Source organism: Ursus americanus, chromosome 15, assembly GCF_024610735.1.
Source record: "Ursus americanus isolate L20-20 chromosome 15, mUrsAme1.1.p, whole genome shotgun sequence".
Lineage (NCBI taxonomy): Eukaryota > Metazoa > Chordata > Mammalia > Carnivora > Ursidae > Ursus > Ursus americanus.
Window position 1 is genome coordinate 43,104,660 of NC_142141.1, and position 144,179 is coordinate 43,248,838.

Here is a 144,179-nt window from a genome sequence, read left to right on the forward strand (position 1 = left end):
ATCAAAACGTGGAATTAGATTTTCTAGGTCCGAAACCCACCTCTACCATGACATAGCTGTGTGTCATTGAGCGGTTACTTAACCTCTACATGTCCCAATTCCCTTGGCTATATAGTAAATGCATCCAACTCGGTGTTGTTGTGAGGTGTGTGTGTGTGTGATTATTTATGCATATTCATAACACTAGTGTTACCCTGTATGTAGAAAATTAATAAAAGTATTACATTTAATAAAAATATTTTACATTTTGCTTTCCCAACCAAACCACATAAATCAGTGGCCATACTTGGTTGTTATTAATGATATTTTAACCCTCCAAAATGTCAATTTTAAGAATCCCACTCTCTAATCACCAAAAAGTTCCTTTTCCACTTATTGCCTAAAGTACTTACTCCACAGTTCTCTGTCCCCACTGGGATGTGTAAAGCCTTGAGTCTATTGCCTTGCTCTGTTACTCATCCCTTCCATGACCTAACTTCTCAACCTACTCATTTTAATTTCTCAGGGTCAGCAAAATCAATCTAGTTCTTTTTCCCTTCTTTTTTTTTTTTCCTTTCTAAAGTCGTCATACTCACCTAGAAAAATTCAAACCATAGTAACCGCAACTTTCAATGTCTTCTTCATTCATATGCAGCTGAATATAGGTGGGGAAACACACAACCACACTGCTGGATCTCACTCCAATCTCATGACCTCTAGTACCAAAAACTTTTTTCCCCCCTCAATCCTCATCTATTTCCTAAATCCATTCACTCTCCTAATTCCTTAAATCACTAATTCAAAACCCATGTCTCTTAAAGCATATAACAACTGCTCTACTACCACAGATTTTGATTTTCTCATCGGAGAATGTCAAAGCAATTAGGTAACTTTCCACAATTTCTCATCTCTATTTCCAAACAGCTCTTTGTATCTAAGCTCCCATGTTCCTCTCTCTTTCTGTAACTATGACTAAACTCTAAGCTCTATCTATGGCCACCATTGCATTATGGCTACTCGATCCCATCTCCTCTCAACTATCCATGGATATGTGCCCTCTATTTTCTTTGATCCCTTTTGTTTCACAATGTTGCCATCATTGAGTAAGCAAACATGCTATTATTTCTCCTATTAAAAGATACCTTGGTCAACTGTCTCTTTTCCATTAATAATCTTTCTCAGTTTCTCTCCCCAGAAAGATACATTATGAGTATTCTTGAGAGCACTATCTTTACTCATTCTCTCCATTTTTTTCTACCCCACCCTCTGTCTCTTCAACACATTCCACTGCTTAGGAACTTGATACCCAGGTATTTTCAGGGCTTCTGTCATCTTGTTTAGGTCTTAGCTCAAATGTAATCCTCTCAGTGATGCTTTTCCTAACCTTTCTCAACACTTCGTATTATTTTACTCAGTGGCACTTATCACTATTGGGAGAAGAAAACAAAACAAAACAAAACCTGTATATGTTACATAACATATAATATGGAGAGAGAGCATTTTCTGTTTTTTTGTCCTAAAACTACATGGACATACCACAAACACCTTTACATATAAATGGTAGACATTTAATAACTATGTGTTGTTGATTAATATAGAAATGAATATTGAAATATTATTTTTAAAAAAATAATCTTAATCAGTAAAAGAAACCAGGACATTATATGGTTGTACATGAAAACTACTTAAACATTATTATTTCACATATACTGCCATTTTTCATTTTTATAAAATATCAAATGATATTGCATGTAATATTTGTATGTATTCTGTAAATGCTTTGCCTCAGTCTTTGAACTGAAATTTGCACAAGAAATGTAATAATTAACAATATCTAAATTGAATATATTAGATCAAATTCAATTACAAACTGAATAATCCACATGGTAATTCTGTATTAATATCTAAGAATTGACTTATGCATTACAGAAATTCTTAAGCTTTCTTTCATAGCAAATATACACAGCAAGACAGACCCGTTACTGAAGTGATTTCCCTTGGTGAAGGCTAAGAAAAAAAATTTTTTTTTTAATACTGGTTTAGAGGTAATATGAGGGTGCAATCTACTTATAGTAGGATTTAGGATATGTAAGCCAAAATAAAAAACAAAAAAGAAAGAAATGCAACAAAACATAAAAAAAAAAGGAAAGATACATATTAGTAGATAGGCTGCTAAACTATTGAACTGATTTCTCCTGATATGTATTAAACAATCAGAACTTTAATATTTATACTACCCAGCATCTAGCACTATGCCATAATTAAATATATATTGAAGTATATACAAATGTAGAGACAAATCCTTATTTACAAATGACCTGTTTTCATGTTTTTAACACATTTTTGCAAAAGGTACACTGGCAAGTTTCCTCCATTATTTCTTATAGGAATGAGTATTGAATTATTTTATATTTGCTCTTGGTATTTGGAGTGTAGTTGAAAGAGATATGACATCACTTGGTCATATATGTGAAAGTCATTCTTCAGCTGGTGATTATCAGATCTGGGGACACTGTTACCATGTATGAGAGCTTCTTCACTATCTCTTGCTTGTAATTCTGAATTGAGTCAATTTCTTTCTGATTTCTGTGCATTTGGGACTGTCTGTTTGTAGTACTACACAGTGCAGGCACATCGTTTCATGTTGCACTGCTCTGATTCCTTGGAGAATCTTCCCGGCAAACAGTTGCCCTGTTTGAACATTCTCCTTAGACTATGTGCAGGAGTAGGCTGCTAGCATCCACTCTTACACAGATTTTACTAGTTTCACTTTTAATGCAAGTACTGTCTTTTTATTATAGTATGATATTGGAGTTTTTAAAAAATCACCATGCTATGCATAATTGCACAATAAAACCACAAAGCTTATAGGGGAAAAAAGGGACTAGATGCGTAACACTCAAAATTTCCTCAGTGATACATAAAATTTAAAATAATGAAACATAATAGCACCTTTTTACATATTAAATGGTTAAGACATACATGTATTTCACAATGAATATGGCACTTGACCTTGAAAAAGATCTGAAGTTGGTTTTGGAAATGGTTATAAGAGGGGTTATAGCTTGTGAGTTATTACGAAGTGGTGAAAGGGGGTTATCTGATTTGCACCAAAAGTTAAAACAAGGAATGTGAATGAGTGAGCTCACAACACATGCAGTGAACTGAGGTCATTGATAGGTGTTTGAGGTATGTGCATGTGTGTATTTTCTGTATTATTAGATGGCTCTGTTCAGGTGGGTCCAACTTCCTGTGTTCACCTGATATTTCTTGCAGACAAAACTAAGCAAACTCAAAATTTGCATTATGTTTGCATTTTTCCTTAAAATATCAGTTGTTTTGGATCAAAGTTGCATTTACAAAGCAAGCATTATAGCAGAACAGATCGTACTGACTTCTTGTAGGTGCGTCTGTATTACCTTTGAAAGGCTGGGTTTTACCTATCACTCACTTCCAAAATTGTGAATTTTAAATGACTGCTAAGTTCACTCAAAAAATTTGTTATGTTAATTTAAAAGGAAAAGAACAGGAAAAATTAAAAATGAAAATATAATCAAATCACACAATTTGCTTGATGGAAAAACTGTTCATGAAACCAAGGGCTGTTTGGTATCTTAGTAAACATTGTTTACTACAAGATATGCTGGGGTTTAGAACATAGAGTGAAATCAACATGGGAAAAGAAATTCACCTGAAAGAATTGTTAAAAAATAATTAGGCAGTAAGAAGTAATGCAGCAAAGGCACATGGATAGGCAGCAAATCCCATGAAGAATTTGGCGCTGGAATATATGAAGTGATCTTATAAAGATCAAAGAGTACAAACTTCCAGTTTTAAAACAAATAAGTTCTGGGAATTTCATTTACAACATGGTGATTATAATTGATAAGATTGCATTATATACTTGAAAGTTGCTAAGAGAGTAAATATTAAATGTTCTCACCACAAAAAAGAAATGGTAAATATGTAATGTGATATAAATATTAGCAAAGGCTATAGTGGTAATCATTTTGCAATATTTAAATAAATCAACATATTGTACTCCTTAAATTTGCACGATGTTTTATGTCAATTATATCTCAATAAAGCTGGAAAAAAAGAAATATAAATGAAAAATATTCTTGAGTATCCATTTAAAAATACCTGCCTTGAATACCATAAAAAATAATAATGAAGAACAGAGAATTAAGGTAAATAAAAGAAAGGCAATGGCACAAATTAGGCAGCTAGGCTGCATCCAGAAAATGCATCTATAGCTATCAGTTTCTAAGCCAACAGCCCCATACTTGGGATGATCACCAGTCCAGGGGCTGAATGATGGGTATAAGGAAGAACAGTCAAAAAAGCGTGAAGGTACATGCATCTATCCTATCTGAGACATTAGTCAAGATCTCTAGTATAGGGAACATCAGAGTCATTTAGTCCATATATATATAGATATATATATAGATATATATGTATCTATAGATACATATATATACACACACACATTTAAGGAAAGGTATTAAACTAGGGGAGATTATGGTGGAATATTGGAATAACAAATTTGCCTTAAAAATACTTGGAGCTAAAAACTAAAACACACATATACACACCTTTTCTCTTCCATGGTACATACTCAATGTTCATCATTGGGAGCTTTTGCATTCAAAGTCATTAGGATAGAGGATGGCAGAGACTGAGATCATCTTGTGATATATCTGGATCCAGAAATTCAGTTTTTTTACCTGGGTATGAAGCACACTACTTATACTCAAGTCAGTTGGCTAAAACCAATATGACACTCCTTCCCTCAATTAAACAAAGAAAGGGAATATAATATTGTTGGGGACAAAAAGAAATATATATCAGATATGACTGAGCTCTAGACGTCTTGATAGCTTTATCACAGATGGGACAGGATCTCCGGAAAACACAAGAGCTCATTATCAACCCTAGCAAAATCTAGGGCTTAGTCAGCTATAAGGGTGGGAGACACACGTTAAAGCCATCAGGGAATGCATTCACTCATCCTCTCATTCAAGGACTCATTTTCTAAGGACAAACCAGCTTTGTAAACTAACGGGGGCCTGAAAAGGCACGCTGACCAGCGTGAGACTCAGAAATAATCGGTTCATCTCATGTAATCTGCACCAGGTAAGAACATAGCAGTTGCATGTTGGAGCACATGCTTTTTCCTGTGCAACATTAGCTTTTACTGGAATTTGGGGTTATTATATACGGCCACTTTAGACCTCACAGTTTCAGCTTTTTAAAAAACTTTTTTTTTGTACTAAGGCTTGATAAATATATGTTTAATATTTTATAAGACAGTCCAGAAAGAAATTTCTTTTTAAGCATTTTTACATAAGGTAATTGTCCTTGGGTTAACAGTCCCAAAGATAATTCCAAAAACACTTTTAGAAGTCCATTTGCAGCTAAACCGTAATATTTACGTTAAAATAATTAATCTGCAAAGCTTTATTTATTTTTTTGCTTTTATACTTCCATACTTCTGACAAGTAACCAACCAAGGGCTCATAAAATAATATTCCACGTGTTTTTCTTTTTATATTACTCTCATGATTTACATACAGCATTATGGTTTTTTGAGTAAATTAAACTAATAAACTCTATTTCCTGCCAAGAACTACTTCCTTTCTTCTACTATATGCTTCAGTAGCTTATTTAAGTAAAGTTTACGACTAATTAGAAAAGCCACATGCACTTGGAATTAATATTGTCAGTTTGTGTTAGTATATATTTAAATCTCTGATCGGGTTATGTGGTTAATACTGCAAGGCAGTCTAGTCTAAGTTGAGCATATGTTTTGATCTCTGCACCATGAAATGAATAAATGGGGTTTTCTTTAGAATTAAATCATCATGCATAATAAATATTCACATGCTATTTAAAATACATTTTAATATATTAAGGCATTAACTACTAAAAGGGACATTAATACCTTAGATAGGATGGTGATGCTATATAGAAGTAGATAATGACAGTATAGAGCTAGTCGTTTTCAGTCATATTTGCACCGTTTAAAGGCTGAAGTAACGTAAGTCTAAATGGGTGTCACACGAAGCAAGCCGTCTTATTTATCTATTGGAAAACTAAATAGGTCATAGCGTCTGTAAAATTGCAGAATTTCTGGAAAATTGAACTCAATATTTATATCACTCAGGATTGTATCTATGGATTGCCTGCTTGTGCCAAACACAGGGAGAAACCCTGTGAGTGTAATGAAGGCGGAGCTGCCTCACACCCTCAGAAACGTTTGCAATCTAGTTGGAAAAGAAATTAAATAAGAAGAACACAGGTAAGTTGCCATTTTGACTGACAAACAAGCCATTAAGAAAATACGAACTAGAGTATTAAAGACGAGAGAAAAAAAGAACTGTTACCGTTTATGTATCTATCTATACATAAAGAACAAAAGATCATTTAGGCAAATCCATAGACCAGGAAATTCAATCCCTGCGTTATCTCACACTTCTACGGAGATTCACTGGCTGAGAATGAATGGGTAGCAATTGCAAAGCCCACTCTATCTTCTTCTTCCGTTTCCACAGAATCTTCTCCGGTTGACTTCCGAATGTGGGCCTTTATCTCTGCATCTTCTATACCCACAACCAATGTGGTACCAAAATTCTGAAGCTCAGGCATCTAATTTCATCAAATATTTTTACTACCAGAATTGCCACAATTGGCTCAATGTGAGAATTCGATAACTGCTGGTTAAATGCACATATAAGCCAAAAAAATAAATAGTTTTGCCTCTTTTTTATTTAAAATGTTTTATTTCAAATATTTAGTTTGATTAGAATATATCTTGCATGAATCGATCCATTTTTACGTACACTTTGCATTCGTACACATACATATATTCTTTGGAGTTATCTAAGTCACATTTGATTATTCCTGAATGGAATGTTCTTGGTTTTCCTTGTTTGTTACCATATGATATTTGTATGGAATTTAAACATTCCACTCATCATAAAGTTCTTAGTGATCTGTTGATTTTAATTCGGGGTAACTTTGAATGCAATGTTCATGATCAGTATATATGGCCAAACTTTTATTATTCTGTCTCAGTCCCATAGGTCTACTACAGAGAAGATGCTATTTGCAACATGTATAATGTATTCATAGCACTTTTCCTCCTTGATAAAAAGGTAGGAAAAATGAACAATCCCTGCCTTGTGGTTTTGAAAGGGTATCTGCTGTACTTAAGCATCTTTATGAACAATTCAAGTACAACTGCACTTCAAAATCAATGAGCCAAGAAAATGAGCCTTGGTTAGTTTTCCACTCTTTGACTTCTAATATTACACTTGTTCCTATAGTTAACATTAAAAGCACTACATTAAGTTCATATGAAAGATAGCATTATTGTCGGATCTATCCAAAGCCGACTAAAATCTTCCAATGGCAATCTTGCATTGGTCTATGTAGTTATCTACAAGAAAAATAAAACAGACCCTTAAAAATAAATAAATCTGGAATCTGCAGATCACAAGAAAGATCTGGAAACAAGCGAGAGGGTGTGGTGTACTTTCAGAAACATGAGCTGGATGATGTGTAAAGTTATTTCAGTACTCTGACTATTTTTAAAACTAAACGTATGACACAGCCTTCCTAGCACCAGTAGAAGCACAAAGCATACAGTTAGAATTCTGGTCGCTTTATGAGAATATTTATCTTGGAATTGACGCTTAGATGCTCTTGTCTGTTGGATATTGTGAACCACACACCCCAGAGGACCAGGCTGTGCACTTCTGCTATTGCACCTTGTAATATTGCTACCACATAGGTAATGCCAAGAGCAGCAGAACACACTGATGTACAAAGCACAAATGAAGGAGGCAGTGTTGAAGAAAATCACCTCTCCTCAGACAGGAGAAGCATCAAAAAGACCTTGGTTTTGAACCTGGACATCAGTGTCTATGTACACAAAACCTTGAGCTTGCACACTAAGACAGTTTTAAACAGGATTGGTTTTCACTGAAAATACATCTAAATGTGTGCATAAGCTATAGAAGTAGCACTGAAACTATAAATAGTTTCAGCTGAGTATTGATAAATACAAATAAACCGGCTAACTCAAAAGTGAACAATGTGCTGCTTTGGGTTGTATGTGCCTCAGAGAAACTAGGGCAAGCAACTTTTTTTTTTTTTTTTTTTTTTTTTTTTAATTACACTAGACCTGGGGTGTCTGGATGGCTCAGTCGTTAAGCGTCTGCCTTCAGCTCAGGTCATGATCCCAGGGTCCTGGGATCAAGCCCCGCATTGGGCTCCCTGCTCAGCAGGAAGCCTGCTTCTCCCTCTCCCACTCCCCCTGCTGGTGTTCCCTCTCTTGCTGTGTCTCTCTCTGTCAAATAAATAAATAATCTTTAAAAAAAAATTACACTAGACCCATCTAGAGCCTTCACTTTATCATCAGACCACATACAACTCTTATCACTATAGTCTATTTGCTTAGGATTCCCCTAGGCCAAAAAAAAAAAAAAAAAATACTCAAATAAATTAATTTGAGAAAAGTTGTAACACCTAAAATTATTATAATATCATATTCTCCAGATAATATTTCAATAACAAGAATTACCATTGCCTCGTGTCAACAGATTAAATTGGAGATTTTATTTAGCATGGAAGGACTGCAGAGGGAGATTATTTTCAAGTTAAGGGAATAGGTTTGGTCCTCTCAACCTCTATAAATACCTAATCTTTGTGCAGGCACTCAGACAACCATCTTATTATTGAATATCCCAGAGTACTCTCTAATTATCCAGCCTTGATTTTCTGTAATGAACAAGGTTTCCCCTGATCATTTAACTAATTAATACTTAATGGCTAATAACTGTGAATATGACATTATAAAACAAGCATTCTTTGCATTTGGTAAATTTTTATTCACAAACAAATATATAAATGATGTAGAATAGTGGTTAAAATCACAAAGTTTCATTTCTGACCAGGATTTAAGTCAAGATTTTTTAACATGAAATGGGCAATCTCCCACCTCACAGAACCTGTTTTTCACCTGCAAATCAAAGAGAATTTTTAAGAGTTAAGATATGTAAAGAGCACAGCACAGTTACTGGCATGTTGTAAATGATCAACATATATTAGATTTGCAAATGGGAAGGAGAATAGCACAGTGATGATAGGATTAGATATTGGAATTAAATAACCCAGACGTCACTCAAAGTATGTAACTTAAACTTTCTGAGCTTCATTTGCTCATATTTAAAGTGGTACCATCTTACTTCAAATATTCATTTTAAGGTATAAATAAGGTAAATTGTGTAAATTACAGCTTTTAAATTTGTGTAATGCTTAGACAAGAACCTTAACTAGCACAGGTCACTTACTGGATCTGAAATAATCATATTTATTTTTCATTTTTAATTATAAAGATTACCTACTATTTGATATTATCAATTTGCAATTTAATACTTATTAATTTTCCCTACCCATATAATACAGAAAACCATCAGCGTAATTAAGTTATACAAGATTAAATATATAGGATTAGATGTTATGAGATATGAGTGGGATGGTATTGTCTCTCTGCACACTGTTTTAGTCTTAGTTCAAATAACTGAAACCTTCTGTGATTTGTGTGCATACCCAACTGCTTTGCTAAGTATCCAGCTTTGTTTACTTTTATCATTAAAAGCATGGCAATTGGATACTTGGTTGCTAAAAGCTAATTCAACATGTTCTTTGTAGTTTAGGTTTGTTTGTTTTTTTTTTTATTATTTCTAAAGGAGTAAACATCATTAGTCAGTACCTTTACAATGCATATCTAGAATGACCTCAGAACATTTTCTTTTTCAGTTGTTGAGATAACAAGACATATTAACAATGTCTTAGTGAAATTAGAAGAGCATTTCACTTTCATTTACTGAGTGTTGCTAATGTTGTCATGGACCAAAGCTCTATGTGGTTGCTTTCATCATCATCAAATGGTAACTTGGCTCTTGTGTTTAAAATTACCCTTTCAACTCCCACTTCTAAGTCCACATTCTAGTCTGCATGATCTGGAAAGTCCATAGATCACTTCCGCTTGCATTTCATTGTTGGGGACTTAGATGCAAGGTTACATCCAGCTATGTGGTGGCCTAGAAAATTTGTTTTGCCTAGATGGTCATATACTCAACTAAAATGTTAATTATTATAAAAGAAGAGGTGACCAGCTATTGTAAGGGAGACAACCCACTGACTCTGCCTCAATAGTTTTCTTTTATAATTTTCCAGGTAGAGATGCAATTAGGTTTGTCTTTGCTTGTGTAATAATGCAGTTCTGAAGATGCCATAACAACTTCTATTTCCTGTGTTTCAGTATTAAAGCTATTTGATTCAACTAACACCACCCTAACACCACTGGTGACCCATTCACTCTATACTCCTATACCAACAACCCTGAATTTCCCCCAGGCTGCACAGCCCCGAAAGTCTTTACCATACTTAGAATTTATGGCTATTAAAGGACTGGCTGGGTATGAAAATCTTTAATTTCTCTACAATGCCTTAATTTCTCTCTCTCTCTCTCTCTCTTTTATTATGTTCAATTAGCCAACATATAGTACATCATTAGTTTTTGATGTAATGTTCAATGATTCATTAATTACATATAACACCCATGCTCATCACAACACGTGCCCTCCTTAATACCCATGACCAGGTTACCCCATCCCCCCACCACTCTCCCCTCTGCAACCCTCAGTTTGTTTCCCAGAGTCCAGAGTCTCTCATGGTTTGTGTTCCTTTCTGTTTTCTTCCCATTCAGTTTTCCTTCCCTTCCCCTGTGGTCCTCCACACTATTCCTTATGTTCCACATATGAGTGAAACTATATGATAATTGTCTTTCTCTGCTTGACTTATTGCACTAAGCATAATCCCCTCCAGTCCCATCCATGTCGATGCAAATGGTGGGTATTCATTCTTTCTGATGGCTGAGTAATATTCCATTGTATATATGAACCATATTTTCTTTATCCACTCTTCTGTTGAAGGACATCTCAGCGCCTTCCACAGTTTGGCTCTTGTGGACATTGTTGCTATGAACATTGCGGTGCATGTTCTTTTCACTACATCTGTATCTTTGGGATAATTACCTAGTAGTGCAATTGCTGGGTCATAGAGTAGCTCTGTTTTGAACCTCTTGAGGAGCCTCCATACTGTTTTCCAGAGAGGCTGTACCAGCTTGCATTACCACCAACAGTGTAAGAGGGTTCCCCTTTCTCCACATCCTCGCCAACATCTGTTGTTTCCTGACTTGTTATTTTTTGCCAGACAATGCCTTAATTTTAATATAACTGAAGCTACTTCTTATATAGTCCATCTCTTTCCATAAAGGCATTTGCTTTCCTTTACTCTTTTTTGATTTTTCACAATAACCATCCACTTACCCACATCTAAAACTGGAGAGTGCACATATATTTCTCTATACTTTGTCTATCACATCAAATGAGTAACTAAAGAAACCACTTTTATGCTGAGTCCCCTCATCTTCATGTTTCTCCACATACATTTTCCCTCCCCCTTCTTTGGCCTCCTCTTCTCTGCTTCCATCAGCACTGTGGTCAGAATAATCTTTCTAAGATGACTGTCTTGAAATTACACTTAACTATTAAAACGGCTTCTTACCACCTACATAGTGGAAAGAAATCTCTAACTTCTCAGCATGTTATGGAAGGGATTCATGCTTTGACTTCACAGTCATGTCTGTCATCTCTATCTTCGGGCAAACGACATTTAACTATCTGTGGTTTCCTCGTCATGCTCACGCCTTGATCCTTTACACATAAACCCTGGCAAGTCCTGAGAAAATGTCTAGTACAGCAAGAGTGTTTCCTCAACAGATATCTCTTGGATATCTGCCCACACCTAAGTTCTCCCTTGTTCATCTAGATTCAGGCACTGTATTTATTACCACAGCCACACTGTACTTATGAGCATTACAGAACTTATCACATTTTGTTGTAATATTTTTTTCCAATTCCCTTCCATGGGGAAGAAGTCATGTTTCTATCGCTCTATTTGCAGCATCCCTGTATGATGTCTAGACAGGACACAATACAGTAACCCCTCCTTGTCCACAGTTTCACTTTCTATGGTTTCAGTTACCTGGGATCAGCCATGGTCCGGGAAGTAGAAGATGCTCCTCCCTGCTTATTGTCAGAGGCTCGATGCAGCTGAATGTAATAGCACAATGCCCCTCCCATCATGTAGACATTTTATCACCTCATACCATCACAAGAAGAGGGTGAGTAGAGTACAAGAAGATTTTTTGAGAGAGACCACATTCAAGTAACTTTTACTACATATATTGATATGATTTATTTAATTTAATTTTAGTATTTTGTTATCATCATTAATCTCTTATTTTGCCTAATTTATAAATAAAACTTTGCCATAGGTTTGTATGTATATACAGGAAAAACATAGTATATAAAGGGTTCAGTACTGTGGGGTTTCAGGCATTCACCAAAGGTCTTACAATGTACTCCCCCCCCCCCGCCACAGATAAGAAGGGACTATTATAAATATTTATTAAACAGTATCATTTTGGCTGAGATCTTTCCAGTTTGTGATTAAAAAATAGTTTTCATTACCTTTCTGCGTCTGTAAAACATATTCTACCCATAACTTAAATACTATATGATAAATATTACCTTCGATAGTATGATTTTAATGCAAGCATTTTTAAATAAAGGGCTTATGATACAACTTTACTTTTTTTGATTTTCTATTAAAAATAGGAATTAAAACATAATGATAATCTGGGTTGATTTAAAAAATAAAATATATTGTAAAAGATTTAATCTTGATTATTTGAAATTCTGCATGATTCTAAAAATTAGTCAGTGGATTCTAGGGAACTTTAACCATTTAAGTATGACTCCGGGGGCACCTACTCATAAGTATTAATAAGTGCTTTACCTTCAGTCAAGGAAATCTAAAGAATCTCATGGGGCAGCAGGGACATATTCTGTTTCTCTAAACCAGGAAAAAGAACAAATCAATTTGCATTTTGAAATCTACAGAGAATGAAAACTGCTAGTTAGATTGTTATGAATTCCTCTAGGAGCAGTAGTTTGAAGTATTCTTTGCAATCTCATATGATGACGTTTTTATTATTGGGAACTATTTTTGCATGTACAAATAAAAATATGTTCTATGCTCTTGCTCTCTCACTGTGAGTAGTTTACTTAGGAAACTGATTCATATTGTTATCCTTGCATCTTTATTTCTTACCACAGGCTGCTTGTCATGTGTAAGTCCTAAGGGCTATTGCAACTTTTATTGCTACTTACGTACTGTTCAGATTATATGAATGTATAAGACCAATTAAGAGAGTCCTTTATTTCATAACTTCGGGTACATTCATGGGAAATTTGTTTTAGAGTTGGCAAGAACGCATCTATAGATGTAATTTAAATTAAATATCTCAACTGAGAAGTATTTTAATGGGATATTATGTAGTATGCTAACTATCAGTAAGTTGTGCAAGTAATAATAAAAAAAAATGTGCTCTATGCAAATTTAACCTATTAACTAACCCAGGCTCATTAAATCATTACACAGTAAGAATCATGGAACATTTTTGCTGCTTTCCTCATTATGGTTTCCAAAGTCTTATTTCAGAGAAATAATAACATCAACCATCCCTATACATTTTTTAACTGATGAAGCATTTTTATTCTCGCTTGTATTTTCACACAGTACTATGTAGGTAAGTCTTATGTGTTTAATACCTATATTTTGCCGATAAGGAAATAGATCCCAAGACATGAAATGATTTGCCTAAGGTTACAAAGTTAATACAATTTGAAACAAAGCACAACTCTACGGATATTTTTTGCTACATTAGTTTGTGCTTTGTTCTTCTTTCCAATTCCAAATTGCTGTATTTAGTACTTACCACTTTAGCTTTTGATCACATATACTCCTGCCTATCCCTCTCAGTGCCTTCAATTTTGCATTTTCAACTTGCTTATTTCCTTTGGATGTGATCATATTTAGTCATTTGTGTGGTGAAACTTTTTCCTCCACCCTGGCTTTAACTCAAATAATGGCCTCACTGCCCTACCAAGCTTAAAAAAAAATTTTCAAGTCTCCATCCACACTTGTGCATCTTCACCCCCCATTTTACTACATTATCCACTCTCTTCTAACTTATCACCGTAGTCAACATCACCTGCCCCATCCATATCTAACTTAAGATTTATCAGTTTGGCTCCCTGATCAGTCTTCAAACTTCTCCCTTGGCTTCTGTGATGCTGCATACTCCCTATGAGTTCTTTTAAGAATCTGTACTTTTTTTTAAGATTTTTTATATTTATTTGACAGAGAGAGAGAGAGAGCATAAGCAGGGGGAGTGGCAGGCAGAAGGAGAAGCAGGCTCCTGGCTGAGCAGGGAGCCTGACCTGGGACTCGATCCCAGGGCCCTAGGACCATGACCTGAGTGGAAGGCAGACGTTTAACTGACTGAGCCACACGGGCATCCTGATTGTACTTTCTATGTGGATTTTATTGGTGCTTTTGGTTACGCTCCTATATGTGATTTTCAAGATTGCCTTCTAATGTATCTCCCGTGCTCTTGCTAGTCTTTATGCTCAAGCATCTGTCACCATCATTCTGGTGATTAAATCCAATGATAACATTTCTGTGCAGGTAAAGTTTAGAATTGCCTAATTGCGTTATAGAAGGAGGTTTCCATCTCTACACTTTAAAACAAAATACAGTCTAAAACTGACTCATTGAAGTGTCTGCATGTTCTCTACTCTGTGTTCTTTATTATCTCTCTCAGTTTCTCTTTTTCTGAGGATAGATAGCCTCTCAGTCACCCTTAATAACAGTCCCCAAAATTCCTAAGACTGTTGTTCTAGCTTCCATTATTCAGCTGCTAATAAATGCCTTTTACCTTGTACGTATGCCCTTTCCTTCCTCTAGACTTCCATACCAGATTGCTCACAAACACCTGTGTCTTATTAGTTGAATTTCTGTTACCTAGATGACACTTGAGGGACCTTATTTGCTCTATGCTTAATATTTCTGTGTATAATTATTTACACTACACATTTTACACCTTATATTTCTGTGTAAAGTATTTCCAGTTCTATTCTGTTTTGATGCCATATATGTTGATATTTTCTTTGCTACTAATAAAAATTTAAGCAGGTCGCACTACTAGCTTCTTTTCACTATTTTAACATATCAAGTGTGTTCTGCCACAGAAAAATTACACAGTTGTTACTGGATAGTTGATTAGGTAACATTTTGTATTGGAAGATTGTGTTTCTATTGAGAAACATTGGGATTTAGGTCATAGTAGAGTTCCTTAATGAACCTGCAATGCTTAGAATACTTGCATAAATTTGAGTACTAAGAGGTTCCATCTGAGGTTTAATCTGATTTATATCGTCTAGTGTTTCATTTACTTCACCATTTTGACACATGAGAAATCTGCTTATGCCTTATTTAGAGAAAAGCTCTTCATGTTTCATGCATATAACAAACAGGCACCCAGAATCCATTCAATGTCAGGAAATTTTATAATCACTAAAAATACAAGGCCAAAGAATAATTTATCTCCTTTTCAATGAATTATCAGAAGGTAAGAAAATTTCATTATTTAAAGAGTGATATGTGGCACATAAGAATTCCACAGTGTTAAGAAAATGAATGTGGCTACAAGCTAAATGCCTTCTTAATCAATTTTAATGTCTGCTGTATTTCAGGTAATTTTGTAGATATCTTCTCCGGATAGTGAGTGTCGGGACTATTCACAGCACTACGTAAAAATCTACATTATTAGTTGAATTTGTGTAACAAATCATTATATAATTAATTTCATACATGCAATCAAGTTTCACCCTTTTGAATATTGTATGAAGGAGGCATAATTATTTTATTTATTCTTTAGATAAGAAAAATAAGGCTGAAATATTCTTAGTAAGTTTTCAAATATAAAAACAGTACATGAATGAGTCAGGACTAAAACTCATATTTTCAGACTCTGAACCCAGAGCTCTTACACTGGAAAAAGGAGTAGGAAAAAGAATCACACATTTCCCACAAATGTCTTTTCTTTTTCTCATTTCCTAACTCTTAGGACTTTCCTTCTATCATACTCCATCGCAGAAGCTTATCTGTTGTCACTGTAACATCTTTTAATTAATAGGATTTTTTTTTTCTTTTGTCTCTGTAGCTTGTTTGCAAGAAGCCAATCTGGCTACTGAAGTTCTAGCTCCATTCTAATTGGAAATCAAGCCAGCACCGTTCAGGTGGAAATAACATCAACTGGCAATCTAGTAAAGCTGTAGTTTTTGTTTTGAAGAATGAAGACTAATGTTATTTTATTTAGAGAAATTTTTAAAAATGAATATGAATAAAAGCAAGTGAAAATGGCATTATGTTCATCAAATAAAAGCTGTAGTTACTTATAAACACAATCTTTTGTTTCTATGGGGAATAATTAAATGTTTCAAGTAAGCTTTGCAAGTTAAAAAATAAAACCATTCCAAAGAGCAACAGGTGTTTACTTTCTAGGTACTCAGATGGGACTAAAGACAAAAAGAAAGTCAAAGACATTTAATTTCAAAGGATATTCTTGGCACTTATGAGGAAGGCAGCACCTCTCTACCAAGTTGAGAAACAAGTTCAGTAAACGTTCTTTTTCAAATGCTTTCACCATTTCTTAAGTTTGATGAACATTTAATAGAAAACACTTCTTTTGGCAAAATTTTAAAAAATGCTATGGTAAGTGCAAGACGTTGTAAAGAAATGTAATCATCTCAAAAAAAAAAAAAAGAAATGCAATAGTCTTATATCTTGAACACAGAAAGTGTGGAGCTTTTGTAGCACATGAAGAAGAATGCAAGGATGGGATATTTAAAATGATTCGGAAAGATCTGCACAAAGCATAGTTTTGGAATTACAAACTGAGGGGGGATTTTTCTTCTACATCAAAAATAACAGTAGGCTGTTTATATATTCTAAACTAACTACTTAGTTATTATGGGATCTCTTTGGGGATAAAGACGGGAAGAGGAAATATAGATGAATGAAAGCATATAAAAAATTAGCACACCATATTTAAAAAATACAGAAAAATAAAACAGATCCTCAAAATTACACTTACGCAGGCATGTGTCAATTGGATGTATACATGATATAAATATAAATTAAGTAGGTTGTCAAGTTTAATATAAAGCAATAGTTTTGTAGTGTGTTTTGCCAAATACTTCTTCAAAATTTAGCTTTTCACCAGCAAACTAATACCTGTAGGAATAAATCACACTAAAAAAATCATTTATATAAACATATGTAGAGATACTTAAAATCATTCTAATAAAAAGTTTTGCAGTTTAGGGACAAACAATGCGCTGTCTTCCTGAACATAGCATTTTTATGGTCTTTTAACATATTGACATTAATGTCATGACTTGAGGATTACTGGAATGTGGGCAATTAACACCAGTCTCAGATTTTATATCTTGTGGGAACTTGATACTTTGCAAATATTTTAAGAAGCCTTGGTGTTAAATGACTCTGACAGTGTCACACAAAATTCACACATTTTGTTCACTGAGAAACACTGACAAAAAAGTCTATAACTATGGAAATTGAAAGAAAGTAATTGAAACCTTTAAAAGGAACACTCAATAAATGTGCCACTCAGGCTGCTATAACTTCTAAGTAATTACTCAGTATTATTGAAGATTGATAAATATTGAAGCTTCCTAGAGAAACTCAAGCTAAAATACATATTTTTTCCTATTAAGCCAATTCTTGTAACCATTGAAAAGTATCTCCAGGTTTTAGACTAAAATTTAAAGTGAATATAAAGCACACACTTAGAGGAATAGATAATGTGATACATGGATACATATATATGCATACATACATACAGAGAGATAATGTGATATATAGATATATATATATAGAGAGAGAGAAGGACAAAGAGAGAGAGATAAAGGATACAGTATCAAAAAAGATTTTTTTGGGTAGTGTTTTTATCTTTGATTCAAATTTTTTTCTATATCTTTTTCTATTTTTTTTAAATTTTTGCTGTCCTAAGCAGAAAAGTAAGTATTATAAATATAATATGTAATTCTATTTTATTTGCAACAGAGTTTCAACTCTGAATAACAATATTTACCAAGTAAATGTAACTCATTTTTTTTAAGTTTATTTACTTATGTAAGTAATCTCTATACCCAATGTGGGGCTTGACTAACCCTAACTCATGACCTTGGGATCAAGAATTGCACACTCCTGACTGAGCCAGCCAGGTGCTCCCAAATGTTACTTATTTTATATAAAAAAAATGACATGATATCATATTACCCATTTGTGGAGGGGAAACCACGAACCATAATAATAAACACTGCTACTCACCCTGAAACATATTACCAACAGTTGATGATGTAAGAAGTAGTTCAATTACAAATCAATACATGGATTCAGCATATCTGCTTTTATGGGATTAACATGCAACACATACGTAAAATGTTTCTTTCAGATGTTTTCTTCTTAACAGCCCTTTAGTATCTGGAATGTCATTTACAATTGCTTTTTGGGTGTGTCTCAATATTTTTGACTATAATATCAGTAGTCTCTGGGCTATAATATCATGTCTTTGCAGTATTCTCCAAGACCCTGAAAAGTTTATTTTCTATATTCCTTGTGTATTCTAGATTATATTGTCCCAATCTTCCTCTCCATTTTCAAGAAGGTTGATACAGACGTGTAGTGAGTATAGGAATTATGTTGATAAGATAAACATTATAAAATTATTAAGATCATTTTTGTTGCACTGGTGCAGATTTTCCATTATCTCAGAATAAACCTCCCTATTTCAGAATAATTTTCCCCCTCCTGTATATCTTAATCACCTAGAATGGTGGTAAATATCTATCATATACATGGTTCAGCCAGCATAATGTTTTAGCGAAGGTCTCCCACACTTAGGTAATATAACTTTAGACAGATTACTTGATTTCATTAAACCTGTTTTTATCTGTAAATGAGGATAATTATGATAATCACTGTGTAAGAATATGGTGAGAACTGAACGAACTAAAAATTTGAAAACACTTAACTTAGATCCTGGCATATTGTAAGCACTAAATCAATATTAGCTATTTGTATCAGTATTTTTACAGTTGATATTATTGAGTTTGATTCTCGTATCTCTGGAAACTTCAAAACTTGAAGTCAGTATGTACCTAAAGTCACATGCATCATAAAAAAACATATCATGACATGGATTTTCGAAATCAGTAAACATCATTTGTAGAGTTTATTGAAAAAATAATCACCCTTTTCTCTTTCTGAGAATTTGAAATTATTTCTAATATAAAAATATTAATAACTTGTTCTACATAAAAGTCTTTCAATGTTACATTATTTTTAAATGCAATCTGGAAAACATACTGTAATTGTAAGCAGATGTTAATTGATATACCTTGACCTTTGAAATTCTATTAAATTCAGTGTGATCACTGTTCTTATGTTTGTAAGAATCCCATAATTTCTTTGACATGCCCCCTTGTTATTTTCTTATCCCACTATGTTTGTGTTCTCGTTGAACCTTTGATCTTCTTCCTGTTTCATTTGCTATGGCTGCTCTCTGGTCCGTGGTCCTCTAAGTTATAATACATAGTGTTTGTCCCCCTGTAATCTTGTGGTCAATCTTAGTATTGATTCACATGGACAGTCACTGTACAAGTAGCTTAACAACAGTGCTGTGTCTTGTTTACTGATTTCTCCCAGATTCTAGAATAATATTTGGTATACCGTAGGCATTCAAAGACGATTTACTGAATGAAAAGTGAATAGTGAAGCCCTTGCCATTTGTTCATGGGTTTGACTTCATATCCACCTCCTTTTTCCTCTCATACCACTCTTTCCAACCTTCATTCTAGTTTTAAAAAAATGACACCAACTACTTACGTCTAACTCTCTACTACTCCAAAACCTGAATGGACTTAACGATAATCACTTAAGTATAGGAGGAAAAATAATTTAAAAGTTTAATGGATTAATAGTGATACACATTATGTGTACATGTTTACAGCATGAATGTAAACACACCTGTTCTCATTTTCTTGGCTAACTGAACTAATGATTATACCTTTTTAGGAATGGGACCGGAGAACTAAATCGAAGTTGTTTTTTCTCTCCTGGAATAGCAATAGCAACAGATGCATTAAGGGTATTGTGCTTTTTGTTATCTACAGGGTGTCATACATTCAATAATCAAAAAGCAAGGTTTGTATTTCAAATGCTAATTGAGAAGAAAAATAAAGTTTTCTGCTTTTCATGTGATTCACTTTCGATGTTCTCATTTCTATTCAAGTAATTTACGTTATCCCACCTGGTACGGAGCACTGTGGCGTCATTCTTACCACCCCCTAGGTTGTTTATGTAGAGACGCAGTAGGGGAGTACTCTTGTTGGATCATGTGGAATTACGTTAAAATAAGACAAATAAACACCCACAGGTAGTTCATCAAGGTGAAAATTAAGCTGTCTTCCTAAACTAGAAGTTGAAGAATAAGGAAACAACATGAAAATAAGGAAACAAAGGTGTCTGTGTATAAAAAGAAAATGAGTGAATCAGGAATACACTAAGCGTGGAACATAAGGATAATGAATGAATATTTGAAATGTAAGGTATATGCTTGTCTGTTTTTATCATAACTTCTTTAACTTTATCACAAATTTTACATTAACATCTAACAGATATTTAGGATGCAAACATATAGAACATACTCTGGCACACACAGAACTGTAAATAACTCTCTTTTCTAAGATTCTTCTAAAGGGATGAGTAGTTATCCTAAATATCATGAGCTAAAATAAATGTGAAATAAAATCAAAATTGGTAAATATTTTGTACACTCCCAAAATGATCATTTTTATTAATTCTTCAGAGCGGAAGCTTTTCCTTATGAAAAATATGTACAGTTACCTATTTAGATTATTTTAAAAATCCTAGATCAATTGGGATGAACTACATCTAAGAAAAGCTCACAATACATTTGGCTTAAATAAGATGAAAGTTTAGTTTTTACGTAAGAGAATCACCGAGTCAGGCAGTCCAGGGCAGGTGAGATGACTCTCAAAGTCATTAAGGACATACGTCCCATCTCTCTTTTTCCTCTGCCCACCTCAACAAATGGCCTTCAAACTCAAAGTAATTCTACGGTCTAGGACAACTGTTGGAACTTACACCATCATCTCTGCGTTGAAGAAGCAGGAAGGAAAGTAAGAAGAGAGGGTGAAGTATGTGTGTACTTAAAGATTATTTCTAAAAGTCCTATTAAACAACTTTTACTTATATGCCATTAGTCAAATCAGTCACAAGGGTACATCTAGTGGCAAGAGAGACTGAAAAGTACAGTCTATTACCTGGAAGATTGCCACATTCTACAGAGCGAGGTTATTATTACTGAGGAGGAAAAGATAAAGGGATATTTGTGCAGGCAAGTAAAAGTCTCTGCCAAGGTCTTTAGTGCAGTTATATTACATTTTTATTGTCCAAGTTTTTTTTTTCAAATTACCCCATCTATTGTTTTCGTACTCAACATGTTGTCATAGGATTAATTCTCAAATCATTAGGTTTTACCTCTTAATAAATCATTGAAGTTAGGAATAAATCATCTGAGTCCTAGTTTCTTCTCTGTCATGAACACTTTATATGATTTTAAGAGGTTATTTTATGGCACTGGGCTTCAATTTATTGAATCTGAAATATCTATGGTTTCTAAGTTTAATTATTCATAATATAATTTTACTGTCTTCTATATATTTTTCTACCAATGACACATATAAAAGAACTGCATATTGATAGACATTTTTCTAAATCACACCACAACCTTAATTCTAGATGTTAATCAATTAGTATAAAATTAAAAATCCCAATATTAGCCATTATATTTAATTGCAACTTATCCTAAACAGTTGATAATTCTAAATTTTCATTTTCATGGTGATGTTCTTATTCTAAAACTCGAAGTGAATGGTATTATTTTTCTTAATAAGGGATCAGTAATTTCATTTTTTTGTTCATTTTTCAATAATCACCTGGCAACTATATGACTGTTATTGTTTTAAGTGCTTATAATATATAGTAAGAAAGTAGCATATAATTCCATGTCCCTCAGCAGAATACAGTCTAGCAGGTAAAAATAGAAAAAAACAATATATGCATATAAGACAAGGACCATGGTTGCATGAAAACATATATTTAAGAGGATAATCATGTTCAGTGCATTTGGGGAGAATTTCTTGAGCAGGATTGAGGTGCCTCTTAGCTATTTACATAAAAATGGTAGAAAGACCTATGAATATATGAATTTGAAGTTCAGGGGAGAAGATTAGTTTAGAAATAGAACTTTGGAAGTCTTCAGCATATCAATGATATGTAAAGCCATGGAACTGGATAAAGTCACTTATGGAGTTAGTAGTCCCATCTGGAATAGAGAATTCAAGGTGAGTCAACATTAACAGCCATGACGTAGGAGAATCCAGCCAAGGACACTGAAAAGAAGTGGCCAAAGAAATAGAAGGAAATCAAAGCAAGAGGTTCTGCTGAAAAGTGTGTGAACGAAAGGAGTGTGTTTCCAGCAGAAAGATATGTGGTCGTCTCTTTCAAATGCTGCTGGATGGTGCCTAAGATGAAGCCTGGGAACCAGCCACTAGAGTTAACAAAGCGGGGGCCAATGGAAGCCTTGATGGAAGCAGTTTCAGAGTAATGGGGGGACAAAGTCAGAGCGAAGTGGGTTTAAGAGATAATAGGAGAAAAGAAATCAAGTCTTTTATAAACAGACAACTCTTTCAAGAAATTTTACTGTGAGAAGATTTGTGTAATGAGCAGTACCTGAAAATAACATCAAGGTTTGTTTTAAAAAGAAAAAAAAAATAGTGATGCCTGGGTGGCTCAGTTGCTTAAGCGTCTGCCTTCAGCTCAGGTCATGATCCTAGCCAGGGTCCTGGGATCAAGTCCTGCATTGGCTCCTTGCATTGGTGGGGAGCCTGCTTCTCCCTCTGCCTGCCACTCCCCCTGCTTGTGCTCTCTCTCTCTTTCTCTCACTCTTTGACAAATAAATAAATAAAATCTTTAAAAGAAAAAAAGAAAATAATATGCCATATTGATGATAATGATAGAGAAAGGAGCAAAATAACTGATACAAACAAGAAAAGAGACAAGTACTGGATTGGGGGCCATATGCAAGCTGGAGGAGATGAGGGTTAGGATGCTCTTGGAAAGAAGGGTTTTGTTTGAATGCAGATGATTGACAGTTCATTTGTTATAATATAGAACTGAGATTAGAGAGAGAGAGGTGTCAAGTGTGACCTATCATTAGCTTATGTAACAGAATAAAGCTACATCTTTTACTAAATGGTGAAATACTTGCAGTTTTACTATGAATGACTGTATTACGAATGCATAATGAATGTATTTATTACAAATGTATTGCCTTTGACATATCAAAGTGGAAGTAAACAGTATACTTGGATATATAAGGATAGATTCAATTATGGAAATATAAATATGATTTAGAGTTACAAATGTGTTATTTATCTGTGCATGATTAAAGATAGGACATCAACTGGCTAGTCTTGGGACACAGTATGAAGTGAGAAGAGAGCTTAAGTATAAGCCTGGCTGTCCCAGACACTGCTTATATTCTTTTTGAAAATTTCTCTGTAACAATGTCAAAGATATGCTTATATTCTTTTTGAAAATTTCTCTGTAACAATGTCAAAGATATCTTACATAATTTTATTTTAATGAGTCAGTTTTAAATTCATGTTTATTTTTGTTTAATATTATTTTATCAATTTCTTTCATTTTATTAATATTACTTACTAACTTCCTGCAGTATTCTAAGAAAAATATTTTCTCAAAATCTTATTAGTAATTGAGTATATTATCTTCACTGTCTGAAATAGATTGTTCTAACTAATCTATTTATAAAAAAATAAGGTATTGACAATACATAATCCTTAATTCAATCTGCAGATATTTTTGTTATCTTTATTGAGTTTCCTTATATAGTTATAAATTTTATTTTTTCTAAAACATATCCTTAGGTTGTCCCCACTAAATACGTTTTAGATTTGACCAGTTTTCTCCCGCTTCAATTATCTTCTCATAGCTACATGAAATCACTCCAGTTATGACTGTTAAAGAAGTTAAACCTTTTGTTAGTTTTAGAAGATGGAATTTTCCAATACAAAGGATGAATGTTACCTTAATTCAGAGAAGCTAAATATTACCTGAGATAGAGCAGAAAAGATTTTTCTTTAATAATCTATCTTTTAATATTTTCTTGTGCAGAATTTCCTACAAATTTTACTGCCTTTGAAAACTCATAAAATAATTTTTACTAAAGAAAATAAAGCATGCTGGAATTTCTGAAAGACTTGTCCTTTGGTTGTAATATATAGTAATGCATTAGGCTTTGGCTATAAGTCTTTTATGAACATATTAATTTGAAACTCTAGTCTCTCTTTGAGAAATACAACATATTAAAAATGTATTCTGAAATTGTTTTTTGATACAGGTCTTATATCTAGAGGAAACAATACTTGTGGATATTTGATATATATTGAACAAAAGCATTTTTGAAAAGATGTTACAAGATAAATGATAAAGCTCCATATAGACCTAGAATTCTATTAACTAAAGCTGGGTCCAGATCAGCGATGCACATTGGCCTAAGTGAGTTGATATATATATATATCTCACTTTGTTCTGAATATAATATGCATAAATTAATACAAATTAGAAATTTTAGAAAGACATAAAATACATTCTTAAGAATACATTTACACCTGTGTAGTAAATTAATTTTATTATCAGACATTTAGCAATACGTATTATTTTTTAATTCATGTACATATATATTTCAGTTCCTATATATAGACACTGAAATATTTCAGCATAATTTTCCTAACTACCTTTAAGAGACAGGCGGATTATGGAAGATTTAGAGACTATCTAACATCCAATATTTTAGAGGCCCTTTTCCTAAGACTCATGATAGTATATAATTTGTCAAAATCCAAGTTCAGTTTGGATAAATTCTTGTGGAGAAATATTAACTTCAAAGTTATTTTTTTAAAGAGCGAGAATATATTGGCTTTGTGAAGTTGGTCATTTAAATAATTTTCTTATTGATTCTATAAGAGTCACAGGTTTTGGATTATACTTCTGTGAAGGGAAAAAGTATTAGAGATACTGAATTTTGATGTGTGAGATGAAGAAACATTGCAATGCTGGAATAATCTCAGACAGAGCTAAGGCCTATAAGAACATTTTAATGAACTCCCTCGTTTTCCCTTTGGAAGCAGAAAAAAAAGTAGCTGTGATAGATGGATAGTTTCCCCCAACTCTTTACTTCCTCTCCATACTATAATTTGTCTCTGGGATACTTCCTTATGGAGAAAATTTGGGCTTAGCCATGTGACTTGCTTTGACTAAAGTAATATGGTTGTACAGTTCTAGCTGAGGCTTTGAAACATGCAAAAACATTTCCAGCTCCCTTGAGCTCACCATGTGAAAAAGCATGCCCCATGAAGCCATCGTTCCTTCTGCCTGTGAAGCAGAAGGAAGGCGTGCGAAGCATAAGAAACTCATAAGGACTCTTAAGAGAAATCAATAAAGAGAATAACCTGGAAGAAATGGACAAATTCCTAGTAACATGTAACATACCAAGACTGAATCATGAAGATATAGAAGAGTGGAGCAGGCCAATAATTAGTAAGGAGATTGAATCACAATTTCGATGTGAAGTCTTGCCTGTATTCTTAGACACCTTCTTAGCCAAAGTGTCTCAACTTCCAAAAGTGGTATGAATTATATTTCTAGAAGTTATTACTTAGTTATTAATTTTATGATAATAAATGACTCTCATCCTCACGTTATTTTTATTTTTTTAATGGGAAATTTAAATGGCGTTAAATATATTGTTTAAAAATTAAACTATGATTTCATTCTTAAGAGACTTAAACCATATTATGAAGTTTTATTCTGTAGCATGATGGGCCTCACCTAAACACAAGAAAACAAAAAAATAGTTCTAGTTTAGATTGAACATATTTATGAATGTGAAGGAAAAAACTTTGAATTTTTTTTCACAGACAAGAATTCATTTTTATGCTCTCAAAATGTTTCTATAAAATCTTATTCTTTTTCCCCCAGAGGCAGTTTCTTCTGTTCTAGTTAAACTTCCTATAACTATGCAATAATATTAACAAATTAGAAAATCTTCTAGAATGATCTTAAACTTATCAAAAATTTTACACGCCTTTTGCATTTGCAGTTCTTATTTTGATAAAAGACAACTATAATCTCAATATTAATAAATGTGTCTATGCCTATAAAGAAATCATAAAAGCGCATTATCAGATTCTCTTATTTTCATCAAGGTAGTCAAACATTGAGACAATTGACTTCACATATTTTTATAAATTTGAAATGTCATGCTTCAATAATAAATGCTAATTATATTTCAAGTAAGTAAATTTTTTAAAGAAGAAGGATATGTTTGACATTCTAACGTTCTTTCTACATAACAACCTCAATGGTGGTAAAACGAAGTTTATTTTCACAATTTCTTATGTAAATGACTTAAACAATAACACAATTTATTACTTACATACCAAGCATTCTAGAGGCATGAGAGTTCAAATACATTATTTTTATCTACGAAGGGTAATTCTGGAAGTCCCAGAGCAGACTCCACTTACATGGCTTTGGCAAGTATTAGTTGATGGAATTAAACTAATTCTCATTTACTTCTGCAGCTGGTGGAGGGACTAGATTCCTTAAGAACATTGTCATAAAACTTATCCCCCCAAACTGGGATTCTATTAGTAAGGAAAAAAGTTGATTGAACAATGAAAAATGTCTGAAAATTGAGAGTATTTTGGAGGCCTAACCCTAAACATCTTTTAAATGTGTAAACTAAATTGATAGATTAAATTTTACTCTCATTATTAGAATTACACTCTTTTGAATTAAAAAATTGCTGATGTTGATGTAGCGATATGGGTGAGATTTTTTTTCTCACAGACTATATCACACTTCTACGTACTGCCTTTTGCTAACCTCAAACACAGTCATGTATATAGATTTGAATCTTCAATGTCAAAGTAGTTTCCCACCTCCCTTTTTTTAATCAACCATAGTGTCTTACAGGTTTCAGAAACTATCATGGCATTTGGTATAAACACTTTAATTTTAATTGAATGGCTGGCCAAAAATATGAAGACTTGATTATTCTTAAAGTAAATTTTATTTTAAAAGAAAGATTTAGTTTCAGAAGAAAATGATGTTCGGTGTGATCTTATCAAAATATAATTATAGACATTGCTTTTAAGATTGTTATTTTACCACCTACTTTATTTTCTGGAAATTAATAGAGAAACAACTTGTACAGCTGTAACTGAAGGATACAGACAGTTAAACAGTGCACTAAAGTTAACTCTTGTGGATAAATACGAGCTTTTCTCTTCCAAGTATGAATGATATATGTTAAGTGGAAAAAAGAAAACATATAAACAAAAATAGAACGTTGAAATTGCATTTCTAAGATTATTGAGTAGTAGTAGCCCTGAATTGTGCAGGCTCTGTTGTTTTAAATTTGTTTTAGTGATCACTCCGATTTTTTTTTATTTTAACTTTTTTTATTGGTGGCTGCTATGCAATATTTGAAGCGAATAAAATGAAAGCTATCTGACAGTTTGTGGCAAAATAGGAGACTACTTTTTTCTTTATTTGTAGGCTGGACACGATTTATCTTGAGTACAAACAACTGATATACACGCGTATTCATAGAGGTAGACACATATATAAATATATGTGATATGTACTATTTCTTCAGAATATACTTAATTTTTATTTCTTTAGCACGTATTTATTTATTTTAAAATTTTTAAAGGTTTTATTTATTTATTTGTTTGAGAGAGCAAGTGAGTGAGAGAAAGAGAGCATGAGCAAGGGGGAGAGGCAGAGGGAGAGGGAGAAGAAGACTCCCTGCTGAGCAAGGAGTCCAATGCGGGACTCGATCCTAGGACGCCGGGATCGTGACCTGAGCCTGAGGCCAAGGCAGACGCTTAACCGATTGAGCCACCCAGGCACCCAACACAAATTTACTTTTTAATAATATATTTTGACCATGTGAAGTCTATTGGGCTCTAAGTTGGGTATTTCAGATATATAGTTTAGTAGGATATACAGGACACCAGCATCTAATAATTAAAGGAAAAGGCGAGGCATAGATAAATAGCCAGAAAATTGCAGGATAGTACGCAGGATATTTTACATGACCAATACAGGGTTCCTTGTGAGTGCAAACGCCAGATTTAGAAGGTTTTCCAGGGGAATCTGAGGCTGAAATGAGGAGGCGACAATCTTTTGAGGTATGGAAAGGGATAAAAGAGCAAATTATGTAAATGACACAGTGTACGTAAAAACTAAGGTGTCACAGAAAACTTGCATTTAAGGATCTGGAAGAGCTTCTGTATAGCTTGTGATAGGGTTTGAGTAAGGGTGTGGCCGGACATAAGGGTAGATGTAAAAGGAACCAAGATCAACTATGATCTAGGACACTAATTCTGTCATGGAGTTTATGCTAAGATGAAGAGAAATAAGGACTTATAAATGCCTCTTAGAAACAACATTTAAATCTCAGTGTAAAACTAAATTGATGAATACAAGAGAGAAAGGAAAACTGTTTAAGAGTATATATGAATAGCACAAGAAATAAATCATGCTTTGCTGTATGTCAATAAAGATGGAAAAAAGTAGACATGGTCAACAGATATCTGGAGGGTAAACTGATTAGAAATTGGAGTTACCAGAATATACAGTGGCTTGCAGTAATGGAGGAATGAAGGATGTCTTTAAAGTTACTGGCTTATGAATCTTAATTAATGGAAAATAAATCTATAAGATAAGAAACACAGAAGCACAAACTAATTTTGCGGGAGAGTAGAATGTGGCTTTAGTTTTGTGTGTGCTGTGTTAATTGAATTCAGACAGGCAAAAACTATACCAAATATTTTCACCTATTTGCAGGCACTGAGAAGAGATATTGGTTGTGAAGTTTATAAAGGATGGTAGTAAAAAAAAAAGCTATAAATCATAAAATCTAAGAGTTTTAAAATAAAAATGATAAACTCAAAATATGCGGGCCATTTTTAGTAAACACACATTATAGTTGAATATGTAAAGTGATTATCTCCATAAAGACTTAAACTTTATACAAAATTCAATATAGGAAAAGAGCAGTTCTGAAGATGAAAATTAGGCTGGGGACTGAAGCCACAAGAGATGTTGAGATATTGCAGCAAATATGTAGAATGAGAAAGAAGGATCTAGGAGCAAACCATGAAGATCAGCTCTAGAAATATCTTAGTTGGCATCATCATAGCTTTTGACTCAGGCATTACTGCTTGAAACTTTCTCTTCTCTTCCTATGGTATCAGTGACAACACAATCTAATGACATTCTTCTGTCTATCCAGTGTACTCAGAACACTGCAAATTTCAGTGTCATATCACTTATAGGTTCAGATATGAAGGTAAAGTCCTATAGCGCAGATATTTATTATTATTAGGAGCATGTTTAAATCCTACTCTTTGTATTCGAATGGAGGTTCTCAGTGAATCAATGTAATTATTTGTATTCCTATTCCATTTTTTTGATGTCTTATTATGCGATATTTAATACACATGCTATTCTTATGAAAGATCATTCTAGTATATTAGAATATTAAAAATCCAAGGTGGTTTATTTTAAGCCATGAAAACCCAGGTAGAAATTACAACCATTATTATTATGAAATATAGAAATTGATCTGGGATAGCACAGGGAGTTGAAATTATTATCACAGTGCTCACAGACTTAGTATAACAAAACAAATTATGATAAAAGTTTTATTAAAATTAGACTGTGCTTCAACATTTTAGTAGTAGGATTACACGAATAAACTTGTTTTATTTAGGGAACTGAAAAAGAATTGATTGAAAGAGTCTTAATCAAAATCACTAGTGGCCAGGTTTATTCTTGGCTAAAAAATTTCTGCTTTAAAAATTAAACTCCGATTTTAAAAAATACGTATAGATACATAGCTGAAGATATCTATTATCAGTATGAATACTGTCATAGATATAGATAAAGCTACATACATTGAAAGTCTTTTACAAGAACCTCTGAGTTTATGGGCTCCTGGGTGCCTCAGTTGACAAAGCATCTGCCTTTGGCTCAGGGCATGACCGCAGGGTTCTGGGATCAAGTCCTGCATCAGGCTTCCTGCTCAGCAGGGAGTCTGCTTCTCCCTCTACCCATCCCCCCTGCTCATGATTTCTCTCTCTCTCTCAAGTAAATAAATAAAATCTTAAAACAAACAAGAACCTCTGAGTTTAGAAATTGAACCCAAAATACAATTAATATCTATAAAAGAGAAATATCATATATAATATATATATAATTATAAATAAAGAAATAAATATCATATATAATATATTTATATTATCAATTTATTGTACCTATTTATAAGCATCTTCCACTGAAGGGGGGTTGAGATTTGCTCTCTTATAATACTTTTACTTTTAACTCTCCCCAAACTGTTTATTGCACACATATTATGGACAACACTGTATTTTTTTCCCTGTCCTTATGGGAGCTTTTGAAAGATTGAAGAATAAAACACAAAGAAGGCAGAAGCAATGAAACTCAGCGAACTAGAGCAGCACGCACAGCTGGAAGTAAGGAAAGCAACACTGAAGGCAGGAAGAAGCAGTGATTGATACCCTTGTTGGAAAGATGGATGAGATCAGTCTGACAGTTTCTGTCCGAAATTGAATTTCCTGCTGCTCAGGCAACTTAATTTCATTTATGTTGTTCTTTTTTTTTTTTTTTTAACACTATGGCTTTACAGAAAGTATTTCAAAAGGTGGTTTTATCTCTGTAAGTTTGTAATTAAAATATGAATGCTCAAAAGCAATTTTTTCTTTGCGTCAGAGTGTGTTGTTTTTCTTTGTGCTCCTGCTTGGAAGGGAGTATGCTTTATATTCTTCGCTTAGTGTCAATATATCCACTATATGTCTTAGGTGGAAAACACAACAGACATGCATCTGTCTTTGAAGTTGTCATTTGTCTTTCTTGCCTGTATTTTCAAGGCAGGTGTCTCCTGAGAAGACTAAGTGACATAATAGGAAATCAGCAGGAAATCTAAGCTCCACGTTCTATGTGTTAATGCATCAAACATGCTGACATTAAGATGAGGAGTGACTTCCTGGTACGAAGATTAGAATATGTTTTCAAAAAGAAAGCAGCCCTGTGTGAATTATATTTCTTGCTTAGAGACCAAATGCAAAAATTAAATTGTACGTTAATGTACTTTCCACAGAGACATAAAAATCTACTTTCTGTTTTCAGAGTATAACAATATAGATTGTTAATGAATTCTTCTTTGCTTATCTTTTCCAATCCTGTGGGATGTCTTAAGTTGAAAATTACACCCTGATTAGTGAAGGAAGCAGAGTTAAGAACTAAGAAGTGCTTTCAGAATCTATATAATTAAATTATCACAGACCAAGAGTTAAGCACTAGTGGGAATATTTACACTACTTGTTTTTTTCTGATGATACAAAACCTGGTAGAAAGAAAGTAAAGGAAATACGAAGCAACATTTGACCTATGCCGTTATGCGCTTAAAATGGGTCATAGAAGTATATATTTTTGAGCATCACTATAAAAAATTACAAAATATAGAGATTAATCTTTGAGGGGTTTCCAAAATTATATTTGTTAATTAAATAAGTGTTCGTTCAGTGCCAAATATGTTCAACTCCTGTTATAGTGAGATATATAAGATCGTCAAGGCCATTACTTACAAGAACAATTTCTTAGCCTCTTTTATTTTAGTATAATTAGTAAATCCTCTTTAGCATGGGGGAAGGTTAGAGACAGCAACTGAATAATAAAATGAACAATATTAAGCAAGGTTTAACTGATAGTTTATTTATTTTATTTTTTTAAAGATTTATTTATTTATTTGAGAGAGAGAGTGAATGGGGAGAGAGGCAGAGGGAGAGAGAAAATCTCAAGCAGACTCCCCACTGAGTGCGGAGCCCAATGTGGGGCTCCATCCCAGGACCCTGAGATCATGACCTGAGCCCAAAATCAAGAGTTGGCCACTCCACTGGCTGAGCCACCCAGGTGCCCCTAAATGATAGTTTAAATAAGGGGACTAAGGGAAGAAAAGTATGATTTCTAAGTGTGTGTTCCGTACTTCTGGAGGAGATTATGTAATTTACTGAGATTACAAAAACTAGGAGAAAAGCAAATTTGGAGGGTTGGAATCAAAATTATTTTTGAGACATGCTAAATTTCACGTTTGCTACATATCAAAGGTGGATCCCTCACCCAAAGGCAATCAATCAATCAGTCAATCAACAAAATGACCCAGTCACGATCTATTTCGTCAAGAATACACTTCCTAACCTAGCTGGCCTGATTGGAATAAGGACTGCATATTTAAGCCATATTTCCTATACCCAGGACCGTGTCCTCGTCCTCAGCTGGTATAAATCTTGGCTGCCAAGGTCTCACACTGTCTTCTTTGGAAAATTGTGCTCATCCGCTGTAAAGGGAATGATACTATGCCACAGAGATTCAAGGCCAGTGGGTTAGAGGAGGTTGGGGTACAGAAGCCTAAGGTCTGGCTTTCAGGTTGGACTATATCCTTGGTGTAAAGTACGCTCCACAGTGCCTGTGGCACCAGGCTGAAGTTACTTTCCGCACAAACCACATCCTTTCTCCTTGCTTAGCCTCTTCTTTCTTCCATCTTGCTTCCCTCAGCACTCTTCTCCTGAGATGACTTCTTCTTCTTCTTCTTCTTCTTCTTCTTCTTCTTCTTCTTCATCTTTTTAAGATTTAATTCATTTATTTATTTGACAGAGAAAGAGAGAGAGAGAGCACAGCAGGGGGAGCAACAGGCAGAGGGAGAAGCAGACTCCCCACTAAGCAGAGAGCCCAACTCGGGGCTCGATCCCAGGACCCTGAGATCTTGACTTGAGCCAAAGGCAGACGCTCAACCACTGAGCTACCCAGGCCCCCCTTGAGAGCACTTCTTTAATGCAAGACTCTCACAGAAAACACCAGCTCACAGCTCAGGCACTGCTTCTAAGGAAACTGACTTAAGATGCTAGCGTAATCCAACCCTGCTAAAGAAACAAGAAAATGAGCTTCTAAGACTGAGCTATACCTTGAACTATAAACAAATTGACAAATAATGCTCTAGATTCTGGGAGGTCCACTTGAGAAGTCATCTCTATAGTTGCGTAAGACTTCACTGTGGAGATTATATTGCTCTTTAATTTATTATACTTACTTCAGCAATTCTTTATTATCTAGAATACTCCAAATACACCAATGGCCCTGCATTATGGAAGACACTAAGGAACAGAATACATAATTCAAAAAGGCATATTCATCAGTGGTATCCTTTCTTGTTCATATAAATGGGTTTTCATTAAATGAGTAAAATTGTCATTTTGGAAATTTTTAGGTAATTATTTAATGGAACGTTTCTTCTATAATTTGTACTTGGAGAAATAACTCCTAAAACTCAGGTTATAAAAACTTGATTCCTGTTAAGAATTTAATCTTCCTCACTTCTTGGCCCTTGTATTTACGATAATTAGTGCATCCTCATAACTTGGAATATTTATCACAGATTTGTAAAAAACAAGATGCATCAAAGTCTATGATTCTCCACACTCCCTTTCTCAGCTTGCAGTTACTGGGGGTGGGGGTGGGTAGAATTATGACCACTTTTGTGACTACAACTTCACATTGGGAGACTGTGTGCTTTTTCCTTGTTTTTTTTTTTTTTTTTTTTTTTTACTTTCCCAATTAAATTGAGAAATTACAAAGCAGCAAAACGTTGCAGCTAATCTGCTGGGGAAAAAAATTATATGCATATAAAGTAAAATATACTGCCTTTTTCATGAACAGTGTGTGAGCTATTTGAAAATTTTATGCCATTAGCACTTTCAATATGTCATTAACCTAGAAAATAAGAAGGAGTAATGAAAGTCATTAAAAGCAGCTGAGTGTCCTGTTGTAGCCTGGCCAATAAGAGCATAAAGAATGAGAAACAGAGCAAGACATTATATTACATTACAATGTGGCAAAGCTGTGTCTAAAAGGGAGATTCTCTATCTATCAATCAATCGTCTATCTATCTATCTGTCTGTCTATATAGATTTTTAAAAATTTTCCTGCCTCCATACTCTATTTCTGTATATAGGACAAACGAAGGTGTTTGAATGTTAAACAGGATTACCAAGTGCCAGTCATAAAAATGTCAGCTACCTCTAACGGAAAGGTCATTATTCTTCGTTTTGAGGCACTGAGAACATCACACTCTGTATGTGCTCCTAAAACTTAGCTTGTTACAACGTTCTAGACTACTATGCTCTGGGTAAGGTTTGATTTTTAAAAGAACAGTTGTGAGCACAATTCTGAGAAGGAAACGCATACAATGATTACTTTTGCTCTGGCTGCAAAATTTATGGACTATTTATTGTAGTATGAGACACAAGACAATTTCTTTTTTCTTTTTCCCTGTAAGTACTATCACCTACAGCCAAAATGCTTTTTCCTACAGGTTGCCTATGGATACACTTCAGCCGTGACCAGCCCACAAAACTCTCAGATTTGGCAGATCTTAAGCTGACTCAGATAAACCAGTTATGATTCTGCACTGTGCCCATGAACGGACCAGTTGTATCATGGACAGTACACTGAAGGGAGATTCAAGATTGCAACTAAATTCCCAAGTACATTTCAGGATAAATTCATAGAAGTTAATGCTTTCTCTTTTAGTTCTGTTTCTCTAAAGAAACCTAATGCAAGACTTGAAGCAGATACATGGAGAAATTTATAAGGCAAAGACAAAGGAAACAAAACTGAACAGGTTCAAGATTTTCAAGTGCTGATGATTCGAGAACCGATACAGGATTAACCTGAGAGAACTACCCCACATATAAATTATTATTGTTATTTTTTATATAATAAATTTATCTATATATAGAGATGTGTCATATTTAAAGAAATTTATTATAAGAAATTAGCTCAGGGAGTGCCTGGCTAGATCAACCAGTAGAGCATGTGACTCTTGATCTTAGGGTCATGATTTCAAGCTCCATGTGGAGAGCGCAGCCCATTTTAAAAGAAAGGGGGGGAGGGCACTTCAGTGGCTCAGTCAGTTACATATCCAACCCTTGGTTTTGGCTCAGGTCATGATCTCAGGGTCATGGGATCCCCATGTCAGGCTCCACACTTAGCACAGAGTCTGCTTGTCCCTTTTCCTCTATTCCTCCCACTGTTCTCTTTCTCTCTTTCCGTCTCATAAATAAGTAAAATCTAAAAAAAAAAAAAGAGAGAAAGAAAGAAAGAAACAAAGAAAGAAAAAGAAAAAAGAAGAAGAATTTGGCTCACAAGATTATGAAGGCTGGCATGATGAGTCAGCAAGCTGGATGCAGGACAGCTTGGGTTCAGTTCCAATCTGAGTCTAAAGGCCTGGAACTAAGAGCTGAATTAGCTTCAGTCTGAGGACTGGCAAAAAAAGCTAACCATTCAGTTTAAGTCTGAGGGCAAGAAAAAGGGCAATGTTCGAGTCTGAAAGCTCTCGAGGCAGGAAGAATTTCACCTTAGTAGGCCTTCAACTGAGCAGGTAAGTTTCACCCACATTAGAAAGAACAATCTGCTTTACTCAGTCTACTGGTAAAATGTAAAAACAAAACCAACCAACCAAACAAATAATTCACAGAAACAGAATAATGTTTGACCAAACCTTTGGGTACCTCATGGCTTGGTCAAGGTGACACGTACAACTAACCATCATAAGCAAACCCCTTGTCAACTTGGCACCCACATGCATCACCTTAAACCATAGACATTCTCCAAATAAAGTCAATAACAAAGTTATAATTCTGCCCAATAAAATGCAGCTATCCTGTGACAACCAAAACATACTGCTGCTTCTCCTCAAAAAGGTAAAGACCTTGAATGATGTTTACTCTTTTCCTTGAAATCTCATAATTTAAATACTATGATATAAAGTTAATACACCTTCAAAGATTTATTTTTTTTATTTATTTCAGGAGGTAGGGACAGCAGGGGAGGGAAAGGAAGAGAATCTCAAGCAGACTCCCCGCTGAGCCCAATACAGGACTCCATCTCACAACCCTGAGAAATCAAGAGTCAGAGGCTTAAATGACTGAGCCACGTACCCCTAAAGTCAATACATCGTACGTTAAATGACGAGGGGATAAGAGAGAGAAGAACACAAAGATACATATACATGTATACACAGGCAAACATATTTATAACAAAATAGAAGGGAAATTCTTTTAACAATTACAGCTCTTTTTTCTGTCACATGGTTGTAGTTGGTATTCGTAACTACCTTCTTCCACTACCCATTCTGTATTTCATATGCTTTCAACACCACTTCAACTGATTGTGCTTTTTACCTGGTGGGATGACTCAAAACTTCATTCCACAGGGGGCTGGGTTATTAGTAGTCTTGCCTAAATTGGCTCACCATTGATCTTAATCACAGCACAGGGTAGTACTATGAAATGCCCTAAGGGATGGCCTATATCCCAAAATACTTTATATTATCTTCATTGTGGGGGTAACAGTCCAATTTCCCTTTGGTAGTCAGAATCAATCACAACACAGTAACTTCCTTCTTTGTCTGTTCATTCACAGACCAAAACAGCCCATGACAGTCTTGAAGTCCAGTCCATGGAAACACTGTTGTGTCTTCTGGTGGAAGAATTCCTTCCTGCTGGCTTTCAGCCAGCAGAGCATAGGGATGTGAAAACAAGAAGCAAAAGTTTTGCTAGCACATTACTAGGGGTAATACTGAATGGTGCCGCTACCATTTCCACTTCTTGATTCCTGGACTCCTGAATATGGCTATCAGAGAAACAGCACCATTTATTGGAAGCTGATTCAGAGCATAATAAATGCTAATAAAGGTTATTAGCATTTTATTACATAAAACCTTTCCTCAGCCCTGCAAGTAAGCTACCTAGATGGCACTGCAAATTAGTCTTTAAAAGATCATTCCACCCTTTTGAAAGGCATGGGAACCAACCTTTTGAAATATAGACATCAAGAAAGATAACACCTTTATTTCCCAGTTTATGTCAGAGGGTAAGAACCTAACTTCAGCAAATGCCTTCTCCAAGTTGTAAAACTCCTTCTGTCATAAAGATAGGAGAAAGTTTGTTTTTGGATAAAGCCAATTAGCAAACAGTTATATCTGATTCCCCACCCCAGCTCTTAAAGACTCTCCAGCCCTTTGTTTTAGTGACTAAATTCTGTCCTCTCTCCCATAGGGCAAAAGCTTGAAAGACAGTAAGGTTACTGTAGTAGAAAAAAAATGTGGTGTTTTAAGTAACAAAAATCCTAGCATGATTCTGTATGATAAATAAAAGATCTGTGGAATAAGATTGTAAGTATAATTAGTATCAAATAATTTAGAACTAGAAACTATTTGAGGATTGATTACTAGTCAATAACATGACTTGGTTTATGCTTTTCATGGTGTATTTTGGTTGTCCTATAAAAAACGGACTTTAATATTCTAATATTAGAAGGAAAGATAATCTGTTTGGCCATAATTGCTATAATTCAGGTGATATGTGATTATTAGCTTATGGTATTATTGCGCTGAACATGGAAAGATTGAGATGGTGTATTTTGAAGGTAGAATGGCTTATAGACTTGCTGAGAAAGACAAGGGAAAGAGAAAGCATTTTTCTTAAAAAATTACATCAACCGTATCAATTAAAATTATGTTCAATAATAATAAATGAGAGGCCAAGTAACAGTGGCTTAGAAGATAGGAGCTTATTTCTCTTTCATATAAACTACATAAGTAAAGTCAAGTCTATGCTTTTCATAGTTCTCAGGAACCCTGGCTGTTTACAGCTCCCTGACCCTGATATTTTAAGATCTTTCCTTCATCTTCATGATCTAAGATAACAACATTTTCAACACAGAAAGCATTGTGAATAGAGAGAAAGGGGAAAAAGAAGAAGAAGAAGAAGGAGAAGGAGAAGGAGAAGGAGAAGGAGAAGGAGAAGAAGAAGGAAGAAGAAAAAGGGGGAGGAGGAGAGGGAGAGGGAAGAGCAGGGGGAGGGAGAAGGGGTGAGGAGGAGAAGAAAAAGGAGGAGAAGAATAAGAAGGAGGAGAAAAGGAGGAGGAGAGGAAGAAAAGGTGGAAAGATGGAGGAGGAGAAGGTGAAGTAGAAGGAGGAGGAGAAGAACAACAACAAACAACAACAACAGCAGCAGGGGCACACAAGAGCAATTAATTAAGGAAAGTTCCAGGAAACTGCCATACAAAACTTCAATTTATATCTCAATAGACAGAATTTAGACACATGGCCACATGTAGCTAATATTTATTTTGGGAGTCAATATGACTAAAATTCTATTAGAAAGGAAAACATGGAGAGCAGATGTTGTCATACAAAAAGGAGATTTAGTAAAACACTTCATCACAGTCATTTAATTTTACTCAACCATGGATATTGGCACATAAATGGCCAGACAATGTAAACCTACATAATTAGCATCCTAATCTGAGATTTTATAATATTCTAGCAAAAATCAGTCTCTCGATCTCATACTTGAGTATTACGACATTGGGATGATTAAACTGACTCTGTCAGAAAGTGATAAGGTAACAGAGGAGACTCTGATAAATGTTGGACACAGGGGAAAGAAGGTGAGAGATCAGAATAGAAAGAGAATCTTAGTGACATTGAAGAATAGCTTCTGTTTCCTTTTTCCCCTAATTCTTTCTCTCTACTCCCTTTGCAGTTTTGAGCTTGATTTTTCAATAATCAATAAAAGAAAGAACGTTAAAACAACATCCATAAAAATAAGGTTAATGCAATAAGTAAATGGAAGCATCTTTAAATATAAACCAAGATATTAAAGTAATACTAACAAAATCAAAAGTTGTATAAACTTTGAAAAGTCAAATATTGGGGCTAAAAATGGAAGAAATTATGAGTGGTTCAGTGATTAAAAAATACAAGAAAACTATAAATAATTTTATGAACAAACTTAAATAAAATCACTATACTTCTAGATATATATTCAAATATATCCATATAAAACTAATTTAAGAAATTAAAAACCCAAAGACTTTCTCATCAAATAAGAATTTGAAGCAATTGTTAAGAATTTTTATACAGAGATAAGTACTGTCTTAAAAACATTTGTCAAACACCCATGACAAATATAATTCCCATCATAAACAAAATTATTGAGAGTATATTAAAAATGGAAATTGTCATTGGAGTTTATGTTAATGTATTATTTTGTTGGTTGGGTCTTTCGTAAAGCAGATGCAAATATAGTAACTCCTGTGAAAAAAGGAGAAAGAAAAAGTAACCAAACTTTTCTCCAGTTTTATTGAGATATAATTGACATATAATCTTGTGGAAGTTTAAGACGCACAAAGTGTTGAATTTGATATATTTATATATTGCAAATTGATTATCATCATGCTGTTAACTAACACCTCCATTGTGTCACATAATTATCTTTTTTTTTTTTTTTGTAGTGAGAACATTTAAGATCTACTCACTTAGCAAGGCTATGGCACAATGTTATCTGTAATCACAATGCTGTGCTAAGAACAAAATCTCTAACTTATAGATGCTGTTATAGGAAATTAAGAAAGGGAACCTCTACAACAGGTTTCATAATAGCAACATAATCATCATATACTAACTGCATATTAAAAAATTAACATTCTAGAAAAATCTCACTTATATTCTTGGCTAGAATAAAATAGCATTTAAAATACTGAAATTCTTACCTGATCTCTAACTTCACTGCAATTTCCATCAAAATCCAAGTAGCATTTTTTTTTTTTTGAGAAACTGAATGGACATGTTCTAAAATATCTAAGAAGTATAGAAAACTCTGGCAAAGCTGAGCAAAGAAGAAAGATGCTTCCTAGAAGATACTACATATTTCATAGCCAAAGTGATTTTAAATATGTAATAATGGCAAAGGCAGAGACTAACAGACGAAGGAGGGCAAAAATCCAAGTTTATATAAAAACTTTGTATACAGTAGAGTTCTCTTGACTACTCAGTGAGACGAGATATAATATTTAATCAATAATGTTAGGAAAATTGGTTAATCCTATGGGAGAAAAGAAAATTAGTTCTGTACTTTGCAGAATTGCATAAAAAAACTCCAGATGTAATAATAAACAAAATAAATAACCCCAAAAAAACGTGAGGTGAGAAAACATGTCCTAAGCAATACACAAAAAGTGAAAATCTTGATAGGTCCTTCCAGATCAATATAAATACTTGGGTACTAAATATGAGTAAGAGGAAAAGTCATTGAAGAGTTTTAAGCAGAATGACATGATATGATCTGGGTTTTATAGACTGTGTCTGCAGTACTGAGAATGGGTTCTAATAAGGCAGGTATGGAAGAAAGGAGCTAAAGAACGAGGACATCTTATCAGTCCAATGGTGAGATGTCCTGGTTCACTAGGATGCAGCAGAAGATGTGAGTAGTAGTTGTTTTTGTGTACTATTTGTAAATTAGAGCTAGGGATATTCCTTGAAATGTCTGATATGGATGTATGAAGAAAACGAGAGAGGGAAAATCATAGGTTTTTAGCTAGAGAGACAGAGAATAAGGTTGTGAAAGGTGGGAAGACTGAAAAATGTAGCAGTTTGGTGGGAAAATAAGAAATTCAGTTTAAGTCCTGTTAATTTTAAATGTCTTTTTGAGAGGAGATATTTGAGTTTAGAGTTCAAAACAGAAGTTTTTGTAATGTAAATTTAAGAATCATCAGAATGTAGATGATAGTTAAAGATGTGGGTGAGACTGGGTGAGATTAGTATTGGCAACAGTCAAGACAGAGGAAAGATACAGAGGATCAAGACTCGTGTCTCTCTCACTCAATTTTAATTGGGACTTTTCACATAAACTTACTTTACTCTCTGCACTATACACACTATCATGCATGAAATGCACCACTTAGACAAACTCAACAAATATATATTAACAAATAAATAGAAAATATTGTATTGCAAATGGAGTAAATTTGTCAAATAGCATCAAAATATGTGTGATCAGGGTCCACCTGGGTTAAGCATCCCACTCTTGATTTTGGCTCAGGTCATGATCTCAGGGTCTTGAGATTGAGCCCCACATCCACCTTCACTCTGGGCATGAAGTCTGCTTAAGATCCTCTTTCTCCCTCCTCTGCTGCCCCTCCCCACCCATGCTCTCTCTAAAAACAAAACAAAACAAAACAAACAGACAAAAAAAAAAAAAACCAAACTGGGGGGTCAGGAACAGGAACCACACACACATAAAGGGATTTTTTCCTAGATGTGTCCAAGAATCACAGTTGAAAAGTACTCAGAAATCAGTTATCACAATTTGTAAGATCTGGAAAATAAATGTTCACATGCCCAAAATTAATCAGCTGATTAGTGAAATATTAGGTCACTAGCTCAGAGCTCCCAAATCCTACTCCAAAAAGCACAGAACAGGTATCTCTGGACCAAAAAAAAAAAAATTAAAAATTAAAAAATTAGAAAAAATTGGATTAAGGTAAGAATAATTAATAATTCATTTACATTTTAACAGTCAAATGTATTTTCTATTTCACAAATGTATGTTTTCATGTTTTCCTCATAGCAAACACTTTTGAATCTCTAACAGAGAAATCAAATTGAAGATATTTCTGAGTTTTTTAATGCTCAAAAAAGAATATATATATATATATATATATATATATATATATATATATATATATATACCACATCTTCTTTATACATTCATGTATTAGTGGGCACTTGGGTTGCTTCCATAATTTGACTATTGTAAATAATGCTGCAATGAATATAGGGGTGCCTATATCTCTTTGAATTTGTGTTTTCACATTATTTGTGTAATAGTAGTGGAATTCCTGGATCATATGGTAGATCTGTTTTTAATTTTTTGAGGACCCTCTATACTGTTTTCTACAGTGGCTGCACCAGTTTGCTTATATACAATGAAATATTACTCAGCTATAAAAAAAATGAAATCTTGCCATTTGCAACAACACGGATGGATCTGGAGGGTATAATGCTAAGTAAAATAAGTTAGAGATAGACAAATACCATATGATTTCACTAATATGTAGAATTTAGGAAACAAAACAAATGAGCAAAGAAAAAAAGAGACAAAGAAACAAAAACCTAGACTCTTAATTATAGAGAACAAACTGGTAGGTATCAGAGGGGAGATGGTGGGGGATGGGTGAGACGGATGAAGGGTGTTAAGAGCACTGAGTAATGTATAGAATTGTTGAAACACTGTATTGTGCACCTGAAACTAATATAACACTGTATGCTTATTATACTGGAATCTAAAAAAAAGAAAAAAGAAACAGAAAGAAGCTTGCCATCCTGACTGTATGCTATACTGTGTATAAGTTAATCTTTTTAAATTTTTTAATACTTTAAACTTAATGTTAACATTGTTTTTTAACTCCATTTTATAATTTTCTTTTCACAGGCTACAGAAACATAGAATTAGCATCTTGAGAACTATGACTTCAACATGAATATGAATGAGAATATAAATAGAAATTTTTCATAGGAAAGTAGTTGATACAACAAATATAGGAAATAAGTGTACAGATGTGCAAAAGAATTCAATTTATGTGATTTTTCAGTTAAAAAATGAGATGACATGACAACATCATACGAATTGCTACTGACACATCAAGATTTCCATCACTGAATATATAAGTAATGATTAAATAAACAGGGAGCATCAAACTTCTTAAGGCCAACATCTGTACAATGTTAAAAATACGTTAAATGTGATTTTGAAGGTATGTCCAGCCTTGCTGAAAGAATATGATATAAAATATAATGTTACATTTACTTGGTTCTTGACCCTGCTCAGAATAGTGGATTATTTTTCTCTGGAATAATGACACAAGAATAGTTGTAGGTTCTATTCTATTTCCTGCTGCTGGCTTAGTTTGTCAGTGGTGTCTTATCAATAAAGTACAAAATGGGTCAAAAATCAGAAATGGGAAAAAAATTTAAAAATACTAGTATCTAAACATATTTTGGTCTTGATAATCTCTCTGAAGAACTTGTCTAGACTCTTGACATGTACACCTCACAAAAAAAGGTAATACTAATTTAATGCTGTCCACAGAGATTTCACCTCATTATAGAAATTATTTGATCACTATTTTTTAAGCATTTAAATGTACTTTAAAAAGCATATTCAAGGGGCGTGTGGGTGGCTCAGTTGGTTGAGAATCCACTCTTGATCTCAGCTCGGGTCTTGGTCTCAGGGTTGTGGATTTGGGCCTCGAGTTCGGTGTGGAGGCTGGTTTAAAAAAAAAAAAGAATATTCAATTCTTTCATGTAACATAGTGAATCCTTAGTAGAATCCCATATTGAAGATATAAATACTGTATTATTTGGTGTGTTAACATTTCTTCATGAACTATTTTCTTTGTAGCAAACATACAGCATTTTTGTTTGCATTATTTTTTTTCCTATAATACTGCTGAGACTGAAAACAACACTAGAAGAAAAACGGAACTAACTTCCTTTAGCAAACTTTGTAAATAACATATTTATAACAACTCATTGTCTTCCTTCAAGTACTAATTTTCAGTCCAGTACATATTGTTTGAACTATTTCTTGCATGTCTTACCAGCAATGAGTGAAACATAAGTAAATAAAACCAATCATTTAAGTTTTGTCTCAATATTATAAAATATATCAACTAAATAGAATGAGTATGTCATCTAGGAGGGTGCAGACATTCAAAAAATATTTTATAAGTGAAAATGTGTATGTTTCAAAGCACTGAACATTCTACAAGCTCAATAACAACTCTGCATTTATATATATGTTTATATTCTGTTTTGTTCTGCAAGATGTATCTACTGTTGTATGTTGCATTATATATTATCTTCAGATTTTTACACATATTATTGGCTCTCAAAATCAGGTGTTTGAGCTCTTCGATTCTATTTGTTTTTTTTAAATTATTTAAGACACCTGTTCAATATGACTGTTACATAAATATCTTCATGGACACAGAAATATAAATATAATTATATAATAACAATGTAGTACTCTAAAACATTAGAATGAACATAGTCCTTATTGCTGATCGTCATTTTAAATTTTGCAAATAACATCAAATGAATGAGACACAGTTGAGTGACTTTGGCACATGTACTAAGTAGAAAGTAGAATACAAGACAAATGGCAACCTGGAAGCTGAGCTTTAGAAATTAACAGTAATTCTTATCCAAAAATATATATTCTGTGATCTATAGAGAGGTTTATAGTAGTTCAAACTATTACACTTAATTTAAATTACCTTCCATTTAAAGTATATTAAAATTTATTTCAAAATGCAATGCAATAATATACTGTCAAAATGATTTGACAGAATCAAATCAAAACATCAAAACACTCAAATTTTCCTGTTGAAATTAGAATACTTCAACTGCAGAGAAAGAACAGCAGACATTATGAGGGGCTACAAATTTTCTTTAAGGATGAGTATTTCCATATTTAAAGACCATCATATCCCTAATTATTTTTACTGTGGCTCAGGTCTAATTCACTCCAATAGTATTTTAGTTTGCTCAAATATTTTTGAAAACTCCTAAATATTTCCAGCATCAATTCCCTGACAGAATTACCTTGTTTAAATTTCATCGAAATATTTTTTTCCCCATATACTAGCCTCAATAGATGATTTTACTGCATTTTTTTAACGATTTTATTTATTTATTTGACACAGATAGAGAGAGAGAAAACTAGCAGGGGGAGCGGCAGGCAGAGGGAGAAGCAGTCTCTCTGCTGAGCACGGCATCTGATTCAGGGCTTGATCCTAGGACCCTGAGCCAAAGGCAGATGCCCAAAAGACTGAGCCACCCAGACATCCTGATTTTGCTAATTTTAATGGCTCCTTTTTAAAAAGTTATCGACTCTAAGTGTCTGGTCACCTTACTTTCATCAAATAATTTATTTGTACCACACATATCTTCTTGTGCAGGGATTTTGTATAGTGCTAAATCATTATCTGAGTGCTGCAATTTTGCTTAATTCACTCTAATTTCACTTAAGCAATTAGTTATCATAATTGGATTCATGGATCAACCCTCTGAGTTCAAGAATTTGCTTGGACAGTTTACTTGTTGAAGAATGTAGCTTTTCCCCCTATGATCTGGAATCTTCCCTCTAAACCCGTTCTTATAATTGATTGCTACCCAATATCAATGCTCATTTATGCTAGTTTTCTGCAACTATCTCTGCTTTTTTTTCATATATTTAATGTCAAATCACTATAGTCTTGATCTCCAGATTCAGACCACCTCTTTTTCCTAAGAACTCATGTCATATGGCTCTTTCCTTCCTAGCAAATTACTGCCTACTATTTCTTGCTTCTGTATGTCATAAATGTCTTGTGGTTCATTTTTTTCAACAAATCTTGCTCAGGCAGGTGTTTTTGTTTGTAAATCTCAGATTCTTCAATTTTGACTTATTTTTCTAAATAAACATATGTTTTAAGGAATCCTCGTATGGCAACTTTGACTAATGTGGAGCCATCACTAAAAGAATTTATCATATTTAATAAACCAAGCAATAAGCCATCAGAATTGAAGGATATGATACCCAAACACTGGAACATATATGTCTGTGGATAGGACCTCAAAATCTTACTTCATTCCCTATTCACTTTTTGATATGTGTATTTGTGTTAAAATAGTCTTAAATTTTTAAAAATATTTCTTTTACTATTAGTTTTAAATATGTGTATATGTGTCCCCATGATTTCATTCATTAATCATCTTTCTGTGTAATATTTTAATGATACTTCATTACTAGCAAGACAAATTTTGTTCTAGAAATTATTAATACATAGACAGAAATGTATTTTATATCTAATTTTTTAACTTTATATACTCGAGAAAGAGAGAGAATATGTGCATGCAAGTGGGGGGAGGGGCAGAGGGAGAGGGAGAAGCAGACTCCCCCCTGAACAGGGAGCCTGGATGTGGGGCTCAATCCCAGGACCCCTGGATCATGACCTGAGCTGAAGGCAGCTGTTTAACTGACTGAGTCACCCAGGTGCCCCTATATCTATTTTTTAAATGTGATTCATAATTACCAAAAATGGGGCCCTCTCATTGTATATTTATGTCATTCTAAAATATCAAGGAAATACCTCCATTTAATGTTGAAAAAAATATGTAAACTCTACATATATAACTATCTGTATGTATATATCTATGTAGATACATAGATAATAGACACGCAGATACACATAAACTCATTTTTAACTCAGTCATTTTCTCAGAGGATCCTGAGCATAACTGATACTTAGTAAGTTTCTCACTTAACTTCCATAGTGTTTGTTAAACTCTTCATTTCAGTGTCCAGCTTGAGAACTCCATCTGGGATTCAACCTGCTTTCCAGAGCTCCTCTGAAATGTAGAGCTGCTATTTATTTGAGATTTGCTAATGTCCTCACAGAGTCAATCCAAAAAATAAAAAATGCTGTGTTTGTGATTTTTTGAATCAGAAAGCTGCTGGCACTGAAAAATGAAGCACAAACCCTTGCATTCTGGCAAGCTGCTAACAGAACTAAACTATTAACACTACATCATGTTGAGCCAAACTGACTTTACTAAGACTTGATCTCTTTCCTGAAATGATGTGGTTTGTACAAAAATATACACAGGTGCATTTTTAAAGAATGAAAGTACATGTGAATTTCTTTTATCAAAATGACCATACTACTTTAAGATTCCTTATTATATAGAAGCAGCAAATGGTTCTGTTTGATAGAGTTAGCTTCGCTGTTGTAATCTTTTGATTTCGACATTGAAATTCTGATACTGCTAAAAAGTATGTCCTTTTTTTTTTCTTTTTTGCATCTTGGATGTTCTATTTTTCACATTAAATAGAAAGCAACAAAAAGTTGTATAGTTAATATAAGCAGACACATGCCAATTCTATCAGGAAAAAATATTGTTGACTTTAAAAATAATCGGAAGTGACTTCTTTGTTACATAAGGGTGTGTGTGTGTGTGTGTGTGTGTGTGTGTGTGTGTGTAAAGGTAACTTTAAACAGCATTTTATCACGGCTGTGATACCATTTTAAGTGCCCTGTATTCTGACTAGTCACAGAACAGCAGCCAAGTGGAAATGACAGTGAGTGACAATTACAGAAGAAATAAAATGGCTTCCAGAAGTGCACTGAGACCTGTGGACCCCAATCAACTGAACTACGAATCCATTAAACGACTTAATTTTGTGTATCCAACTGTGAGATATATTTACCACTACACCGACAAGAACTGTAGATAATGAATGCGGTTGCGATATAATCCACCCACTAGAAAGTGCTATCTGTGTTGAATCACAGTTGAACATTGTTTATGAGCAACAACTGATAATGGATGGTGGTGCTCAAAAGAAAATCATGGCTAACTCAGGTAAAGGACTCCTATCACCTGCTTCAAAAGAAGGCAAACTTCAAGTAAAAAACGATAATCACAATCAACACTAATCATCAGCATCAAAAAGATAATGTTGAATCATTTCATTTATTATTTATATTTTACAGAGGAGGAGAGGCATAGGAGGGGCAGAGGGAGAGAGAGAATCTTTTTTTTTTTATAAAGATTTTATTTATTTATGTGACAGAGAGAGACAGCCAGTGAGAGAGGGAACACAGCAGGGGAGTGGGAGAGGAAGAAGCAGGCTCCCAGCGGAGGAGCCCGATGTGGGACTCGATCCCCGAATGCCGGGATCAGGCCCTGAGCCGATAGCAGATGTTTAACGGCTGCGCTACCCAGGCGCCCCGAGAGAGAATCTTAAGCAGACTCCCCGCTGAGCGCAGAGCCCCACTCCTGGCTGAGCTCAAGGTGTTGAGGTCACGATCTGAGCTGAAATCAAGAATCAGAGGCTTTACCAACTGAGCCACCCAGGTGCTCTGAGATAATGTGGACTCTTTTAAAATTGATATCGATTAAAATGGGCAAGGTCCCAAAAGAGGAGGGGGTAACCATTATTAACTTTGAAACAGGCTGGCCCAAATTCCACGTGTTCTGGAGACTGGGACGTGCTGGAAATGGTGCATTTGCCAAGGGATAAGCCCCTAAAGGGGAGATAACATATGCTATAATTTGTACTAAAAGCTTTTAGTTGATTATTTTTCTTTAACATCACATATAAAAGGAATTTACCTGTGGTAGAATAAGTCAACAGTTCAAAAGTTTACAACAGAAAGAAAATCCTAATTCACTCACTAATTTATCGATCGGAAAATATTAATAGAGATATAACTGTGTGCCACGGATTCGTAGGGGAGACAGGGATTTGTAGGGGAGTCAAGACTGAAAGAATCCATGTGAATACCTAATATGACTTTTTTAAGTGCTATTTAAAATGACAATGAAAATTCATTCAACGTAATAAAAAACGATGCTGAGAAAATTTAAATTTTAAGAGTGTATTTTTTCACAGGTATACACAATTCCAGGGCAATAATACAGAAAGATGAAAACTCTGCTTAGCTTTCATCAGTATTCTTTATCAATAATTTTATATGATGAATGTGTCTCATTTTGGGTTAATTTATTCGACTATTTTTCCAAAATACCTGTTCTAGAATTTTGGCAATTATCATCAATTTTTACCTCGAAACCTGTAAATATACAATTTACTTTAATTTACTTTGGCATTGTAATTGCTGACTGGAAGCAAAATAAAGAGCCTGCAGCTAATGCATGCATCTTCGACCCAGGAAAGACGCATACGATGATTAATTGTTATAAAAACCTTACAATAAAATGAGCTGTAACTAAAAAAGATGAGGGAAAATTGATCAGCATAAAGTTTAAGAAAAATCTAAAATAAGCATCCATTAGAATCCCTTTATTTCCTTAATTGGAAGACAAATGGGAAGATGTGACTGCTACGGTATAAATATGTAGTTAATTACACAGAGTGAGTAACTTGGAACAGCAGAAGAAAAATATAACAAGACTACTAGATAAGTATATGATACATGCTTTCAACTAACTTGTTTAAGCAATGTGCTTGCGTTTTCTATATATTTATAAAAATATACACTATATATTCTATGTATAATGTATAGAACACATACATATATACACACATACAAACATATAATATGTGTATGTGTTTGATAATAACAATTTATGTTATGGCTATTTTTTTTGCTGAACTTTTTAAAAAATATATCTGCTCTACCTGTCTTATGTGTCTTTCCAGAGTGTGATTGCTTGGAAGGAGTAAATGTTCACCTAATATTTACATATTATACTATGTAATCATATTTATATAATATTTTCTGAACACTGTGCTAGGGAGATCATAGATACAGAGTTTTATACTTTTACAAGTGATACTAGGAATAGAAGGCTAAAAGAATTAAAATGTTCATAGAAATAGTGTTTGGTCTATAATTAAATTTCAAATCAAAACATGATGCAAGTATTGCTTTAGAAATAAAAATATGAATGGAATTCTAAGAAGAAGCTAAGTTTATTGAGTACCTATTATGATTTGAAAATATTGCGTAGGTACTTTCAAAAAATATTTTTTAGGGAAGGTATTATTTTCTTCATTATATAGTAAAAGAAAGTTGAGCCCTGGAGAATTTAAATGACTTCCTGAATTTGATGGAGTTAGGGGCTGATACAACTAGGAAAAAAAAAAGGACATTAATGAATTCTAGTTCAGCAAATCAATTATCTGTCATTAGCAGGATTGTTGTCCTGACTTCTATCAAAGTTCTGCCTGCTTTCTCCACTTCATTTCTACTACCCACTGAAATACGTTGGAAAGTAGAACAATTGTGAAACAGAAGTACAAAGATAGTTGGAGTCGTGAACCCTGTCCGCACCCATGTTCTGAAACTCTAAACAAGTGGGCTTGCTGATAGCAGCCAACCCCCCTTGGAGCTCTTTCCTCATATCCTGCAATGGAAATATGACTGGGAAAACATCCAATAAATAGTCATATATACAAAAAGCTTGCTTTATCTACACTATACATTACCAATGATTTCTATCCTGGTGCCAAGGATAAGCTATATTCATTACAAAATAATCATAAAAGACCAAGCTAACACATATTACAATAAACGTGTATCTTTAATCTTTGATTCTAATTGGAGAATAGATTTTTCCCCCAGTATTATAATAATTATTTTAAAAGTCATTGCTTTTAATCCTTATATAGGGTATTGTCTTTATAATTAAAATTAATGTACATTATCTTAGTACGTACATTTACCTTTTATATATACAATTTTGGAATTTATGGAACTGAGCATAATTCTATGATTTAGTACATTTTCCAGTGTACTTTATTGATCACTTATTTAATTAACACACATAGGCACACATTTAGTACTAAATATGGTCCACAAATGCTTATATGTAAACAATCAACAATGCTAAACCATATAAAATGTTATGATTAATAATATAAATAAAACAATTTTACTTCAAGTTGTACTGAAATCATAACCATCCTTTGTCATTATGTACTTTCCCAATAATTGGATACAAATAGGACTATACAGTAGAGGATTTAACATTAAAAGGAAGTCTTTGTTTTAGGTAAGGTTAAGCACCTTTGATACAGCACATTCCCCTTACAGTACTAAGTTACTAGGGAAGACAAATGCTTGATTAAAATATAGCTTTATGAAAGGATGTCTTTATTTCATCCCGGAATTATATACCTTATGGAAAAATTCCTGTTGCCCTATTATACTCCGACATTCATATCCACCAGCACATTAACCATTTAATAAGATAATGCTGAGTTTTAGCACTTTCGACCAATGTCTATATACTTTCAAGTTTCTAGCATACTGTTGAATGATATATCTCTCCTTGATTTTAGTAGACTTTTATATTTTGCCGTAATTCTACATTGCTTTGCTGGATTATATTTTAGGTTTACTGCTTCTCCATAATCTATAATCATACAGGTGAATCTTACCAAATTTCAAAGCCACACAGATGGCATCTGTTAAGGCACTCTATAAATAATTAATCCGGTTCAAGATGCTTTCATGTTTTTGTTTCATGGAAGATCAATGCATTCCTGCCCTTGTTTCTAGGGTTTATATTAGTTTAGAGACCGTTTTCAAATTTTTAAACCCTGCAATAATTTATGCCTTGCCAACGTGTCCCAAGGAGTGAAATTTTCGCATAGGAGATTTTTAAGTTTGAATGATAATGTTTTCAGCATATGCAGTAATGACAGGAAAGCAAATTATCCTGTGAATAGAATATTTTAGAGTTTATTCATAGTTTTTAGAAAAGAAAACATAAGAGTAATATAGGATAAACTTTTAAAACTTTGATTACATTTTGTTTTAATATGTGTAATATATTGCAGAGAATTTGCTGGCCAACAAAAATTTAGTAAAGTAAGTATGGATTCTCATTATTTATTAAACTATTTCTAACTAAGGTAGAATTGTTTAGTTAAAAAGACTATATGCTACAAGTGTATGAATTAGTCAGTGAAAAATAAATTGATAGAACACTCTGCCTTTCTTCTGCTGTAACAACATTGGGACAGGGTCAAGCAGGGCTCCTCAGCCATTAGCTCAAATCAAGAATCAGCTTTTGCCACCAGGAAAAGCACAAATCTCCATTGGTGGCTCATCTCACTGAGGTTTCTCCTCACTGGAATTGTAGTCCTCATTGCTTCTATAGACCATTAATGGGTGGGTTTAGAAACATATTAGACACACCCAGAAAAGAAAAATAAATAAAAACATATTAGACACAAAGACAGGTTTAGTGAAATGAAAGTTGCGACAAGTCAGAAAATATACTGAAGAAAAGGAACCAAAATAATGAAAAAGTATATACAGAGTGAAAGACAGGGGCACCTGGTGGCTCAGTTGGTTAAGTGTCTGCCTTCAGCCCAGGTCATGATCTCTGGGTCCTGGGATCCAGCCCCATGTAGGGAGTGAAAGACATGTGGGACAAAGCAAAAAGGTCCACTGCGTGTAACTTAAATTCAAGATGGAGAAGAGAGAGAAAATGAGGCCAAAGCAATATAATCATTAAACAAGACTTGATGAAAAGAAATCAACTCAAGGATTCAAGAAATTCTCAAAGGACCAGACAAGATAAATAAATTGCACACCACACCAGGATACATCATAATAGGACAAATGAAAACCTGAATCAGAATGATGCTTATAAAAAGTGGTCAGAGGCAAAAAAAAAAAAAAAAAAAAAAAAGGCACATTTTATTATTCTTTTCCAAAGAATAATAGTAAGCCCGAAAACTGGCTTATGAACAGAAAAGATGAAAAGCAGAAGACAATGAAAAGACATTTTCAATGAACTGAAAATAACATCAACAAGAAATTCTATTCCCACCACCCCAAGAAGATCCCTGCAAAGACAAAACATTCATTCAGATGAATAAAAAAATAAACATTATTTATCACCATACCCCCCAAAATATTAATCATTCTTTTGGCAGGAAAAAAAACATCTGTGAGAGAAATAGGAAAATATAGTATGAAGTAAAAAGCAACACAAGCTATGAATATATCAATAAAAAATAGAGTATAAAAAAGATAAAATAATGCAGAATTAAAATTCATAAGAGCAATAATACCAAAGGCAGCAACAAGCTGAATAAAATTCAAGTGAACTAAGCAGCTAGCATTATGCAAAATAACATAAAATATAATTATTTCTGTTGAAATGTAGTCAGTTCTTTATATTGTAATCTCTAGGCAACCCTTCAGAAATTATATTAAAAATAAAAAATTACAGTTAATAGACAGAAAACAAAATAGTAGTGAAGAGTTGAATTTAAATGGGAAAAAGGAGAGAATTTTCAATACAAAATGACAGGTCAATTACTAAACAACTGGTTTTATAGCAGATATGAACTAAATTATATAAGTAATTACACAAAATGAAAGTGAATAAATATTCAAGTAAAAGACTAAAATGACCAGAGTAGGTAAGATAACCAAACCCATGGGTTTGATGTACACAGGAGACACATGGAAGGAAAGTTGAAGATAAAACTGGAAAAAGCTGTACTTTTCAAACTCTATACCCACCTCCCCCCCAAAAAAACCCCACAAAAAACAAAACTGGTGTAAATACGCTCATATTTGATATAGTAGACTTGAATGTTGAAAGTATCATACCATGTGAACAGAGAGAGTACGTAATTAGACTCTGCAGAAATGTTTCACAATTTTAAATATTCGTATACACAATAACATACCTTCCAACACTTTTTAATTGACAGAGTTGAAGTAGATACAGAGAAATCGATAGTCATAAGAAACCCTCTTCAAAGTAACACATGGGCCAAAGAATAAACCACAATGGAAACTAAAAAACAGTTTTACATGAATGACAATATAGGTACAGCATGTCAATACGTGTCTAGTACACCTAAAGCAGTATTTAAAAGTACATTTATCAATTTAAGGGTATATATTTATACTAGTTCAGACTGCCATAACAAAATTCCATAAACTTGTGGCTTAAGCAACAGGAATTTATTTCTCACCTTTCTGGAGGCTGAGAAGTATAAGATCAAGGTGTTGGCTAATTGATTCCCCTATGAGGGCTCTCTTCTTGATTTCTGAATGGTTGCCTTCTTACTGTTCCCTCACACAGTAGAGAAAGAAAGAAGAAGGAAGCTCTCTTTTAAGGCACTAATCCCATATGAGGGCTCAACCCTCATGACCTTATCCAACCCTAATTACCTCCTGAACACCCATCTCCAAATACCATCACACTGGGGCTAGGGCTTTGTTGGACATGGTCATTGAGAGGATGTGACTGCTGGTCAACGTGAGAGTTAGCCCTGATCAGTCAGGCTCCTGGCCCTTTTCCCTGAGCTAGGAATGTACATTCCTTCCACCATGCCTGAACTAGATGTCACCTCAGGGATGCAGTCTTGAAAGAATAATGGTTATTGAGAACATCTGGGTGGTATTTGTGGCTAGGACCTGTATATAAACTCTTTTATGATTCTAGTGAGCAGGTGTGGAGATCTACTAGCCCAATCAGGAGCGGTCAGCATCTTTCTTCAGTCTGCCCTCCCTAAACAGAGGCCAGTTTCAAATTTCACCCTAAAGAACTCTTGAGGTTTTCGAACCACCAATTGGTGAGGAAGCCAGGAGACTGAAAAAATGGGTCTTGGGAAAGGGACATATATGGGGGAACATCCATCAAACTCTCTGTGGGGTGGGGTGGCCTGGCCTGTATGTCAGATGCTTGTGGGCCACTGCATGAGTATGGAGGTGCTCCCCAAATGCTGGTGCTTTTTTGAGGAACCGCACAGGGCACGCTGTGGCAGGAAAGGGAAACACATGGCTGCTACGTGGGCAGTTTGGCAGCCAACAATGCCCGCTAGAGGTTTGAAGCTGAAGCTGGAGTTAGAAGCTGGAAGAAGAGCTGAGGTTGGAGGAGAACATGGGGTGTCCACTACTCTGCTGGCTTTGGGGCTGGCAGACAGGTGGAGAGCAGTGGAGTAAATTGGACACCTTTGTGTGCTGTTTTGCAAAGCTCGGAGGGCACAAATGACACAGAGTTAGGTCCCGGTCCTTGTAACTGAGCTTGATTGGGATGCTCAGAGGTGGAATCCCTGGAAAAATTTGGAAAATAAAGAGGAAGACGCTATGATGGTAGTGAAATGGATGAAGAGTTCCATGCCCTCCATCACCCTCAGGGCAACAAGTGAAGAGCAATTACAACTGGGAAAGAAAATAGGAAAAAATAAATCTCTTTCCTCTTGGGAAAGAAGCAGTCCCAAAGCTAAACCCAAAAATGTAAGCTTTTTGTAAAGGTGCCATTGTATTTCTAGGTACTCATTTCTGCATCATTTAATGTTGCCACAATAATCCTGTATAACCATCTACCCCCAAACTCAGTGGCTTTAAACATGGAGCATTTGTTATTGTTCCCAAGAACATTCTGGGCTGACTGATGGTGTTTCCCGTCTTAATCTGGTTTTGCTCACTCATCTGCAGTCAGACGTTGTCCTCTTAGATGGCTCTGCAGATGTTAGTAGAGTTCTTATTTTGAGATTTAGTCCAATCTCTAATTCTCCAGCAGCCCAGCCCAGGCATCTTAGTCCAGTATGAGACATAATTATGGCAAGGTAGAGGTGCTAGAGGGAAAGCACAAGCCCATAAAGCCTTTTAAGATCTTTCAGGACCTTTAAAACCAGCAAACTGTCATTTGTTTCACATTCTATTGACCAAGTCACAAATCTAGTGCAAATTCAAGGGTTGTGGAACTAGATTCCGTCTTGAAGGCAGGAGTTGCAATTTCATGTGGCCAATCCCACAAATGCAGTAATTGATGGAGAACTGTATCAGGAACCTACCAAAATGTTGGAATGTGGTTTCTTTTGTTAAGATAGAGAATGGAAGGGACTATGAGGGGCCTTCTTTGCTGCTGCGAATGCTGTGTTCCTTGTTCTACATGATGCTCGTATGAGTGTCTTCAGTTTGGAAAATTAATCAAGCTACCAACTGATAATTCATCTGTTTCTATATGTGTGCTATACCTCATTAACAATCTGTAAAAAGAAATAAAAATTATATTATTGAAGAAGGATCATTTCCCATGATGTGAGATGAATAAGTTGTTCAAACTGAGGATTCTTTGCACAGAATGCAGAAGTAACATAACCTTTGTATTAAAAAAGAAATAACAACTGTGGAGATCTCAGGTTGGCCTGAAAGTTTGTTTCAAAAGCAAAATGGCATCCATTGCATTTCTAATAACCTCATACAAAGGAAATTTGACAAAAACATAATACTGCAGGTACATTGCAATTATAGGCATCTAAAAGAGAAATCTGTGTTTATTAGTTTCCTCCAATGAAAATAAGCATACTCAGAGACAATACTCAATAGTATTGAATATAAATACATTTTTAAAACTATCATTCTGGATAATACTTTATTTACACTGCACAAAAGTGAACTAAACAGTTCCTGGGAATGCAGACAAATAATTGTTTAAAAAACAAAGTGAGGGCACATTTTAAAAAGTTGTGAAAAAATACAGGTATTGCAAATATAGCAGATGGGATTAATAGGAGGCATCTTAAATATTCAAGAGTGTAAGTGATTTCAGATTAACAAAGCAAATTATTTGAAGTATGAGAGAAAATAGCTTTTTCTCATGAAGATAGTTGAGATATTACCCCTAACAAGAAAAGTCCAGGGTCATGTATGGGTTCCAGATTAACAGAGTCAGACATTGTTTCTTCTCATTTCACATGGACCCATGTCTTCCATTCCACAACTATTCCTTTGACCTACTTAAACAGGCTATAATGCAATCTGATTTTTAACTCTGCCAGCCCTGTTGCTGCTAAAGTTTAGGAAATAGTTAGGACCCTCAGCCATTTTTTGCTCTTTCCCTGAGCTGAGTTGGGTTTTCTTTTTCTTTCTTTCTTTCTTTCTTTCTTTCTTTCTTTCTTTCTTTCTTTCTTTCTTTCTTTCTTTCTTTCTTTCTTTCTTTCTTTCTTTCTTTCTTTCTTTCTAAGTAATGCTCCACACCCAGCATGGGGCTTGAACTCATGACCCTGGGATTAAGACTCACATGCTCTACTGATTGAGCTAGACAGGCACCCCTGAGATTTTAAATCTCAAGGGTTTAAGAGCCACTCAGAGGCATTAGAAACAACCTGCCCTCTTCAGTTCCACTTTTATAGGACACAAAGCAGTGGCTTAGTCTCCCAAATCCTAGTAGTACATCTCTTCGTCTACTTGGAATAGAAATAGAAGTATGGTCAAATGCAAAGCTATATACTGATCATGGGCAGTGCCAGTTACTGTATAAGTGTAAAAGTATAAGTATAAATACAAGTTTTGGGGGGTTCATACTGAGCAAGATCAATACATAACTAAATGCCAATAAACTTAAATTGTCTAAATGAGTCAACAATTACTTCAAAGTTGCCATATGATGATGATGATAATAATAATACTAGTAACAAAAATACACTTCCAATGTGATATTGAATGGCAAAGGTAAAATCTGTAGACACAGGCTTTAACTGTGCAATCCTTTGAAATATAATTTTACTGGGTTAAAAGGGAAAATCATTCAGTAAAGTCATTTCAGAGCAAAATGGGAATTTTGAATGTAAATCCCACAGGTAGGAAAAACGTGATTAAACTACCTAATTACATTCTGGTAGTGAGTCTAAAAGAGAAGAAAGTTGAGTTAAAACTGGAAATGGCTCAATTTGGGGCCCTGGAACAATATTACTGTTTTCTTTCTTTTTCTACTCTGAATTATTAATTCCCACAAAAACATTAATTAAAAGCAAACATCATAAATATCATTTGATACTGTGAGCGTACTTGATAGAAACAGTAACCTTCTCCACATTCTACATTATAAATCTCAATTCATCATTTAAGGTCTAGTACTAATGTATCTCCCCCTAAGATGGATACATTTTCCTACTTCAATGGTTCCAAAAATAACTTTATAAATTTAATTTGTTTTTAATTTTTTCACCTCATATTGTTACTGTTTATGGATTTTCTTATATTTCTTCTCCCCCCAGTATAGTGAATAGAACATGGAATATAATAAATCAAGATGAATATAATAAAGAAAATTTTATAGACTTATTTTTTAAATAAAAATGATTTTGAGGAAATTCTCAAAATGAAAATAATTAAATCAACTGTGGTGATTTTATGTGTGTGTGGGTGTGTGCAGAAAAGTACGTAGCAATCTAACTAAAAAATGATTAAGCATTAGATATTTTTTAAAATAGCAATTACTAAACTAATCCAATTAAGTCACATTTTCCCAGAAATAGAACATTATAAAGTAGAATTAGGAGACAAGCCAAAATTGAATACATATACATCTATAGTCACCTGTGTATACATTCCCACATAGTTATCATTTATTTCTTATAAGTGTATAAATGTATAATTTTATATGTATTTTATACACACACACATACATATACACACACACGTGTGTGTGTGTGTGTGTGTGTGTGTGTGTGTGTGTGTGTGTGATAAAGTCATGTGTATCTGGTTTATGGATAGTTAGAGTGTTCCTCTCTGGTAAAATGTCTCCCTGCTTCTTAACTCTTAACTCAATAATGTCTACAAGTGTTTAATGCTAACTGTTCAAACTGCCCCGGTAAGGTAGATGTTTTTACTAAATTAGTTGTTGTGTTGGGAAATATAAGTATTCTTTTCTTCTGAGAATTCCAAAAGTGATTAAACTGAGTGAGCTATTACCTGAGTCTTAGTCATGTTTTTCTTTATGAGCTTTTATTTTATTACCCTTTTAAATTTTGATTTTGCATAAATGGATATCAAAAACTAGCCTTATGTATACACATATGAAATGAGAGAATGAGGAATTTTGACAGCTTACATAAACCACTGAGACTGCATTTAAATAACCACTGAAACCCTGACTCTTTAATAGGTGGTTAGTCATTCCTGCAAATAAGATTTTTCATTTTGATTCAATGCAGCAGTCCTTCCCACAAAAGCCTACATTTCAGAACTTCTGACGGATTTAGCAGATCATTGAAAATTGTATTATATGAATTGAGAAATGTAATAAATGTGTATTATATTTCATTATTTATTTTGTATAAGTAATTTTAAATAGGTGTGTGTCTTTTATAAAACGTAATTGCATTATAAATATTTGCACTTAAAATCATAATTCCTTATGAATTATTCAAGAATAAAAATATATAATATTTTTGAGCAGCCAAAAAGAATTTCCCTGTAGTTACTTAAATCAAAAACGACAAAGTACATTTCCTTCAAACTTCCTGAATTATTTTATTCTAGGTTAAGAACCAGCATGATGAAGTTTATCCCCAAAGGTACTCAGTGGAAAAGCTATAAGCCATGGAAAATGGGGTTTAAATTCAAAGTGCCATCTCAGAAAGCATAATAAAAATAGATTTTCAGTCTGCCCCAAACACAAATAGTAATGCCATAAAATATGAAATATTGGGAGTATGGTATTGCCATCTTTAATTTTTATAGTAGAGTTTTTCTCAGATCTTCCTCTATGCTAGAAAATAACCTTATATCCTGTGAAAGTCATCCACTTCTTTTAGCCGACCTAGAAACTTGGATGAAGTCTCAAAATATGGGAATGAAAATATGTGGTGATTTTGAAGATTAGAATACACCACTGCAAATTGTACTGCTATAAAAATAATTTAAGATGACAAAAATAATTGGAAAGAACCACTTGAAATGATACTTTAATGGAGTAATTCATTCTAAATATAATCAACAAGGATGGAATTGAAGGACCTAGACTGATACTTTATATTATGACTGTAAGACCCATTTCTGACCACTGGATGACATCCAATCAAGAAGCAATCTCACATGTAGGGTTCAGTGATTGAATGTTGCATCATTTTGCTCTCTTTGGCTTGTCGTGACTCATCTGAATGAAGACTTTAGGAAGGTTTGAGAGAATGAGTAATTACTTATACTATAGTAATTCCTATAGAATTACTTATACTATAGTAAGTATATTTGATCCTGGATCTCTAGACCTATAACTAGAGTAATTGTGGGTGCCTGTGTGCACATGTATGTGTGCATTGTCTGTGTATATTTACTGTGCCCTATTAGGGCATGATTCTATTATTCTTTTGTTGCTCTCACAAATTTTGTCCTAAGTTGCGCTCCTCTACATACACACTTCCATATATAACCAAATTAAATTGGCTACTGATCCGTTTCTTGTAAAAGGCATCCACCTTGCCTCACTGTTTTCCTGACACCCATTTGTATAACATATAACATTGTGCAATTTTTTCCTTAACAAAGAACAGAAAACACCTATGTTGCAAAACTCAAACAAAGCAACATTGGCATTTCCAAGATCTCATTCTATCATAATCACACATGTCAATGGCAACAGCAGCTCTGATACTATTTATTACAACTGAGTTTATGATAAACTTGCGCTTGTGTTTTATTCAGTGAAATGGGCACAGTTAAAGAGTAGGAGATTTTACATCACTGGGACTGCCATTTTCCATATTTCTAATTTGAAGACTAGTTACTATCTGTCAAATATGGGCCTTATTAAATGTATAACCTAATGGATTTCAACAAAAATAATTGTAGTGAATTCTAACAGAAATGATGCTCATTTTCCACGACTAACTATGATATTTACTCAATTGTTCTTTAGTAAAGTCACTAAATCTTTAAGCTATAGCCAAAACAATTTTTTTCCAGAGGAGTTGGAGCTGAATTTCTTGTCCTTTATATCCCTATACTGTTAAAACATCTGTTCTTCATAAAATTATTTTTCTGATCACAGTTTTGTACCAAGTGTCTAGAGTAATAAAGGTCAAATAGTACACATTTTATTATAAAGCAAGGGCTCTGGCTGCCAGGAGCTAGTGTTCTGCTTTCTTTTGGCTTGGGTCTACTATGTTTCAGGCTTGTTTTATGTGGCTTTGGTATAGTGAGTAGTTTCCAAATAAAGGGCATCCCTTAGGAAAGCAATCTCAGGACCAATTTGAAACCCAAAGGGAGCTGAGCTGAAGTTGCTTCCCAGCTCAACATTATTGGCCCTCTATTTGAAACATATTAACTGATTTTGTTGGAAATACTGAGAACAGTACTGTGATTTAAATTGCCCCTCTCTTTCAGACAAAAAGTGAAGTCATAAACAGATATGACTTAACGCAATCAGTACTTAAAGACATTCATGTTTTTATGATTTTGTTCTCCCCATCCTGACCTAAGAATAAGGATGTTACTGTATACTCCCAAGATTTCAGATGTCCTATAAAGTTTATAAATTGATTATAAATCCTCTGACTCTATAATCTCTGGGACTCCATTGAAAAATGTTTTGATGCAATGTTTTAGGATACGGGAAATTCTTCTTTTTGTTAAGATAGTTTCATTTATGTGTTAGTTTATTTTAAATTTGTATTTAGTACCTACTACATACCAGGAAATCTCCTAATGATGAGGGTATAGTGATATACAAAATAATAAAAACTTTTGTTTTCCAGAGCTTATTTTCTAGACAGAAAGATAAAGAACAGGTAAGTGAGTAATAGACAGAATTTTAATATTGGTAAGTATAAAGGAAAAAATAAAACTGTAAAAAATAATAAAAAGTCAAGAAGGATGTAATTTTAGAGAGAATGTACAGGGAATATACTTGATATTTAAGTTGAAAAGAAAATGATTTAGCAAGCCATGCAAAGAAATGCAAATAACAGTAGAAAGAAATGTCATTATATTCCTCAAATTAGTAAATTTCTACAAAGCTGATAGCAATTTTACAAAGTCATAACACCTAGTTCTGTCAGGAATCTGGGTAAAAGGATATACTTACGTTTTGCATAAATGCCATTTGTTACAGTCTTTGAGAAGCAATCTGGCAATGTAAATCACAGGTAAGATACACATACCCTGCATATTAGCAATCTTACTTTATAAATTTCTTCTTATAGAATTATGTATGTATATGTATGTATGTGCATAAAATATATTAAAAGTAATTATAATTCATAGAAAAAATCAAACAGAATTATATTGAATGGCTAACAATGAAGGATTAACTGCAAGAAATGTTACATGCGTTCCATGAAATATCAGTGAGTCAATAGTAATAATGAATTAAAGCTATAGAAGTTGCCTTTAAGATATCCCCATGTTGTGTTTTTTAAAATTTTTTAAAGATTTTTGTTTATTTGAGAGAGAGCTTGAGAGAGAGAGCGTGAGTGGGGCGAGGGGCAGAAGGAGTAGGAGAGGGAGAAGCAGACTCCTTGCTGAGGTCAGAACCCAATTTGGGGCTTGATCATAGGACCCCAAGAACATGACGTGAACTGAAGATAGACGCTTAACCAACTGAGCCAGCCAGGTGCCCCTTCATGTTGTGTTTTGAGTTCTTTACATTGAGCCAAGATTATATCTTCTATTATCTATGATTTTGGAGCATTGACTCTGAAATAATAACTTACAGCTATACCCTGTGAAATCTAAGTTTTCATTACCCTAAATCAGAGAATAGGTACTTAAATTAAAATATGGCAAAAAGAGAAGAATAATCCAGTATGTAAAGCCAATATGAATGGACGTATTGTGAGTGAATCAAAGGATAGAAAATTGAACCCTCAGAAATGTGATAATGTGGTATTCTGAGTATAAATATGTAGTAGTCAGACTATATGTCTCTATATATTTATATATACAGTGCAACTTAATGTGACGAGATTATGCTCAATCCTGGTGATGTAGTAGCGAAAACTGGAGTTTGCCCTTACGGAATTTAAATTTATCAGGGATTGCAAATACAAGAAATGGGAAATATGTGTTGGTAATGGAAAAATTTAACCCCAAAACCTACCCTAGTTATAAATGGCAGGGAATCAGGGAGTCCAAACTGAAGAATTGATTCTAAAGTATTAGTAAGAATTAGATGGCAAGAAAAGAAATAGTGGAAAGTTAATAGAGATTGTGAAAACAACGTGAAGAAAGTCACATAGGAAGAGGAGTAAGATATTGCAGAAACACCAAGGTTTATGTGAGTGACCTTTGAGGGATGTAGATAGTAGTGTAACCTACAATGGTGAGCAAGACATGGTTGAAAAGGTGAAGTCTTTTTATTTTTCACTGATAGCAGTGTGGAATTAGTTATAAGTATAAAATAGAGGGAATAAATAGATCACATGTTAATTTCGGAAAAACCATTTTTTATTTTAACATGGAACAAACAGTATTGAATAGAACCAGAGTTAATGTAAAGGAAGAAAAATACTGTCCTAGAAGTGGAAGGTAATTTAGGTCCAATGATCAAGACAGCAATGGAAATGTAGATGTGGATTACACTTACAAATTCAATTACTTAAGACTTAGTCAAACGTTGAAGCAACAAGCTTTTCTGGAAGACTCTCAGGTTTCTGAGAAAGGGCCAGTTAGACATAACACTTGAGGGTGACTTGTTTTTCATTGAAACTGGAAGTGGGATAGTGATTCTAACAGTTAGGAGACAGTAGAGTGAGAGAAGAGGAAGGACAGCACGCTAAGTAACTTCAACAGGATCTAGAGCCGTAGGAACCTGCAAAGGACGCAGCAGCAGAGGAGAAGGGGATAAAGAAGAGGAATTAGTCTAAGTTTCCTTTGCTTTGCTCAGTGTGTACTGCATTGATTAAAGAAAATAAGACCCTATTAATGACAAGCGTTCTCAGGCTGCGGTATAAAACAAAACCCAAATATATAAACAACATATATGTCTGACAGAGAACGTAAGTAATCAGAAAAGCAGATACATTAAATGTGAGAGAAAAATGAAAAAGTAGCAATGTTGGTGTAAAATTAATAATATAGAAGGGGCACATAGGTATGTTGAAATTGAACAGATGTACAAATGGGGATATAATAACCATAACTACTTATTGGGAATAAAATGACATCACATATTTACTAAGAGAGTAGAACTTAAACGTTCACACACACACACATAAATAAGACAATGACTGTGTTGATTAACTAGTTTGGGGAATCATATCACAATGTATACATATATCAAATCATCACAATGTACAATTTAAATATCTTCACAATTTTATTTATTAACTTCTATTTTATTTATTTTTGAATTATACATCAACAAAGTTTAAAAAACTACAGGATGTGTATTAACAGAAGTAAACTTGCTAATGACCTGCCTTCATATTTCAGCAAATATATTACAATACAGGCTTATATTATTTGAGTAGTTTCTATAAGAAAAAAGTATTTCCAGACATTAATTTCAGAGGAAATTTTCTATTTCTCTCCAAATTTATCTTGTATAGGCTCTCAGATCACTGTAATTTTTATTTTCAAGCTAATAATAAACCCATAGAAATAAAAATAAAATATCAAATATATGAAACAAAAAGAACAACAAAACATAAGTCAAAAGACCAAAGACATAGTAAAATAATAAAACAGTGTTCACAAATAATTCCAGAATAAATAATACTCTTAAAAATAATCAGTAAACCAAGGGCACCTGCGTGGCTTCAGTCTGTTAAGCATCGGACTTGGTTTCAGCTCAGGTCATGATCACACGGGTCTTGGGATCGAGCTCCCTGTATTCAGCGGGAAGTCTATTGGAAGATTCTCTCCTTCTACCCACCTGCCTCTGTCTCCCAGTCTCTCACTCTCTCACTGTCTCTCTAAAATAAATACATCCTTAAGAAAATATTCAGTAAGCCATGTTGTAAACAGATGTGCTGTGATCGAGGCTTTGTTTGATTTATAGAGCACAGGCATAATTCTTAAGGGCCCTAGGATTCTCAGAACGGTCAATGAGCATTGGCTTCCATTTAAAGTCACCAGCTGCAGCTGCCACTAATAAGAGAACCAGCCTGTCGGTTCATGCTTTGAAGCCAGCCGTTGACAGCTCCTCTCTAGCTATGAAAGTCCTGGGTGGCATCGTCTTCCAATAAAGTGCTGTTGTGTCTACATTAAAAATCTGTTGTTTCATGTAGCCACCTTCATTAATTACCTGAGCTAGATCTTCTGGAGAACTTGCTGCTTCACTTTGGACTTTTGTTATTGAGATGGCTTCTTTCCTTAAATCTCATGAACCAACATCTGCTAGCTTCACACTTTTCCTCTGCAGCCTCCTTACTTCTCTCAGCCTTCACAGAACTGCAGAGGGTTAGGGCCTTGCTCCGGATTAGGCACTGGTTTAAGGGAATGTCAGGCTGGTTTGATCCTCGTCCAGCCACGGAAACTTTTTCCACATCAGCAATAAAGCTGTTTTGCCTTTGTGTGTTCACTGGAGTGGCACTTTTAATTTCCATTAAGAACTTTTCCTTTGCATTCGCAACTTGGCTAACTGGTGCAAGAGGCCTAGTTTTTGGCCTATCTTTGCTTTCAACATGCTTTTTTCGCTAAGCATAATCATCGGTAGCTTTTGATTTAAAGAGATGTGAGATTTGTTTTACTTGGAGAGGTAGGGGCTAGGTTAGGGTTATTAACTGGCCTAATTTCAATATTGTTGTCTCTCAGGAAATAGGGAAGTGTGAAGAGAAAAGGAGAGGCAGAGGAACAAGCCAGTTAGTGGAACCATCAGAACACCCACAACATTTATCAGTTAAGTTTACCCTCTGATATGGGCACAGCTCACGGCATACCCAAAACAATGACAATAGTAACATCAAAGATCACAGAGCACCACAACAAATATAGCAATAATGGAAAATTCTGAAATATTGTGAGAATTACCAAAATGTTACATAAAGACATGAAGTGAGCAAATGCTATTAGAAAAACGATGCTGATAGACTAGTTCAATGCAGGGTTCCCACAAACCTTCAATTTGTAAAAAACACAGCCTGCTAAGTGCAATAAATTAGATTGCAATACAATGAGGTATGCCTATTCTAGTCCCTTTTCTGAACCTCATATATGCAGGTAAAAATTTTCAAATAAGAAGACACCAAAAATTCCATGTTTATATAATAGATTAAATTAATTACGTATATGAAGTTGCATATAAAGGTAAATTATTTTTCCCCAACAGTTTATTACATTTCATGTAAGAATAGATATAAAATTACCTTTTGGAGACAGACTTTTCAATTTGGTATTATTTTGACATGTGGATCTCAAAATCATTTTTTTATCTCAAATTCTTTATAATGTGTGAATTTGTACTTATAAAAATATATTTATTTCAGTGAAAATACTTGCTGGATATTTTTAGTCTGTGTGAGTACTTTTCAAATCCATTACATAATATTTTGAGAAATGGTAGGAAAGTTTGCAGTCTACATAATTTAGAATTTATCCCATGGTGAATGTTACTGGACCACAAGGTAGCACCCTACATTTATATACAAACTGTAGTTCATGCTTGATTATAGGTGCTAACTACAGTCACACCATTCTTACTTTATATGAAGCAACAGAAATTTTTTCAAAATTTTAAATTTCTGAAATACGTGCATTTTTAAAAAGAGAGGTGCCTCCTTGTCTGGCCTTAAGGAAAAGAGTTAAGCCTGTTTTTACTTTACTTCATATCTGGGTGTCTGAAATAATTATTCTTGAATGCCCCTTTGAAAGTAAGAGGTCCTCACATTCTCCTCCATCAACTGAAAAAGCAGTGAAGCATTACAATCCTCTGCCTATCCTATTAATGGATTTGCAACCGGAGCAAAAGAAATTCAAGGCCTTTTTTAGATCTCGGAGAATTTTACAACAGTATCACCAGCAAGAAACCATAGAAAAAGAGTCACAAACAAATTACACTTTTGATGTGATAGGAGATTTACTGTGCTTATCAAAATCTTTATACTGGATGTGGCACATTTTTTTTTTTAATTTCTCGAGCCAACAACACAATGCATACATCCTCTTTCACCTTATATTTTTTTAATTAAGAAAGAAAAATTTAAATGTCAATATTCTCAGAGAATAAATGAACATTTTAATAATTCAAGAACATATAATTTGAAATGATGATAAATTTCTTTTGGATTTCTCTCCCATGAACGTAACATAATTTATTACTTGTCAAAATAAAAACTTATTTCGGAGGAAACAATGACTGTAAACTATATCAATTAATTCTGTTTTTACTGTATTTTCTCAAATTTACATACAGACAAATCAACCAATCTTTGTGAAGCTTTAACTTAATATAATCATGGAAGGTATCTAAATATTGCTTCTGGGTTTGGCTTTGCAAAAATTCCAAACCTAAGCACAAGTATCCAGTATATACTACTTGCTGAAAATGAAATATTTACAAAAAATGAAGATTAAATTATGTTGCCATTTGGAAATAGGGTATTAAAAAATTATAAATGCTAGTGGGTGGATGATTTTTCCTTTTTACATCCATTCTCCTTTCTCACTAGCCAAACTTTAGAGATGGAATTAAATCTGGTCCACAACTCTTAAGGATGGTCTCTAAGGAACTAAATTGTGACTATCAATCCAGGCCGTATAGCAAAGTGTTTGAACTTTTTTTTTAACTACCCAGGTTTAGGTTATTGTTAATATAAATATCTTAATGATAGTATACCTTCAGGGTTGAGCAGGTTAGGAGGAATTTTCTAGTGTCAATATACTTCTTGATGTTCACAGGATTCTAGAATGAAGCCAGCATTGAAAACCACTGGATTTAAACTATTCAAGATAGTCCTATCAATTTTGTCACTACGATTATTTCAGTGTACACTTTCCTAAACCAATCAGTGATACAGATGTGGCATTCAGTCTGCAAAATCTGATTCAAAAGTGACAACCAGTGTATCGATAAGAATCTGGTAAATCTGGGGTGCAAATTGTTCTTCTTTCTCTCACAAGTTTATGTATAAATATGGTGCATGGAAGTGTTTCAGTCACTCAGAGGATGAAGCCAGGACAAGGAGTGAGGAAATCCCAAGATATTGGTACAGATGTTAATTTAGTCTGAATACATATCACTTGCAAGATATCTGGCCCTGAACATTTTCAGTTAAGCCAACAACAAACATCCTTCTCCCTCTCTCTCGCTCACTCTCGCTCTCTCTGTCTCTGTCTCTCTCTCTTTGATTTGAGTGATTCTTCTCTTACATTAACCTTAAATTACCTGCCTAAAAAAAAAAAAAATCCTTTAGGCCTTACCTTGTCATTTAATATTGCTGTTAATTTTTTTGATCTTATACGTTGTTCTCATTCTTAACTATAAACTGTATCTTTTTCCTTCATGAGGACTGCCATATTTAATCCAGCCAGAAAAGAAAACCATGTAAACATAGTAAGAAATAAGAAGCTGTTGTAATCTGACAATATCGCAGCAGCAAAATAGAAGAATCCCCTCCATAGTCAGAAAATACATACACACTGGGAAAGATTTCATGCATTCAGCAGAGTATCTAACATTAGATCTGCTTCACTGAGAAAAAAACACAAATATAAATATCAGAAGTTAAAGTATACACTTATAAATGGTTTCTTATATCAAATTGACTGTTATATTATTTTAATTAAAATATTTTGGTGAAAATATTAGCATATAAAATAATTATCATATGTATGACAATTAAAGATATACATACATATACAAGGAGACACAATAAAATTATAGAAGCTTTAAGAAAGAGAGCATTTTTTTAACTTGTGGATTTATATAACATCAGAAAATGATCCATAATAAAATATATTGCATGATTTTCACATACTATCAAAACCATTTAGAAAAAAAGCAAGTAAAAATTAAACTGAGTGGAAATATTTGCAATAAGTAGAACTTACTACTTACCAGACCTTATTATCACTAAGCCTTATCAGTTGAGATGTGTTCAAAAGATACCAAAAGATACTTTGGGAAAAAATGATAGTAGAATTTACACTATTCCTTTTTATGATAAAATGCAAATTCTCCAAGAAGATACTATTTGAGCTTTTAGAAATTATAATAAGTTAATAATAAAGTTTTCAGGAGATAGATACTGTCTTACACTGTGTGCAGTTTTTACCAATAAAACTGAGTAAAATGAGACAATTTGTTTGACTCTATTAAACATCAGGTATATACTTTGACCTTCTGATCCATTCCCTATGTTGTGTTTTATCATGGACACCCATGGCTATGTGCCTGCACGTGATTTCTCTGAGTTTAGATTATACCTGACTGATTTTTGTATGATTTATCTGTATTTTTTAAATTATCTACATTACTATATTTTTCACTTGTATTCAAAATAAGCTATAAAAATGAATTATTTCTTCCCTTTGACTCCTACATCAACTATGTCAGTCTATCTATAGATTTTTTATCTCCAAATTATATTTGATATTATTATTTTCTTTCTATTTGCACTGTTTCTTTCTTAATCCAGGCTCCTACTATTTTTAATTTAGACAACAGCTAAATTATTTGCCTCCTGTCTTCATCTCCTCTAACATTCCAATTAATTTCTGAGAATCTCTTCAGTTCAACATACTGTCATAAGCCCATGTAAGCCCTGGTAAACCAGACAGGTAAAGTTCCTGGCTTCATGTAATTTAGCATTAGGTCATTCAGACAATATAGAAGTAAGGAGTTTCAAAGTACAGCAATGTGCTACACTGAGTAATGTGCTGTGAATTTAACTAAAAGGATATTGAAATGGATATTAAAGAAAGTGAATATTGGAATGGGAAAAATGGATAAAGGAGATTAAGAAGTACGAGCTTCCAGTTGTAAGATAAACAAGTCAAAGAAATGAAAAGTACAGAATATGGAATATCATTGATAATATTGTAATAATGTTGTGTGGTGACAGTGACTACACTTATCATGGTGAGCATTGAGTGATGTATAGAATTGTCGAATATGCTGTATACCTGAAATATTGTACATCAATTATACTCCAATAAAAGAGTCACATTAGATAAAAATAAATTCAGTAAAAGATTTAATCTAAGCCTTGAAAGATAGAAAGGCAGAAAACATGCATACATATTAGCAACTGATTTCATGTACATAAAACGGTCTGCCAATTGTCTTTACTCTCGAAAGTACTGGTGTGATCAGATGTTAGTTTGTCTAGAAATTAACAAGTAAAGAATGAGTGGTATTTGATATGTTTGGAATAAAAATAACAGAATATGTAAGGTTTGATAGATTATTATCAGGAAATTATATATATTTTTTTCCTAAAAGCAATGGAAAAATCTTTAAGTATAAGAAGGGATGAAATGGAAACCATTCTAATCCATTTTAACATATCATTTCCACCCCAGGAAAATACAAGTCCGATTCTATTAACTTTCTTTGTTAGGCAACATGTATTTTTATGTGTTTATTATTCGTCTAGTTTTTATGCTTAGATTTCTATATCATTCTCAGAAATCATTAGTTTTAACAGAATGTACTTTTCAGATGTGGGTAATTCTTTTCTGCTTTTTTAAAATGAATTCTGTAGTAACATTGTTGATCTGTAGACAAAAATTTCTCCAAATTTAATGTTTTAGTTTTACATTGTTTTGAATTTGTTCACCACTTTAAGGAAATTCATAATAAATAGGTGACATGATAAGTAACATCCTTTGATTATTTTATCTTTTCTTTCATCTTTCTTAGTATTCTTTCTTTAGGAGATACGGCGTCTAATTTTCTAAGTAACTTTGTTCATTATATTCATTTATTTTACTGAGGACTTTATTCCAGCTATCCTGTTCCTTAACACTTATGAACATGTTAAGTGGTATAATTGTTTCTGTTTTTGTTTTTTTTTTAAATAGCATAGATTCTTACTTTTGGGTAAATTGCACTAAAGTGTCACTGAGACTACAAATCAGAGCTTTTATTTGGTAAAATTTCAATTTATTTCTCATGGTACTGTGTTTTGCTGAAGATCATTTACCTTGAAATAAAAATTACAGAATGTCAGGAGCACCCTTCTATTTATTAGATGGGATGTTGCCCGATTCACAAATCATTAAATGAAGCCAATTAGATCTTTAAATTTCCTTTGTTGAATTTTTGTTCTTTAACAGATTTGGTGGCAGTGACAGACTGAAAAAGACTTCCTACAGCTTTGGGGACAATGAGAGACATGGGTATGGCACGCATGAACCCTTTGAGTTCTTTGTCTTTCTCACCATTTCCAAGTGCCATGGGTAAGCTCCTTTCAGTTATGACCTCCACTTCCTTTGTATTGAGTTTCAGATCTAACTGGCTTTCCCCATTTGTTTGGAAACCTTAACCCTTGGTTCTATACCTAGATTTCATCTTGAGAACCCCTAATGGCAGCTGTAGTTGCCCATTTGCTTGAAACCAGTCTGCAGTTTCCATTCTTTGGGATCTGCTATTTTAATCCTTTCCCCAAACTCCAGATTCCACACAGGGAACTGTTAATGGTTACCACCTGGAATTGAACTGAGTCTGGTATCAGACTGGGTTCCATTTGGGCTGGATTGAAGCCAGTGGAAGTTCTCAGCTGAATATTAGAAATCTCAAAAATAAAAAATACCACAAAGACTGGTGGGCACAGGTCGAGAATTTAAAGATTCTTAGAGCACTTGCCACCTCAAGAAGTTTCCCATGATAGCCCTTGAAGGTAATAATTTGGCTGTGGGAAACCAAAAACTTAGCTAAGATAAATGGAATCCTTTACATTGCCACATCCCAGCACAACTGCATATTTAATATTTAAGAACTATAATCCCAGAAGTTGCAGGCATCTAGCAAAATGACAAGACTTTACTAAAAATAACCTAGAATCACAATGGCCATTGTGAGAAATGTTCTAATTAGACAAGATGACTCATTTAAGAAATGCCTTTAAAAGCATGGGATCCCACTTTGAACAAAAAGAATAATGTGCCTACCTTAAATTGTTATTCAGAAGCTTCCAAAAGGCTTTAAGATTCCAACATAGTTTTGTTAAAAGACCTGTTAGAAATGGCTAATGAAAAATTAAACACACAAGTACCTAAAACAGAAGTCATGAACAGCATGACTCCTACTACCCCTCCCCATTCTTTTTCACCTGAGTACTCACATTTTACTAATTCTTTCTCTGAACTGCTTCTCCACTATGAAGAAATTATTGGACAGTTGCTCTTTAAAATGGAATAAAGACAGTCGGTTAAGCGTCTATCTTCGGTTCAGGTCATGATCTTGGGGTCCTGGGAGTGAGCCTCACGTCGGGCTCCCTATAGCGGGGACTCTGCTTTTCCCTTTCCCTCTCTCAATGCCCCGCCCCCCTGCTTGTGCTCTCTCTCTTTCTCTGTATCTCAAATAAATAAAATATTTTTTAAAAAATGAAATAAATGAAAATAATAACATCCTCAGGTGTCCTTCATCCCTTGGTCAAAGACTGAACTAAGTGCCAGGGTTAAGGAATTTCCTAAGCCTAAGGAGAAACCCCAAAAGTTTTTTGAAGAACTTAGAGTCATTATCAGGACCTATGACCCTGGACTGCCAGATATTTATCATCTTATATACATGTTGGTAGGACCTGGTGAAGCCCAAAAATTGATGTAGGAAGCAAAATGGAAAAAACAAATTACAGACGGTCTAAAATAAAATGAAAATGAATCATGAACCACTATGCTTTGTGAATTATAGTAAATGGTTAAACCAATAGCCTTAAATATATGAGCAAAATAGAAATAGTAAAATTAAGGAAATAAATATTTTTCAAGTATAAAATAAAGAATTTTTAAATAATTTTTAAAAAGAAAATAAAAATTAAAGGGTTTAAGTGTAAGAAAACAGCATAAAAATAAATAGTAAATACAATTTTAAATGATTAGTCAGAAAAACATGAAAATCCATTTTACTTCTTTTTTTGTAGAAATGATGCTCCGAACAGTACCAAAGTAATCTTTTAACAATGTCTGAGAACACAAATAACATCTTGTTAATATTTTTATTTTAATATGTGTGTTATATTTACAGAAAGGAAATGGAACAAAATTTTTTGAGACAGAATGTCAACAGTTTGGTCACATTTGCATTTCAATTTATCTGAAACAAGACACATAAAATGACTCTAATGTACCATGTATCACTTCATTATTATTTTTAAAAAATTAAACGTTAAACACATACACACAGTATTTTTAAAGAAAGTTAAATAGCTTAATATTTATCTAGTGTACCCTCATAGTACAGACTACCAAGTAAACAAAAAACGAATTAATTAACAGAAATATATATTTTATACATATGTGGGAGTTCACTGTTACTCAATCTCTAACTTCCAAGGAATAAAGTATTATAAGCACAGTAGGGAAAGTCTTGTAGAATTAGCTATGGCTATGTTAAGCCCCATGAAAATAAACTGGTTTGTAAGTGTTGTATGAGAAGATAAAATATCCACAGGAGCTATAACTCCCAAGGTATCACACTGGGAAAGATTACCCATAAATCCTATGAACCAAAGCCATTATGATCAAAAGAGTAACAACCATACTGTAAGGTATCATGGGGTTTTAAAGGAGTTCAGCAGTCTTATGAACCATATCCATTTGTATTATAGGAAAGATGTATCAATATTTGCTTTATGAGATTTATGAGCATATAAATAGAAAGATCTTATATAAATGGAAAATAATTGCAATAGCAGTGATATCTTTAAAATTTTAATTATGCAAATAGAAAGTAATACTCTGCCTCTAAACTCTTAAGAATGTTAGCTAAGCACATTTTCTTATGCCAGTTATATTATTCCCTAGAGTTCTGCAGTAAATCTATCCCCTCGAACCTTTGAGTAGGATAAATACCGTAATTTCAGCAATTAATATTAACTCTTTTTCTCCACAGATGCTACTAGAAGTTACCCTCTTAAAAACAGTCATTTATTTTTAAAATTTTACACATAATCCTCAGATTTCAGATTCAACATTCATACTCATTAATATTTATTGAATATATCAATGCTTATATAATCAAACAGATTTAATTTAATTTACTTTAATGTTTATATGATATAACTTAATTTATATTTATTATTGCTTTGAGAAATTAATCTGATCTGAGGAAACCCCTTTCTTCTATCTGTAAAAGTTGAATAAATTGTTTCATTTTATAAATAAATTACTTTTGACAAGAGATAAAAATGATTCACTGAATAGTTATTTTTTCAATCAGTGTATGAGTTAAATCATAATATGATACTTCCTTGAAGTTTTATGGGCCAGACATGCCCAGTATTTAAATATTTATCTACATCATCAAAAGTACAAAACATTCTTTCAGTCAAAATCTGCATTAAAAAGTTATACTTTTGCCTATTGAAAGTGAAAAATTAAATTAAGCATTGCAAAATTATTTACCCCACTGGAATACATTATGCTTTTATAAACAAATAATACACCTAACTGTCATTTTTTATAAAAAAGCTTTATAAAATAACCATATTCTTAAAATGTCAGTCTTTGTAAAAATTCACTACACGTGGCATCAAAAGAATGCATCAATACCTAGGTGAGGACAAGGGAAAAAGTACATTCCAGGTAAAATAACAGGTGCAAAGTCTCTGAGGTGTGTGCTGGCAAATTCAAACAATGGAAATAAAAGCTAAATCCCACAGAACAAGGGAAAATGTGGTAGAAAATTAAGCTGGAAGAAATCAATGGTCATCCTAAGTCATGTTAAAGGGTTGATTTTTCTGCAAATATGTTCTTCCATAATCTTCCTCAACATTTATACATGTATTTTTGTGGAAAAATTATGCAGAATATTCAATTTGATTCATACAGAAGAATAATTTTCATAATTTCCACCAGTAAAAAAGCAAAGAAAATCTATTATAGAATGACACATTAACAATACAAGATTTAGCTAACTCAGGGTAATATTTAAGGAATAAATCACGTTTGTAGAAAACCATGAAAAATCAGAAGGTATGAAATGAAGCTTTTAGCTAAAAAAAGACAGTATGAACAATGAAATAAATTCAAAGAAAGTGGAAAATAATGAAATATAAACCGAAAGAGAAGAAAACACTAATATTATCAATTAAAAGCTGTTTCATTGAAAAAATGAATGATAGAGCTATGCTTTTAACAAACGCCATCAAGGAAAGGAAACAGAAGATGTAACTTTGAATTTAAAAATAAGCCAAATATATGGATACGGTGGCTTATTTTTTATTAAAAAGTTAAAAATAAGTTAAAAAAGACAACTGTTTCATAGGAGCACCGTATAAAAATGTGAGAGTAGTTAATACAGCATAAAAGTAATTATATTTTTCTCTTTTTTCATAAAGTGAAAAAAGATCTTCATAAAACCTAAGATCATTTCGAAAAAAAAAAGAGTATTTCTTTAACATCCAATAAATATAAGACCAAAAATATCTGAAAAAAAAACCCCAACACTTTATATATACTTGGCTGTTTACTTGAATCATTGGTGTAAACAAAATTTTAAGCTTTTTATTCACAATCAAAATGGATTTGTATGCAACCTGATATATTGTTTTTATAAAAAATAATTTAAACAAAGATAATTTTAATGGCTTATGAAGGAAATGTGGAAATAAATATCACATCTTAATTTATCACTTTATACTTAAGAAAATAATTTAGATGTCCATTTTTTCTATGGCATTTTGAGCTCATGCATTTACTGAAATTCCATTACAATAACCACAGACATGCAATATTAAAAAAAAAATTCAAATTTAGACCTGGAATTGGAGCAGAAACAGATAAGACTATTGGGAGGCATTTGAAAATATAAAATATATGTAAAAGTGAAAGAAATGTCAACTAGCACAAACTGGCCTTTGTCTTAACACAAGCTAGAGAAACCGTCTAGAATTCATGGTATTTGCTTTGGTGTAGGAAAATGTTGACATTACTCTCAAAGAAAAATGAAACAGGAAAAAATTAAACTCTCGATAGGTTTTTAAAAACTATCAAATAATGTGTGAAATAGTGATCTTTATCTTATTCTTATAGTCCTGGAGGGATATAAATTTTAGCATGGTGTCATGAAAGGATAAAGACCTCCTGGTTTAGTCACCTCAGTAATGAATTATCTATCAATAACAACTATCAATAGTGGAAGAGGTAATAAACAAAGACATATCCATACTATGGGATTGTATACACTGTTAAAATCCATAAAATTAATCTTTCTATTAGTTTCCTAGGCCTACCATAACAAGGTACCACAGATCGGGTGGCTTAAAAAAACTATTCTTTCACAGTTCTGGAGGCTAGAAGTTTGAGATCAAGGTTTCAGTTTCTTCTGAGGCCTCTCTCCTTGGTTTACAGGTGGCTGACTTCTCCCTGTGTCTTCACATGGTCTTCCTTCTGCATGTGTCTGGCTGCCTTTTTTATTACGGCCCAAGTCATATTGGATCAGGGTCCACTCCAATGACCTCATTGTAACTTAATTATCCCTTTAAAGATCCCATTTCCAAACACAGCCAATTCTGAGGTATCAGGGGTTAGGACTTCAACACACTAATTTTGGTGAGATACAACTCAGCTAATAACAATACTTTAACATGCAGTAACCTCTATCAGATAAAGTGTGCATGGGGCACCTGGTTGCTCAGTCGGTTGAGCACCTGACTCTCGGTTTCAGTTCAGGTCATGATCTCATGGGTCATGGGATCAAGCCCCACATCATGCTCCCTGCTCAGCAGGGAGTCTGCTTAAAGATTCTCTCCCTCTGTCCATTCCCCCCCCCCTCAAATAAGTAAATATTTTTTAAGATTTACTAAAAAAAAAAAAAAATGATGGGGCACCTGGGGGTCTCAGTGGCTTAGTTGGTTAAGCATCTGCCTTCAGCTCAGGTCATGGTCTCAGGGTCCTGGGCACGAGCCCCACCTTGGGCTCCCTGCTCAGCGGGGAGTCTACTTCTCCCTCTCCCTCTGCTCCTCAACCCACTCATACCCTCTCTCTCGCTCTCAAATAAATAAATAAAATCTTAAAAAACAAAAACAAAAACAGATAAAATGTGGAAAATCAAGTTACTAAAACTTTGGACAGTATTATATTAAATATGTTTAAAATACTCATTTTAAGTGATAACCAAAGGGGTTTTAGTGATTATTTTAACATTTTAATTTTATAAAATTTATGTGTTTTATGTGTAATTAAAAATCATAAAAAAACAATCATAACTTCTGAGGTTATTAAAAAATAAAAATAAACTAAGTGAATAAAAAAGTGACAGTAGATGAAAACCAGAATAATCTCTAGTGAAAATACTGTTAGCATCAAATATAGATTATTCAAAGGCAAATCGTTGAGAGTTAAAATTAGTAACTATTTTAAAATATAAACAAAAATATGGAATGACCGTACACTTTTATGGCTGTTACTTTAAATGGTGTGATGATGAATTTAGTCTCTAAACAAATAGGTCCCAGAAAAGTAATAATTTATTCAAATTAAATTCCCTTCTCAACTCTTGTGCTGTAAGAATAGTAATAAATTCAATATCCTTGCAGTGATAGATTGAATAAGGGCTCCAAAGATATCAATGTCCTAATCTTTGAAACCTATGAATATGTTAATTCACATGGCAAATGAGACTTTGCAAATGTGAATAAATTAAGAGTTTTGAGATGGGGAGATTATTTTGGATTATCTAGATGGGCCCAATATAATCACAAGAGTCCTTTACAGAGGGAGATCCAGTGATAATATGGTTAAGAAGCAAAGAGGAAAAGGTGATGTGATGATGGAAGCAGAGAAAAATTTGAAGATGCTACTTTCCTGCTGGCTCTCAGTAAGTAGGTAGGGGCCATAAGACAAGAAGTAAGGACAGCCTCTCGAAGCTGGAAAGGGTAAGGAAATAGATTCTCCCCTGAAGCCTCCAGAGTGAGTTAACCCTATCGGTAGTTTAGTTTTGGACCACTGAGATAGATGTATTTCTGACTTCCAGAACTGCAATTTAATAAATTTGTGTTGTTCTAACACTAAGTTTGTGGTAGTTTGTTACAAATACAATGGCCAATTAGTGCACTCAAAAATTGAAATATACTGCTTTCTGAAGGCCATATGAAAATGAAGGGGCCCTGCCCCGTGCTTAAGAACACTGGGGAGAGTCCTTAACTTCTAGTCTATCATGGAAGCTTCTGAGGTGCTTTTCAAATCTGAAAACTTGTGGTTCTTTCTCCTGTCATTTCTTAGATTGAACTGAGAAATCTTCAGAACGGCTCTATTTCCAAACCTATGCTCTAGGCACTCTAGATAAACTGTAAACGATTCCTTCAGAGGTTATACGACTGACCGCGGTACAAAACGTGGCTCTGTGTACAGCTCTGAATTCTGACAAATAGTCAGTTTCTGGGTATTTCTTGCCTTACTTTTTTTTATTCCATCAACAACACATTTCTCCAATATTCCTCCTCTAGGATTTATAGTCTAATCCTTTGAATTACTGAATAGAAACAAACCCATGTAATTTCTTACTGGTTTGCACAAGAACATTAAAGCTGAAAAACATATTTTGAACTAGACTAATAGGAACAACTAACATGTATTCTTAGTCCCAAGGATATTGAATTTGTTGCCATCTTTCCAGCACTAGGGACAACTGAGGCACATGCCACAATTTTGTTGCATGGTTGAAGTTTATTTGCATCATTTATTGAGTCTGATAATTGATGCAAACGTCCCCTTACGTCATGGATCGTCGAACAGATGAGGATGGCTTTGCCTGAATAGACTTTGCCTATTATCTTCTTAACTGATTTAAGTAAAATTTAAATAAACATGTTTCCAAACTTCAGGCTGATTTTGAGCATCCCCTAGAAACAAATCTATAGGAAGAATCCAAGAGCTAGATATCATCTCACCCTGAATTCTTCGCTCTTCATATTTGTAGGTTTAAAAGTCACCACCTGGACAATGCTTGTCAAGCGGAGCATGAGGAGTACTTCAAATAAAGTAAATTGTCCTAAGGTTTGAACTGCTAACGTTCCCTTCTCTTCGGATCTCACATAGTTACTGACCCCGCATCCTAGGTATCATAACAGAGTTGAATTGGGGTGGACTCCGATTCTTTGAGGGTTAATATTCAGGACTTGTGGGTTTGAAATTCTTCAACCTTAAATCATGTAGCCAAGCACAGTGCAGTCATGACATTTCAACGATATTTAAGAAATGAGTTTATTGTATTATGGGTGTTGCTCAGCTGGTAAAACAATTTCAGCATCTTCTTTAAATAATAATTTGAAAATGTCTTTCTAATAAATCAATCTAAAACATATCAACATCTGGTGAAAATTTATATTTGTATATCTTTCATCAAAGTAGCATCCTTAATGAGATGAATGATGGACTGAGCAACCAATTTTATTATTAATCTTTCATTCTGACATCCCATTCTATTTATTTCAATTATGATACTTCATGGATATTATGAATTCTTCATATGATATATTAGCTTATGAATTTTTAACAAGATAAATTGTATGGAAAAGAGGACACTATTATGATGAAAATTCCTTAAGCTGAGGGCAGAAATTCTGACATAAATATAAATTTTTCAAAGGAAATCGATGATATTTTATATTGGTTGGTCATTCTTAAGACAATGTTTTCACTAGCTTTTAAAATAGTAAAACAACTCATTAAATTCATAATTTTTTTTGTTATTATTAAAAGTCAGTTTATGATACAAAACATAAAAGAGCAAAACATAATTTAAGAATTGCCCAATGCAATTAAATTAAACAGTCCAATATTTATAGAATGCATTTATCTTTCAAACTGACATGAAATTTGCCAAGAACTGAGGAAAAATAAACAACATTTACTAAAATTACAAGCATTTATATAAGATGGTAAAAAAATAAAGTGATAGCATTTGTTCATGTAAGTGTCTTTTCCTCCTTGTAGTTACTTCTGTTTTCTGAGTTTCACCTTTCCATGAATGGAAAATATGAATGCAAAATTAATCAATGCTTATAAAATGAAAATATTTCCAGTAAAGAAACTTGATCATTTCAAATATGATACATATTTGTGCATTTAATGAAGTCATTAATTTTTGCTGTTATCACTATTACTTAATATTGTCTTGTTAAGACAAATGGATTAAGAGAATAAAATTAATATGAGGTCATGCCAGTAGAGAGAAGTGTATAAACATTAGTATTTGTATAGGCCATTATTACTTACACAAGAACAACAAGGGGCGCCTGGGTGGCTCAGTTAAGCATCTGCCTTTGGCTCAGGTCATGATCTCAAGGTATTGGGATCCAGCCCCACCTCCCAGGGGGGAGTCTGCTTCTCCCTTTCCCTCTGCCCCTCGCCCCTGCTCATGTGTGCATGTGCTTTCTGGCTCTCTCTCAAGTAAATAAATAAATAAATAAAATCTTTAAAAACAAAACAAAAAGAGAAGAATCTATCACAAATTCATTAAAATTACAAAGCAATTTTTATCAAAAATCTATTAAAATTGCAAAGCAAATTTGAGATTGCAGTCAATTGGCAAAAAGGACAACAATTCTTCCCATCCTTGTCTGCATACCCTTTATGATGTGACTTTGCAGCTTCTCCCATGAGTATGTTGGGCCTACAGTTTTGCCTCCTGAGTCATGGTTTGGTCAGATACTAGATTTGACCAATGAGTCAAGAGCAAATGTGATACATGCAGAGACTTGAAAAGCAGTTATATATTAAAATAGTTCTTTCTTGCTGTGTTTAGGCTAGCCTGCCGGATGGGGAGAGATACACGGCCAAGCTGTCCCCATTGCTTCAAGTGCCATGAAGTTAACCAAGAAAAATATATAAACAAGGTTATTGTAAAAATATTAAGCCCAATCAGCTGAACTTAGAGGCCAGCCAAGTTCAACCGTACCAGCATCATTTGTTGTCAGTGCTCTGGATTTTGGTCATTCTAAATAGGCTTGTGGTGGTATCTCATTATTTTAATTTGCATTTCCCAAATGACATATGGAGAATCTTTTCATATGTTTATATGCTCTCTGTACATCTTCTTTGATGAGGTACCTATTCAGCTCTTTTGCCCATCCCACAATTTTGGTAAGTTGTGCTTTCATATTAATTTCGTTAAAAATAATTTTAGTTTCAAATATTCTTTTCTTTGACTCATATGTTGATTTAGAGGTGTGTTTAATATCTAAGTATTTGGGGAGTTTTTCTAGCTTTCTGTTAATTGATTTTTAGCTTCATTCCTCTGTGGTCTGAAAGCATAGATTATATAATCTCTATACTTTTATTACATGTGTTTTATGGACCAGGGTGCAGTGTATCTTGGTTTATGTTCCATGTGAACTTGAGAAAAGTGTGCATTCTCCTGTTGTTGGGTGAAGTAGTCTTAGATGACAATTATATTCATTTGCTTAATGGTGCTCTTGAGCTCTGCTGTATCCTTACTAATTTTCTGCATTTTTGATAAAGGGGTGTTAAGACTCCAAATATAAAAGTGGTTTCATTGATTTCTCCTTGTAGTTCTAATTTTGACCTCATATATTTCGATGTTCTGTTGTTAGGCACATGCAGATTAAGGACTCTTAAGTCTTCATGGGAATTGACCTCTTTATCATTAGTCAGTACCCCTTTTACTACTGGTATTTTTCTTGTTTCTATGTTTGCTCTGTCTCAAGTTAATATTGTTACTTCCCGCATACTTCTGATTAGTGTTAGCATGGTATATCTTCCTCCATCCTTTCATCTTTAAAATATGTATCTCTTTATATTTAAGGTGAATCTTTTATAGATCTCATATAATGGGGTCTTATTTTCTTTTTCTAACTGAGAATCTCTTTTAATTGGGGGTATTTAGACCATTGATATCTAAAGTGATTATTGAACTGGTTCATTAATATCTACTATATTTGTAACTATTTTCTATTTTTGCCTTTGTTCTTTGTTCCTATTTTTGTCTTCCTCTTTTTTCTGACATTTATGCTTTTTTAAAAGATTTTATTTATTTATTTATTTATTTATTTATTTATTTATTTATTTATTATTTAGTGCAGGGGGAGGGGTATAGGTAGAGGGAGTGAAAGAATCTCAAGCAGACTCCCTGCTGAGGGCTCAATCTCACAACCCTGAGAGTATGACCTGAGCCAATCAAGAGCCAGATGCTCAATGGACTGAGCCACCCAGGTGCCCAACATTTATACTTCTAATTGAGTATTTTATATAATTCCACTTTTGCTTGTTTTTTCAGCATATCAATTATACTTTTTTCTTTTTTACTTTAGTGGTTGCCATAGATTTTGCAAAATATTTATACAATTAATTCAAGTACACTTTCAAATAACACTATACTATTTCATGGGTAGTGAAAATACTTTATAATAAATATTTCTAATTCCTTCTTCCTATCCCTTGTATCATTTGCATTATATATACACATAAACATACACGATCGAATACAATTTCACCATTATTTTGAATGGGTTATCTGTTAGATTAATTATAAATAAAAAAAAGTTTTTATTTACCTTCACTTATTCCTTCTCTAATACTTTTCCTTTCTTTAATGTGGATCTGAGTTTCTAATCCAAATCAATCTCCTTCTCTTTAAAGAACTAAGGAAATTCTTTGAACATTTCTTCCAAAGCATATCTACTTCAATGAATTTATGCCTTTGTGTGTGTGTGTGTGTGTGTGTGAAGGTCTTTATCTCTACTTTTGAAGGATAATTTCTCAGGATACAGAATTCTATATGATGGTTTTATTTTCTCAACACTTTAAATATTTCACTCCACTCTCATTGCTTGAATGGTTTCTGAGAAGTCCAATGTAATTTTAATGTTTGCTCCTGTTTAGGGAGGGTTTCTTCTTTCAAAATTTTTTCTTTATCTTTGATTTTCTGAAGTTTGATTACGAATGCCTAGATTTTGGCATTTTTCCTTCCTGGTCTTCTCAGAGGTTCCTGGATCTGTGGTTTGGTACCTGACATTAATTCGAGAAATTTTAAGTCATTTTTCAAATATTTCTTCTGTTCCTGTCTTTCTTGCTTCTGCTTCTGGAATTCCATTTTGTGCAAGTGATATTTTATAGTTATTCCACTGTTCTTGGATGTTTTGTCTCTCTTTTTTTTTTCCCCAGTCTTTTTTGGCTTTGCTTTTCAGTTATGAAGTTTCTACTGAAGTTATTTTTAAGCTCAGAGTTTTTCCTCTGTCATGTCTACTCAACTAAGGAGTCTATCAAAGGTACTGTTTATATCTCGTCCAGTGTTTTTGATCTTTAGCATTTCTTTTTTACTTTTTCTTAGACTTTTTTTCTCTCTGCTTGCATTGTCCATATATTCTTGTATGCTATCTACTTAACTCGTCAGAGCCTTGGCATATTATTCATAGTTGTTTTAGATTCATAGTCTGATAATTTCAACATCTCTGCCATATCTGAGTCTGGTTATGATACTTGCTCTGTCTCTTCAAAATGCTTGTTTGGCCTTTTAGTGTGAGAATTTGAATCAGTAGACTGATCAAACATCACGCTCACCAGTGTGGGTGGGCATCATTCACTCTATTGTAGGCCTGAATAAAACAAAATGGGGAAGGTAGGGTAAATTTTTTTTTAAAGATTTTATTTATTTATTCAACAGAGATAGAGACAGCCAGCAAGAGAGGGAACACAAGCAGGGGGAGTGGGAGAGGAAGAAGCAGGCTCATAGCCGAGGAGCCTGATGTGGGGCTCGATCCCAGAACACCGGGATCACGCCCTGAGCCAAAGGCAGATGCTTAACCGCTGTGCCACCCAGGCGCCCCGGTAGGGTAAATTCTATGCCCGTGCTTGAGCTAAGACATCTCGTTTTCTCCTGCACTTGGACATTACCACTCCTGGCTCTTGGGCTTTTAATGCTGACTGGGAGATAACACGATTCACCCTCATTTTCAAATTGATATAGACAACTTTTAGGCAAAACAGTCATAATCTACTTTGCCAAACTTCTTCCATAAATTCATCTAATAGACAAGTTTCACAGGGAAGTCGCTCTTTGTATGCTTTTATCAATAGGGTTTCTAACAAAATGTAAGTGAGTATTTTGTTCTGATATATGGCTCCTGGTTGGGGCCTATAAAATACAGTTGAGAAATTATTCTGTGTGCACAGCCACCATTTCTGTTTATAAATGTTTTTTTTTTAACAAACGAATTTACATACTCAACACTTCAAGTTCACAGTTCTCTTTTTAGTCTTATCTGTGTGATCAATTACTATATGTTAAAACAGAGTTATTAACAGATAAAAGTGATACAATGGTTTTATTTTTTTAAATAGTGATCTCTGAGTTCTACCTGAGTGAAGAACGCTGAGTCAGAGTGAAATCAGCTGTCATCTTAATCCTCTCCCTTGGAATCGATCAATGTCTGGCTAGAAATTTGAAGATTATCAATCACTGAGGAACCAAGGTGCTCTTTGATCACTCATCCATTCCCAAAATTAGCATCCTGAATGACTCTCTCCTAGATAGGAAGTTCCATTTTGTCTTTTTTAAAAGCATGACATTTATTACGCTGTCTTCCCATTGAGAAGCCTTAGGCATTTCTGCTGCTTTTATGAGTGTCCAAACTAAACAAGAGATGATACTGGAAGTGACCATGAACAAACAAATTTGGATTCATTGGAGTTTACTTTCTCAACTCAAACGGAAACACACACACACACACAATAAGATACCCAGTACTGAAATAATTTGCTACTATCCTCACAGGGAAATCTTTTATGATCATGTGAAAGAATAGTTCAGTCGAATATATAAGTCCCATCTATTTCTTCGTTTCCCATGAATCTTACTCAAAGCTTGCTTTAAAGGTATCTATATCTATAGATAGATAGATAGACATAGATACAGATACAGATCTAGATAGTATATATAGAATCCTCCCACCAGTATTTCGAAAATGCATGTGTGAAGAAATAATGCCCCACCCCCAAATTTGTCACATCCTGATACCAGAATCTGTAAGTGTATTATTACCTTACATGGCAAAAGAAATTGCAGAGGTGATTAAATTAAAATATTGAGATGTGGAGATGATCCTTGACTATTAGGTGAACTCCATTTAATATCAAGGGTCTTTATAAGGGAGAAAGTCAGGAGAGACATCATATGAGAAGGGGATGGTATGACAAGTAAAGATCAGAGTCAGAGAGATATTTAGATGCTAAGCTGCTAGATTTGAATATGAAAAAGGAGCAATGAGCCAAGGAATACATGTGGCCTCTAGAAAGACAAAGAAATAGATTCTTCCCTAAAGCCTCCAGAAGAGACCAGCTCTGCCAACACTACATTAGCCCACTGAGATGGATTTTGTACTTTGACTTCCAAAATTGTAAGATAATACATTTGTGTTGTTTTAAACTACTGCTAAGTTTGTGGAAATTTGTTAGAGCAGTAATGTAAACTACTATAACATGGAATACAAATTTTTCTCAAGCATACATGCTTGACCCATATAATATCATGGAACAAGTAACATCAGCTTCAAAGAAATTCCACCTAAAAATAGGTAATTAACTTGGAAATCAATAATGAAAAGGATAAATAAATATAATGATTTTGGAAATTTGAAAGCACTCCACTAAATAATGAATGGATCAAAGGAGAAGTAGAAATTTGTATATAAAAAATTGAAACAGAGTGTAGTGAAAATAAGTAGAAGGAAATACATAGCCTTAAATTATATACAAAAAAAATAAGAAAACTTGGAAAATATTGAATTAAGTCTTCACATTAAGAACTTCACATTAAGAATTATTTTTTATAAAAATAAAAAAATAGGTGGAGGAAATGATGAAGATACATGAAAAAATAAAATAAAATAATAAAAAATATATATAACAGCAAGGGATTTGTATCCTGGTCAGCAAGAAGCCCTGTGAAACGTTGATTCATATAAGGGTGGTAAGAAAGAAAGAATGAAAATATATATAAAAAAAAATGTCCCCCACTTGATATCACTTCTTTTTGGTCACTGCCCCCAAAGAGCTTCCTTTTGCTTCCCTTTTACCCAGTTCATGTTCTTTGGTAATCATTAGTTTAGTAAGATGAATTTTAGCGAAATATTTCCTACATTCATGATGGATCATGCTTAAATATCTTGGCAAGACACACCTTTCCCTTCTTTTCTTTAGATTCTTTCCTTTTTCCCTCTCTAGAAAACTTCCTTTAAGGAAAATCTTGGTCCTGGTGCACTGAAGACAATGTTAAAAAGGACATCAACCAATTAATCTTCCTTAGTTTGGATTGTCCTGCTCACATTTAAGGAGCTTATAGGGCCTAGCCTAGTGTCCTGATACAAATGAAGATGGCTTGGCTTTTGTAGTTCTTGCATATGCCTATGATATTGAACTATTTCCAAAATTCAGAAAAAGAAATGAAGATAGAAAGGAAGGAGGAAAGGACAGAAGGAAGGGTGGAAGGGAAGAAGGGAAAAGAAACAAAATAATGAAGCAAAACGATGTCCAAAGTGTTCATTGATAGGGAAAATAAGGAGGAAGTACACAAAAACAAGACTACAGATGAAAAATATGTCAGGTTACCAGACAATTATATAAATATAATAAACCCAGTATTAGGACACAGGTCAAAGTGCTGGGGTGCGTTGAGTTTGAAAAACTGTTCAGAAGTATGATATTTTTTAGTATAACATTTAGTATACCATGAAATGTTATGTTGCTGTTAATCAGGGAAAAGAAATTTAAACCCTTGTTTATCATTTTTTTTTAGGATTCTTCCTACAAGATGGCATGCATACAAATGTTGGGTAATAAACATTCAACATTGAAGACAAACATTTACCATCTAAATATGTATGTATCAAATATATGAATTCATAAAATACCATTTTTCATATAATTTATGGATATAACTGAATGGTAGTCACCTCGAAAAGCAAATAGTTATTTTAAAATATCTTCTTTAAGGAATTGGTTGTATGCATCAATATAATATGAAATTTGATACACAAGCCTGTGCTATGAACCTACAGGCAATTTGCAATTCCTCCTTTTTCTTCAAATTAAAATAATATCATATATTATATAGCATATAATAAATAATAAAAAATAAATATCTGCTTAAATATTTATTTTCCTTAAAAGTCACCACTCACTTTATTTAAGTTTTATATATGACATGGGATTAAACATATTTCTCAATACAGAATTTAGTATTAATTCTATAAAATAATGTTATCACTACAATTGTGATTATTTATGCATTTCTTAGACTTTTTCATTTTTTCCAATTTTGGAGTAGATATGTTTGTTTATTAGCATACCTTATTGTATTGGAAAAATTAATCACAAGGTATTTCTCTAAGAAAAATACAAAATGTATTTATTCATTTGAAATCTATTTACTTCTTATTGATGGTATAAAATCCCATGGATGCAGTCTGTGCTTCAAAACATTATTTCATGCATTTTAATACTTCAGGTAGGTCTTAAGTCTAAGGAACATGCATATGTATGTTTATTCCTTGCAGTCACACTTAAATCTCTGGAAATCCAGTGAAATGTACAGTTAGCATAATTAACATCTTATTTATCTGGAGGTAAATCAGTTTGTTGATAATATAAATGTCTATTTACATCATATTTAAAAATGCTGAAAATCACAAACTACTTTTTAAGTAACTTTTTAGCCACAAAGCCAGTCATTACTTTATTAAATTCTTATTTACTCAAACATAAATTACTACACAAAAAATTATAAAATTATAATTATAATAAAAATTATACTTTATTTTGGAATTTGCCAATTTCAAGTGACCTCTGCAATTCAATCATATCATGATACCAGGGAAATAAAATAGGACTTGTGGCTGAGAGAGAAAGAGAGAGAATCTCATCTCGGTTCCTTCCACTTCAGTTATTCCCATTTTTGTAACCATTTCTCTTTGTAACTTTTCTCTTTTGCACATTTAGAAAACATGATTTCAGTTTTTTTCTTATTTCACTTACAAAAGAAAATAAAAATTAATTAAAGCTTTCTGGCTTCTATTATTCACATGTAGTAGTTTACCTCATTCCAAGAGAAACTGCCCATGGTACATTTACACAGTTTTTCAGCTGTGTCTATCCTTCAACAGACAATTGACTAGCAGCTTTAAAGTGACTGTGGATTTGTCATCCACCAATAGCCACCCATTCATTTTAAATAAGAGAAGCATCTCTTCGGTCTGCATTGTGTTTCTTCCACAGAGATGGCATTTTTCAACATACTAGATAGATTGCTCAAGTTGTATCAAAGAGAAACAATTCATCTGTGACAAACCAAGATCCATAAAAGAGTTAAGACTCACACTACCTGCCTCTAATCCAATAAGAAAGGTTGGGTTTATCTTTCACGGATGAGAACAAAGAAAGTAACTGACCCATGAAATGAGAAATGTAACTGAATAACTTCTGGATGTGAAAGGAGAAAAGTTGTTGACCGAGTATCACAAAACTTTGAACACGTAATAATATGGTGCAGTGAGGGAGCTGAGGCATCCAAAATGCCTGGACCGGTCAAGGAAATGTGATATAATTTTTATATAAGGTGAATACAATTAAAATGTCATTAAGCTCTGGTAAGAATAACTATCTTTTCAGGACATACTTTAATTTCCACTCACACTTGCATTTACTCTCGTCTATCTATTATCTATCTATCTATCTACCTATCATCTATCCTTGAACAAATAAATGTGTTTGTAGCTCTGGGAATACGAAAGTGATCGTCTTTCAAAATTTTAAATATGTAAATTTACTCACCTGCATTAAAAGAATAACATTGAAAATAACACTAATAGTGTGAACACATCCAATGCTCTTAAAGTCGCCAGGCATACATATGGAGATTTTACTCATAAAATTTGTTTAATCTTCAGAAAAGTTTTATGCAGTAGAAGCCATTTTTTCCACATTTTACAGTTGAGAAAACTGAAGAATAGAAGGTTTCAATAACTTTTCCCAGGTCACTGAACCAGTAACCTGTGGAAAGAGTTTTTTAAACCCTGGAAGTCTGAATTCAGAGCACGGGAATTTAACTACTGTGATATATCATACTCCAGTTTGATCACCATCGATTCTGGAGTTAAAATGAAGAATGGAAACTATTATTTAATATGCATCTGTTCCAATGGGAAAAAAAAATCTACTCTACAGGATACTCCTAGAAAAATATATAGCACCAACAAATTCTCAGTAATTGTTGAGGGAAAACAAAACAAAACAAAATAAAAAATGAATGACTAGATAAATAATTCTTAAAAATGAAAATCAATCCTATTTTCAATAAATTTGATGAGTTTGCAAGTCATGAATCCAAGTAATATTCCAATCAATTTCTGGACAGCTCTGATAGTTAGAATGCAATTGCTTATTTTGGAAAAAGTTCTGCCTCCTATAATTTAACTCAGGGATCATAATTTCATTCTCTGTTTTTCATACAAGCCTTTTTTAAAATTTGAAGAACTATCTTAAGTCTTCATTTCCATTCTGAATTTGTATAGATGCCTCATTCTCTTAAGAGTATTATAATTTATATTTTACAGTATAAATTTCCTTTTATTTATAAAATATGTTAACTTTCTACTGTGTGGTCACTCACCCATATAGTTTTAAAATGTGATTACATGTTATATGTAATGTTTAATTGTATGGTATACTATACTAAAATTTTTCATATTATAAAATAGTACCAAGAAATCTCCCTTTGCAACATTCCAGTCATTAGCCTATCCCAAAATAACCACTATTTCAATTCTAACACCATAGATTAGGGGGTTGTTTTGCTTATTTTAAAAGTCTGTGTGCATGTGTTTGTGTTTGTGGGTGTGCGTGTGTGTGTATACATATAGTGATGTTTAGGAGTGATATATATCGGATATATATCGCTACTTTGTATCTAGTTTCATTAGCTGATACTATTTCATAATATTCAACTATCCTGTTATGTTGTTTTGGGTAGTAATAATTGCTTCTTATTGCTATATAGTATTCTATTTTATAAGGGCATCAACTTTTTTAATTATTTTGGTATTTGTGGGCATTTGGGTTGTTTCTCAATTGGAAGTAATAAAAATGGTTCTACAAACATTTTTGTCATTTTTTGCTGAATATATGAACATGTTATTCTGGATTTTTCTCTTGGCGTATATATATTTATAGAAGTTAAATTTCTGTCGCACAGTGCTGTATATGTTTTGCTAATAATAGATACCAGTAAAAAAGATTTCCACACTGGCTGTAAAAATTTATACTCCCAACAGCAGAGTATTTAGAATTATAGCTGTTACATATTTTCACCAGCACTTAATACTAATGTCTGATTTTTCATTAATAGAGCATGGATTATGGTAGGTGCCACACTGAGGGTTTAACTTACTTTTTTTTTTGGTGACTAATGAAGTTGAGGATCTTTTTATGTGTCTATTGATAATTTTGAAATCCTGTTCTTTAAAATGTCATTCTAAGTCTGTTAACAATTTATAAAATTTTCTGCATTTTGCTACTGATTTGTAAAAGTTCTTTGTGTATCTTATAAAAGGACACTTTATCAAATATATGTGCAATCATCTGTCTTTAAATGGTGTCATTTAATGCAAAGCAACTGTTTTTTTATTATATATATCTAAGGTGTACCATTGGTAAGCTGATATACATATGCATTAAGAAATAATCACCACAATCAAGTTAATTAACATGTTAATTGCCTTACATAGTTAGCTTTTGTTTGTTTATTTTCTGCTGAGAACACTGGGGATCTATCTTCTTAGCAAATTTCAAGTATATGGCACAATGTTGTTACCTATAATCACCGTTCTATACATTAGATCTCCAAGACTTATTCATCTTGCGTAACTGACATTTTGTTCCCCTTGACCAACATTTTATTCTTAATATGGTCCAGTAGATAGTCTTTCTTTAGAAATTATACTTTTTGTGTTCTATTAAAAATGCTTGTCCAATCCACTTTAATTTATCAAAGGCAGTATTTACGGACCCATGTAGCTATAAAATTTTTATTATGCATTATACAATTTTAGTAGCAGAAAGCAATTTGGTGGTTCTCTAAAAAACATTCATTCATTCCAAAACTAATCCTTTCTCACTCACGAATTCTCAGTTTTGAGCTAAGCATAGTGACACACACTTTGTCTTTAAAACATCTGAGAAATATTTCTTTCTCTTGATACAGTGTTTCAAATTTGCTAAATTTAAATGTTATTAATATGCAATATTACAATAAAAAGTGAAGAAGGCACTCAAATAGAAATTACAAGCATGATATTTTCTTTCTATTTTACACTCAACTTGTATGACCTCAAAATGACCGTGTCCACTTTTCATCAGCAGCTAGAGGTACCACGTTATTTTGATCCACTTCTAAACTAGTTTGAGTGGATTGACTAGTTAGTACTTACAAAAGTTCCATGTCCTCTCTAGTATACAATAGTTTACTGATTCTTGAGAAATGCAATTAGAAGTCAGTGTGGTTGGTTTAAAATTGTCCCACAATAACATTGTTTTGAAATTTAAGGGGAAAATTCTAAAATCATATACTTATAAAATCATATATATAGCCTAGTAACAGAGCATGGCCACTTAAGCCTGTGTTCCTTGCAAATTTGACTTTAGAGAATCAGTCACTTTTATGAAAACATGTGTATTTAAATGAATATGTATCCAAGTATATTTATTCTTCAAAAAGTGTCCATAAATATCATCCAATTTTGAGAGTATGTGATTCACCCCATAGAGATTAAGAGCAACTGTCCTTGAATAATCTTCCTTATAAAAATAATGTAAAAAATCACAGCAAGTAAATAAGGCATGCTGCTGGTTGCTGCCTGCCTCTTCATGATCGCTGTCCTGCTGGGCTTATTTTATATCCTTCCCTTTATACTCTCGGAGTGAGCCATTTTTAAAGAGTGATAAATAGAGATACAGAGCAGCATTTCTTAATTCTTCCACATTTTAACATTTAAAGTTTGTAAGTGTCTTGTAACTAAAAGCCACTGTCATTTTCCAACAGTGGCTATTATTAAACCTTTTGGTATACGTGTAGCTTAAAACAAACTCTTAAAATGGAAAATGCTGAATATCCACTGAAGTTGGTCAAATAAGTATTATTTTCTTTCTTTTAGCTCTCAGTCTGAGATGAATAAACCTGAGATAAGTGGAGACCCAGCAAAGAAAAGGAGCAACTGACTTGATTTATATTCCAGGTCTATATAACTAGTTTTCAAATATTAAAATTAAGCAAGTATATCACATGAGAGTAATATATTGACATCAGAGAAGCTGGGTGCAGGATTTGTAGGCATATTTACCATTTTTATGTAAACCTAAAAATATTAAACTTTAAAAAATACAAAAAAATGAAACCCTGCCATTAAATACAATCTCTTGTGAAAAGCCATTGTGTAAAATTAAGATCTATGGCTGAAAATGTGCAAAGGTACAGGAAGGAGAAGCATTGGGAGTGTTATCAGAACACCATGAAATTATATTTAAGCAACTGATATGGTCCTTTGCAACTTTCAAGTTGGACTGTTCTATAGATGAAAGAAATGTTAAAAGAAAAAGAGATTTTCTTTCGCATGCATGTTGATCATTAGCTTTTGATGACACCTAGTATTCATGTTTTTTTCATAGACTTATAAAATGTGTTAATCTCTTGCACAAAATGAGTATTTTGTGCAAGAGAGTCAATAGTGAAATAAACCAAACCCATCCTGCCCCAAGAAAGCTTAGACTAATGGGAAACCCAGTAAACCATAAAATAAACATATAACTAAATGTAAATTTACATCTATGGTAGATGCTGTAAGGAAAATGTATTCATGGATATAAAAGTATGTAAGTGGTTTAGAAGGAAAGGAGTTTTTCCTGCTATGGAAAGCCATAAATTATTCTTTGAAGAATTTTTTTTTTCTGATATGAGCTAGAAGTGGACTTTCAGGGTGTCCAGGTCCATTAAGGGCCAGCACAGAAAGAGTAAAAAAGGATAATATTTCCAGTAAGCAGAACAGTGAGCAGTTCATTTCACTGTCCCCTTTTTTCTCAAGGATAGATGGTCTGAAATAGGATATAAAATGATATTTGGTAATAATTTATAAAAATCATCTGGGACTAAATAGGAACATATGGAAATAGGCTTTAAGAAGATATATGTGGATTATTCTTTTGAAAGTGGTTCAGTCTTAAATGATGTGAACCTTTGGCAAGCAAGTGACATCTGATATAACCTCCAGAGGAAGAGTCCCACTCCTCCAGGGACAGCAATCCCTGATGTCAACCCACTCACACAACACTGGATGAAAGTAAACTTAACTCACATAGGAAAGTGACAGAGCAAAATCAGAATCAACAGTAGGTGTTGGTCTTTAATGGCCAGTGTGGCTCATCCCATGACCAAGGCAAGACCGTGATCTGCATGCACCTGTCATGTTGCAAGCAAAGGACCCTATTCCTTCCTTGCTAGGAACATGTATAACACTGGAGCTGACGAGGTGCCATATGATGCCCATGCTTAAGCAGAACAAAGGAGAACATTAAATTTGAAACAAGGAAAAGATATTCACACACAAAGAAACAAGCCCAGCATAGGCTATGAGGGGTTTATGTCTATGTAAGAAAGTGTCACCAACTGAGGGTCCATTCTTACGTGGTTAAGCAGATGTCAAAAGACTGTTTGCATGAGACTGCCTTTCCCACCACCCATGTAAATGCTTTCAAAGACCCTACTGCAAAAGAGGTTCTTAATAATCTGTCCTTTGGATATCAATCAACTTCTTTCTTTCATGATACAAGGATTTGAACAATGGGCCCATGAGGAGTGTTGCCAGAATTGCTGAAAGATTGACTCTATAGGTGTTCAATATTTTGTACTTCCTTCCAGAAAGTCTGGCCTGGAAATTGGCTATTCTAAGTGCCCAACATGGATCCCATTCCATGATACCTTCACCTAAAGGTGTTAGTCACTTCCTTTATAGTGGTTAATGACACTGGGTAGGAGATGAGAAGATGAACAACCATCTATTCTGCTGAATAGCATATGTATATCAGATTTAACTTTCCTACTTCCATTAGCTGCTGCTTGTAGTCTCATCATCTTTGTATTCCACACATGAACAAAAGGTGGGATTCATAAGAAAAATGTAAAGCATTATGCCAATTCCCATGGATTAAATAGTTACTATGTTAAGTTATATAGCAGAAGAACCTGGATCTATACAATGGAAAACAGTCTCTTGAAGACTTGATTACAGTGCCATCCGGAGGAAAACGCACCTTTGGAGTGTGGAATACTGTCCCAAAGGAAATTTTATATACCCTAAGTCAATATTTGTTCCATTTCTTTCACCACCAAAATATACAGGAACTGAAACCAAGGAGATGACGCTACTTATAATGAAACTTCATGATCTACTTGTCAGTTTCGACATCTTCTTCATGACTGTGAGCTCTGCTGAGTTAGTGTTTTTTTAATGTCCAAACTAGGATCTATCAGGTACACCGGAAATTGGTACTTGCACTTGCTGGTTTTTTTTTTTTTTTAATTGTTTGTTTTATATTTGTTTTTTGGTGGAGAAATCATTAAAAAATAGAATATAAAAATGATTATCCTCTGCCTCAAAAATCTAGAAAGTTCACTAGATATACTCTGATAAAATTAAATGAAAGGAGCCCATAATAGAAAATTTCTATCTCTGCATGCAAACCATATTGTCATAAGGTTCTTCAAAAAATTAAAATCTCAGTGAACTAATCTTTAAATCTCAGCTAAAAGAAGTTAAGTTAGGCTGAATTGGACTTTTGTAGGAATGCTTATATTTATCAGGCAAAATTAAAAGAATGATCATATTCTTTATGATTTTAAGATATTTCACTAAAACTAGGCAAAATATAATTCCATAAAAATCTAAAGTGATAGAAAAATATGTATAGGCTAGCAAACCTAGAAGTCTTACTAATCTGACAATGATTCTTTTATAGAAAAACAAATTAGTGGTGTGATAGGTTATGGTCAGGTCTGCTATGGAGAAACCTCGAATAACCCTAATGGTATAACAATGAATATTGTGGGCAGTGGATAGATTGCTTGTAATACATACTGCGAATTTGCACACTTGTTTAAATAATGCCATTTAAATGTCATATATAGTAGGCTATATTGGAAACTTATGAACCCAGGAGCCAAACAGTATGTGTGCACGGAGAAGTTTCAGTGGAATCCTTTTGGGTAATAATATACACCCCCAAGTAGCCCCATTTCTGCTCAGTGGACTTCAGTGGCTTCTCAACTGAGGCATTCCAAACTTTGTCTGAACTGGTAATGAATTTGGCATGTGAACAATCTTGCTGGCAGTTTCAAATGATAGCATAAAAGACTGAGAGAGGGAAAGCCCCTGTGACAGGCAATTGAAAAGTGATACTGACAGTGAGTGAGAGGAAATAGAAATAATGGTTAGGGTAGCTTTTCTTTCTTTTTTTTTTTTTTAAAGATTTATTTATTTATTTATTTGACAGAGATAGAGACAGCCAGCGAGAGAGGGAACACAAGCAGGGGGAGTGGGAGAGGAAGAAGCAGGCTCATAGCGGAGGAGCCTGATGTGGGGCTCGATCCCATAACACTGGGATCACGCCCTGAGCCAAAGGCAGAGGCTCAACCGCTGTGCCACCCAGCGCCCCTGGGTAGCTTTTTTATGCAAAGCTCTTCATGAAGACATGCATGTCAACACACTGTTCTGCCTATCAGGCACGAGAGCTCAGCATGTCTCTGACAGCAGGAAAGACCATATTGTTCTATAAATAAGGTCTACAGAGCATAGTAAAGAATGAGGTCCATCCATACTGGCATAGAGTGTTAAGACAATTTCAAGATAGTATAAACCGAAATCACTGGAGCCTCCATCTACTTGGATGAGATGAATTTGGGAGAATGGGGATGAGTGGGTAGACATTTCTGAGAAGGAATTAGGATGCCTTGATTTAAAATCATGTAGGTATAATTATGGTTTATCCAGAAATACAGGTAGAATGATGGAGAGAACTTCTGACTCTGTGGTTCTTGGTTACAGGCAGTGGGTTCTCTTTTCCAGTTGCTCTGTTTCAGGCCAATTTCACAGTGTTAAAAATGTTACAAATTTGTTATTTTTAAGTTTCAACATTTTAATTTATTATATACAAAATTATAGCTACTCAATACTGTGTGTGTGTGTGTGTGTGTGTGTGAACCCACTTGTAACTGGTGAGCTTACTTCTGAAAAGGATGTTAACTGTTTCTGTAAAGCTATTTGGAAATGTATAATACAAGCCTCAAAAAAATAACTAAAATCTTTGATTTAGCTTATGTATTTCAAGAGTTTTGCATAAATTAGCCAGTGTTTCACCTTCGTCACAAGACCACAAGCTAGGAACTATTATTTATTCAAATTTTATAGATGAGAAAATAGAGCTAGTGGGGCACCTGGGTGGCACATTTAAGCGGCAGACCCTTGGTTTCTGCTCAGGTTCTGACCTCAGGGTGATGCCCTCATGGGGCTCCGCGCTCAACACCGAGTCTGCTTGAGATTCTCTCTCTCTCTTTCTGTTCCTCCTGCTCGCGTGTTTTCTTTCTCTTCAAAATAATAAATAAAGAAATCTTTAAGGAAAAAAAAAAAGAAACAAAATGGAGCTAGAGAAAGGTTGAGCCCTAAGCTGATACCCTCAGGTGGTGGAGATAGAGCCCGGGATCACACTCCAGAAGACTGACTCTTAGCCTGAACTTACTGTCCATGCTACATGGCGTCATGAGTTTACCACTAAACATGAACTTTGAGACGTTTATCTTACATAGAGGTTTGTTGTGAATATGAATTATATGGGAAATGCTTGTGATTGATATTCACTATAATCACATATATTAAAATGAACAAGAAAAAAATCCCTGGGAATATATTAACTATGGCTGCTGCTGGGTGACAGGATTATGGTGGGTTTTATTCTTTATACATTTGTGCACTTCCTGAGTTGTCTTCTCCAATAAACATATATTATTTTATAAGGAGCAAAGAGCAAAAATAAAAATGCTTTTATCCATTGCTTTATGGCTTACTTCAGCCTAGCTAAAATATTAATTACCTTCAATGGCTACACAGAGAAAGACAACATTTGAAACCTTCTATTATTTTCATTAAGCAGTTTTGTAACACCAAGAACAAAATGCCTCATGTAGATAGGTTCTTAATAAATGCTAGTGAAAGGGCTAATTTTCCTGAGGTGGATAACTGTGGCCAGGTGCAGACTCGGGGTAATTTTCACAAAGAACTTCATTGCATAAGCCAAACTTCCCTGGTAGATGGTGGAAGCATTGTGCATATACAGACCTCGTGCTTGGGAGTGACTCTCATCAACCAATTAAGAAACTATTCTCCTGAGGTTACTTTCGTAGTATGATATTTAGATTTTTATCAAATAAAGAATGTACTGTTTTTGCTTCCATGATTTATTTCCCTGATAATCTTGCCATTTTGATCCAGAAACAGAATTTGCAAATGCATTCTATTTTGTGAGATTTTTCAGATTCTTGTAAATATTCTGTTATTTTGAGCTAATAGTCCATTGTATGACTTCATGAATAAAACAGGCTTGAGGGTAACTTAAAAAGATTAATTGTAGCCAAATTTAAGTGGACGCGTTCAAAATTAGATACATCATACTCATCAAATTTCAGTCAGATAGTTCTACTCAGTGTGTGTATTATTAACGATCTAAAGATACTTCTAATCCTTTCTAGGAAACACACTACTAGAAATTTTACTGAAATTTGCATATGATATGTAGTGATAAATCTGTCTTAATTTTAATTGAATTCTAAATATTTTAAATATTGTGTTGAAGTATAAAGATAATTATAATGAGATGAGATTTGTATCTTTCAAATTACAGTTATAAAAATTCCTGAAATGGTTATTAAGCTGTAAACTAACTAAGCCTAATTATTCTTTGGGTTGGAAAATAAAGGATGGCAATGCATTCTAAACATATCCTCTGCCTTGAAAGACTTGGCTATTTGGTAAAGATCTGACATACATATGTATCTTCCTTGAGTTGTTAGAAAACCTTTATGTATTGTTTACATTCCTTTGGTTCTATGTTTTGTCTTCCAGAAACTCACCAAGATTCCTGAGGCATCAAGGGTTTCTTGCATCACAGCCTCACATTTGTGAGAAGATATTCTGTTGTTTGAATTCCCTCCATCTTGAAAATGTTAGGTAGAATTAAATGTCAATCTTTAGCCATCTCCTGGAAGAAAAAAAAAGTCAGCACTTCATTTTTTTTCCTCGTGTTTTGCAATTCATTTATTTATTCAACCAAAAAAGTACTGAGTACCCACCATGTGTCAGTGAGAATTCTAAGCATTAAAGATAAAGCAGAATCCAAAATATGCAAGTCTTTTACATGAATTGTTTGTTTGAAAATTACATGTTGTTTTCAAATTATTGTTTCTCCATTTCTACATAGATCTGTTTAAAAATAACATTGTCATTACTTGAATACAATATTTTTTTAAAGTTTCTAGCCTTTACCTCTTTGTGACATTTTTCCTTTTACTTACATATTTTGAAATGCCTAGAAAAAACCTGGAAAGAAATGTCAGTAAGTTAATTATGATATTATTATATTAATCAGTTATGTATCTATTGCTATTTTATTAAGAATTAGATTTGTATTTTATCAAATGCCATTTAAGATTTAAACATCAGGTAAAATGCTGTCCTTATGTGTTTTATAAGGTATTGAATATTAAACTATGCTTGCTTTTTTTTCCCCCCCTAAATACCTCTCAGTACCACTGATTTGGCCAACAAATTCACCAATTAAATATTTATTACAGGCTTACTCTGGGTTTTGTTTTGTGTTTTTTTTTTTTGTTTTGATTATACTTTAGCATATAATTTAAGAACATTTTTTAAGGAGAAAAATCCTTTCAAAATATTTCAGTTCAAAGGGCTGAATTAGTTAGCTATTGTTGTATAAAAACTATCTTAAATGTCAGTAGCCTAAAATAATAACCTCTAGCAATTGTTAACATGTCTACACAAAGTTCTCTTCCCAGTAGGCAGTTAACTGTGGGTCAAGCGAGTGGTTCTGCCCCTCTGACAGGGCCTCTCTGTTGGCGGGATAGCTAGTCTAGCACGGTCCCCATTCAGACTGGTGGATTCTCCTCCACATAGTCTCACACAGAAAACTTTGCAGCTTATCTATGGCTTTGAGTGAAAAGTAAAAAATAAAAAAGTAATTTTGTTTAAACTGAGTTTGGGCATGTTTGTTATCCAGCAACAGCAACCTGATTCAGGAATGGTTCAAGTGTGGGATCAGATCATAACAGAAACCTAGACTATGTGGCATTGACTCGGTGACTTTCAGTACACAGAGGTTGAAAAATATGGAAACTCCATTACTGAAGTGTGCAAAATGGTGAGGAAGATGTAATCGGAGGATGGTCAAACGGCAACCTATGTTATGTCATAGCGAAGCAATTGATAAAACTTTCACCAGGAAATTTTAAAGATAGAAATTGTATCATAAACCTTTGAGTTTGAGTAAGTGGGATCTCCAGGTAGAATACTGAAAACACCAGCTAATTGTTCCTAACTGTGTATAATAACTAAAAGAAAGAGAGTAGCTGAAAAAAAAGCTGCCGGTTTGTACTTATAAAAGAAATATAAAGAGGCCAGGTCTTGTTAGGTTAGAAAATAGTTTCTCATTTGCAGCCTCTCAATCCCTCCTCAAGGTTAGAAGAGATTTCTTAACATTTAATTAGAAAAGCACTTAACATAATACTTTGTGTATATAATGAGAAGACCTTAGTTAGTAATTCCCAACGAAATCAATGTGATGAGTTCAGATTTCCATTTTTTAACTACAAAAGATTAAAGCAGGATGGCTGGATGAGAAATTTTTGAAGTCTCTTCAAACATATATAACATAATTATAGCTCTAACTGAAAAGATCTCTGTGTTTCATTTTGGCTTTATCCCTTCCAAAGCTTCATTCATTCATGCATTCATTCATTCATATATTTTTTCAATAGACATTTGTTAGCATATTCTGGTATAAAGTAGTCAGCATAGAAAAACATGTAAGATGTGTAGCTTTTCATTCAGCATCGTGCATTGTAAATGGGGGAGACAATCATGCTGTAAGTGCTCGGACAGAAAACTGAATGAGGTCTAGCTAGTCTTCGGAGAGACAGAGCAGAGTTAAATCAAACACTTGTTACAGTGGTTGAATAGCATAAAGAAGCTAAATGGCAAGCTGAACTACCATGTGAATTTTCTCTTAAAATTGTATTTAATTTTGCCTTCTAATGCATAAACATACAGGTTAATTTATATATATATATATATATATATATATATATATATATATATATATATATATTTTAACTCCAAGAATATTGTGACTTTAAGAATCAACAGTGCATAAAAGCATGCAGAAAATAATCTTACTTTGGAAATGAATATTTCATTTAAGACATATCTGTCGGGGCACCTGGTCAGTTAAGCATCGCCTTGGCTCAGGTCATCATGACCCAGGCCCCTGGGATCAAGTCCTGCATACGGCTCCCTGCTCAATGGGGAGCCTGCATCTCTCTGTGCCTGCAGCTTCCACTGGATGTGCCCCCTCTCTCTGTCAAATAAATAAATAAAATCTTTAAAAAAAAAAAAAAAGAAATATCGTCTGTCTTCAATATTGTAATATGCAGTAGTATACAGAAGGCAGAAGCCGGAACATAATAGTAAAAAATAGTAATAACAAAATATATTGATTGTTCGCTATATGCTAACCACAGTTTTTAATATTTACATAAGTTAAGTGATGATCCGCCAACAAATACATTAGTTATATTACTACCATTTTACAGATGAGAAAACTGAAGGAGAGAGTGGCAAAGCATACAGTAGAAATGAACTGAGTAAGAAGTAGAGTCTGGATCAAAATACAGTACAATTTGGGAGAAGATATTAAGCTCCATTTTTCTTTTTTATTTATCGATATAGCATATTTGTCCCATATGCAATAAAAACCCATTAAAGCTGATTTTGTTTGTTTTAAATTTTCTCGTTTGACTAGTCATCAATTTCTCTGAACTTTTCTTCTTCTATGTTGTTTGTTAATCCAATATTTATTTATTTATCTACTTATTTATTTATTTTTAAAGATTTTATTTATTTGAGAGAGAGAGACAGAGATAGCAACGGAAAGCAGGAGTGGTGAGAAGAGGGAGAAGCAGACTCAGAGCGGGGCTGGATCCCAGGACCCTGGGATCAGGACCTGAGCCTAAGGCAGGTGCTTAACCAACTGAGCCACACAGACACCCCATCTTTCCTCCTTTTAAAGTATATTTTTGATTAATTCCAATGTCTACATCATCACTGGGTCTCTGTAGGTTAATTACCCCTTTGTTTTTCTTATAATAATTTAGAGATGGCATAGTAAACATTCTTCAATGCAATTCTTACTTGTTTGCTTGTTTGTTTTTAACTTAGAGACATTTATTATTAATGTTTAGGGCATAATAAGTAGTAAAATAATTAACATAGACAGTTTTTTTTCTCATAAAATAGTATTGGCCACATCCAATGTGTTTTTATATCCAATGTTTTCACAGGAACAGCAGATTTTCTAGCCCAGGAGCCAGTTTCAGGCAGGGTTTAACTTAATGCTCTACTTTCTGCCTATTTCTCTAGAACTTTTAAAGGATGAAGCACACAATATATTCTAAATCTTGGAATACACTGCCAACTAGGTTTATTCTATTTTCAACCCCATTTTGCTTTTGATTATAAAAATCCCCATTCCCAATCTCAATTTCCCAGTTTTTCCAGCATGTGCTGTATTTTCCACAGATTTCTAAAAATGACCATATGGGTTATATTTTGTAAATATCAAAGTTTTACTGAAGAATGTACATATAGATTTTCCATTATTATAGACCCCCAATCTCTGAGTACAAATAGTAAAAGCATTACTGTATGAGATTCTATTTTTTAAGGTTCAGGGATGCCATGATTTGAAGATCCTGTTTGTGTTATTAGTCCTCGTTTTTAAATATATTTTGCTTTGTTTTCTTCCAACTAACTCCATGCTCCAACACTCTGAAATTATTTTTCTCTTATAGATAATGTAAGGAAAAATTTCTTTGAACTTTAACATTTTTCTGTCCATTCATGAAATGTTTAAGTACAAAATTTAGAGTGCCTATATGTATGCTAACTTAAAAATAATAATAATAATAAGCATTTTTGTACTAATTGTCTAATTTTCAGAAATTATACGTATCACTAATTTCTTCTATAAACTCATTATATGAATTTCATTATTCCTTCTGTGTTGGTTTATATTTATTACCCACAATATTTTCATCCATTAAATCATATTTCTTTGCATTATTTTTCTCGAGTTAACCATTTATATGTATATTTCCTTCTTTCTTTTTAAAAAGGAAAATATATTATCAGAGTAATTATCCATTTGTGCGAAATTGCCCGTTTCAAAAATTATTAATATTACAACTATTTACCATTGTTTTTAAAACAGCTTTTTTTGAAATTTTCATTTTCAACATAAGCCAATTATTTATTTACATTCTTAAATGGTTATGGATTTCATATTTGCATTTTTTATGAGATTTAGTGCATTGGCAACGGAGAACATGGAGTACTTAATTAAAAAAATATTTGAGATATTTCATTGACAGCTAAAATAGTATTTTTTTCTCATCTACGGCATTCAGTTATGAATATATATCCTTCTTACTTATAACATTAATTTTATTAATCATGATGTAACTTTCTATCTTATTTATAACTACAGAACTAACTTTCAGTTTTGCCGAAGGAAAATATGTACTGAATATATATTAAATATCACTCTATTTTCTATTATTAAACATATCCTTTGGAAACAATAAATTATAGAATTTTTTCTTTTTGAATTATATAACTAACTCTCTTTTTTTAAGGATACTCCTGGAGAGATATAAGTAGTGCAATATTTACTATTATAACAAATAGAATGATAAAAAAGTTCTTATGAAAATGTTTAAATAATCCTTTTATCACTAACATATTTAAAAGAATATTCATTTGAATCAATAATAGTTGACATCAATTAACGGTTGAAAACAAAACAGAATATATTACTTATTATGATGCTACTGGTCATCTATTAACATGAAACTTTAATTTAAAAGTAGCTAAATTAGAAATTAACTTTAGAATTGTATTCTTAATATAAAACTTAGGTAGACAGAGTTCCTGGAAGTTTCCTATAAAATCTAGAACAGATTGTTTCAAAACAGAATGTATCTTTTCTTTATTCGATATATAAACTGTAGGTGTATAGTTAACATTAGAGTTTAATGAAAATCAGTATCAAATTATGGAAATATTGAAATTGTATTATTTTTTTAATTTTAGTTGAAGGGGCACCTAGGTGGGTCAGTCAGTTAAGCCTCTGACTCTTGATTTCAGCTCAGGTCATGAGCTCAGGGTGGTGAGCTCAAGGCCCAGGTTGGGCTTTATGTTCAGGGGAGTCTGCTTGTTCTCTCTCTCCTTCTCCTGCTGCCCGTCCCCCCCCACTCTCTTTTTTATAAAGTAAATAAATAAATCTTTAAAGAAAATTCTGGTTGAAATAAAGATGCAATAAAATTAATGTCATAAAAATTTTCAGGAATCTGTGTTGTATTTGTTAAGTTTCAGTGAGTATAGAGTTGCCAGATATCAACTTGTATATAATATGAATGCATAAAATGCTCCCCTTCTATAAATTAAAAAGAAAATAATATAGAAAAACATTATTGATGGTGTTAAATTAATACACCAGTTGAATTTTTAAGGATATAATAAGGTACTTAATATGTAAAATGAGATAAATTATGTTAACATGAAAAGAATAGTTGCAATGCAAGCATACTATAGAATATTTATATACCATAAGAAGCAGTGAGAAAAAAAGATAAATTATTTATAATACTATAAAGCTATAACGGGTTCAAAAATATAATAGAATATAATACAGTAATCAGTTATTGTGAAATTAAATGTCAGCAAAAACCATTAGATTGTAGCTTAATTTTCCTAGGTGATAATTCAAACACAAATTACCATTTTGCATATTAAACCTACATAAATAACACCATAGTTATTGCTCTGAAAAATTATGTTACTACTGAATAGATTCAATAGTAAATTACCTATAGTAATTTACTGCACAAAACTAATCTACCATACATACACTCAACCATGATTCATAGAATTTGAAAGCCAAAAAGTACTTTTAAATTAATCTTGAGTTCATTTTACAAATAAAAAGTATAAGATCCATAAAATATATACAATTATAACATATGATATCACTTCATTGTTTACTGTGAGAACCTGATTTCTACTTTTGTCTCTTTAGGAGACAAAGAAAGAGATACACTCAACGCTCTGAGGCTCTGCATTGAGACTTCTCCCAGGCTCTTGTGTTACAACTTCTGGTCCTGATTTTCTCTCTGTTTCTTTTTCAAGAAGAGGAGACAATGGGAAAAGAAGTAAAGCCAATACTATCCAAGAAAACCTGTGGAAATGACACAAACCCAGCAGTTGACTGACACAAGAAAAATATTCAAATGACTAGCAAATCTGATAACTGTTTATTGTAATCGGTAGTAACTGGAAAAGGAAATTAAGAGTGTGCACATACATAATTTGTATGTGTTAAATATATGTCTCTGTACATATGCACATATATAAGTATGGACCATTAATAATGAAACTCATAGAGTTCTTTCTTTTCACTTTTTTAAAGTAATCTCTATACCCAGTGTGGGGCTTGAACTCCATGACCCAGAAATCAAGAGCCACATGCTCTACCAACTGATCCAGCCAGGTGCCCCTACACTAGTAGAATTTTAAAAAGAAACAAACTATTGGCAAATAAAACCTGAATAACATATTATTAAAAACATTTTAGAAAATCATATACCCATTTCTGTTGAAATTATGTGTGTGTGTGTGTGTATATATATATATATATATCAATTGACCCAGTAACTCTCTATTGAAACTCTTTTTTTGAAACTCTTCTTTATAGAAATATCAATACATTAAAATAATAAATGCATATATTCTAAGAATATACACGTATGTATTGATTTGCTAGGTTTGTCATAGTAAAGTACCACAGACTGGGTGGCTTAAACAATTTCAATTTGTTTTCTCACAAATATGGAGTGTATATGGTTGAGATAAATGTGTAGGCGGGCTTGGTTTCCTCTGAGACCTCTTTCCTTGGCTTGTAGTTGTCCATCTTTTCCCTGTGTCTTCAAATAATTTTCCCTATGCATGCCTGTATCCTAATTCTTCTTCGAAGGACACCTGTCATATTGGAGTAGGGCCTGGTCTAATCACCTCATTTTAACATAATTACTGCTTTAAAAAGCCACCTCCATATCCAGTCGAATTCTGAGTGACTGTGGTTTAGAACTTCATCATACACATTTTGGGGAGACACAATTCAGCCTATAACAACATGAATGTTTATTATACTGTTATTTTTGTTTTATTTTTTTAAAGATTTTTTAAAAAAAATACTTTATTTATTTTAGAGAAAGAGAGAGACAGAAAGCACAAACAGAGGGAGTGGCAGACAGAGGGAGAAGCAGACTCCCCACTGAGCAAGGAGTTTGATGCAGGACTCCATCCCAGGGTCCTAGGATCATGACCTGAGCCAAAGGCAGAGGCTTAACCTAACTGAGCCACCCAGGTGTCCCTTTTTAAAGATTTTTTATCTATTCATTTGAGAGAGAGCAAGGGAGAGCAAGAGCAGGGGGGAGGGTAAGAGGAGAAGGAGAAGCAGACTCCCCACTGAGAGGGAGCCTGAGGCGGGGCTCCATCCCAGGACCCCAATCATGACCTGAGCCTAGGCCAGGCAGATGCTTAATAGATGGAGCCACCCAGGCACCTCCTATACTGTTACTTTTAGTAATAAAAATGATGAAATATTCTGCATTGCCATCTGTAGAGAACCATTGGGTAAAATGTTAACTCATCTATACTACAAAATATTGTGGTATATTAAAAATATGATTTTTATTCATTCATATTAACCTGTTTGGATATTCACGATGTATTGTCAGGAGTAAAATGTAATGAAACAATTTTCCTAGAGGTGAAGATTTCTTTAATTTGCATGTTTGAACAAGTATGCTTTTTCTTTTTTAATCTAATAAATACATTTAAATGACAAAAATCATACATCTTTTCCCATTCGTTTGTTTTTTCCTAAAGTTTCAAGAAAAAGAAAAGGAACCAACTTCTTAACAATTTAATTAATTTACTTTTCTTCCTACAATAACTAAAATGCTCCAGTGAGCAGATCAGATATCAAAGAAAAAAAAGACTATTGTTTTGACTATATAAGTAGTTTGACATTCTTTTAACAATTTTGATAAACATGGCAGTAAAGCAAAAAATACTCAAAAAGTTTTTAGGAAACTATTACTTTGAGGTTACAATTAAATCTTAAATTTAGTATGTAGGGTTTATCATATTTATTGATGATTGTTTCAGTTTATATTAGCTTTACAAGCAAATTTACAAGGTAATTTATCTAAGATTCTAAACAATAGCACCATTTCAATGAGAAAAGATGATAATAAACATCAAAGTCCTCAAGAAATTAGTTTACAGAAATAAAACAAAAACAATATATGGAACTTAGTTGTAAAAATTAAAATTAACGTATATTTTGCATTAAAGTTTTAGAAAACAAAGTAATTGAAAGTTATTTTATCTGGGTTTTTTTTTTCTGATTATTTTGGGATGTGAATATGTATAATTCATTGTCCATATAGTTAAATTAATGATTCACTTTAATATTTAAAAATGAAGTTCTCTTCGCCAAATGAAAAAAAAATTAAATGCTATTTTAGGTATATTTCCCAAAGATGTCTCTGTCATGATTGATTGATTGATTAGCTGTAATTACTCAATGACTAAAAGTAGGAGCAAATTTCTTATAATTTGTATGAAAATGCTCCATTTCCTTTCCACAGCATGTTGGAATATGAGGACTCAAATGCTAATACAGTTATCACATTTCTTTTTTTTTTTTTTTTTTAAGATTTTATTTATTTATTCGACAGAGATAGAGACAGCCAGCGAGAGAGGGAACACAAGTAAGGGGAGTGGGAGAGGAAGAAGCAGGCTCATAGCAGAGGAGCCTGATGTGGGGCTCGATCCCATAACGCCGGGATCACGCCCTGAGCCGAAGGCAGACGCTTACCCGCTGTGCCACCCAGGCGCCCCTAGTTATCACATTTCTTAAACCTGTAATCATAATGTCAACCGAAGCTTTATAAACTGAAACTTTGAGGTTTGTAGCCATGAGTAAAACTACACAGTAGACGGACCTTTAAGAATAGACACTAATTTTTTTTTCTGTCTCTTAACACAGAAGAATGCACTTCTGACCACTGTTTGCAATTTTACCAAGGTGTTCTACCAAAGGAAATAAAAATTAGAATAAACCTATAATGGAATGACTTTTGAAACAAACTGAGTTGAAATTACACAGCAAAACACAGTAGTTCTGAAATTTTGGAAAACGTAATTAAAAATAAACTGGTGACTGGTGATGTAAGGTATATTTTTAGAAAGAAATGTTTACTAAATGATAAAAGTAATGATTACTTCATTTTAATGAACCTGTATTTCCCCTTTGTTTCTTTTTATTCAAATATTGAGAAGTTTAGGGATAAGATAAATCATATTACACAATCATGCTTTCCATGTATTTGGAAAATGAGGACGGAAGTACCTGAAACATATCTCCTAAACAGTGGTATCTCTTTGTGTATAAAAGCAATACTTGTATTTTTGGCATCTTTAAATGCTACCATTATCATGAAAGTGCACTGGGAAACTTTCAGCAAAACCTGTATTTTTAACATAAAGCCAGGAAAAAAAATATACACAATGAAATGGCATAGTTGTCATAAACTGTAAATCTACATCTGTGTCTTAATCATAGCCTTGGCTGTAACATACTCTTCATGGTTGAATAGATAATGCATCCTTACCAAATCCCTGCTAGAACAACAATTAACCTAAAAAGAACCAAAGAAATGCAGAGGCTTTTTACTAAACACAATTTCCCTTGAATTACTTATAATAATTTTATTACACAAAGATATATTCCAGAGATAGCAATTGAGAAAAAGAATGAAAAAGACAATTATGAAAACAGAAGAGAACATAAGAGAATTAAAGGTGATGAAAACTTGCATCTGGTGAAGTCATTATCAACATGATGAAAATGAAAAAGAAAGATCTATTTGACTTAGACTGATGGAAAGTCTCATTAGGGAGCAGTTAAAACACTAGAGCTTCAGTCATTTCAGAATGGTGAAATTTGATTCTCTGGAGATGGTAAAACCACCAGCACAAAGAATGAAAATCCACTTCCAGAATATTATTTCCCAGCAACCTTTCTGATGTTGCCTATGAAATCACTGGACTCAGGCTAAATAATAAGATAGGCCAAAAAAAAAAAAAAAAAAAAAGGTTAACATGGACTATTAGAGTAACCCTCAATAAAGCAATACATCTACTCATCTACTCACCTTGCAGCGTGCCTATCAGTCGGTAAGTCCTGTCTGTGCTATTGGAGATTGCTGTTCTGGTAGCTGAGGAAAGCAGGCAAGCCTCTACTGTAAATGGCTAAGAAAACCAGCAACAACAAAAGAGGATTAAGAAACCACAGGAGATGCCTGGGGGAAACAATGGAAATCAAGACAACATAAAAATAAAAAAAGGAGTCTTGGTATTCTTTAATGTGTTTTTGGAGTAGTGTCATTGGGGTCCAGACCCAATGGCCAAGAAAGAATTCTTGAGACATCTTCGATGCAGAAAGGTGGTTTTATTATAGCACAGGGACAAGGCCTGTGGGCGGAAAGAGCTGCTGCCCCAGGATTGTGAGGAGCAACTGATTATATACTTTGGGGTGGGGGGACATAAAGATAAGGGAAGTTCCCAAAGGATTTTCATATGCCAAAGAAGACTCACAGGATTCTGGAGGCCTGGCTTTTGTCAAACCAAGGTTATTTTTTGCATTAACTTTAAGACAGTCAGGAGCTTGGATTGCACGTTATACTCTGCCTGCTTCAAGTGCTTGTCAAGGGGCTGCAGGGTATAAGTACGTTTAGTTTTATCTACATTTCCTCTGCCTTTGTTTCCACATCATCCTTTAAGATAAGATCAGGCGTTCACAAGAGAGAGAAAATATAATTTTAAAAAATTAAAATATAACCTTTAGAGAACAAAAATAACAATAAAACTACTTGGAAGTTAAAAGCTGAAAGCAGAAACTTGAAAAAGAATTTAAAAAGATAATTGGAGGCATTTTCCAGATTGTAGACAAAAACATGAAACTAGGACATTATTATGACATTGCCAAAGGTTAGCACATAAAACACTAAAACATGGTCCTTGGAAAGAGATCCCACACATAAATGAAAATTTGATATATGATGGACGTGGCATTTCAAATGAATAAAGTTTAGACAATTCAATATGTGATATATTTGTTATTTATATGAAAAAATATACACATTTCATATGTATTAAAATTATAAATATAAAATATAAAACTATGTCTGCAAGAAAATATGAGACAATTATGTAGGGGATATTTTTATTATATTAGGTTTGTCAGATTTCTTTAAAAGAAACTTTGAAATCTTGTAAAAATATTTTATATTCTTGTTCTGAAGGATTTCTTTGGAAAGATTAAAATGCACACACAAACACACCACAATTAGGGAAATATTTATAAAATTAAAATTTTAAATATCTGTGCATTTAAAAAAATGCTATTTTCAGTGGGATTTCAGAATAGAAGAGGGGCGCCTGGGTGGCTCAGTCGTTAAGCGTCTGCCTTCGGCTCAGGGTGTGATCCCGGAGTCCTGGGATTGAGCCCTACACTGAGCCCCCCAACGGACTCCCTCCTCCACTGGGATCCTGCTTCTTCCTCTCCCACTCCCCCTGCTTGTGTTCCCTCTCTCTCTGGCTGTCTCTCTCTCTGTCAAATAAATAAACAAAATCTTAAAAAAAAAAAAAAGAATAGAAGGAAATTTTAACATATGCAGTATGTGAAAAAGTTAAGAAATTTTGTAGCACAGAGTTTTGACAGATACTTAATGTAGAATCTTTTATTTTATACACCTAAGGAATATGAATTGTACCTACCACCATTTACTAAAACAATTTAGCATATCTGCTAAAGTTGACAATGTGAATATTCTACAGCAGAGCAATTCTAATCATTGTTATAAAACTCCAAAGATGTTCTCACTCAAATTTATATACAAGGAGATAAAGAAAAAATGTTGAAATCAACTTTATTGTTTGTATAAGCAAATATTTGGAAGTGACATATAACGCAATCACAGGATAATTGATAAATCAATTTTTAGGTAGTTACACAATCCAACACTATATATCAAAAAATAGTCAGAACTATATGATTTTTAATATTTGATCTATTTAGTATACGGCAAATGCTTCCATACTGGTGATTTTATTCCTAATAAACAAAATAAACTTCTTGATGAACTTCTTAATAAAACAAAATACTTCTTGATGAGTATTTTATTATGAAAAAAACATAATTTAAAATTTAATATTGAAAAGACAGAGAAATCATTAAAATATTGGCCCTGTAAAAAGTACAAAGAAAATAAAACAAATAAACAAAGATCAGGATACTAAAATGAAACTTTTCCCCTCGTATTAACTGAAATCTATTGATTGAGAACAATAGATGACAAATACAGTTTTTTTTGGTAAAACTATTGGCAAACTTGAAGTATTGCACATCCACATACCGAAAACAATAGGAAATATAAGTCAAGTTTCCAACATGAGGCAGACGACACCTTAAATTACAATAATTCAGGAAAGTTTTAATAAAGCACTATTTACAAAGTGTGGGCAGGTGTGGGTGAAGAAAAGGAATAGGCGAGTCAACTGTACTTAGTTGCAACAGAGTCAATACTGCCCTTAAATTGGAGGGAGCAGGGGAAGTAGTAGCTATCAACAACCAAAACAAAAACATACGAAGAAGGAAGACTTGAGATAAGCAACCCTCTTTGTTTGAAAATCAAAGATACGGGGCACCTGGTTGGCTCAGTTGGCTAAGCCTCCGCCTTTGGTTTCACTCAGGTCAGGATCTCAGGGTCCTGGGATCCAGCCCCATGTAAGGCTCTGGGCTCAGTAGGGAGTCTGCTTGAGGAGCTCTCTCCCTCCCCCCTTACCCCTCCCCCCACTTGTGCACATACGAGCTCACTCTCTCTCCTACTCTCTAAAATGAATAAATAAATCTTAAAAAAAAAATCAAAGGTAGCAGGGGTTAAAAATGATGAGAAAGGAAATAATATAGTTAAAGCATATTTTGAATGATTTCTACTTCATGAGTTTTGAGTTAGTAATCGTAACTGCCTTCTTCAAACACCCAATCCCTATTGCATTTACAGTCCCCTGGCACCTCTGACAGGTGTTTTGTTTTGTTTCTGGAGAGGTGACCCAAAAACTCATTATGCAGGGTGTGATTCTTTAGTAGTTTTGTTTTTATTATGTTGTCAGAATTTTCCATTGAGTAGAATTATTAAGCAGAAAATCCTCAGTGATTCCCTTATATTCCAAATATGATTATTCTTCCCCAAATTATGCAGCTGAAATCCTACTTCTCCCTGACAATCCAGATCGATCACAGTAATCAATAAAGTAACCTCCCTTTCTGACTGTTGATTCAGGGGCAGGGGGATTCTAAAATAGCTGGGGGACTAACCGAGCTTCCAATTCATCAAAATTAAGATCATCTTTCCTATTGAAGGGATTTCCCTCTGGGAACTAAATCTCCAAACCAACGAAGTTCAATTGAGATTGTGAGAACCAGCAAAAATTGCTTCATGTGAGGTTGTTAAATGTACGTGTGTGATAGAACACTCTTGCTGTCTTGGTTTCTGAACCTGTGTGTCCAGATTGTGAGAAACACTATATAAATCTTGCCCTTTGTTTTAAGCCACATGCTGCAACTTACTGGATGGCACCTGAGTTTCTCAGCATGTTGTCTTCCAAGTAATGCCATAAACCAGCTCTCAGTAACCTTTTCGACCATCAACCCAACTGGCTTCTGGGTGATGACCAGCGAATTCTATGGGAGTGTATCCACTACTATATATATATTTTTTATGAAAAAAATATGCCCATTGATTACAGATAATGCTGTATGGGATACCTTATTAATAGAAAAGGCATTCGGGAAACTTCTTGTAGGTGGTGCTGGCAGAAGCACTGCATGTGTATCTATCAAAGTGCAGAAAATGAACTGTCCTCCTCTCTGATGGGAGGGTTCTAATAAAATCAACCTGAAAACACTATTTCACTCCAAACAATAAGGTCATTAGGGCCTCAGTGTTGGCTCCTGAATGTTGGAATTTTGGGCACTGAGCAGAGTTTTAACCAGGTCAGCTTTGGTTAGAGCAGGCCCATAAGTTATTGAGACTGTTAATAGCCTAATTCCTTGACATCATGGCTGTTCATAGGCCCTATAAGGCGTTATTTGATTGTCCAGGTTAAAGGTGGACTATAATCCATAGAATAGGCTCGTTTTCCCTAATTACTGAGAATTACTACTGCCTCAGATGCTCGCTGTTTGCCCTCACTTGCAATCCAAGTATTTTTCCACTCAGTGTCTATTCTAAGAAGCTTGTCTTTGTTACCAATCGTCCAATGTTACTATTTTTAAGTTCCTGACCAGCTTTCAACTGGTTCTGGTGTACTACAGAGATTCATGTGTTAATCTTGACTACATATCTTTCTCCTAACTGGAGACATTAGAAAGTTGACAGAAACTCAGTAAATTAAGTTTATATTGGTTTGTAAAATGGTCTCTGTACACAGAGGCCTAGGGGAGACTAAAGAAAGAGGCAAGCCATCTGGATTGGTAGGTGGCAGTTTAATAAGCAAGAGAACTTACTTATGAGTCTTGTCTTGGGCAGCTGTAAAATGAGTAGATCTCTGCACCCACCCACCAGAATTTTACAAGTTTATTTAGAGCTCTTGACTGGGTTCAGTTATGTATCCTGTCCAGATGGTCTCAACAACACCTTTCTCCCTCAAGGCTAAGTACTTGAAAATGGTTTTAACTGTGGGAACATTGGGTAGAACGTACATTCAAAGGATAGGGGAGTGGGTTAGGAGCCTCCAATTGCCTGGTTCTACTTTGAGAGTCAATTGGTGGTCATGTCCTCTCAATTACATTCTCCAACAGATTGTTGAGCTATAAGCCACTTGTTTACCAAGTTTGCTTTTGGTTTCTGGACTTTGGTTCTAGTCACTTAGATACCACATCAAATATATAATGAACACTGCCCTGCATGACCAATTTTATGATATAGTATATCAAAAGAAAAAAGTTCAATTAATGATGACCAGCACCATCTCCTGTTCAAGGTCCTACTCAAATCTGTCATCTCATGGATTACCCAATAAATGGATTGGAAAAGCATGCGTAGGTGTGATATATGTTATTTGCTAATCTAAATGCAGCCACTAAACACTGTGCCTCTTTGTGAAACAAACGTTCTATCATGTCTTGCTCCCTTTAAAAGAGATGTCCTTACATGCTTTGAAGCAGTTCTTTGAAATTTATCCAGGTTCATCTCTACCCTTTATCACACAGTTATATTGCTAAGACATATGGGTGTTTATTACTTTATATCCAATGCCTAATTAGCATAATGTCATCAAGGTACTAGCCAATGATGTTTTGTGGGATTTGAACATGATCAATTTCTTCCCAGATTGTATTATACAGACATCGGTATATTGTTTTAGTCCTGGAACAAGATAAAGACTTTTCCTCCTTGGTTTAGTATTGTTTTGTAGATGTAAACTGCTTCATATTTTTCTTACTGATAGGAATGGAGAGGAAGCACATACTGCCATTGAGGTGCCAAGGACTGTGTTGATTTGCTTAAATAAAGATGCCATATCTGAAAACAAAGCTTGGATCATCATCAACACCTGACTTAGTCTGTGACCACCTAATATTATTATCCATTACTCAATTGATCTGTGTGCTAGGCAATCAAGCAAGTTAAAGGGCAAATATAGGAATCAGTACACCTGCATCTCTCAGGTCCTTGATGATGGAAATAGTAATCACTTCAAATCCTCAGGGATGCATCAGTTCTGTTGACTTACTATTTTTGTGGGAGTATGTTGTTCCAGGGGCTTCTGAATAACTCTTTCTGCCATATTGCATTTAATTCCATGGTAGTCAGAAACCAACGTAGATTTCTAGTTTATATTTGGTATTTGTAAAATAACACATGATTTTTTCATCAATTGCACTGGATGTATTATTAAGTTTACCTGGACCAAATTTACCTATTACCTAATGACCTGGTAATTTATGATTCCATAAATCTATTGTTTGGTGAGCCAGAGTCGTATTGAGCTTCTGGGAAGCAGTACAGATTTAGAACCTGCATCTGATATTCTCTGAAAGTTCTGGGTAATACTTATTTCCTAGGGCTGTGTCACCACTCCATCAAGAAAAGCTGCAGGCCCTTCTTGAAAATGTGTATGGGAGGGTCCACAGTTTAAACCTATGGCCACGTTGTAGGATTATCTTCAAGTATTTCCCTCCCCCTCAGTCAAAGGTCCCCAATTTTATGACGAACATCTGGAAATTAAGGAAGAGGCTAAGCATCCTCCTGGTTTTCACTTAAGAAATGGTCCTAGACTTTTTCTTTCTGTACATATCAAGCAACACCTTAATAGACGTTTTTTCTTTTTCCTTTTCTTTTTTCTTTTTTTTTTTAGAAAGAGAGGGAGAGAGAAAGAAGAGGGGCAGAGAGAGAGGAAAGAGAATCTTAAGCAGGCTTCATGCCCAGAGCAAAGCCCAACTCAGGGTTCAATCTCACAACCTTTAGATCACTTAGGTGAAATCAAGAATTGAACGCTTAACCAACTGAGCCACCCAGGTGCCCCTAGACTGTCTATCTTTTAACATTTCTGGGGACTGGTGATAGTTTGGTCACCAGTTTTATCTCTGATGGTGCACTGCTATCTGGCCTCTGAGATCCCATTTTCTCATTGAGAGCAGGGAACTCAATTCTATCCAGCACCTGCCACCATCATTTCTAGCTCACAAATGACATTTATTGAGTTCTCCAGGGATACTGATCCCTGCCCCCATCCTGACAATTTTTAAATGTCTTATTGAAAATAGCATCTTCTAGCTTCCCTCCGGGTGGTAACTGCACATAATAGATCTGCTATAATATTCCCACATAGGTGGGGATGAAGTGGAGGTCAAAATCAGAGTGGAGGACTAAGTTAAAATATTAACATTTTTATTTCTAACCATACTTGAATTTTTAGAGTCTGACTCTCTCTGGGTCTTTTATTCATAAATTTCCAGTGGTAACAGTACAGAGAAAACCTGTTTATTTTTTTAATATTCTCAATTAAAATGTAAATATCTCTGAAATATGTTATACAGTATTCTGGAAATGTGGTTCAAGGACCATCAAAAATATTTAAAGGCACTTACTATAACTGAAGGGTCCTGGGTCTCTCATAGGGACAACCAAATCAAATTCCCTAGATGTCTGGTAATATGCATTTTAACAAAAGATTTTAGATGATAGTTATATATACCAAAATGTGAGATGCATTTGTAAGGAGTTCAGAATTGCATTAACTATCCAAAACTGATTCTCCTGGTACATCAGGAAAGAGAGATTGGAGATTGGAGAAAGAGAAGGGAGGTGTCATATTGTCTTTATAATAGCTTCCCTTTCTATGGTTCATGAAATAATTTCCAGATGTTTGCACTAGCAACACAAAGCATGCTTTTTTACCTCTCATGATATGTTGCTTCATTTTACTCTCTAAGCAGCACAGGGGTTGGAGGACACTTGGTAAGTTCTTTCTCAACATGGGGCTAGGACCCCTTAATAAAATTGCAATTGATAACTAATTTAAAGTGAAATTGGGCCCAAAATAATGGCCTATTGGGGTAGGTTGATAAGTGTCAGGTATAGGATGGAATCAAGGGTAGGGGTTGAGACTGATCTCACCTGGGATGTGGCAGGATCTAGCAGTGCTCAGAAGTATCCTCACACTCAGTTTCTGTTTACTGCTTCTTACAGCAAATGCCTGCCTGTCTGCCTGAGGACTTTTACTGGAAGTGATAGGAAACTAATGTCTCTGCAAGCAATCCCCAACCAATGATGAGCAGAACTGATGGATAAATAAGCAAGCTTCCTCACCCAATAGATAAGACATCACTGGGGAACATTTCATAGGGTCTTTCAAAGCTCTCCTTTGGGTGCATCTCCAGTGGCCCCCAGAAGTTTCTTGCTTTTAACCTACTATATTTCAACTTTCTTTCTTTCCCTGGCTTACTACCCACCCACCCCCACCACCGCCCCAGTAAGCATTCTTCTTGCAATCTCCTCAAAATGGACTTCCACTCAAATCTTTGTCTTTTTCCATTGTAGCACAATTTAAGACAAGGAAATATAAACTGGAAGAGCTTGGTTACTTTTAATGTTTTGGACAGAATCTGGGGAGGTTATGTTTACTATTAGCATTTAAAACAGTCTAACTGTTCCCTCCAAATTGAGGATTACAAACTTCTGCACAATAGAAGTTTGGAAGGAATAGAGTAGCATGCGGTGAGAAATAGTGATGAGGTTGGAGGTATGGCTGAAACCATTTACAGCAAGTGAAGGAGCTGACTTGAGGGATTAGTTTAGAATTAGGGCTAAAGTTAGATTTAATTTGGGGAGGACTTTTTTCCCAAGTTTTTCCAGGGTACACTCAATACCAGAGACTGTTAATGTATGGTCACAGATAATGAGAATTTAAGCCACTAAAATTTCATATCTGGTAAATTTGGCATTCCAATTTAAAATTAGCAACCATTTTTAAGTAAAACAAAACTCAAGGAATATGGTTACCATGAATTCTTGAAAAAAATCAACACCGAATCTTGAATATTAATGTAGGAACAAAAAATTCGGTAATTAAGACCTCATGACAATTTCTCACTGGAAAACATTACAGCTAGTCATATAGATGACAAAGATTAAGCACATTTAAAGAGAAAAATTGAAATAACTGCACTTTGAGTATGTGGAGAAAGTCAGAGATAGGTGAGGTGGAGAGTGTGTAAATATGCTGACTTCAGTTTTTTTCCTTGAAATCAAAAGTTGGTGCATAATATAAAACAGAATTGGAGTTATTAGAAAAATAAATAAAAGGCAGTGCCTACTTTTCATTATTAATCATTATAACTATCATATTATGTATTATAGCTATCATGTCATGCATTATAACTATCATAAAGAAACATTTACTTGGAATTCTTTAGTTTCACCTCAGTTTCTTTTAAATTCAGGAAGATTCAGCATATTTTGTTAATCATAGTTTAAATAGTAGGTACTCAGTTTTAAACTCCTGTCATCCTATTTTTTACAGATGGATCTGGAAATTTTCACCAAAATAAAGACCATTAATTCTGTGTGGAAGTATTTCTGGGCTTTTTCCTTGCTTTTGTTTTATGGTGTGTGTGTGTGTGTGTGTGTGTGTGTGTGTGTTTCTTTTGTATTTCTATATTGCTCAATTTCTTGAAAATGAATGTGTATTATTTTAATAACCCACAGCATTATTACTACTTTCAATATTTGTGAAAATAAATAAGAAGCTTTAATGTGTAGATCTGTGGACAGTTTTTGCCGGGGTGAGGTAATGTTAGAAATAGTGTTTGTTTCTCTATTTTCCTCTGCCATAATCACACATAAATCCCTTTTCCTGACACTCTCTAGTTGCTCAAAATCATGTGTCATATTTTAGTTGCAGGGTTTTATTAATGTGCTTTTATCTACTTTCAGTCATTCAGGCATTTACTGGAAATTTGTGACCTTGATCACTCTCTGCTTTAATTGCTTTAATGTGTCTTTCACCGTCTGGACATAGTTACTCTTGATTTATTATTCATTTATTTTTTAAGTTTTTTTTTAATTGAAGTAAAATAGCTACTCTTTATTTAATTGGACCTTATGTCGAAAAGATCACCATCTTTAACTAGAAATAGAATTCTGTCTTTTTCATTATAATTGTATATTCTTCATTCCTGGAGTTTACAAAGTTGTGCCTATCATTCTTAAAAGTCTCATCTACTCCACAGAATGAATGAAAACTGTTTCTACCGTGGGGATGCTACCATTGCTCCCCTCAGCCACCTATCACCCAGCTTCCTACCTGTGGAAGAAGAAAGCCTCCAAGGGAATACTCCCCTCCCACCCTACACCCACTCATCGCAGCCATGTAACACTCCGCTCCGCTCACCCTTTCCATCAGCCACACTGCCCACCTTAACTCCTGCTCTTCACTACCCGGCCCCCCTAAAACTTACCCCTGAAATCTATCATCTGCTTTTATTTTCCAGACATATTTTTTATCCCCCTGAGTGCATACACAGTTCCTCCTGACCTTTGTCAAGAAGTCTCCAGCCAGGAAGCAGTGATTTATGTTTTTTTGATGATTCTTTAACAGTGGAGCATTCATTCACATTGCAGTTACGGTGACCATTCAGTGTAAATCTGTGATCCTCAGGTAACTGGACACGTCTAAATGAATCAACTCTAAGTTGTTCTTAGAGTGAAGTAGAGTTTAGCTCCGGTGATCTAAACTAAGAAGGTCATACTTTCCTTCTGTTTCGTTTAGTTTTATTACATTGCCACTGACCACTATTTAAATGACAGGATTTTTGCCCCTCCTCTAGCAAGTTTTAGGTTGTGCACCAGAAGGCCAATAAACAATTAATCAGGGAGTTTCATGAAAGTTTGTATATGCTAATGGTTTCCACACAAAGAAGGTTTAATATGATGTTTACGATATTATGTTTTTATACAGATTCAAAGTATATTAACTATCTTTATTGCTAATACTCAAGGGCAGATTAATTCTATCTTTTGGGTTTTATAATTGCATTTGCACTCTGACCTCAAAATTTCTTCAGTTTTTTAATTAAACACTACTTCAATAAATTCGATCACCTGGAAATATATTTTCCTACAGTTTGCTCTATTTATGAGGTAATTTTACTTCCCATAAGTGTTATATTAATAGAGTTCAGCTCATTGAAATTTAAACTATTAATTTGATTCTGAAATAAAGTAATTATTTTCCCCATAAATTGTGAACCATCATCAGAAATTGCACTGCAATTAGGGTGTGTCCTTTTTACTCCAGTAAAATTTCTGTTGATTGGTGGAAATTTTAAATGTGTATTTGTTGATAATTTGCACGGTCACTTTGAACCAATCTTGACAAATTTTTTACAGAACATTTTACACCAATCACTGAAAGTTTACCATAGTGTTTTACATTTCAGTTAACTTCACAAATCTGTAAAATGTGAGTAAAGAAGGAAGGTTCATGTTATTTGATTAGATTTTGAGTCTTGTATAACAATACTTTTTGAATGTGCCCTATTCAGGGAAATAATGGGAACAAAATATATAAAATGTTATTTCTCTCCTTTTTTTGAAAAATAGTGTAGGCAATTACAATTAAATCTTTGCATTATTTCACTTTGGTCTTAGAATAAGTGCTCTTAATCTCTTAAAAGAAATGATTCTTTGTCACAGGAAGGTTAAACCTTAAATTGTGGCTAAGGTATAAATTATGTATTAGTTATCAACTAATACAAAACAAAGTGCCCCCAAAATTAATGGATTAAAACAACAAATGTGTACTATCTCACAGAGATGCTAAGAGTTAGGAATTCAGAGATAGCTTAGCTGCAACCTTCTGGCTCGGAGTCAACATGAGATTTCAGGCAAGACTTCAGCGGGGACTGCGTCAGCAAAAAGGCACATTTACTCCCTTGTCTGGCGTTTGATACTGGCCAGTAGTCAGTGTCTCAGTTTCCCACCATATGGTCTTTCCTTACATAAGACTGCTTCGAGTTCTGATGATATACCAATTACTTTCCCCACAAGCGAGTGATGAGAGAGAGAGGAGTAAGATGGAAACTTTCGTCTTTATAACCTAATCTGAGAAGTGTCACATCAACACTTTTTAAAATGTTTGTGTGTGTGTGTGTGTGTGTGTGTGTGTGTGTGTGTGTACAATGCAGTTTGTTAGAGGGTAGAGAACAGACACTTAACACAGACTAAGCAAAGATGTGGGGGTAACATGGCAATACGCCACTTTGCCTCCATTTTGCTCGATTTGTTTGTCTCATGCAATCCATTTATTTGTCACTCCACGCTAGATATAGTAGCAGAATATTCACTCAGTTTGAAGGTGACATTCGTCATCCATAGATGAATTTATTAAATCATCTTGGCTAGTGAAGCAGACCTTCTTTCCTCAGTAGCTTTTATTTTGCTTCACTTTTAATATTTCTCATTGTGGGGAAGAGGTCTATAGCATACAATTTTAACTATTTTTAGTACAATTCCATGATAGTAATTATATTCACAATATTGTGAAACTATTACCACTTTCTGTTTCCAAAATTTCTTCATCGTCCTTAGCAGAAATACTGTAAACTTTAAGCGATAACTCCCCATTTGCTGCTCCCCGAGTCCCTGGTGAACTGTGATCTGCTTTCTGTCTCTATAAACTTGCCATTCTAAATATTTCATATAATATATTTTCCACATAATCTGTCCTTTTGTGTCTAGCTTATTTTATTTAGCAAAGAACGTTTTTGAGGCTCACCCACGTTGCAACATATATCCGAGCTTTGTTCTTTTTTGCTGAATAATATTTCATTGTATGAATATTATACCACATTTTATTCACTCATTCATCTGATGAAAAGTCTATCTTTGTTCTATTGTCTTACCTTTGGTCTTTGTCAACGATCAGATGGCTATATTTATGAAGGTCTATTTTGGCAGGCTTTCTATTGGGTTCCATTGATCTCTTTTGTCTATTCTTTTGCCAATACTGCACTGTTTTGGTTATTGTAGCTTTATAGTAAGTCCTGAAGTTGGATAGTGCTTGTCCTCTAACTTTGTTCTTCTCTTTCAACAGAGTGTCAGTATTTTTGCCTTTTGATATAAACTTTTATTTGTCAATATCCACAAAATAACTTGCTGGGATTTGACTGGGATTACACTGAATCTATAGATCAATTTAAGAAGGGACATCTTAACAATATTGAATTTTCCTATCTATGAACATGGAATATTTCTCCTAAATTTCATTCATCTTTCATTGTGTTCATCATAATTTTATAGCTTTCCTCATATAAGTCATACATATTTTGTTATATTAATTCCTAAGTACTTCATCAAAGGGGTGCACATGGCATTGGGTTTTTGAATTTTTAATTGCACTTGCTCATTGTTGGTATATAGAGAAACAAATGACTTTATATATTAACTGCATATCTTGCAACCTTGCTATAATCACTTATTAGTTCCAAAGGTATTTTGGTGTTGTTCTTGATCCTTTCAGATTTTCTACATAGAAGATCCTGTCATTTGCAAACAAAACACTTCAACACTTAGCTAGTCTTGCACTGAGCTTAGTGAGGAGCCTAAATGATAGCTTTATGTCTTCTCTAGTCTTTCTAAGCATTGTCTTGTTCTGGGTGTGAACATGGCCTTCTAAGAGCCCCCTTATACACACATTCTTTCAGATGTCTTAATGTCCCAAAGAAATCCTTCCCAGGTTTTGTTCCCAGATAGAGGCAGGCTATTATATGTTTTAATTGTAATCTTTTGCCAAGAGTCTGAAGTTTGTTCAGTTGGCTTGCCGTGTTTGAGAGCAATTACCATTTCTTTTATGGCCTGAATTCTGAATTGGTGGAAACAGATATATTAAAATTTTGGGTCACTCCTACAGATGTCTCCCAGGTAGGTTATAACAGATATACAAAATAATTTGCAAACAACATCTGCTCTGATCCCTCTAGAACCAGGGACCAGAGTCCTACTCTCTAGGAATGACACGCCCAGAATGGGTAGGGCAAGGGAAAGTCAAAATTCTGCACTTTTCCCACAATTTTAAAGTTGTCTTTTTTCTTGATTCAGTATTTCCTTGGTTGCTGTAAACCTTTGGCAGTTTTCCAGATTTCTGACAAAATTGATTTTGACAGTCTGCATGTTTTTCAATGTTTCTGTTGGGGGGAATGAAAGTTTAGATGTGACAACTATACTATTTTGCTGGAGGTACTCATGCTACTACGTTTGCCAAATGTTTCCAGTTGCACGGGCTGATCTTGATACAATGTTGAAGGGACTCCACAAGGGTATAAATATCATGAGGCAGGGAAGACTGGGGGCCAATGTGGAAGCTGTCTACAACACCATAACTTTCGTTTCTTTGTGACTTGGAGAGCCATAAAGAAAGAAATACAACTAGTTAAGGCAATGAAGAGAAATTTTGGTAAATTATTTTTCCCATTCTGGGTTTCAGAATCTTGACTCACAAAATTAGAAATAATTCACTTAGTTCAGGTATATGCAAGCACACATACATATGTGTGCTCATGATAAGAATATAGAAAAAAAATTTAATTAAAAAAATATGAAGGCAACTTCAGTCAGCATCTCAGCAGGAAACATGACATATTGAAAGCATTAATAAAAAATAGATATTGAAATAACTTTTATCAATGTTTGGATAGGATTAGGTAAACAAGAATGATACTAAGTAAATACTCATTTACAAGTAAATACTAAGTTAAGAGCAACAGCAGGATGCCAATACCACACGCAGTTTGAGGTGAAAAAGGAGAGGATTTTGTGATGAGAAACTGGAGAATTCTGTAGCCATGGATGGGAGCAGTGTGATAGGACTAATGGCTTTCGGAAAAGGATACAGTCACTGACAAACCACAGCACTGTAGGCAAACGAAAGAATAATAGTTCAAAATCACCATCTTCCAGGCTTCTGACCTCTGGGCTGTACTTCCCATTAGCCAAAAGTAAACTGAAGTCGGGGAAAATGAGCCCGGTTGATGTTATCCATAAGGTTCAGGTTTCCAAGACGTAGTTCAAGGTAGAGGAGGATAGGTTTTTGTGGGTAAATGGAGAATACCTAGCACAATTTGACTTTCATACACACAGTACAACAAAATATAATCTTACTAAGATAAGATAATGAAAAATAAGTAAAAGGAAAGTAGAATGAGTAAAAAGAAACCACGTGAGGGCTAAATGTGAAATACATGTCTTAAAATCCTGTAAGCTAAAGTCAGGTAACTTATTTGCTTCTTCCAGCCAATGCAAAGATCAAATTTTGGTCAGTTAAATGAATGATAGCGTCATAAAAGAACAGAGAATTTACTGAACTATAGTACTCTATTCCCAGTACAGCGGCCAAGGAGACATTCCTAGTATTGGTCCTTATGCAGAAAACTGCAATTTATTGAACACTGAAAACTTACAGAAAAAAAGACATAGAAAACTTTAACAAAGTTATATTTTATAGTGTCCCATAATCACTGCTGCCAAAAGCATTTCAATACAACCATTCCAAGCAGACTGAAATAAAGTACTTTATACTTGCAACCTCAGCTGTTCTGTTGTGATCCAGGGATAGATTATGTAGAGTAGATAAACCGCATACCCCAAAGGTTGTATCAAAAAGGTTATATTTTGAGCAGAGCACCAAGGAATTGGCACTTATATTTCCTGATGGGTATTTGGAGTGTGGCTAAACTACATTGAAGGTTACATTAAAGGCCATATGATATTTCTTGTAAACCCTCTAGGCACCTATGTTCCCTATCATTCTTTTTCATGAACCCTCTTCCTTTGCCTAGTTCTTAAAATTTAGTGCAGTCCTGGGATTTCATTCTGCCCATTTCTCTTTTCAATGTATGCATGCCATATATGAACAATATAATTCATTTTCATATTTCCAATGTTCTATGTGATGATGATTCCCAAATGTTTACCACCTGCCCTGATTTTCCTCTTGAGCACTAAAACCCAAAGTTCTACTTACTGACTGGGTATCTCCATTTGGACCTCCCCAGGTTATTTTAAATTCAACATGGCTCTGGTATTCTGCATAAGTCTTGTTCTTTGGATTGCTCTCAAATGATCAGTCTTTAAACCTGTGTCATTATTTTACAGCCTACTAAGGTTATACTTATCGGAATTCTCATAGCAGACCCACACTTCCTTATAGTAAGCACAGTTAAGATTATGGTTATTGACCGTGAGGCACCAAACTGGTCTTTGGTTCCTCGGAGACATACTGGCTACCAGCCTAAATAGTTTTATTGCTTGTTTGTCTTTATTGGTCTGCACAGTCCTAGGATTTCTGAGGATCCTGAAAGTCTAGTTCAGCTTTCTTCTATCTCAAATATGTTCTTTCTATATTTTCCTTCTAACTTCTCGCAAAAGGATTTTTTTTTCTTTTCCCCCAGGCCCTCACACTCTAGAGGCAACTATCTTGACTTTGAGCAGCTAGCTGAGAGTTTAGTTTTGCCAGGTGTTGGAAACTGTTTCCACTCAGGCTCATTTCCTAAACAGAGTCATGGGCTTCTCACTTACTCCTCACTTCAGGGCCTCACATTTTGGAGTGTATATCCTGAGCACATTGATTTGATTTGTAGAGACTATGGGAGCCAATAATTCTCTTCCCAGTGTCAATAAGCAGCTTGGTGCTTCTGTGTCCTTTCTTCTTACCTCCTTAATCTAGGCCAGTGTTACTCAATCTTGAATACACATTAGACTTATCTGTTGAGCTTTTGGTTACTAATGTGCAGACATATGAGAATTGCTGATATATACAGTTTTCTTTTACCTGGACAGCAGTTTCCCAGAAATTTACTTGCCTCTTCTTTGAGATCCTTTTAAGATTTGCTCAAAAATCACTTTCTTATTGAGGACTACCCTTCCCTGTGTCAAATGTTGTGTTTTCCAGCACCTTCTGGGTACCCTCTCTGTCCTTTTCTTTCTAAATCATTTCCCATAGCCCTTCTTACCACCTGACAACCCGTTCACTTGTTTCCCTGCACTCTCCCCTCTACCCGATATTATTAGAATGTAAGATCCATGAGAGGAGAGATTTGGATCTTTTTTGTTTGTTTCTCTATTACCTGCTCATTGTTCGATTGCCAGCTTAAAATAGTGCTTGGCATGTAGATACACTCACTAAATATTGCTGAAAAAAAGGAAAAGTAAATGGCTTTATATGGATCTCAGTGCATCACGCACCTGGTAGTCCCTAGGACTCCACTGAGCCTCAGTGACTTCCCGGATGCTAAGGCATTGGATCCATGTGACTTCTGTCTCCTTACTCAGCCTGGGGGTTCTTTTACTACTTGTAAGAGGAGATTTCCTCTCTTCTGCCCCTCTTTTTTTTTTTTTTAATTTTTAAAATTGTATTTATTTATTTGAGAGAGAGCTAGCGAGAGAGAGCACAAGCAGAGAGAGGGGCAGAGGGAGAAGCAGACTCCCTGCTCAGCAGGGACCCTGATATGGGACTGGATCCCAGGACCGTGGGATGATGACCTGAGCCAAAGACAGAGGCTTGGCCCACTAAGCCACCCAGGCACCCTCAATTCCACTTCTTAAATCATAATACCCATAGCTAAGATTGTTCTTTCTTCTTCCAAGTTTTCTTTTGGAAATGAATAGCCAGAAAATATTGTTGACTATGACTTTTTTTTAATAATTATATATTACTATTAAGAAAAAAAATCAAAACTATCTTATTGAATGGATGGAAAAACCAGACAGACACCCTCATAAAGACATATACATACTATTTCACAATATTATCTGGCCACACATTTGTGTAATATTAAAACCACAAAGTTTGTTCCATACATTGAAAAAAATATTAAGTATGTTTAATAATAGACTGTATTGCCTAAATCCCAGCTGTGACTCATATAGATTATCAACATGTGAATTTCAAATTGAACTTTACATAGAGGTAACTAGTATACATTTTATTTTATTTTTTTAAAGATTACATTTATTTATTTGTCAGAGAGAGAGAGAGAGCCAAGCAGGGGGAGCGGCAGGTAGAGGGAGAAGCAGGCTCCCGCTGAGCAGGGAGCCCAAAGTGGGACTTGATCCCAGTACACTGGGATCATGACCCGAGCTGAAGGCAGACGCTTAACTGACTGAGCCACCCAGGCATCCCTAGTATACATTTTAAACATTATTTAAAAAATCTTCATCATAAAACAGAAGATAATGTGTCAGGAGAAAAAGAAAAGAAAATTGTTTCATGCAATTTGATAGGCTAATGTATCCAAAGGCACCATGCCTTCTGGTATACAAATAATACAGCGATCACAGAACACCATTAAGATTGGACTAGCAACAATTATTCCTTCGCTATGTGGGAGAAATTCTAAGACCCCACAGAAAGTAATTAATGCTACTCCAAGTGTGCCTATTGGACATTGGTTGGAATGCTGGGAAAATTGTGCTCTCCATGTGTCTATACATTATGCAAATTTATTAAGATAATTATGTTCTAGAATCTGGATCTATTCAAATTCAGGCCTTCATATATGGATTCACAAGTTTTTAATAATTAGAGATTTTATGCTGTGATTGCCAGAATGAGGGGCCAATAATAATAAGGTATAAAAATGTCAGTAATAATTGTTACCAATTCTTGGGTATTCATTTCCACTATTTGTTTTATACATCAGGCCTCCCTTATTATGAGCTTGTCTATTATTCATTTATTCACTCATTTAAAGATTTCATATAGTCATGTCAAAGCATATACAATGGACTTTGTAGATGTTAACATAAATTATGCTAAGATTTTTAAGCTATGACAACTAGCAGGAAGAAAATCCTCTCATATAAATTAGGACATTAAACAATAGCTTGGATAAAGTTGAGTGTAAAAAGTATCGTCAGCTCATTCTTACATTTACAGTTTGTTTTCTGGAAACTAGAAAAATGATATAAAGTTACGAAAGTTAAAAATACAGAACCTAAACATTATATTTATTAACTTGAATGTTGTAAATAATTCTATATACTATATGGAAAATAATAAAGACCTAAACGCATAATACATACATTCAAGGAGAAAACTTTTAATCTTTAAGAGACACAGGATAGGGGCGCCTGGGTGGCACAGCGGTTAAGCGTCTGCCTTCGGCTCAGGGCGTGATCCCGGCATTATGGGATCGAGCCCCACATCAGGGTCTTCCGCTATGAGCCTGCTTCTTCCTCTCCCACTCCCCCTGCTTGTGTTCCCTCTCTCGCTGGCTGTCTCTATCTCTATCGAATAAATAAATAAATAAAATCTTTAAAAAAAAAAAAAAAGAGACACAGGATAAAATGTCTATTTCGTCTAAGTGTATTGTCATAATGTTATATACTGTTAATCTAGAAATCCAAGTTATTAGATATAAGATAAACTTGTCTAATCAGATTCTGGAAACAAGATTTATTCAAGTGATGGGGAAAGAAATTGGAAGCAAACATCACCTACCCTTTTCAAGCTCCAATTCCAAGCTGACCACATTCTTTGTGATAAGATCCTATGGACTACTGCAAAGATTCTAAATAGTAATACACACAAAACTTCTAGAGATGTTTGGTAAAAGCAGATACACATGCTTTACCTGCAGATGTACCAATGCAACAGGCCCAGGAACCTGCATTTAGAATAAATAAAGATGTGTGATAAATGCTAGATGTATCTAAACTTCCTAGTTTATTTATTTATTTGAGAGAGAGAATAAGAGGGAGACAGCATGAGCAGGGGGGAGGGACAGAAGGAGAGGGAGAAGTAGAGTCCTGGCAGAGCAGGGAGCCTGACATGGGGCTTATTCCCAGGATCCTGAGATCATGACCTGAGCAGAAGGCAGGTGCTTAGCTGACTGAGCCACCCAGTTGCCCCAACAAAATATATCTAAATGCCAATACATAGCAGTAACTACAAAAATATGGGAAAACATTATTCAGATCTACACACAAACATATTTGTGTGTAAATATATATAGCATATTATATATATACATATATAAAATGTATGTTTTATTTATATATAACATGTCTGAATATTTACAGATAGCTGCATATATATGAAGATTAATATATTTGTAAGTAGTATAGAGTGCAATAATCCTGTAGATACTACTTTATTTATATATTTAAACTTAATAAAAGTTTAATAAGAGGGAAATAAGACAAAATTAAAAGGAATTCTGAACTATATATATATATGCATACATATATGTTTTATATATATAACTATATACACATATACATATAACTATACATATACACATGTTATATACATGTAATATATGTCAAACTATATATATAAAACATATGTGTGTATATATACTATATACAACAATCTATATATAAAGTACACATAAAAACATATTTATATATGTTTTATATATGTAGTTTGATGTATATGAAACTATATATATAAAACATATATGTAAAACGTGTATATATAATATACATAGCGTATATATACTATATATTATCTATAACAAACTATATATATACTACATATAACAAATTATACATAAAAACACATATAAAACATGTATAGGTATGTTTTATATATGTCAAATGATAAGAATTACTAAGGATTTATAGTTGTGTTTGGAATCTGCCTTTTTTGGAAACACCTCCTATAATTTTAATGTAATTTTCAGACTATACATTAAAAAGGGATGTAGCAGATCTGTACTTCAACTGAAAGCAAAATACCTATGTTAACATTTTCATGAAAACAACCTTGCAGCCCACATCAACAAAATAAAAGTTAATATCATAGTTTAATTTTATTTCTAAATTCCAATAAAATTAGGTCAAAGGGTGCAAACGTCTAATTATAGGGTAAACAAGTTCTGGTGATCTAATGTACAGTAGTGATAACAGTTAATAGTACTTTATTATATACTTGAGAGTTGCTAAGAGAGTACATCGTAAGTGTTCCCACCACAAAAAAGAAATTGTCATTATGTGACATGATGGAGCTATTAGCTAATTCTATGCTGGTAATCATATTGTAATATATGTAATATATAATAAATTTTATACCTTAAGCTTACACAACGTTATACATGTTAATTTTGTCTCAATAAAGCTGATAAAAATTCCAATAAAATTATATATTGCCATTAAAAACAAAGCACGTTTCCCTTACTTTGAATTTAATTCAGACTAAATATTTGCTGTGTTTTATACAGTGTAAACATTTGTTATTCGCATTGTAGAATAAAATTGGAAATAAATTGCAAAATAAACCTTTACACTTACTTAAATTATCTAGGCATTTTAGCTTGACCAAATAAGCTCAATTAGGATGCAATTAGAAATAAACCACACTGACTTTAATAGAATAGACTCTATTTTTCAGAGCAGTTTTAAGTTCACAGTCAAGTTGGGCAAAAGTGCAAAGTCCCCCATGCACTCCCTATCTTCACCCCACACTCAGCCTTTTCCCCATTATCTAAGTCCCTCACTTCAGTGATACATTTGTTAAAATTGATTAACCTACTTTGACACATCATTACCACCCTAAATCCAAAGTTTACATCAATATTGACTCACAGTTTGTATGTTTTATGTGTTTGAAAAGTGTGTAACAGGTTACAGCACTGCAAAATTATACAGAACTGTTTCACTGTCCCCCAAAATCCTCTGTGCTCTTAATTCATCCCTTCCTCCCTCCAATGCCTTGACAAACACTGATCATTTTACTTTTTCCATAGTTTTGCTTTCTCCAGAATATGATACCATTGGAATCATACAGAATGCAGTCTTCTCAGGTAGAATTCTTTTGCTTAGTAATATGCAATTGCTTGATAACATAGTTCTTTTTAGTGCTGAATAATATCCCACTGAATAGCTACATCAGAGTTTATCTAGTCACCTATTTGATGGGCATCTTGCTTGCTTCCAAGTTTGTGTGATTATGAATAAAGCTATATATATACACATATATATTTATTACATATATTTATTCATTATATAAATATTTATTTACATAAATAATTATGAGTAAAGCTATAAACATCTGTGTGCAGGTTTTTTTTTTTTTAAAGATTTTTTTTTTTATTTATTTATTTGACAGAGATAGAGACAGCCAGCGAGAGAGGGAACACAAGCAGGGGGAGTGGGAGAGGAAGAAGCAGGCTCACAGAGGAGGAGCCTGACGTGGGGCTCGAACCCGGAACGCCGGGATCACGCCCTGAGCCGAAGGCAGACGCTTTAACCGCTGTGCCACCCAGGCGCCCCTGTGTGCAGGTTTTTTGTGTAGACATAACTTTACAGTTCCTCTGGGTAAATACAAAGGAGCACAATTTTTGGATCATATGGTAGGGGGATGTTTAGTTTTTTAAGAAACAGCCGAACTATCTTACAAAGTGGCTTTGTTTGCTTGTTTTGTATATTTTGGATAGCAGTTCTTTGTCAGATATGCCTTTTGCAAATATTTTCTCCCAGTCACTGGCTTGTTGTCTTATTCTCTTGGCAAGGTCTTTCACAGAGCAGAAGTTTTTGAATTGTGGCTTATCAATTGTTTCTTTCAATGGAACATGCCTTTGATATTTTATCTAAAAACTCATTGCCATCCTCAAGGTCATCTAGAATTTCTACTAGCCTATCTCCCAGGAGTTTTATAGTTCTGATTCTTTACATTTAGACCAATGAACCATTATGAGCTAATTTCTATGAAGGATGAAAGGTCTGTATCTAGATTCACTTTATTTTTTTCTTTGTGCATGTGGATGTCCTGTTGTTCCAGCACCGTTTTTTGAAAAGACTATCTTTCCTCCATTGTATTTCCTTTGCTCATTGTCTTCAATTAATTGACCACATTTATGTGGGTCTATTTCTAGACTTTGTGTTCCCCACACAGTAATCTACTTTTGTACTAATACCTTATTGTCTTGATTACTCAAGCTTTATGGTAAGTTTTAAAGTCTGATAATGTCAGTGGTCTGTCCTTATTCATGTCCTTTAATACTGAGTTGGCTATTCTGGGTCTTTTGCTCCTCCATATAAACTTTAGAACCACTTTGTCAATGTTCACGAAGTAACTTGCTGGGATTTTAGTTGGGATTGTATTGAATGCAGAGATTAACATCTACCTTTTTAAGTACATTTGGTAAGACTTCCTCTTTTGTTCTTATGTAATACTGCTATTTTTTTTTAAATTTCAAAGCTAATGAATTTTCCTTGAAACTATTTTACATTTTTACATGAAAAATAAAATTAAAATAACCACAATTTTATGGCCATGCCAAAATAAATCAGGAAATCTGTCCTCTGTTTTTAGAATCCTCAGCACAGCATGTAATCACAGTTAAGCGATTTTTGAAAATGAAGAAAGAAGTATTCTATTTGTACATCATATCTTTTCTATTGATATTATATTAGGGAGCACAATTTTGCCATAAAGACTAATGGGTAAAATAAATTACGTAAGTATGCTCAGTAAAATTATAAAGTACCTCAAAGCACTTTAATCTCTGAAAAAGATTAAAGGGAATTTTGCATTCCTCAAAGCAACCGATAGGAATGTGTTAATTCATACATAAACATACTTTATCACATTAGATTTTTCATCATTATGTATTCTCAAAAGATGTTAGTTTTGTAAGTTAAAAAAAAGAGACAAAATACATAGTTTTACCTATCCTGAGTGGGATTTAGCAGCACCATCAATCCAAATCACCCTGACCGATTTTTGTATGCATTTAAATATGTAAATGCAAACACCAGAAGGCAGTATCTAGCCTCAACCATAACGTTCAATTATTTTCTTATCATTTTTCCTTATTTCTTTAATTCTTAAACAAAAAACCATCAAACACCACTATTTCTCCCCCACTGTCACATACTCATCCCACAGTTTTTTGAACTTGGGTAATTACGTTGGGGGTATTTTACTTTGCCCTGCTACATCTTGTTCTTAAATTAACCATTCGGTCCATAATCAAAAAGATTTATAAAGGATTTGGCAGACCATAGTGCCAATTTGCTTTCTTTACACACACCAATACCTAGTGTGCAAAAAAATGGAAAATAAATATAGCATGCTGCCTAACTTTCCCCAACATGATTGAAATTAGAACATCATTAAAACGCAATGGAAATGAAGAAAAAATGTGTATTCAGCAGCAAAATATGTGAATTTTTACTTGTGACTATAGGCAAATTACCAACATTCTAGAAAGAAAGCTTAGAAAATGGTGTTAATAGTTTTTATATTATTAATTATATTATCAGAAACTGCAGAAAAATCAATACCTGTCTCTTTAATTTCTAGATGTCATTAGAAGCTCCCATGGGCCAACATATAAGCTTGATATTTTTAAAGTCAAATATTCTTACCTTTGGCTCACACAATGCTCACCTTGAATGCTTAGAAAGATGAAATAAACGTCAAGAGGAGATAATAAAGTCAACAAAATCTTTTTCTTTTAAGATTTTATTTATTTATTTGACAGAGACAGCCAGTGAGAGAGGGAACACAAGCAGGGGGAGTGGGAGAGGAAGAAGCAGGCTCCCAGCGGAGGAGCCTGATGTGGGGCTCGATCCCAGAACGCCGGGATCATGCCCTGAGCCGAAGGCAGACGCTTAACGACTGCGCCACCAGGGCGCCCCAACAAAATCTTTTTTTGTAAAAAACAGTATAATTAAAAAAATCCATCCTGAAAATATTTTTCTACCTCTCATCAGAACAACCAAAAATATATCACCCCTCAAGTGGGCTTCAGTTAGACTTCCTAAAGCTAGTAGTGTAATTATAAACTCATAATGATCTCCCCAATTTTCTGTAACATATATATTATACTTAATCAAAAAAATTCTTCATATTTATTATAAACATTTGTGAAGCAGCCATTTGTTTATTCAATCATTTAGTCATTCAATAAATATTTATTGAAAACTGGTTAAGTGCTAGTCACTGTGCTATATCCTAGCGGTACAGGAGAGATCATACAGCATCTGTCCTGCCCTGCCTGCAGAGAATTCACAGTCTAATGGGGGAGGGAAACACTAAGTAAATATTTAACCCAAGAAATCAATTCAATCACATTAAATGCCACTAACCAGCGTACAAGATAAAGGATAAAATGATATATCTGAAGAATTAAGAAAGGCATTTCTGACCAACTGACATAGGGACCTACAAAAATCAAATAAAATGTGCCATAAGAAAGAGGGAAGAGAATGAATCATGAAAAAAATAATGGAATTTATATAAAAACACACACTTAATATTTTTTTAAAAAATGTTTTCTGGATAATAGCATTTTTCAGTTTATTTTCCAATTAGATCATATGAAAAATTTACAGATTTATATTATTGTTTTCCACAGGTCATATTCAAATCTATTCCTTGTGTTCCAGAATTCCCTAAAAATAGAATATGGCAAATATGTCTCTAGTGCTTGGAGGAAGCCCCCACAAAGATGCAGATTCCTGTTTGAGAAGCCTCAAACTGTCCAAATTAATATGATATGAATTCTCTGAGAGTCAATGAAGGAAGCCAACTAAAAAAGCAAAAGCCTGCTCTAACCCTTGGAGGAACAATACATTGTGTGAATAATTCCTTCACGTAGTCAAATATTTAACCTATTCCTGATATAACAGGCAGTAATAATAACAAAAAAGAAAGAAAGAAGTTATTAGAGTATAACAATTCTTTAAGCATTTAATCTATACTCAGAGTGTGTCTGAATGTTTTTTTTTTACTCAATAAGATTACATCACTGAATAGTCAGTGTGGTTCATAGGTTAAGAGCATGGATTTTTCTAATCAGACATATTTCTGGTCTTTGCTGCATCACATTTGAACAGTGCGACCCTGAGCAAGTTATTTTAATCAAAATGATCTTTGTCAGTAAATTGAGAAAAATATTAGGTCTTACAACTGAAATAAGCCTTGTAAAAATGAAATGTAAATCAATTAGCATGGTGCCTAGCACAAAAGTGTTCAATATACGCAAAATGGAAAATGCATTTTGTGTAAGTAAACATTGCCTAAAATGCTGTATACAATTTCACAGGTGCATTAAGATAGTTTAATTTATCATTCCTTTATTGTTAAACATTTTAGATGTTTGCTTTCATGGTGGATGTGAAAAATACATAATAAGTGCCATATCTGGATCTTCAGGCATTAATGCTTTTTGTGGCTATATTTACAGTTATTTACTAAGAGTAGTTTGTAAAGTGTAATATATGGCACTCTTAGACTTCTCATACATATTGAAAATTTATCAACAAACGACACGATTGCCGCTCACCCTACCATTAACAATGACAAGTGATAGTCATTTCACCATTTCTTTCATAACCCTGAATATTCATGTTCTTTCCATGTCTAATTTAACTTTTCTAGTTTGATAGATAAAAATGGGACCCTCTTATTTTAATTTAAAAATTTCTGAACAGTAATAAAGCTGAACATTTTCCCAAAAGCAATATTTGAAATTTGATGAGACATTTTAAAAGTAGCATGTTGTTATTACGCTCTACGTAGATGAAGTTCCATAGATGCGGTTCTTGTGTTGGACTACTTGATTGCCACCTTTAAAAATTAATTACTTTTTGTTTATACTTCTTCTTCTTAGATTACAGTAAATCGTGCCATTCATGCAAGTTCTTACAGAGACTTAATTGCTTCTTTGAAAGGTTTGGCAGATACATCAAGCCAGTTCATTAATGCACAGATGATTCCTTCACATTAAGAAAGACACATTGGAACACCACAAATGTCAAGTCAGTTATTACGCACAAAAAAGCAGAAAATGGCAACCATCAAAAGGTGAGCCCTTATTCAGTTGGGACCAAAAATAAAACTGCAGTAATTCCTCAGTGTAATAATGGAGAAATATTAGATTATTTTAAGGTCATGCAAGGAGAATCTTTCATTTGTCAACTATGTCCCTTTGCAGAGGGATTTTTTTTCTGTGCCTCATGATTCTGTTCACAAATCGGTCTGAACGGAACAGTGGATTTTACCACTGTAATTCACTTATTTGGGTTCCTTTGCCCAAATACATATCGAGTAACTATTATTTCCCAGCACACGTAGAAACACACATAGATGTGTGCCCCTCCTTTTAGTTATCGAGAGTTCCAAAAGAAGGATTAAATTAAAAATATTGTATGTTTTAAAAATAGACAAAATGCACTAATAGTAATGATAAAAGAATAAAGATAGAGGTTTAGAAATTCAGACTTACTACTAAGTCTGAATTCTGAGTGGGGTCAAACTTTTCATAATACTTCGTTTGACCTTTAAAAAAATCTCAGATTACTTCTCAGGTGTTTGAGCAGTGACGTAAGCATTGATGTGCACACTAACCTGTTTCATCTGCCTTAAATTGAATAAATAATGAATTAGAATTACACGCCAACGATTAATCAAGACAGACCTCCTCTTAACAACTTTGAAAAAGATAACTTGCATAATACCTTTCCAAAGTTATTCATTTAATTATCTATATAAAAACATTTATTTTTGAGGGAGTATAGTAGAAAGAAAACTAGTCAAAATATCTATAACCTGTGTGCCTGGAACACACAGGGAACAAAATAGGCAAAAATCCTTGTTTCATCAGATATAGATTTTAGTGAAAATAGAAAGTTAACAACATGGATATGGAATTGGTAAACGAGGAGACATACTCCACAGAGAAAAAACATGAAAAAGACAAATAGGAATTAGGAATCTGAGGTGAGTGCTGTTTTACATCGAGAAGTATAGAAATTCCTCCCCAAGACTGTGATCCTTGAACACAGCCATGAAATTTCTAGTGAAGAATTATTCCAGACAGACTGTTGAACACATTCAAAGGCACTGTGGCCTTATAATTCTTATATTTTTTCCATGAAAAGAGGTAGACCAATTTTACTAGAGTACAATGAATAATTGCTGGAAAAATACGGTATGAGGTGAGAAAGTTAATGGTAAAGAATAGCATCAGTTTTAATTAAAGCCATATTTTGGTGTGGCAAGTGAATATTTTCATATATTTCAATTTTTCACAATTTCTTATTCTAATAATCTTTAAGCATTTGAAGCAGTAAAATTAATTTTCATTCATCTTATACGTATTAAAATCATAAACTCAAAACAAATTTATAAAGAAGATACAGGCACTATTGAAAATTATATAATTCAAATTGGCAATACCAATTCAATGGGAAAAATACTTTTTGCTAAAATTAAATGTTGAGCAGTGTAGTGTAGTGAAGTGATTTCTCTAGTGAAAGAATCAATTGTTTTAGTTTATATTATCTCTTTTGTTTCTGAATATGATGAAAAATATTTAAAGTATCATTTTTTATTGTTATTACCTTACTTTTTAAAGAGTGAAGTCAAATTTATCATATGTAAATCATTTGGATGAATTAATTTAATAAAGTGCCACTCGATATAATACTGAGTGTTCAAAGTATTATTTAACATTTTTCTAATAATTATTTATGACTGACTTTCGTAATGAAAAAAAGTAGTTCAAGTTGAAACGTGAAAACCCAGAATCTGAGTAATGCCTAAACTCTTCATGCGACTTTGTCCCTCATTGCACCATTTATGTAATTTTGGCTTTGTCCTAATTACACTGCTATGTGATAGCTTAAGATGACATAATTTTTAGGATATTTGTCCTAAAATTGTGGTAAAAATTGTCCTTCGTGTGACCGCTTCTTATGTCATCAATCTCTACTGTGCTGAAAAGTAATCTTAAATTCAAAAGCAAACGCACCTATGGACACTAAATTCATTTATTTTACCTTGTTATTATAATTATATTATAAATAAGCCATTTGGATGGCTCAGAACGTATTACAGTGATTTTGCTAGATTGGGATTGAAAACCAAACAAAACACTACTTTTTTAAAGTCTTCATGAATTAAAACATGCCAGGGAATATGTCACTTGCAGAGTGCCCTAGCGACCCCAGAAGTTGTGGATCCTTATTCAAAAAAACACTTGGTCTGTTCTCTGAACTGTAGAGTAGGATGTTCTTCCTGTAGACTTGAGATTAAAGTTACTGGGCTGGAAAGTCTTACACTATCAAGCCCTCTCCAGTCAAGTCATCAAATTATCCAATTCCTCTTGTCTCCAATGTATTTTCATTGATAAGATAATGGCAAAAAAGAAATGAAGCCTGTTTTGCAGCACTAACCTGCCAGGGAATGAGATCAAAAGAGAATTTGAATAAAGGTTAAACCCATGGTACATAAAATAAAGCACTGGCCTTTGAACTCCTAGTCCAACACGTGTTTTTCAAGAAGTAATCTACGTTTGCAACACTAAGATGCTCACCACGGTGACTAAATAAAAGTCCACATAGACTCTTCCAGTTCTTTCTATTGGATGGCTAAAGCAGCAGCAGCAGCCAAATGGCATCAGACACTTCATTAGGCAGCAGTTAGATAGTTTCTTACTACACAGGTGGATTAGAACAGTCACAAAAATCTCTTTGAACTACTAAGAAGGGTGAAATCATGACACCTTCTAGCATTATGCAAAGTAGTACAACTCAAAAGTAAATTTAGCAATACCTGAAAAAAATATAACTTAATCGAAACAATTCAAATATTATATCAAACCTAAAAAAAGTCAGAACATTTAATAAACATAACACTATAAGATTAATTTTCAATAAAATTTATCTGAATCATGTAGCTACTTATAATGTCATTAATATGTTTAATAATTGATCTATGTTTTTTTTTTCTAAGATTTATTTATTTATTTATTAGACAGTGAGAGCCAGCCAGCGAGAGAGGGAACACAAGCAGGGGGAGTGGGAGAGGAAGAAGCAGCCTCCTAGTGAAGGAGCCTGATGTGGGGCTCGATCCCACAACGCCAGGATCACGCCCTGAGCCGAAGGCAGACACTTAAGGACTGCGCCACCCAGGCGCCCCTGATCTATGTTTGTTATTCATCTAAAAAAATATATTCTGTTTCTTATTTCTAATGTTTGTTAAATTCCTCTTTGGAAAAGCAGGTCACATAAGTAGTATTATTCTACAGTAGTAGTTTTCTGATTTTTAACTGTTTAAATTAAAAGACAGTTTGTATATGTGAAAAATAGATCAAAATGAACAAAGACCTAATTATTAGACATTAGTTTCAGAAAATGTTTAATTTGATATTTGTTTGTCATCTGAGACATGGTGAGATCTATTATTATTTATTACTATTAGTATTATTAGTAGAAGTAGTATTAATTTCTCTGGAACAAATAAGGTTACATCAAGAATTTATATCAAATCATGTTCTATCTTAATAGAATTATGGAATTAAGGAATAATGAGATTACATTCTTTATTAAATACTAAAAGCCAGAGAAAAGTTGGAATTTGTGGAACCTACAATATAAGCAGTATTGAGAGTGCATAAATGCAAATGAAAATCATATTTAAAAGTCAATCTCTAGAAACAACTTCAAAGTCTTTATATCTATGTCTTTATAAATTACTACAGAATTTTTCTGTTGAAAAAGAGACCATGACTGTAAAACAATTCAGAAGAACACCATTCCTCACATGGGTCTGTGGATAGCACACACAAATATACACTGTTTAGAAGTAAGAATAACGAACACAACAGAACCTGGGGTACATCTTCATTCGTTTGTGTGAAAATGAACTGAAAAATGTGCTCCAGAGACTCTCACTGAATATCATTATTGCCTGAGAAGAAGAGATGAAGAATTTTCCAACCTCCCTTCTTTCTCTAGCTTAGAAATGTAGAATGCAAGCCAACAGACAAGGAAGTAGTTAATTACAAGGGTTACACCTTCTCAACCTGGAGATGTTTAACCAAGCTTTCCATTTAGCTGAATGCAACAAGCAGGGGTGTACGGAAGTGGCAGCAACACACGGACCCTAGAGAAATGGGGTGCCTACACCTATAGGTGAAGAAGTACTTCATAGTGGAAATTATAATTCTGCAACATTGGTTTTTATTTAAAAAAAAAAACCTACAGACTTTAAATTCACTGGAAGAATGGTGCCTATTACGGACACCTTGAAATCTAAACATGGATTTCCTGACCCACTCTCAACCTAAAAGATACATTTTCTGTTGTAGACCAAGGGAATGTAATTTTAATAAATTCATCAAGCGATTCTTACATATCCAGCAGATCACACCTTCACTGGAATAGAACTCATGCTCTTACATTCAGAAAACTTTCCACTATAAATAGAAAAGGAGCTTTCCTGGCTTTAGCTGTGCAGTAAACTCCCTGAAGCTTTACATATAGGAGGAGAAAAAGTGAATGTAAGAGTTATGGGAAGACAATGAGATACACAACCTAGAAACTGCCTAGGTTTTGCAAAGAAAAAAAGTGGAACAGAAATTATTGAAAAAATACTGCTTGGTTAACAAATTATTTCCTGGTTAATCAGACTTATTTGTGAAAAGGCCACTATATAAAAAAATAGAAGGTCTCATTTAAGGCTTACTATACATCCATCAATATATTTTCCAGTCACTTGAATTCAAGAATTTTATAATTCCACATATATAAAAAAGGCCTTTCAAGAGGCAAAGCTCCATGAGGGTTCTTGGTGTTTTTATACACCTCAAGACAGATGTAACTTGGGACAGAATTATTCAAGTTGCTGAAAAGTGGTTTTTAAAATTTATCTCCTCTGTTTTGGTAATTAACAGCTGGATTTATCAGAATGCAAGTTGCTAGGCCTATTTTTATTATGGTTTATGTGTATCAAATTTATAACAAGTTCTGGTATTGAAATGTGAAGCCTTTTACTCAGTATGTATAGTGGCAAGTAGGGAAATGGTCGACGAGGTAAGGTGGTCTCAAGTCATAAGGTCGATCATCTGGTGTTTTTATTTCAGTTTTGTGTAGGTAGGTAATTGTGAGTTCACACAACCTGATAAAGGGAGTACATAAGCACATCATAATTTGCTCTATAGTAATACTGAGTAAGTCTATCAAATAAACAACTAACTAAAAAAAATAACCACTGGGATCTGATATTAAGCTTTGATGAGAAACATTCTTCTGATAAAAACATAAAGACGATGAACCCTGGCCTTGAGGTAGTATTCATTCACATTTCAATACAATTCATTGTGTTTTAGGATGTTTTATTTTACAGGATAAAAGTAAAACTTCTTGTGAACATTTGCAGTCATTAAGAAGAGTATGCTTGTTATTTTGGTCGAGCTTGTTTGATCTTTGTCCTCTCATTAACCTCTTTTCATATTTACTTTCTTGTGCTGCAACTGATGGTTTTATAATTTATTTTTCACTCCCTTTTATCTGGCCACTTGAGTAAAAATTAGGTCAGGGAAGACAGTTAAGCTTTTGATGTTGCTATAATAGGATAGAGTTTGACAGGTGAAAAAACCAAGGGAGGTCTAATTCAAATTCATAGTGTATCTGACTAAAGCAAAATATAGGTCTAGCAAAGAAGAATTCAAACTAGTAACCAAATATCTTGGCAATGCATGTGTTAGGCAATGATTGAAAATGCAAATGTCCTGAAGGAATTAGTTCATCAGTATGTACTTGTTTTGCATACTGGTCCATCCATTTGATCCAACTTGTAGAATAAATTTTTAAGAAATAACATTAAAATTATAGAAGACCAAAAATACACCAGTATTTAAATGTACTGAAAGAGTGCAAAATCCTTACAATCATCTTCTGGCCAATGATAGGAGTTATGATATATATACCTGGATAATTATTTTCACTTTTCCCTAATTTGTGAATATTTACCAATGAGATTTATTAGTTTTAGCTATAAAAAAATGACATTGTACGCTTAATGGTTTAACTTTAGAACAACTATTTTATTTTTCTCCATAAATCTACTGATCATTGGGCACTGTTTACAATCAGACTTAGTTTTAAGGGATCTCAGGTGGGTGTATTCTTGTGTGTGTGGTGAGCTGGTGGGTAAGTTAGAACTGGCTTGTCTCCATTTGAATTCATTCACGTATCTTAGCGGTTGCTTTGCTGTTGGCTATTGTGATCAAGCAGCTGGGAGTTGCATTTCTTACCTAATTGATGTGGGAAACAAAGGCAAAAGGAAAATTAAATTTCCTTACTACTTACAGCCCACTGCCAAGTCCTTAAAACAGGCAGAGTAACATTCCTCTAGGAACACAGCTTCCTGGGTGTTAGTACTTTGCCAAGGGCAAAGACAATCTTAGCCCAACCTCCAGGATTCTGTTAAGTCTACTTTAACATATAAAAATTCTTTTGGAAACTTCCTTTATTTTTACCGCCCCCCCAAGATATATGTTGGCAGTCATCCTCCAAGCATATGACCCACCGATATACATCTGAAGGGTCTCATGACTAAGTTTTTATTAGATAGCAATAAATGACATTTTCCCAACAAGAGCTAGCCCCCTCAAGGTCCTGGAAATCTTGCTTCCAAATTCCTTAGAGACTTAAGCTATCTCTAAACCCCTCCCAACTTGAAAGTATATAATGAGCCAATCCTCTCTACCCCAGTGCAGCTCTTTCTGCCCATGGGTCTTGTCCCGTGCTTTAATAAAAACACCTTTTTGCACCAAAGACATCTCAAGAATTCTTTCTTGGCTGCAGACTTCAAACACTAACATCTTTCCTAAATCACAATGATTTTAGCAGGCTAGCCTACATTACTATTGATGGAGCAATAAAGTTCCAAGAAGTCTAATAGAAGCCTGCAAGGTTCTCTTTGTCCCACTTCAGAATCAGCACACTGCCATGTTGGCCATGTTGTATTGGTCAAACTAAGTCACAAGACCAGAGCATATTCAAGGTGTAGGGAAGATAATCTTCTTTCGAGGAGAGGAATTGCAAAGGTAAATTACAAGGAAGTGTGGATACAGGGAGGGCAATCACTGTGTAATTATAAGTGTGGACATGTTTTGTGCATTTGTATATGTGTGAGCATGTGCGATATAGTTTCCTGGAGATAAGGTGAAAATTGTGTAAGATGGGAAGGCAAAAAGTCATCTCTTCCTTCATTAATATACAACTTTGAGCTTTGACTGTCATTGTCCCAGTATTTATAGGCAGATTCTAAAAGCCATGATGTCAGCAATTCACAGGACAAAAATACAGAAATCGCTCAGGATAAAGATCTGCAGTCGTAGAAATCATCAGTCTTTGGGGATTCTGGTCTCTCTATATCCCTCTGCCAAAACTTTTTTTTTTTTTTTCATGTAGTGGCTATTTTAAGAGTGCAGAAGATAAGCTAAGGGGCATGACATTTTGAGAGTTATTGTCATTTGAGAGCCCATGAGACTTCTTTAAAGTCTCACTCAAGTCAGGCTTCAGCAGTAGGTAGACTGAGTATAAAAACTGCTATTTCTCCAACCTTCCTGCACCCACATGTTTTACAGTATGACCTTGCAGTTCCTACTTTAAAGCTGTGGAGTCTGTTTTTCTACCCATTTATCTGGACAGACCCTGTGACATTTTCAGTCCATTAGAATGTGACAGGAGTTGCACAGTGTCAATTCTGTGTCTAGCACTAAAAAGGCTACGCACACTTGCCCTCTCTAGGGACATCTGCCTCCTCCAGGTGAACAGTCAGCTGGCCTCCTGGAAGATGGGAGATCACTGGGATCTGAGCCAAGTCTGTCCAACTTAGGAAAGAGCCACGCTAATATTAACACAGCTGACCACAGGTGCATAAAGAATCCCAGTCAATCATAGAATTGTGAGTTAAGTAAGTGGTGTTTTAAGCAACTAGCTTTTGGGTAGATTTTATGAGCAGCAATAGCTAACTGTTACAGTTAGGGACATTGATTCACTCCAAATTATCTTCAAAAGTTATACCAATCAAATCATCTCTTTATAACCCCTAGCGTCTACAGCTACAAGATGGAATGATAAAACAAGATAATATTAAAAAAATATAGTCTGTTAATTATATGTTTATAGATGGGAAACTTTTAAGAAACAGAGCCTAAAGGAATATTTTTATAGAAGTGATTGCTAATGAACTAACACATATTAATTAAATAAAAATGGCCACCCTATGCATGACTCTGAAGAATATAATGAAAATATACTTGATGATTCTATTTTCTGACACATACATAAAAGATATGTAAAATATGGTTGTCAAATTAATTTTATGCAAGGCAGTATGTCTTCTGAATTCTTACCAATATTAATTAAGAATAAGAACCTCTATCATTAATTATAACTTAATTGCAATAAACTTGTGATCCTTAATTTACTGTTAAGGGCTTGGGAATAATTCTTTGTAAAAAGTATCTTTTTATTATAGATCTTTTTGTTATTAAAATATTCTATATTGGGATTTTTACAAAATGATGAGAATTACCTTGTGCCACAGATTTAACATAATGTTTTGGTTGTTTTTAAACAGGGAAAACATATTGTAGATACTATCAAACAGTTTAAGAAAAGAGGATATAAAATTTGAATAATTTTTGATAAAATCTGTATTATTGATGTATACTTAGTCTTAAGGATTTGTATTTCAAGAAAGAGGCTATTTCTAATCATCTACTACTCACACTAGGGCTCTTTACACTCAAGTGTAGCTGCCTAGCAACTAGGAAAAGGCCATGTTTGTAAAGAGTAACCATCTATGGGTAAATACTAGTTTTAAGATCGACTTGAATATATTAGACACCTTGCAATTTGTCTGTACCTTTGAATCCTAATCAATCATTTAATATTGCTACTTCTCTCCAGGGTACTTTCCAACTCATAAATATTTCATATGAATCTTTTTCCAGTTTTGGCCCAGAGAATTTAGGTAATCAAAGCTGTGTCACATAGTATAAGTACTTTCAAAACCCTTTCAATTTATGACCAAAACAACACCAAATAGTGTGAGTCTGGCCAAGAGCCAATGTAAACTATTCACATCTTTTTCATTGACATTCCTCCCTTGGTCTTTCTGAATGACAGTCCCCTCGTTCCTTCTAGCATGGGAAATTTAATAAAAGCAGTCACATCTAATTTTCCCTCTTGGAAAATTCATCAGTAACATTGAACAAGATTGTGTCTATAAAAAGCCAGGAAGAAAATAGTGAATGAATTCAACAGAAGAAATCATGTTCAGGTGGCTAATGTAATGTGGGAAACAAGAAAATTTGTAGAATTAACATTTTCATATATCAAACTTATTTTATTGTTACACATACAGAGAAACACATAGAACTCCTTTAAGCAATAGTCAAATATTGATAATTGATTCATAACCTAATATCAATTTCATTAATATGTTTTTATGTCTTCTATTATTCAGTTCCTCCCTCAGATACAATGTGCCTCTGTCCTGGGTCCAAGGCCTCAGGAGGCCCTGCTCTTTGAAATGCCTTTGAAATTTTCAATTTCCCCTCAGTGCCTGGGATCTCCCAGCCATCAGGTGTAGTTTTCATTTCTCTTTGAATGTTTTTCTGACCCTTTTCCTGCCAGGTCCACTAATCATGAGTTGAATCAGATATTCCAAAAATGTTCAGGACTT